Source organism: Oncorhynchus kisutch, linkage group LG1 (genome assembly GCF_002021735.2).
Source record: "Oncorhynchus kisutch isolate 150728-3 linkage group LG1, Okis_V2, whole genome shotgun sequence".
Classification (NCBI taxonomy): Eukaryota; Metazoa; Chordata; class Actinopteri; order Salmoniformes; family Salmonidae; genus Oncorhynchus; species Oncorhynchus kisutch.
In genome coordinates, this window is record NC_034174.2 from 40,610,413 (window position 1) to 40,754,591 (window position 144,179).

Consider the following 144,179-nt stretch of genomic DNA (forward strand, 5'->3'; position numbering starts at 1 on the left):
GGTTGTTGAACATGCCTGCCTTTATCTATCTGTGCATAAACTGTATATCCCCACTCTCTCTCTCTTCCTTCCCTTCTTATCTGATGGGCAACGAGGTGTGCTGGGAATTACTGACATGCTATCGCCTGCTTGCTTTTTAAATACGAGAAAGCGTGGGGGGCGGGTAGTTAGTGAGAATATAGGAGTTTGACGGGCAAGAAAGCAAGGAAGGAAAAGGGAGAAGGTGTGAGGATTGCAGAAGTCATGGGAGAGATGAATTAAAGCTAGAAATGACCCTGCTCATATGTTTAGAAGGCTGTTGGTTCTCCAATGAGTTGAACACTTGAGCAGAGATTTAGAATGTCAATTCTGATATAAAGATGTAGGATCTTAATTTGATCACTCTTTTGTTGCCGAAAAAAACAGGAAATACAAACTTGTAGTATATTTCCACTTAAAAAAGTACATCAATCCGTACAAAAAAATGGGCATTGACTATAATCCACATAATAATTCACATTTCATGTTGCTTCAGGATTATTTTCCTGCTGAAGCAAACTGGCTCAAATTAAAATCCTACATCTGTAGGCTACCAGTAGATAAAGCTTTCCTGATTTAATACTAAATGCATTTACAGTGTTGAGCCTGCAGCATTAGTATAAGTTGAATAAAACGGTTTACAGTCAGCAGAGTGGCTTTGAATATGACATGAGCCGAGCTGGCAAGCTATTTGAGGAGAGATCCCCTACACACCCCCACACCCATACCTCCAGATCAGTGGCAGGCAGCAGAAGGCTCTTGTTGAAATGGTGTGTGCATCATTGGTTCCAGCTGCTTCTGCTACAATATTCACAGGTGCCTAGTACCACTAAAACAAGTGGAAACACTCACACAGGCAACCTCACCATACACATGCTATGGACAGGGCAGACAACCCAAACTGTAAACCTGGATGAGCCAATTACATAACGGATTTCAGAAAATACTTTTTTTAAAGGGTTTATGTGGCAACCTGGGTTTCAAACAAAAATAAAGCAGGCACCCCGCCACTTTCTTGCTATACAGCTGTGGGATGGGACTAGAGAAACTTAACCACTCCTAATCACTTGACGTGAAAGAATACCCATACTTGCGTTCTAAATAGCAGGCTTTTTGGGTATATGAAAATAGAATGTCTTATAATATGTGAAATGTCTAAAATGTTGTAATCTGTAGCCCTTTACATTTATACCCCTATACGGGTTGAAAATGGCAGATTTGGGCATCAATAGAGTACCACAGTATGAATCATAATCCCTACAAAACCAAGCAGTCAAACAAATAAATGGTTCCAATCGTTTTTCTACCATTCATTTTTCCCATAGGGGATTTTAGAAACATTTAAAATAAGGGCTGTGTTTTGTGTAAGCTTACCCTGGCGTGACGCTTTGATAGCGTGGTTAACATAAAGAACAAAAAATGACGTGATGATCTGGACAATACTGCCGAAACGAGGCAAAGTTAAGAATCTCTGGATTCTTATCTAATGTTAGCTAAATTTAGTTATGAATACATTTGCAAAATTTATTTCAATTGACAATTCTGTCTTGTGCAAGCTTTAAATACACACAATAACTGTTATCAAAGGTGTCAGCTAGAGATGACGTGCAGGAGCCTGCAGGGATTTGTAGTCTACTCTGATGCAAATGAGCATTTTTCGAATCAAGACACCAAATTGAGCTGAATATATTGATAAATCACCTTTGTCCGAGAGAGATTTACATGGTTACCAAAACGTCACACCGTGATAAGCCTTCACTAAACACATCCCTTATTTGAAGTGTTTCTAAAATCCCCCATGGGACAAATGAACGGTGGAAAACCAATTGGAATCATTTCCCTGTTTGACTGCTAGGTTTTATGGGTATTATGACACCTCTACTGTGGGGCTCTATAAGGGTCTAAATTGGAACGTAGTGGCTGTATAGTAACATGCTATAGATGATGTCAGAGCTCTGGCTCTGCGCTTCACAGTGCTGTATGGGTCTTCACTAACAGCCATTCTGAACTTGAGCAATGCGCGTGACAAGAAGTGACCCATCCCTGCCGGCAACTGGGCAACTTTTGCTGTCTTTATTTATTTATTTATTTTATTTATCCGTTATTTTACCAGGTAAGTTGACTGAGAACATGTTCTCATTTGCAGCAACGACCTGGGGAATAGTTACAGGGGAGAGGAGGGGGATTAATGAGCCAATTGTAAACTGGGGATTATTAGGTGACCATGATGGTTTTGAGGGCCAGATTGGGAATTTAGCCAAGACACCCAGGTTAACACCCCTACTCTTACGATAAGTGCTCATGGGATCTTTAATGACCTCAGAGAGTCAGGACACCCGTTTAACGTCCCATCCGAAAAACGGCACCCTACACAGGGCAGTGTCCCCAATTCCTGCCTGGGGCATTGGGATATTTTTTAGACCAGAGGAAAGAGTGCCTCCTACTGGCCCTCCAACACCACTTCCAGCAGCATCTGGTCTCCCATCCAGGAACTGACCAGGACCAACCCTGCTTAGCTTCAGAAGCAAGCCAGCAGTGGTATGCAGGGTAGTATGCTGCTGGCTGAGAGGGAAATTCTGTAAATGAAAATCACTTGATATATTTTGAAAGATGAGGCATTGAGGGTTATAATAAATACTGTTTTGATGTCATACAAGCAAGCCAAACACCCATAAGTCCAAATGTGAACTTCACATTTCCAAATCATGGAACTCATGTCATATACAGTGTCAACGCTTATGATCTCTATGTTTGATGTACAGTTACAAGATGACATGTCGTCATACCCTGGGTTGTTCTGAACAGACTGATCCTACAGTATGTCTGCTATTGTGAAGAAAATTTGCCATGGCACATGACTCCTTTCAATGAGCACCAAAATTCTGATCGGTTTGTCTAAATTGCCTTGTGAAAGCATAACACTGTAAGATAGTATTTTATAACTTAGCTACAGAGCCTTCAAAAAGTATTCATACCCCTTGACTTTCTGTTACAGCCTGAATTCAAAATGGTTTAAATAGATTATTCTCACCCACCCATAATGACAAAGTGAAAACATGTTACAATTTAGACCTATTCTTTTCTGCCTAAACAAGTGATAAATTATAGCTTTATTGCCAATTTATTGAAAATAAAATACAAAAATATCCAATTTAAATAAGTATTCACACCCCCGAGTCAATACATGTTAGAACACCCTTTGGCAGGGATTACACCTGGGAGTCTTTCTGGGCAAGTCTAAGAGCTTTGCACACCTGGATTGCACAATATTTGCACATTACTCTTTTTTTTAAATCTTCAAGCTACAGTACCAGTCAAAAGTTTGGACACACCTACTCATTCAAGGGTTCTTTATTTTGACTACTGGTTATGCATATACTTTCCATATTTATTCTGTAAGAAACATTTCAATTTAGCCCTATGCATACAGGCCAGTTCCAACGAGTTAAAGGGTTAAATGCCAGGAATTCATATTCATTTCGGCTTTTAATCTAGTAGAATTCACTGCACACTATTGAGGAAGAGATTAATATCCTCACAGCTAGGAATGTTTGACAAGAGCTGATCATCAGAATAGGGGACGCTCTTTAGAAAAATGAACGAACGGCGGGGAACAAGTGTGATCACGCATCTAAGATGACGCCTTCTCAGTACGGATGATAAGTACAGTATGTATTTTTTAATAAACACTATGTTCTAAAAACAAAGTAGGGCCGGGGACGATACCAGTTTTGTGATATTCTTTCCATGGCAAAAATTACAACACAAATCAGACCGAACTATTTGGTACTTTAAAACATGCTGTAAAATAAGGTGGGCTTTAGCTTGGAAAATAAATGGGAAATAAACAAATGCGACTGACATTGCGGATGACATTGTTTCCAACATTAGGGCTGTTTTCCTAAAGATATTCGCTTCTTGTTTTGTTTCCTTGCCATGATACTAATGAGTATTGCGAAAAAGGTATTGTCCTCGCCCTACTAAATGCACTGAACAAAAATATAAACGCAACATGCAACAATTTCAACGATTTTACTGAGTTACAGTTCATATGAGGAAATCAGTCAATTGAAATAAAACCATTAGGTCTATGGATTTCACATGCTAATCTATGGATTTCACATGCCTGGGAATACAGATGCCTGTGACCAACAGATACCGGCTTTCGCCCCCAGAATTGCACCATAAGATACAAATATTGTTCAGTCAGGCTAATTCGAGACTTATTAGGAGCATTACGATATTTCTGGATGGAGTATGACATGCATGGCTACCCATACGGTTTTCAAAATAATGACTAGACACACAAGCACACAGACAGACTTTAAGAGAAAATGACTCGGAGTACTTCACTCTTCAGATGGGACTCTCCAAACACACACACACTCGCATCCTTTAAATTTAGGTCACATTTGAGATTGATGGGCATTTCTTTTTCAAGTGAACCCTTGCCCACAGCAATCATTTCAAAAGGCTTTAACACATATCCTCGGGCTATGTGGCCCAGACATCCTCTACTGTAACCAAAGTGCAGTAACATCCAAACACTTGCGCAATGCTCAAGCACCAATGCAGCACTAGAAACACTTCTGGCCCTGTGCACATCCACATTGCAAACCAGAACATAAGCAATAAAAACATCTCAATTAATGATCCACCAGAAAAGTCCTATGTCGTATTCACAAGGGAAAAGAGTTGCAAAACGTTTTACAATGAAAAAACAAAAACGTGTTTCTCATTGGACACTAGTTCGGCTAGTCCCTCTCTGTTTCAGTTGGTTTCCTTCCGTAAACACAACCGAGGTCAAAGATCCTCCGGGATATTGTACCAACTCTAGAGAGATCAAACATTTCTGCACAGGGGGAGACCCACTTATGTTCTCTCTACCCTACTCTCAATATCACACTTCACTCTAGTTTCAGCTTCTCATCTCTAATCCATAAACAAATTACCAAGACCAAATGCAATGTTTTCAAACTATTGCATGCATTTCTGGGAATAGAATGTGTGTGAATGACTACAACCCATGTCTTATTTCACAAAATTTGCAGAGATGCATAAGAATCCACACTGTTTACAATGAGCAAGAGGCTTGACTGAACACTTTACTAGGTCGAGACATACTGGTCCATGGGGTTGGGGGCTGCTGACTAGACCACTGATCAACTTGATGTTTGTCTCTGCCTGGGCTCTGAGCGGTACTGTCTCTGTTCTGGAGGCCAGTGTTGATCATAGGGTCCGAGACAGGCCTGCCTTTGTCAACCTCCGTCTTGGACACAATAAGAGAAGGAGGGGGACGGCCCCTGAAACGCCATAAAGTTCAGGCAAACATCCCGCCAGGCCACATCATCGGAAAACAATCAGTGCTGTTTAAGTGCCAGAGAGGGAGAGTGAGAGGGTGAAAGGGTTCGGACTGAGAAGGGGAGGCTTCTATTAAGCAGTAGTTGGCCTGGAAATTATCTCCCGCAGCAGTGGGTTATAGGCCTAATCTGTAATCAGTGTTGTCAGAGGAGACAACTGGAAATTGAGTTTGGATTGGTCCAGCTCGCCTTATAACTGGATCCAGCAGATGATTGGAACCTACAGAAACTCTCCACCGTCCGCGCATGTTGTTCATTCTCCTAAGAACTCCACATAAGAACAAACGCACTGTCACGCACACACACCTAATAAAAAGGACTGCATTGTGCCCAAATACAGAAGAACAGTGTACTGTTTGACGGATGAAGTCGGGCCTTAAAAACACCCGTCACGCCCTTTCACTAGCTCTGAAACAGCTGTTACCTCCTTCTCAGTGAAGTCAGGCCTTTGAAGTGTTTGGCTATTTCAATGTGTGAATTTTCTTCGACAGGTTATCTTTTCAACATACGTCCAGTGGCGCTGCAGTATTATGGTGATTGTTCATTTCAGAGGTGTTTGGTTGAAGTTTGTACCGGCATTGTTTCGTGGTCTGTACTAGCAGTAGTTGTTTCAGTGTACATAGATGTGATTGTTTTGTAGCTGACCTAAAATGTTGGGCGTAGTTCACAGGCATTGTCACCACCACAAAGGAAGAAAAACATCTACAGGGCCTTTGGAAAGTATTCAGACCACATTTTGTTGTGTTACAGCCTTTTTCACAAATGTATTAAATAGATTATTCTCACCCACCCATAATGACAAAGTGAAAACATGTTAGAAATGTAGACCTATTCTTTTCTGCCTCTAACGCTTAACTGCGCCTTCACCAAATGCTAAACAAGTGATAAACCCCCCCCCCCCCCAAAAAGGTGCTTTGTCATTATGGGTTATTGTGTGTAGATCGCTGAGTATTGCTTTCATTTAACCCATTTTAGAATACGGCTGTAACGTAACAAAATGTGGGAAAAGTCAAGGGGTCTGAAGACTTACTAGTCACAGGCTACTTCTCACTTACCACTAGAAAAGGAAAGATTTAGATGTGGGCATGGCCACATTTAGACAGAACCACATTCTCCCACAAGTGACGGATAGAACTTGTGAATCGTAAAAGTTAAGACTACATCAAATTTGGAATGTTCGGGGTCTGTTTCCCGGATTTAGAATAATCCTAGTCCTAGACTGAACAGTCCTTTTAATGAAGATTCTCCTTCCAAAGTGCTTTTTAGTCAAGGAATAATAGTACCCGGGAAAACAGTCTTAGAAGTACCTGAAGCACAAGTCACTGTGCTTCCCTAGCCCCGGTCACTTATGCCTCACCACAGACACACACACGCACGCAAGAAAGCACTCAGTCACATGCAGCCTCCCAGACAAAGGCTACACATAGGTCAGAGGCACACAGACCCATAGGGCTGCAGAGGCAGGCACACAGATCAAGTCAGACTCATGGGGCTGCTGTGCTTTGCATTACGAGAGGAAATGACACATTGGCCCTTGGGCCATCTCCCTCCGCCAAGACTGACAAACAGACAGTGACAACTAAGATATTCCACTGAGCCCTCTCACTCACACAACACAGACAGAAGCCCTTTAAAATACAGTAAAACACACTGTCCATGTCAAGCATATTCTATTCCCATAAACTTAGGCCAACATTATACCTTATCAATTTACTTGACGCACACACACACACACACTATTGTAGTGGTCCCGTGTGCAGTGTAATGGTGAACATTAGAACCAGATGACAGGAGGAGTCTATGTATGTCAGTTCTCATTCAGGGGTAACAACGAGATATCTCACTCAGCCCAGTGCAGCAACGGCACTTCAAACTGGCCTGTTTTAGCTTTTGAGGAAACACACGTACATATACATTTAGCAGGGGGCACATTCAGATGTGAAATGGCCACACATGTTGAGCTACACTATAACCCTAGTCCTAGAAACGCATCGTGTAGAACGGCATAGTGCTCGACTTTGCCTTGAGCCGAACAACACCCGTGCCTATATATCCTCCGAACACCGGCTTCTCGGGCATTAAATAGAGCACTAAATAGAGCTTAAATAGAGCACTAGAGCATTAAATAGAGTGTGTGTGCTTTCTTAGAGGCACAATTTGAAGTTTGATTTCTGCTAAAAGGCATTGATTGTCAAGGCTGAACGGAGAAGGGCCCCCGGGATTCGTCCGTGAAGAGCACACTTCTCGAGCGTGCCAGTGGCCATCGAAAGTGAGCATTTGCCCACTTGGAACTCAGTTCCGACGCCAAACTGCAGTCAGGTCAAGACCCTGGTGAGGATGATATGTATGCAGATGATCTTCCCTGAGACGGTTTTTGACAGTTTGTGGAGAAATTCTTCGGTTGTGCAAACCCACAATTTCATCAGCTGTCCGGGTGGCTAGTCTCAGACGATCCCGCAGGTGGAGAAGCCGGATATGGAGGTCCTGGGCGGGCGTGGTTACGTGGTCTGCAGTTGTGCGGCCGGTTGGACGTACTACCAAATTCTCTAAAACGATGTTGCAGTCAGCATGCCAATTGCACACTCCCTCAAAACTTAAGACATCTGTGGAATTGTATTGTGTGACAAAACTGCACATTTTAGAGTGGCCTTTTATTGTCTCCTGTATCATGCTGTTTAACCTGCGTTCCACTAGCAGACCGCCTCGACAACAGCCAATGAAATTGCAGGGCGCCAAATACAAATCAACAGAAATCTCAAAAATCGAATTTCTCAAACATACAAGTATTAGGCACCATTTTAAAGATACAATTCTCATTAATCCAGCCACAGTGTCTGATTTCAACAATGCTTTACAGCGAAAGCTCCACAAACGATTATGTTAGGTCACCACCAAGTCACAGAAACACCCAGCCATTTTTCCAGCCAAAGAGAGGAGTCACAAAAAGCACAAAGAGATAAAATACATCACTAACCTTTGATGATCTTCATCAGATGACACTCATAGGACTTACTGTTACACAATACATGTATGTTTTGTTCGATAAAGTGCATATTTATATCCAAAAATCTCATTTTACATTGCCGTGTTATGTTCAGTAGTTCCAAAACATGCAGTGATTTTGCAGAGAACCACATCAATTTACAGAAATACTCATTATAAATGTTGATGAAAATACAAGTGTTATGCATGGAACCTATGATAAACTTCTCCTTAATGCAACCACTGTGTCAGATTTTTTTTTTTACTTTACGGAAAAGGCATACCATGCAATAATCTGAGTACGGAGCTCAGAGCCCAAACCAGCCAAAATAAATATCCGCCATGATGCGCACTCAACATTAGTCAGAAATAGCATTGTAAATATTCACTTACCTTTGATGATTTTCACCAGAATGCACTCCCAAGAATCCCAGTTCCACAATAAATGTTTGATTTGTTCGATAAGGTTCTTCATTTATGTCCATATACTTTTGTTAGGGTGTTTGGTAAACAAATCGAAACGCGCAACTTCCAGCGGAAAGGTCGGACGAAAATTCCAAAAAGTTATATTACTGTTCGTAGAAACATATCAAACGATGTATAGAATCAATCTTTAGGATGTTTTTATCATAAATGTTCAATAATGTTCCAACCGGAGAATTCCATTGTCTGTAGAAAAGCAATGGAAATGGAGCTACCTCTCATGTGAATGCGCGTGAACTGAGCTCGTGACTGCTGGCAGACCTCTGACTCATTCCCCTCTCATTCAGCTCCCCTTCATAGTAGAAGCATCAAACAACGTTCTAAAGACGGTTGACATCTAGTGGAAGCCTTAGGAAGTGCAACGTAACCAATATTCCACTGTATCGTCAATACCGACGGAGTTGAAAAACTACAAACCTCAGATTTCCCACTTCCTGTTTAGATTTTTTCTCAGGTTTTTGCCTTCCATATGAGTTCTGTTATACTCACAGACATCATTCAAACAGTTTCTAGAAACTTCAGAGTGTTTTCTATCCAATACTACTAACAATGCATATATTAGCATCTGGGACTGAGTAGGAGGCAGTTTACGCTGGGCACGCTATTCATCCAAAAGTGAAAACGCTGCCCCCTATCCCAATGAAGTTAATCAACTTCTTCATATGCCACACCTGTTAGATTATCTTGGCAAATGAAAAATGTTCATTAACAGAGATGTAAACAAATTTGTGCACAGAATTTGAGAGAAATATGCTTTTTTTGCAAATGGAACATTTCTGGGATCTTTTATTTCAGCTCAGGAAACATGGGACCAACACTTTACATGTTTAGTTTATATTCTTGTGCAGTGTAAGTGTAAAAATGTGGAACACATGGCACATAACACTAGTTGAGTGGTCTTGTGTGTTTTTGCCTCTCACATCCACTCACTGACAAGTCAGCAAACACATTTAAGAGGAGTAGGAAGTAGGGTGTGCTTGAATGTCTGTGTGAGACCACACTTCTCATCCTCCTCCTGCGTTTGTGTGTGTGTGGTTTGTTTATGCATAGGAGCCCGGCCTGGGTCGGGGTTGTGTGGTTTGAGTGAGGGTGCCAGAAATAGACAACAGAGTCCATAAAGTGTGTGTGAGAGAGGGAGAGGCTACCTGGGGGCTGCCGCCTCAGCACTTCAGAGAGAGACGAGGACAAACTTGCTGGCCCCTCTTTTTATGATATACCTCTGCCTACCAAGGAAAACCTTCCCGGTAAACATTTCACTTTACCAGTCCTTTTTCAATTACCAGTCCTTTTTTCAATTAAATAACTGAGTAAATACTTGGTAAAGTTTGGTCCTAAACTCTAATTCAGCCATGAGATGAACTAGGAAAGCAAGGGTAAAAAAAGACATGAATTACCAAGTGTTTCTATTCTGAAATGGGCAGTATAAGATACAGCTTAACTTCCATTCTCTGGAATATGTTGTGGCTGATGTGTTGTGGCCCTCAAACCCCCCTAAAATCTAATCAGAATCCCTATGACAACATTTACAACCCCTCACTGCATGGTCATAAAGCCACGCTGGATTATGCAACTCTAATTTTTGAGGGAGGACTTTAAGGAGAAGCCCTTCAACTACATAAGTGGAGACGGTGTCTGCACCCCAAATGGCAACATATTCCCTATACAGTGCACTATTTTTGAACAAGGGTCCATAGAGCTTGGGTCAAAAGTAGTGCACTATGTAGGGGATAGGGTGCCTTTTGGGACACAACCTGTGTGTCCATAAATATTGACAGGGTTTAGTGTGACAAACATTCATGGCATGATTTTCTTTGGACACTACGGATAACATTTGGAAGGGAGGGTGATTTCCCGTTGGTCATTTAGAAGATGTGTATGATTTCAACTACGCTACTGAGGTGGGCGCAGTCACATAGGTAAGTTGTTCGTGCCCCTTTCAACTCGAGTGGAAAACAAACTACGGCCCTTTTCACACTACTGAGCCAAGTCAAACTGAGCAAAACCGAGTGGAGCAATACTGGGCTGACCTGGTTATGCATCGAGTTGCTGGAAAGGACAATGTGAAAAGAATATATCTGAGCCAGTACAGTACGGTTCAGGTTGTCCCCTATAGTATGTGAATCAGGCAAAAGACTCAGTAGGTACGACGCTGTTCTCCTGTATTTCATGCGATGCCGCTTCGCTCGGTCCTGCAAGTGTCGGCGTGGCAATGTTTTTAACATCCACAATCAAATTAGACCTTTAAAAAGGGGCCTCACATTACATGGCATCCTATATCAATACCATAATAGCATGAGCCACATGTCTTTTACAGAACAGTTTATTACCTGTCTTGAAGTTAAGCTGTTATTCTGAACAATTTTTAGCATCCAATTAAATGCATATTTTTTGCATCCAATAATGTGTTTTTCAGATGACTGACTAAATTTAACCTCATGGTTTCCATGTCCAACAGACAAACCTAGACCCAGACACACCCACATATACTATTTCCCCCCTGCAATATTGCATTGCTGAATGAGTGTGAGCGTTGGGTGTGCAAAACCTGTAAACACAATGCTGTGGTCTATTTTGAGACTCTGATACAATTATGAACTGGGAGTGCTCTCTGTAATCACTTGTGGAGGTTCCCTAATGATGACAGAAGCAACAGCACAACCATTCCATGCTGTTAGCAGCAAACCAATAGCATGTATTGTAGGCTAGCTATTTTGGGAGGCGAGTTAATTCAGGTTTTCACCACTGTTCACTGATAAGTGAGGTTAAGGTTGAGGTTAAGGTTGCGAGCTGACACTGATCTGCACATAAGCCGTGGTCAGTTCGTGTGGAGCTAGGACGTTCATTGTAAAAGCAGATTAATACATTTAGTAAGAAAACAGATGGTGTCACACTGTGGACAGCATGCACAATGAACCCCACGAGTCCAAACTGGGCTGGTGGGGGGGGGGGGGGGGGGGGGCGTTGTGTTTCTGCATTACTGGCACTCAAATACCAGAATGAACTCCCTACTCATCATCTGCACATGGACCCCATAATTGGCTTAGATCAAATAGGACAGAAGGGAAACCCAGATGCTCACAGTTACAGGTAAAAAAAGATTATTAAAAAATACATAAATAAAGGTAACAGAAATATTCAATATAAAACATCTACATTGAGAGATACGCATGAACTCTTTAAATAAGTAGATGCAAAAAGAAAACAAATGGCAGCAGAGAACTAGAATTAACAGATTTATTCAAACCTGAGGCTACACATTTATGGCTCAACAAACGCCCCAACTTGGAAAGTAGCAGAGGTGTGCACCTCGGTCACCAGATACCGAATGTCATGAAAAGTGCGAGTGTTGCAAGATGAGTGCATGCATAGACGCTGTCATCATTTAGTTGCATTGCCCGTCAGCACCGGGCAAAACTGCATACCGACTCGCAAAATTCAGATTGGCAATCTGTCATCTAATTAAAAAGTTGATATGCAAATCAACTCATATGTGACGAGGCAGTTAAAAAATAGAGGCTGAATCCTAATGTGCATGTACATTGCTAACATTATGTTCAAATTGGGTTTTGAAAACACATGTGCGAGCATTGCTTCACAGCTAGCAGGAGCTCACAATAATCACGAATTGGATGTCTAGCCTATTGCTCCCTCCATGACGCCAAGGCAAAAATCAAAATTTCGGAACCACAGCGGGCCTCCAACCTGCCGATTCCCACGCTGTGTAATAGGATAGCTACAGCTGGGTAATAACAGGCTATAACGTTAGCGACATTTGTTGTCCTGGGCTATAGCTATTAACAGATTTGTTGTGCGCCGAGGAACGAGCGATATCCAGGTAATCTGGCAGTAAGAAAAGATGGGAAACAATTCGATAGCTCTAGCTAGGAAATAACAACAATCAAATTTACCTAAATCATCCATGGTGGTAGCAGCAGGAGTCGGTTCTACTCTGCAAACCGAGGCGGTTGTCCTTTGATTCGATTGTTGGTAGCACAGATCTGTCTACGCCGTGGCTGCTATACAGAAATTCCAGTGATCTGAATGCAGCAAATAAGTTTTCAATTTAGCTGCTGCCTGCTACAATCGAGGAGGAGACAAATGCACTCATGGGGACACGCAGCTCGCCCCCACCTGGAGCCTCCAAGTTTTACCAGTAGGCTGGTGCATTTAAACTTTTAGCGGTAGTCTGCCATCTAGCGGCAGTGGGCGATTTTTTAAATGTATTTTTTTTACTAGGGATGTTCTGATTAAAGCTACAATATGGGATTCGTTTTTCAGCGAAATGGCAGCCCCGAGCTCCGCCAGTTATTTTGGGTTTAGGGAAGCTCAATATTTGGTGAGAAGATAAGTGACACGCACACAATTCCAATTTCCAACCAATGTGTATTTAATGGTATGCAACCCTGGCCTAAATAATAAATCAATCCGATTTGTGTTGCGCCATTCCCGCCAATCTGTAGAACGCTGATGAACGCTTAAACGACTGAACAATTGGCAATACGTCCAAAGTGATCCTCGTGGAATTATTTAAGAAATTAAATAAAATAAAAAATGCTAAAGTATTGTAACGCCCTGGGTTTATAAGCGCGGATATAGACTCTGCCGCTCGAGCATGCTTTTGTATATCGCCTTGGTCCGTACAATTGCCCTTATTTTAGCGCCCCAAAAACGTAATACTTCCAGATCAACTGTAAAGTCAATACCATTGTAAAGCACAATTTCTCCCCTTTCCAACATAATCAATTACATGACCTAAATACTGCCTGTTTCTGCATAATTCAAGCAAGCAATGAGCACCGTAGGGTCTTTTTAAAAATGGCGGGGGGGGGGGGGGGGGGGGGGGGGGGGCGAAACTAATGCATGATAGTGAGAAGGAGAGATGTTGTGTGGGAAAATTGCTTTTTTTCCACTCAATCTGTCCAATTTATCACCTTATTGCCTCTAAAATTTAAATAAAATACTATAAAGAGTTTATATAATTTGTCATTACATACCTATTTGAAGGTTTGTGTCGAATTTGAATTGGGTTTTCAGGGCGGTGCTAAAGTGAACTTAGAAGTAAACAGCGGATTTGAGAATGATGATCGCATGCAATGCTGGCGAAAAAAATGACTAGGTATCCCCTCCTTACCCCCGTCACTGTCCATTTCTTGTTTTTAAAGGATGATAGATGTGCTACACCTGGTGGAGAGAGATTATAAGACAGAAGTAGTTGCTTTATGCGTGCTTGTATGTTACGACATGACACGTCAAGATGTAACGGAGGGTCAGTTTTTTCAACTTTTCTCCAATACTATAGAGCCATTACCATGGCGATCAACGCTTGAATAGAAACCTAGTTCACACCCCCGATTTTGACGTCAACACAGTCCTATTAGTTTTCTTTGTAGCCTCGTTTGAATGTTGCAGTTGCGCAAAATTTGTACGGAATGGGGTGAGTTTACATTACCAATTAACAGTGAGAAGTTAAAAATAATAATTCACAAACCAAAAAATGGAAGGCTAGGTGGCCTACACTGGTGACTACTGCAATCTCATCTGAAAAATGGTTTGTTGTAGCCTGACAGGCCTGTTATTCATTTAGGTCTGTCATTGATTTTGGCATGTTATGTGGCTTGATCAAGCCTTTGACATGGACAGCCATTTGATTATTTAGACAATAATGTCACAGACAGGCCAGAATTATGCCCAAAAATATTCAGAGAAAGAAGGAAAACCTTCATGAGCAAAACCAGCGACTCCTCGTGGACAATGACAGTTACCAGGTTGCCATCCGGAAATAGAAGGAACACCTTGGCTGTCTTGACACCAAGGTAAGACCAATCAGAATGACTGTTGCTAAATTACTTGATAAAGGACTGTTGCATGTTGCTAAAGCTCTCTCAGATCAGTCAGTGGGATGGACAATGATAGCCTGGTCCCAGATCTGCTTGGTATGAAAATAACCTATGGCTTAATAGGAGTATGGAAGGTACCACAAACCGATCTAGGACCAGGCTAGGATAATTACTTTTTTTCAAGCTATTCCTTTTCCTCAGATGAAGGAGATCCTGCTAAGCTGTGGCAGAGGAAGATGGGGTTAGGATACGCACCCTGAGGAGACTTCATCAGAGGCAGCACAGCCGCATCATGGAGGACCATGTCAACCAGGTACTGCAGTCATCATCACCAACCAATTCTATTTCCATTCAACACTCACACAATCACATAAACCTACATCCATTACGCGCTCACACAATCACACTAACCATGTATTTGTTGTGTTGGCTATGAACAAAGATGGTGGAAAAATGAAGGTAGTTCACTGAGACCGTTTGTGTGGGGTGCCAGGACAGCGACCTCTCCCTCAATGTGATCAAGACTAAGGAGCGATAGGAAGAGGCGAGCAAAACAGGCCCCCATTAACATCAACGGGGCTGTAGTGGAGCGGTTTGAGAGTTTCAAGTTCCTTGGTGTCCACATCACCAACGAACTATCATGGTCCAAACATACCAAGACAAAATATTTTCCCCCTCAGGAGACTGAAAAGATTTGGCATGGGTACTCAGATCCACAATAAGTTCTACAGCTGCACCATCAAGAGCATCCTGACCGGTTGCATCACCGCCTGGTATGGTAACTGCATCTGACCGTAAGGCGCTAAAGAGGGTAGTGCGAACAGCCCAGTACATCACTGGGGGCAAGCTTCCTGTCATCCAGGACCTATATAATAAGCAGTGTCAGAGGAAAGCCCATAAAATTGAGACCAGTCACTAAGTTACAGACTGTTTTCTCTGCTACCGCACGGAAAGCGGAACTGGAGCATCAAGTCTAGGACCAAAAGGCTCCTCAACAGCTTCTACCCCCAAGCCTTCTACCCCCAATCGCCACCGGACGGACCCCCCCCCCCCCCCCACACACACACTGCTGCTACTCGCTGTTTGTTTGATACCTATGCGTAGTCACTTCGCCCCCACCTACAGTTGAAGTCAGAAGTTTACATACACTTAAGTTGGAGTCATTATAACTCGTTTTTCAACCACTCCACAATGTCTTGTTAACAAACTATAGTTTTGGCAAGTCGGCTAGGACATCTACTTTGTGCATGACACAAGTAATTTTTCCAACAATTTCACTTATCACAATTCCAGTGGGTCAGAAGTTTACATACACTAAGTTGACTGTGTCTTTCTACAGCTTGGAAAATTCCAGAAAATATGTCATGGCTTTGGAAGCTTCTGATTGACTCAAATGATGTCAATTAGCCTATTGGAGGTGTACCTGTGGATGTATTTCAAGGCCTACCTTCAAACTCAGTGCCTCTTTGCTTTACATCATGGGAAAATAAAAAAATTATTTCAAGACCTCCACAAGTCTGGTTCATCCTTGGGAGCAAACGCCTGAAGGTACCACTTTCATCTGTACAAACAATAGTACGCAAGTATAAACACCATGGGACCACGCAGCCGTCATACCGCTCAGAAAGGAGAAGCGTTGTCTCCTAGAGTTGAACGTACTTTGGTGCAAAAAGTGCAAATCAGTCCCAGAACAACAGCAAAGGACCTTGTGAAGATGCTGGAGGAAACAGGTACAAAAGTATCTATATCCACAGTAAAACGAGTCCTATATCGACATAACCTGATAGGCCGCTCAGCAAGGAAGAAGCCACTCCTCCAAAACCGCCATAAAAAAGCCAGACTACGGTTTGCAACTGCACATGGGGACAAAGATCGTACTTTTTGGAGAAATGTCCTCTGGTCTGATGAAATAAAAATAACTATTTGGCCATAATGACCATCGTTATGTTTGGAGGGAAAGGGGAGGCTTGCAAGCTGAAGAACACCATCCCAGCCGTGAAGCACGGGGGTAGCAGTATCATGTTGTGGGGGTGCTTTGCTGCAGGAGGGACTGGTGCACTTCACAAAATAGATGGCATCATGAGGGAGTAAAAATTATGTGGATATATTGAAGCAACATCTCAAGACATCAGTCAGGAAGTTAATGCTTGGTCACAAATGGGTCTTCCAAATGGACAATGACCCCAGGCATACTTCCAAAATTGTGTCAAAATGGCTTAAGGACAACAAAGTCAAGGTATTGGAGTTGTCACGCCCTGAGGGTGTGATTTGGGTGTACAAAGGCATACAAACCTGACTCAGTTTCACCAGCTCTGTCAGGAGGAATGGGCCACAATTTACCCAATTTATTGTGGGAAGCTTGTGGAAGGCTACCTAAAACATTTGACCTATGTTAAACAATTTAAAGGCAATGCTAACAAATACTAATTCAGTGTATGTAAACTTCTGACCCACTGGAATGTGATGAAATAAATCAAATCTGAAATTAATCATTATCTCTACTATTATTCTGACATTTCACATTCATAAAATAAAGTGGTGATCCTAACTGACCATACAACAAGGAATTTTTACTGGGATTAAATGTCAGAAATTGTGAAAAACTGAGTTTGCCTGATGGTCATTAGCAAGTTGGGCACTACCCAAGCATGTCTAGAGTGCATAAAAGGAGATTACAGTGACTCAATCGTTATGTGGAATTTTACTGCGGTCATGACTCATGACTACCAGTGTTGCAGTAATATGGTCACCACAACAGCCCTACACAAACACACACACACACTTTTGAACAGATTTGTTCCCATTATCGTTGGAAATACCACAGCTCATCTAGGCCCTTATCCCTTGTCCCCCACCCTAGGAACAATGCTTAATTTTGGACAATGAAATAACAGTGGGTGACTCAGGGCTTTGCACCTGTGTCAAAGTCTCCCAGCATGGCCAGGCATCAGCTCATTGGAGCAACAGGCGTTAGGGGGATCACTTGCTGGCAGCTTATTGTCTGCCTGTTTGATGCATCATGCGGTGTAACGTTACCCCGTCACATCATCACATGAACTAAAATAAACACAGGGGCTTTGTCTTTCCAAACCAAACCCCATGTTTGGACAGTGTCAGGCCCCTCTGTACCTTGAAGCCCAGTCTGATGTCAGAAGACAGCCATCTCTACTACCTCACTTGCTCCTCTCTAAATACAGAAGGCTACATGCTCTTAGTCTTAGGGGATCCATCATACCCTCAGCTGCTGGGCAGGACTTTTGCCAAAACCAAGCTGAAACCCTGAGTCAGTTTATAAACCAGTTGAAAAGCTCTTCCTCACTGAAGAGATCGATTGAACCTCAAACTCGCCTAGTGGGCTGTTAGTATTAGGAAAAGTCTGCTTATGCACTATTTACAACCCACACTGATTGTCATTAACCCCTGATGTAAACTATATTTTTTGTTTGACCTATTTACAACACAGGGTGGCAGCAGCAGTTATGTGATGAACTTGGACAAATTGTTAAGAGGTTAATTTAATAATTTAAGGAAGCATACGCCCATTGATACATATACTAGATTTGTTGAGTTGAAACATTATGTCACTTATAACATATGACTTTCGTTCTAATGTGTCATTAGTCAATCAAGTAAAAAAAGAGCATCTAATAGCTGTTATGCTCTCAAAGGAGCTGCTTCAAAATCAAAATGTATTATCGTAAGGTGGAAGAAATAACAAATGGACAAAAGACATGAGTTAAAGTGATTTATTGGACAGTGATCAGATTGTATAAGAGCTGTAGCCTGAATTCAACCATTTACACACATTTGGCTTGACAGTTGGCTTAACGCAGCGTTTCCCAAACTCGGTCCTCAGGACCCCAAGTGGTGTATGTGCCCTAGCACCACACAACTGATTCAAATAATCAACTAGTCATCATGCTCTGGTCATTTGAATTAGCTGTGTAATGTTACAGGCAAAAACCAAAACGTGCACCCCTTAGGATCCCGAGGACAGTTTGGAAAACACTGACTTAACCACTGCTGATGAGAGGCAAACGTAATGCATCACAAAAGGAGGCCAGTTGAAAAGTGTCTTGAGCCGTTTGTAGGAGGCAGAGGCCAGTGAGTTTCCCTCTGTTCCTTTCTCTCCCCTTCCACTGTGGAGCTTCACCTGATCTGATTATGTAAGTGGGCGGGGCAAGCACACAGGACCGTGGATGGAGCCTGGAGATGATAGATGACTGCCGATAGGTGTTTTGACCAGAGAAATAGAACCGCTAGATTATCTCTTGTCTAGAGATTGTATTTCTATCACTGACAGACACGCTGAAGGAGCAGTGAGTTCGTTACTCCTGGTCCTTCTCTTCTCCGTGTGTGATGATGTGCACAAGGTTTTTGTAGTCTAGATTTCCTGCCACGTCTGGTGGGAAGGCTGCAAACATCTGCTCCATCTGAGAAAACCAGCGAGAAGATTTAGTGACTCAATCACTGGCGTACACATCACGCACTTCATACCATTTTCGAAGCAACACGCAACATGTTTATGCATGAACTATGTTATGTTACTGATTATGAGTGGTGATGAGTTGTTTATTTAAAATGGTTTGTCTGCTGTATTTCAACAGTTGTATGTACAATGGGTCAATGTGTGCAATGTGTGTGTGGACAGTATATAGATTATATTGCGTTTAGTGTAAATTGGTTGGGCTCCAACCTCTTCAGGAGAAAATCTGTCCGCTTGTGTCGTCAGCATCTCTGTCACACTGAAGACGAGCAAGAACAAGGATGACATTAACCATCTCCACAAAGCTTTGACCCTATAGGCCCATTTACACAAACGCACACGCGACTACTCACAAGTCCTTCCTCAGGACCCCTTTTCCTTCGGGGTCAAATACTTTAAAAGCATTGAGGATAGTCTCCTCTGGATCAGCGCCTACACAGAGAAAACGTCTAATTAGAACTAAGTCGATGGGAGGCAGACGTGGACAATATAAGAGTACAACATACAAAAATTCAGAGGGAAAATGTCATTCAAATGAGGATTCAGGCAACTCATCTGTTAAACGTTTGGGAGGAAGTGACATTCAGCACTGTGGCAAAATGTAGCACGATGTTTAACCAACTGAATGCATCCCTTGTTTGCACACCTCACCTTTCAGCTTCTCCCCGAACATGGTGAGGAAGATGGTGAAGTTGACGGGGCCGGACGCCTCTTTCAGCATCTCATCTATCTCCTCCTGCTTCACGTTGAGCCGCCCTGTTACAGAGACATGGGTCAGGACCATTGCTTTCGTTATGGCCAGGTCGTTATTGTAAACGGGAATACATTCTTACTGACCTAACTGAACAAATAGATACATAGTAGAATACATCTTCAACCCACCCAGTGCAGCAAAGGTGTCCCTCAGGTCATTTTTGTCAATGAATCCATCTCTGTTCTGGTCCATGATGGTGAAGGCCTGTCAATATGGAGGTTAACACTTAAAGGGAGACATGAAAACGACTCCAGTAACTAGAGTTTGTCTGTGTGTGTGTGTGTATATGTGTTGGGAGGAGAGTGACAGTAAATCCCATGGCCTACAGTTGGAGCCACTCTGCATATCAAATCATTCAATGTGCCGGTGTTTGGTCAAGTGGACCACACGTTATCTCCATGCCAGAAATCTTTGTCAAAACGATCCCATCGATGCTCTCTGGAACATGGATCTCTGGACATTCCTTTTTTTCTAAGCCTTTATTCTTAGTTACTGTATTCATACTATGTTACTCCCTGGGGTTTAAGAGTGGCATTCAGGCCAGGGCATATTTCCCATTCTATCCCCAGCCCTGCCTAATCACCGATGACAGGGCCTGAATGCCTGGCCATGATTTAAAGAGTGACACCGCTCATACCACACGCCTGGAATTCATGGTAAGGGCAGAGAGACAGGTGGAAAATGGACAACTCATGAAAGGTGATGGACAGAGGGACAGGTAAACATACAGGCTTACAGAGATGCCGGATTCACACTATAGGGCCAAACCGAGATGTATTAGGCGGCCTGGTTAAACATTCACCATAGTTGCTGGAACTGTGCTTGAAAGGACAATGTGAAAAGAAAATGTCTGAGCTAGCATAGTAGTTTGGGTTGACCCGATAGTGTGATTCAATCTGAACAGTAGAGGCAGAATGGGTTGGGCACTAGGACGATGACAAACAAACTAGACAGAAAAGGGTGCAGTGTGATCGATGGGCTGTCGTCATGGTAATAAGGGAAGAGACAGATTATTACCTCCTTGAACTCCTGGATCTGAGACTGCTCAAAAATCGAAAACACATTGGAGTTAGAATCCGCTGACTTCTTCTTTGCCTTTTTGGGTGCCTTTGGAGAGAGGTGGAAAGGAGAGGTATATCCATAAAACATAGTGGGCTGGAGCAAAATCCTGCACACTGTGGACTTCCAGGAGCAGATCTACCCAGATTTATACTAGCGGCAGTGTATCGACACAATAGAACTGTTATGTTTGGGATAGAACGGTCTTTGACAGGACCATGCCTTGAACTAACTAAACTAGATAGTATGATTTAAGGCGTGATCATGCCCAACTTAAAATACTGTACATACTGGAAATACTGAACAGATAGAAAATATTAATTTTCTAGAACACTATGAAAGAAAATATGACATCTAACAGATTCCTTTTTTGATTCGAACAATTGTCATCATCATCCAAGCTACCATCGTCAACCGATCTAACTACACATCTATCTACCTGTATAGCTGCTTCCTCTAAGGACTTAGCGGAGTTTTACATTAATAATTCCCTTTCCCCTACAACCACCCCCTTGACATACGTAGCTGACAGTGTGAAATCCTACAGTGGCATAGAACAGGACAGGCACTTACCATAGCTGGAGCTGGAGGAGATGGGTGATGAACAGAACAATGGGACTCCCAAAATGCAACTGAACAATGGAGAGTGCTTTGTCTGGCCTTATGTAGCCTACATGCACTCCATTCTACTGGACGATATAAATAAACCATGCCTTCTTTAGGAAGTGACAGGTAAATGACAACACACACACAGGGGGACGCGCACACACACACACACGAGAGAATAATCCCGATTGCCCTCTGCCCCAAAGTTCATTGTCAGCTCTCAGAGTGGAATAACAGTGGTTTAGAATAACAGGACCTTGCATGCTGAAGGTTAAGCTGACATATAGACTTGTTGGAAGGTCATACTATGGATCTTTTAGCTATTTGATTTTTAATTTTAGGACCCCTTTAGGTATAAAAATAAAATAATTTGATAAAATATTGAATTTGCCCTTTAGGTAAAATACATTTTCATGAGAAGACCAATTCTCAGGATGTCTCATGTTTTGACAAACACTGCTCTAGCTCTGCCACCCTTCACTGCAGATGTGGAAGTGCGATATTGGCGGATGCAGTGGATTGAGACGCATCCAAACAGATATCTCTATCTTAAACTGACAGTCTGTATTTTTTTTTTTAAAGGAACCCAAAACTCTAATCTCTCTTTCCTACCCCGAGAGAACATGGAATATTCCCCTCTCTCTCCTACCCTGCTTTAAAAGTGCTGCTGAATGTATGAGTGAGTGATGCCTCACAACCTCAAAGCAGAGGTGATGCCCGTTCAATCCACAGCCCATATTGTGTGTGTGTGTGTGTGCAGATATTTTAGTCATTTAACAGACACTCTTATCCAGAGTGACTTATAGTTAGTGCATTCATCTTAAGATAGCTAGATGGTACAACCACATATGTCAGTCATAGTAAGTACATTTTTCTTCAATAAAGTAGCAAATTCAGAACTAGTAAGGGGGGAAAATATGTTAGTTAACAAAATATGTTTGGGGGGGGGGTGTGCTGTGGGATTATTTAACAGTCTTTGAATAGGTTGGCTTTCAGATGTTTCAGAAGATGGGCAGGGACTCTGCTGTCCTAGTTTCAGGGGGAAGCTGGTTCCACCATTGTGCCATTGTGCCATTGAAGCTGACCTCCCTTAGGGGTGGGAGTGCCAAGACACCAGAGGTGGCAGAACTGAAAACTCAGGTTGAGGTGTAGGATTTGGCCATAGCCTGAAGGTAGGGAGGGGCAGTTACTCTTGCTGCTCCATAGGCAAGTACCATGATCTTGTAGTGGATGCAAGCTTCGACTGGAAGCCAGTGGAGTGTGCAGAGGAGCGGGGTGACATGGGAGAGGTTGAACACCAGGCCGGCTACAGCGTTCTGGATAAATTTCAGGGGTTTGACGGCACAAAAAGGGAGCCCAGCCAGGAGACTGTTGCAGTACTCCAGATGGGAGATGACAAGTGCCCTGGATTAGGACCTGTGCCGCTTCCTGTGTGAGGTAGGGTCGTACTCTACGATTTTTTTTCTTGAGCAGATGGTCGGGGGGGCCGGAACATAATTAAGCAATAAGGCCAAGGGGGTGTGGTATATGGCCAATATACCATGGCTAAGGGCTGTTCTAATGCACGATGCAACGTGGAGTTTCTGGATACTGTCCTTAGCTGTTGTATATTGGCCATATACCACAAACCCCTGAGGTGCCTTATTGCTATTATAAACTGGTTACCAATGAAATTACCATATTAAATATAAATGTTATATAACATATAAATGTTTTGTCATACCCGTGGTATGCGGTCTGATATACCACACCTGTCAGACAATCAGCATTCAGGGCTTGAATCACCAAGTATATAATACAAATCATTTGTCGACTGCAAATTGACTGCAAGAAGCCCAAACATATATAATGTTTGACTAAAACATAATTAATTCAAACCTTGCTTACATTTGTATACGGTCATGTATCTATTATGCATGGGAATACTTGGGAACTGGACTTCTTACATTAAAATCCCTTGGAGCTAATTTCCTGGTGTTTATAGTCTTATAAGTCCAACAATGAAAATAATAAAACATTTAAATAAATGGTTTTGCTCAGAAAACTTGGGTTGCCAAATAAAAGCACCCGCGGGCCGCCCGTTGGGGAACCCTGTTGTAGAGCACAAACCTGCAGGAGTGAGTCACTGCTTTGACGTTCGCAGAGACCAACAGGATGTTGTCCAGAGTCACGCCAAGGTTCTTTGCACTCTAGACAAAACTAGAGGAACTAAGAGCCAGCTGTTGAGTCGTTGTGGTTTTAGCGGAAGCATAGCCCCGATTACCTAGTAGGTTACACCCTTTTCACACCATCATGCTGACCCAAATTGTACTGTGCTGGTTCTGCAATCAGGCCAGCGCCATACAGCTCGGCGAAAAAGTAGCCTACCTACCTCTACTAGGCTACTACCACTACCTCTATGCTCTTCAATTTGTTAGATGTGTGTTTATTTTTTTATTTAACCTTTATTTAACCAGGTAGGCAAGTTGAGAACAAGTTCTCATTTACAATTGCGACCTGGCCAAGATAAAGCAAAGCAGTTCGACAGATAAAACGACACAGAGTTACACATGGAGTAAAAACAAACATACAGTCAATAATGCAGTATAAACAAGTCTATATACAATGTGAGCAAATGAGGTGAGAAGGGAGGTAAAGGCAAAAAAGGCCATGATGGCAAAGTAAATACAATATAGCAAGTAAAATACTGGAATGGTAGTTTTGCAATGGAAGAATGTGCAAAGTAGAAATAAAAATAATGGGGTGCAAAGGAGCAAAATAAATAAATTAATTAAAATTAAATACAGTTGGGAAAGAGGTAGTTGTTTGGGCTAAATTATAGGTGGTCTATGTACAGGTGCAGTAATCTGTGAGCTGCTCTGACAGTTGGTGCTTAAAGCTAGTGAGGGAGATAAGTGTTTCCAGTTTCAGAGATTTTTGTAGTTCGTTCCAGTCATTGGCAGCAGAGAACTGGAAGGAGAGGCGGCCAAAGAAAGAATTGGTTTTGGGGGTGACTAGAGAGATATACCTGCTGGAGCGTGTGCTACAGGTGGGAGATGCTATGGTGACCAGCGAGCTGAGATAAGGGGGGACTTTACCTAGCAGGGTCTTGTAGATGACATGGAGCCAGTGGGTTTGGCGACGAGTATGAAGCGAGGGCCAGCCAACGAGAGCGTACAGGTCGCAATGGTGGGTAGTATATGGGGCTTTGGTGATAAAACGGATTGCACTGTGATAGACTGCATCCAATTTGTTGAGTAGGGTATTGGAGGCTATTTTATAAATGACATCGCCAAAGTCGAGGATTGGTAGGATGGTCAGTTTTACAAGGGTATGTTTGGCAGCATGAGTGAAGGATGCTTTGTTGCGAAATAGGAAGCCAATTCTAGATTTAACTTTGGATTGGAGATGTTTGATATGGGTCTGGAACGAGAGTTTACAGTCTAACCAGACACCTAAGTATTTGTAGTTGTCCACGTATTCTAAGTCAGAGCCGTCCAGAGTAGTGATGTTGGACAGGCGGGTAGGTGCAGGTAGCGATCGGTTGAAGAGCATGCATTTAGTTTTACTTGTAGCTTTACTTTTATGCCGTCATTACATGTTAATTTGTTTGTCTAAGGCCAATATAACAATACATTTTAAAGATGAAAGCCAGTGTGGACAAATATTAGCTTATTAAGCCATTATTTATAGCCCTGCCGCTGTCAGGGGAGTGTGACTGGCACGCTGGGTTAACAGTGGAGCAAGCCCAGTCACATCTCTCACATGCTTCTATACATATCACTCATTTACAGAGCCCACGCTTCACTCAAGCAGTCATAGCTAGTTAACTCTCTCTTCACATAAATCTTTCTAACTGTTTTAGAGCATGCAACTTTGTATCATAAGCGAGTGTATTTCACATGTTTAAAAACAGCAGCCAAGGTAGCTGGAAAACCGTGTCAATTTGTATTTTCTATGAACAAACTCTTTAACGAGAGACTACGAAAGGAAGAATGTTCAAAATCATTTGCACCCAGTTTCACGTTCCAAACTCTGCAGCGCAACATTAGCTGGGTTCCAATACTTAAGTGTGACCCTGTTGAGACGGAGAACAGCGCCTTACAATGTGTCAATTAGAGTTCACAAGTCACCCAGTACCACTCCTGTCAGGTCCGGTCATGCTGGCAAGGGAAAGTGCTAAAGTGCCAATCAGTGAATAGGGTGTTAGGGCCAGAATCTCCCAACAATGTCTGAGTGGGGGGCTTGTCTATATAAAAGGTCCTGATGTGCTGAAAGCCTTCTTCACTTCGTCATTGTCAATCTTCACTTTTAGCAAGGTGTTTAACAACGAGTCAATGTCTAAACAGCATACGTCACATATGCCATAATCTCTGTCCCTTCACAGCATGGAAGGAGTCTCTAGTAACTTGTTTATTTGAGGTCGTAAAATCAGATAGGTAGCCTGGCGGTTAGAGGTATTGGGCCAATAAGCAAAAGGTTGGTGGGTCGAATGCCTGAGCCGACAAGGCATTTAACCCCAACTTCTCCGGGGTCACCTTTGATAATGGCTGATCACCTGGCGGTGACCTCATTCTCTGAGGGCGTCTCAGAGGGAGTGGAATATGCAAAAAACACATTTCCATTTCACACCTGTACAGGTTACTCACATGTACATATAGTGAAACAGGACTGTATAAGCTTCCCCTAATTTAGACAATTACAGCTGTCTACATCTAAACTTTAAAGCAACATGTATGAAGATTACATTTCAAGTTTGACTGCCATTCACTCACCCACACCCCTCAGATGAACAATTGTTCCTGGGCACAGGCAGCTGTCTTTCTCCTCAGAGTTATTCCAAGTTTAAGACACAAATAGCCGCTGCTGCTCTGCATGCCAGTGGCTCCAGAATGGGATGGCATTGTCACAGTGAGGCTGGGGCAGCTAGTGAATACCAAATGTGCATTGTTACCCTGACACACTGGACATAAACACACTGGACATAAACACACAATCTCTTTCTCCCACAATCGCTCTTTCTCTCTCGCACGATTCCACATAGGCCACACAGGATATACGCCAGCAATTAAAGACAGTGGTTATGTTTAATATTGTGTGACAAAACTCTACAGGGAAAGCTAGTACATCTTTTGTTAGCATTTGAAAGACATCAATATCTTCATATCGAGCACAGGGCGACATGTTCCTCGTCTAAACCGAATCCTCAAAATATCTGTGCATCACTGGTATTTTGCTCCAGCAAAAGTTTCTGAAATCTGAAACAGTAGAAGGCTGGACTTACATAGCAGATGGTAAATTGATAAGCAAGCGTGAAATTAAAATCGATTTACAACCCTGTTCACTCCCACCCTGATGCTGAGTAAAATGAAAAATGTCTGCTTCTGTGTGTAGAGGATGTGAGCAAAAGCTTTCTTATTGCACATGTAGGCCAAAATCTGTTCCAAAAGCATTTGCTATGTGACCTTTCAGTGCTACACTGAATTTGGTTGAATATAAATACATTAAAAAAATGACAGATCTTTCTTTTTTTAAATTTCAAGAATAAGTAAATCAAAAGTAAGTAGATATATTAAAGTATAAAGAGTAGGCTTATGTGACTGAAAATACTATATTTGTTCTTGCTGCATGAGAGGTGTTTAGCAGTAGGAAAATGTCGCTCATAATAGCTCAGGAGGATTTGAAAGAAAATGGAAATTGAAGGCTAACTAAAACATGTATTTTTCTTTCTTTAATCGCTCATGCTCCAGTGTCGAATCGCATGTAGTTCACTGAAATGAAGTTGAAGATCATAGGATATGTCTTTTCCATTCTCATTTAAGTACATCCATGCCTTAAGAATCAGTTAATCAAAGAACATTATTTTATGCACCGATCGATCATAAACAACAATTTCGAGGGTATGTATACACAAGGTAAGGGGAGATTGGGGTAAAAAAAGAAATATTCAAGTATGGGTAGTAGTGGGTTGTAAGCTTCATGATTTCTCAAGCCGCATGTAAGTTTGCTTTTGCGTGTGGAAGTGCATTACACAAGATGGGACCAGGGCAAAATGCTCACTCGATAAAGGACGTTTTTAAAAGAATATTATTCATTTGACATTCAAGAGGACACACAACAATCACTTTTCTCTTTAACAAAAATAGACGTGGCTTTTCCAGCCTTGAGGTTCCCTTTCAGTATCTATAAAAAGTCAGGCTCAGTCTGAAATGGCACCCTAATCTTTAAAGTGTACTACTTTTGAAAAAAGCAGTGCACTATATATGGAGTAGGGTGCAATTTCGGACTAAACCTAAGTCTGCCTATTTACAGTGTCAAATAGCATCGTGATGATTTATAAAGGCCCGAGAGCCAGCTGGTGCTGGGGATTGTGGGTAGCGCAGTTTTAGTGTGTCAGCTGTAGTCATCTAGCTCAGGGATGGACCAATACTAGAGGGCCGCTGTGTGTGTGTAGACTTTATTCCATATCATCTCTAACACACACACCTAATTACACTTGATGTAAATCAAAGACTAGGATTAGTTGATTATTTGAATGAGGTGTGTTAGTGCTGGGCTGTAACAAAAGTCTGCACACACTGCATCCCTAGGAGATGCCCACCACTGATCTAGCTGATATGCACAGGGTGAGAGCAAATCCAGAAGAACATTTCGTTGTGTTTCTAAACTCTGAAGCCTCATCTGTAAGTGCTATTTCCAGGATGTAATTTTGCAGATATTCCAAGCGTTTTTGTCAGTGTTTGTGACAAATGTTATGTTTTGGTCCTTGCTGACTTTAAATGATGGATACTTTTTTTTATTTGTTAATGTATATCAACATTATTATTTTTTTTAATTATTTATTCTAGTAAAAACCCATACACATGACATTCAGCTTTGACAGTAGGTCATCAACACTTTAGCTGCTTTTCCTATTGGGCTCTCTAGGTGATGCAGTATTCTGACCCCGCTCCTCTTCCCAAACCCTGGTAAGAACTGAGTGATGTGCTGTGCTGGGGATGTCACTCTTCTAACTGATGTAGCGCTGCTGTCACTCAAACAGATGACTGATCCCACACCTGTACAGAAAGATCAGAGACAAATAGGGTCAGATGATAAGGTTAGTGTAAAGGTTAGTGTTAGGAGATAGGCAAACCCACTATCCAGTATACAGTATACAGTATACACTATTCCCCCAGGGGGCTGCAGCAATCTCGTCCAGGCGCTGAGACTGGTTGATAAGCACATCAGGTGCTGCCAATTGAGGTGATCAGTCAGAGTGCCAGCTTGGAGAGCCGGGAGGCTGCAGGTTGGTTTGGTGGCAATGAGGCCTTTCGTTTGGTTTTGAATCTTGTTTGGGCATGCCTGTTTGCACTTTCCTTTTTCGTCACCATCGAAAACAAATAATAATCCGCTTGGACTGGCCGACCAAGAGGTTGAGAGAGACAGAGCTGTACATTCAACACCTAGGCGCATACACTGACTTCTCACATAAATGCACACATTCATTCAGGTTACAGACCGGTTAACTAGGCCTAAGACCCTTAACGAGTGTAACAATATCCATAGGCTAGTTATTGGTTCCGTAACAATATAGGAACGTCGTATTGAAAAATACATGAGTCAGCATATCCATAGAAACTATTAAAAAAAAGACAGAGCATGGGACCATAGGCCTTTGATCAAAAGTAATGCACCCAATACCACTCAAGTTATGTCCTGTAATGTGGGCAAGGGAAGTACATAGGACTCTGGGAAGTATTCTGTACATAGTCTACTGTCTCACCTTGTTGACCGTGGTGAGGGGAGTGCGACCGGAGCTGGTGTGGAGTCTCTGGCGAACTCCAGGCTGCTGCTCCTCGAACCCCCGGCCGGGTGACCTCTCCCTCCTCACGTCCCGGTCCATCAACTTCCCTGGAGAGCGGTCGAGGCGTAGGTCCCCCCCCATGGCCCTTCCTGGAGACCTGGCCAGACGGGGATCCATCATCATCCTGCCACTGGGAGACTTCTCCCTCTCCACTGAGTGCGGTGGGCGGCCAGGCGACTTATCGCGGCGGAACTCGGTGCGGGCCTCGCGGTAGCGGCGCGGCGTGCCTGGGTCACTGTGCAACGCGGGGCTGGCTGCCAGGCGTTTGGTGATGTGCTCATTGTAGGAAGGCGGCCCACGCTTGTTGGGGCTGCGGACGGAAAGGGGGTGGAGAGACCCATTGTGGAGATGGAGAGGGCCGGGGACCACATGACAAAGATCACAGGGTCAACATTTTGTTAGACCATCAGAGATGGTGTCAAGAAAGCATTGCATAGTGTACTGCTGGGGTTGTGGGAGGGGAACTATCTGTATGAACAAGAACCATGGGAGTGAAACTATCTGTATGAACAAGAACCGTGGGAGGGGACCTATCTGTATGAACAAAAACCGTGGGAGGGGCACTATCTGTATGAACACGAACCGTGGGAGGGGCACTATCCCCCCCCCCCCCACTTGCTCTCAGAACAGCCTTAATTCATCGGCGAATGGACTACAAGGTGTCGAAAGCGGTCCACAGGGATGCTGGCCCATGTTGACTCCAATGCATCCCACAGTTGTGTCAAGTTGGCTGGATGTCCGTTGGGTGGTGGACCATTCTCGATACACACGGGAAACTGTTGAGCGTGGAAAAAAAACAGCAGCATTGCAGTTCTTGACACAAACCAGTGCACCTGGCACCTGCTACCATACCCCGGTTCAAAGGCACTGAAATCTTTTGTCTTGCCCATTCACCCTCTGAATGGCACACACACACACCCAATCCATGTCTCAATTGTCTCAAGGTTTAAAAAGCTTTAACTGATCTCCTCCCCTTCATCTACACTGATTGAAGTGGATTTAACAAGTGACATCAATAAGGGATCGTAGCTTTCACCTGGATTCACCTAGTCAGTCTATGTCATGGAAAAAGCAGGTGTTCTTAACGTCAGTGTAAATGCATATTAAGCTTATGTCAATCAAAACTATGGCTAGTGTAATACTCTCAATAGCTCTGTAAAATGAAATAATGACTGCAGCGAGCAACGGCTTTGGATGTGGAGAAAGCAATTCTCATTGAAATCCTTGGAGATAATGCAGACAGGTAATTTGTTAGCCACACTCTGTCACAGTAGGAGACTAGAATGAGCAAGTGCAACGGAGAAAAATGAGACATGGCTGACTGCACATTTGGTTCTACCAATGAATAGCGAGCTAAAGAGATTGAGTCATATCGTCACCATGTTAGCTCCAGAAGTCACATCTCCAATTCTATAGTCCACAGAGGATTATGGAATCAATGATATGAAAATTGTAGCTGGTCTTTTTCCATCCGTGACCTGCAGAGGTGGCACACCTACACTTCGTTTAGCGTTATAATCAACACTCGTTTTTCAGCCCTAAATTGCAGAGAGAGAGTACAACACTTTTCCATGTATGGATAAAGGCTGAATGAGGGTTGACAAATTACATTTGGGATGGCTTTTTCGAATTCGGTCTTTGTACTGTATTTTTGATGAGGAAAAATAGCAATGAACCCTCTCTACTGTTCTTTAAACATCATAAAGCACTATATGGTACGGTGGTCAAATCAGCTAACTCTAAACACACAATCACTGCAATATTATGTACATTAATGCAGGTGCTTGATTGGTTGATATAGGAAGTCTCAGAAAATACAAGAAGTGTCCATACTTTATTTTAAATATTTTATTATAACATCACACAGGGGCCATTTTGAATAAAAATAGCCTTACTTAGGCTTTGTTACAAATAAAACATGAAATCTTCCTCCTGCAAAGAACAGAGGCTAGTATTAATCCAGGTCTCAGATGGTGTAGTAGATGGAACACCATCACCAGATAGTTCACCAGTTATCTACGCTAACCTATGCCACCTGTTTGCCAGACTATATCAACTGTACGCCAACCTATGCCACCTGTACGCCAACCTATGCCTCCTGTACGCCAACCTATGCCACCTGTACGCCAACCTATGTCAACCGTATGCCAACCTACTGTATGTCATTTGTATGCCAACCCATGCAGCAAGTGTGCCACCTGTGAGAAGCTCCACACCATCACCGTGCACTTCAGTGATTCCTGGTGGAATTTAAACAATGGGCGAAATTAGAGAGAAGGGAAGTCATTCTGAAGTCACACTGTAACCATGACTGCCCCAATCCTGCCTCCACTAACCAGCTCAGCCAACAGAAGGTGCAGTGACAGAATGAAGGATCCCCATTGTTGCTCCAAATCCCGGAAGAAAGAGCCATATTAACGTACCTGCGTCCAGAGCCATTCCTCTGCAGCTCCCCCTCCTGTCCCAGGTTGCCCTTACAGCAGATGACCCGGAGCTTGTTCTGGTAGGACGATGCCAGGTAAATGGCTCCGGAGGAGATGGCTGGGCCCAGGTAGCGTGGGTTGGGGATGTCCAGGTGAGCGTACGAGTGGGCCCTGACCAAGACACAATACCCCCCATTTATTTCTTACAATGTTATGCTAACTAGCTCAGGGTTGCAGTTAAGTAAAGGATCAGTGAGGTGATCTTACCCTAGAGCAGAGTGGCCCTGGACCTCGATCACATCCAACGAGTTGAAGTAGGTCACAAACAGGTAGGGTTCTCTGTAGGCTGATATAGAGAGGAGCACTGTGTTACAAGCCCCTATAAATGTCTTATTATAACACTTTTCTAGATGGCAATTCAATGCTTTGGTTAGGATCCCTCCGAGATTATGGTTTCCGATGTAAAATGGTTTTGACTTACCAAACGAGAGAGGCAGACGGCTCCATTTGATGTCCTCACTTCGACTCCTGCGGCCGTATGCGTCCACAAACACCCCGAACTCTGGATAAGGAATCATCACAATAGAAATAAGTGATACTGCTGGTATGCATTGCAAACTATGTGGAAATGAATATAACGGACATTTTTTAGCAGTCATCAGAGCATGGCTACACTACTCATTACATAATCATAAAGACATCATGGGCACTCTCCCTCCCTCACACACGCACCAGGGTTTCCTTTAAACGGTACAAAAACAGCTTTTGACCCGGGAAAAAAATGAAAAGCCGATAAATAAATGCTTTTTAGCCTATTCATTGATGGAAAAACCAGTCGATGGAAATACATTTGACCGGACATGTGTATCGGCCTATAAGTTAATTTGCATAATTTAGTGGAATTAAATGAGCCGCGTAGTCATTATTTATATTATCACACGCACACAGCCTACAGATACAGAGCCTAGCTTGAGCGGATAATCTGTCAGCGGATGAGCTGTTGCTACAGCTCCTCAAACAGCTAGTTAATTTGTTTCCGGAGTGAAACGTGCTTTTATAATGTAAGCCCAATCATTGGGCAACAATTATAAAGGCAATCGCGTGTAAAAACAGCTTTGATGACCATGATTAAAAACAGCTACTCTTTTATTTCTCTACTGGTAACTGAAGGGGGCTTCATTTCGCCATTCAAGTGCATTGGAAACAGTAAGCAGGCTTCCGCACATCACACATCACTTTGCAATGTGTTGGAGGCAGTATGCATTTGAAAACATACTTAATTGGTTGAAAATTGAATCTTTTTACCTCATATTGTGAGGCATGTTTTACCTCGCTTCAAAGTAGCCTAGCCAAAATCCGACCAAAAAACTTGGAGGCAATTATTTTATTGAGACTTCCATATTCCATTGAAACCAGTAACATATTTCTCTCATGTTGTATTGCTTTTCAAATCAACTTACTTTCATTGTCCAGTAGCCAAAGGCACAATCCTAGTCATTTTAGCAACCAATACAAGTGTTTGCATCTTTAAGATCTCCACTCTAAATTGCTATCACATTAAACCACTCACACGTGCAGTGAGCTTTTGTCAGTCGCGCAGTCTACTGCCTTGTGTGCATTGCTACGCTTATAACGTGAAAAAATAATAGTTAATCAACATTTCAAGCTAAACATTCTGATCGGTTGGATCAGCCGAATTGGTTTTTAATATTTGTTTTATATAGTCTAGGCCAACTGCTGTTTGTTACTCGTCTTGTTGTCCGAGGAAAAGTGGACAGTTATTCTAACATCTTCAAAGTGCGCATCAGAATTAGGTAGGAAGGACACACGCCATTGAATCCTCGAGTTGCATGTTCTGTTAAGATGAAATACCATAATCTAAATGTGATTTCGGTCATTCTGAGCACCTAATCAGGTTATGCAGCCAATGCATATGGGTCCGGTGAATTTCTCAAATATACGGCACCACATTTTCCTAACGGAAAGACAAAGGCGCACGCACGGCCTATAGTAGTGTGTATGAAACATGTCTGACCGTGGAAGCAGAGCAGGTACTCGTCTTTCTGCGGTGCCTGGGTGACCTGGATGATGGAGATGGGGAAACTGTGGGAGGAGGCCGCAAAGATGGCCGAGGCCAACGTCACATCGTTCTTATCCAGGAACTCTGCAAGAGAGAGGTCCCCACACCAATCAATCAACCAATTATTAAAAAAATAACCAGGTAATCTCTCCCAGTTTCAGTGTGTTTGGTGCCTAATGAACAACACCCTAGTTATCCCGAGATAACAGTGTACCTTGAACATGTTGTATCCTGTGTGATGAGTTGCTGACCTACCTTCCAGCACGAACTGCTTCATCTCCATCTCGTAGAACTTGTTGGTGCCGATGATGATGCTGTAGCCTGTGAAATGGATACAGCTGCAGGGCTCTGACGTCTCAATCTCTTTCCTGATGCAGAACTTATTGAGGCTGTCGTTGTAGCGCAGGATGGTGATCTTGTTGGGCATGGCGGCACAGATACACGTGCCATTCTCAATCTGCACAAGGGCCAATAACAACACAGTCGGGAGAACTATCACTCCAGAAATATGGCGTAATCAGGTGTGTCCACAGTTTCGAGGAAGGCACAGACAACATGAAAAGGTGCTTGAATAATTTGCTATGATTGAAACAAAGTTTTACACCAGAAAACATTGTTTCGTCCTATTTCGATAAGGTGAAAAAAAAGTTACGAATCGCAAATCGGTGGCTCACCTTGCCAGAGGAGAAGAGGTGGCATCCCTTGACGGTCTCAAAGATGTATGGGCTGAGATCTGGCTGGGCTGGGAGATGGGACTGAGACAGAGACTGCTTCACCTTCTTGATCTCCACCAGACACAGGGCCCGCTCCTCCCCTGGAAGGGACATGGTACAGATATCAGAAACAAACACATACAGTACCAACTGCATCCTCCATCCAATACAACACATTTGTGATCAGTTTCAACAGTTATTGCACTATACTAACACGATTCAGAATCGCAGTACTGCTAAACTGCAAGTACTGTAGCGGAGATGGTTCAGTGAACTACACTCGCATGCTGAGTAATTTGCATGTTTATTTAAGCTTTATTTAAGCAGGCGAGCCAGCTAAGGACAAATTCTGAGACCTGAAGACAGATTTGAACTCCCAGAGCCCATGCCTTCTATCAGGCTTTAGCTCGGGGAGCTAACACAAGTCTGTAGGCCTGCAGGCAAGCCGGGTTTGATACTTGCATATACCTGGTATAGGAAATGGGGTCCATTTTTTCAAGACCATGTTTCCAGTAGCTCACGAAGCTAAAGCCTATAATAGTACAATACTGACCAGTAATTATGAGCAGCTTGTCGTGCTCCTTGATAATCTGGATCTGGAAGACGGAGGCCAGGCCGGGGATGTGAGTCAGGCTGTTCTTAATGACGTTCAGGGCATACAGACCCTCCTCAGAGCCAACCAAAACTATCTATGGCGGGGGAGAGAGAAAGCCAATGTGAAACTTTAGGTAACATTTAAATCAATTCCCAATCGCTTACCCAGTTCCCTGGGTACGTTTCCTGGTTCTGTATGCATAGTGAAGCACAATCCTGCATAAAACTCGCACACGTACCTGGTCGGTGAGGGGCAGGGTACAGTTAATGTCCAGTCGGTCGTCTCCTTCCAGCTTCAGCAGAGAGTTACCCAACAGTTTCTGTCGTCGGAGAGGAACACAGGCCAGGTCAGGGAATCGTGACGTGTAAACCTAACCTAGCATTCTACCAAGACAAAGCCCCCAGTATCTACTAATGTCAAAGCAGGACGTTGTGAGGGTCATATAGCCTGCAGGACACAGTGGACGTGACAGAGGCAAGTGGTTTGCAGGGGTGAAGCAGGTGACGACACGGGGATGGATATGGGCAATTGGGGGTGGGTTTGCAATAAATACAACGATTTTACTTATGTAGCACGTCCCGATTTCCATACAACATTTCACGCAAGAAAAGAAAAACAGGAAGATATCAAAATGAAAATGGTACACCAGACAAACCAATTGATCGACCAATCCATCGATCAATTGTATCGCAGGGCTGCATGGGCGGGTGTGGCGATTGAGACTCTGGACGTGCACGCCCGTGCCGGCGGACAAAGCTGCACAGCTGTGTTGTCTCACATACATGCGCTGCATGGGTGCTGCATTGTGTGGGTATGTGGCTGCTCTTCAGGGTCGAGAGAGCGGGTGCTTGCACTATATGTGTGACTGACACGTTGAATGTGTAGCGTGTGTGCATGGGTATGTATACAGTAAGTGTGTTTACTGCATGCTCTGTCAATCAAAGCATACGCTTGGGCCCAAGCATAAGGCAGAGGCTCGTGCAGCTCTTTACCTGGACCAGTGGGGAGAGGTTCTTCTGTCTTTTAGGAACAGCTGTCTACAGTGTGGTCAACAACACCCCAGTGTATTTTACACATACAGCGTGTGTAAAATATGTATTCACGCATAAAATCATTGACAACATCCACAGACACAGACGGTAGAGGGACAACATGCAGACAAAGAGAGAGGGAAAGGGGTGGGGAGGGGAGAGAAAGAGATACTATTGAGTGGGAGTACACCCTATTCTCTCGGCAAACACCAAGAAAGTCTTGCTCTCTCATGTTTGAGTGTGGGTTCCATCTGTAAACTAGTAGGAGAACTCTGGCGCAGACCTCGAAAGTAACAACACTTCAAATATCAACCTGACTAGAGGTTGAAGACGGCTTTCGAGATATGCACACAAGCACGTCCACTCACCGCGTCAGCCTCCACCTTGTCCTTGGAGCCCCTGCTGCCGGCTACGACTGACTCCAGGACAGCCACCCAGCGCTGCTTGTCTGGGAAGCTGGGAGCCATGAAGTACAGGGACTGGCCTGGCCAACAGGTGGTGTGTGGGTGAGACTCCAGCTTCAGGATGTACGGGGTGTCTGCACACAGACAGAAACACAGACAGAAGCACAGACAGAAGCACAGACAGAAGCAAGATACGAGAGTGAAGGGACAGAGACTACAGATCACATTCAAATACAAAACAACAGCGGCAGGGCTCAGCAGTTTAGCTACTTGACGACTGTGCAATTACTCCTGCAAAGAGTCATCAGATAGGATCAGTTTAGGTAGTCTTGCACAAGTTAGGATGTAGGGAGAGGTCAGGTGTTCATTAACTTGTGTTCCAGATGGAGTTTTCTGGGAAACAGAAGTTCTACTCTGATCTCCAAGTGCATTAGGCAGGTGGATCCCAGTGCTCGACTTGGGCAGGAGTTCACCGGAGCCGAGTACCGGCACCTCAAATGTTCTACTGCTTGAGCTCCTGTTCCTCTTATAGAATATTAGCTCACAAGTATTGTGAGGCTCCTGCACCTAAATATAAACAGTACCGGCACAAAACGAGTACCAGCACTTATTTCTGCCCAAGACAAACACCGGTGGACTCTAATCTACATGTGTACAGTATCTATAAGTGCATTGTACCCGACTTGGCCGTGTTGATGAGCTCCGAGGCTCCCACTGCTCCGTGGATGGTCACCTCTCCATCAGGAAGACACAGCTCAAACTCCTCCTCTGGCTTCAGAGAGTCTGGAAATACACCAGAAGTACATTTACTAGGGCACACGGTATCAAAACGTTTTGCAACGCTACCAGGCCAGTTACAAGTCCAGGTAGAACCCTCTCTGTTTCAGACTGTTGCCTAATGAATATGATCCAGGAGGGCAAGGGTCATGAAGACGCTGCCAAAAACAGTCTGGAGAAAGGCGAGTTAAGTCAAGGAGCAGTACCTTCTCTGGGTTCAGCGTCGTAGATGGACACCTTGGTCCCATCCAGCACCACGTACTTCCTCTCCCAGCCCTGCTGGCCACGCTTGGAGTTCCTGCAGAGACACACACACACACAATTCAGAGGTGTTACATTTTCCCTGTCAAGGGCCCTACCCAGAGCTCATGCCCAGAGCCCTACCCAGAGCCCTACCCAGAGCCCTACCCAGAGCCCTACCCAGAGCTCATGCCCAGAGCCCTACCCAGAGCCCTACCCAGAGCCCTACCCAGAGCTCATGCCCAAGAAAGATGAAAAGGAGGAGGAAGACTTTTGATTTTCAAACCACTTTCCAACAAATTCTCAAAGTGCTCTACATAAAGCAAGGTAAGGTAGGTAGAAACAGAAGAATGTCCATAATAAAGATGCTACTGTGAGAACACAGACCTGGGTTGTTTCATCCATCCCTCCAGGCGAACGTGGCCAGCGGCCTCTTTGAGCTGCAGGGCAGGGGAGCTGGCCTTCTCCCGACACAACGCCTCTGAGAAGTGGGTGGCGTACTCCGCCGGCAGGCCGCACGTGGCAGGGAGGCAGGGCGAGCACTTGGGGTGGCAGAGGGTGTTGCACTCTACAGAAGACCAGGAAGAGAGAGAAGGAAATGCATGTATTGTGGAGGAGTGATTTTCTTCAGTTATGTTGGCTGAAAACAAGTACTCTGTTGCATTGCATCTTCATACCTGTACACGAGTGTCGGGAATAAATATATATATATTTTTTTTATGTATTCAACGTAATGGCCACAAGAAAGGGAAGTTTGGTTGAAAGAAATAGTTGAAACACAGTTAATGAACATAATGCAGTGGTCTGGGACATTGCTCATGAGCGCAACAGCAGTGCTATGGTAGCAGTAATGAGAAAGAAAGGCAGAGTAAAGCCCATTAGGACTACTAACCTAGGCAGGTGGCGGCCTGGCGTCCAAAGTGCACAGTGTCCAGGCAGACAGAACACTTGGTGGCCCTCATGTTGAGTCCCACGGTGAAGCGATGGGGGATGTTGTGGTGCATCCTCTCCTTCACGCGACGCCCGTACTCTACAACAACAGAGTGACAATGAGTGAAAACTAGAATGAGTGTGTTTTGCAGCTATCGTGCACATAGTTTGCGTATTGTTTTTGTCACTTAAAAGCTCCTGACAAGAGAAAGCAAAAATGTTTTGACAGCAAGACAAAGAGAGTAGTATATGAGGCATAGCAATTCATTTTCTGCACGTGCATATTTTCAGTTCTAGCGACATAACCATGGTTATGAGTCGATTCATGCAAATGACAATGGGTTTATGTACTTTAACTACAGTATTTGTAAAAGAGATGGTTTCAGATCTACTTCGCTTTGCAGAAAGAAAGGCTGGTCAAAGGACACACTTTATTTTCCAGTCTAAAGTGCTGCTGGGGCTCTAATCCAGCAGGGGTTGGGTCTTGACAACTGTAAACCAGAAGTCCTGAACCGCAACCCCGTCTTTGCCTTTTGAGGGCGTTTGGCACAGAGTTCAATAGAACTTAATGAAGGTTACATTTGCCAAGAGCCAACCCCACATTGTTTACCAACTGGCATGGAGCCTTTCCTGAGAACCTTCTGAAGCACTCTCTATTCTTGCCTCCATATTGTTGCCTACAAAAACCAATACTTGCTCCTTCAGTGAATAACCCGCCCAGCATCACGTGCATCTCAGATGCAGACTAGCGTTGTAAATGTGCCCCATGAACCAGTTGAAAGGAGGAGGATGATCCCGCTCTCCGTAGCCAATGTGAGTAAGACCTTTAAACAGATCAATGTTCACAAGGCCGCAAGGCCAGACGGATTACCAAGACGCGTACTTAGAGCATGCGCTGACCAGCTGGCAAGTGTCTTCACTGATATTTTCAACCTCTCCCTGACCCCGTGTGTAATACCCACGTTTCAAGCAGACCACCATAGTCCCTGTGCCCAAGAACGCCAAGGTATCCTGTCTAAATGACGATCGCCCCCGTAGCACTCACATCTGACACCATGAAATGCTTTCAAAAAAGGCTGGTCATGGCTCACATCAACACCATCATCCCAGACTCCCTGGACCCATTCCAATTCTCATACCGCCCCAATAGATCCCCAGATGACACAATCTCTAATGCACTTTCCCACCTGGACAAAAGGTAACACGTACTGTACGTGAGAATGCTGTTAATTGACTACAGCTCAGCATTCAACACCATAGTGCCCTACAAACTCAGCACTAAACTAAGGACCCTGGGATTAAACACCTCCCTCTGCAATTGGATACTGGACTTTGACGGGTTGCCCCCAGGTGGTGAGGGTAGGCAACAACACTGACCCTCAACACGGGGGCCCCCAGGGGTGCGTGCTTAGCCCTCTCCTGTACTTCACGTTCACCCACGACTGTGTTGCCGCACACTGGTACCTAACAACGACGGCAGGCCTGATCACCGACGATGATGAGACAGCCTACAGGGAGGAAGTTAGAGACCTGGCAATGTGGTGCCAGGACAAAAACCTTTCCCTCGACATTAATTAGCAAGACAAACAAAGCAGATGGTGGACTACCGGAAACGGAGGGCCGAACACGCCCCCATTCACAACGACGGGGCTGGAGTAGAAACAGCTTCAAGTTCCTCGGTGTCCACATCATTAAGGACTCAGGGTCCAAACACACCAACAGTCGTGAAGAGGGCACGACAAAACCTCTTCCACCTCAGGAGGCTGAAAAGATGGGCCCTTAGATCCTCAGAAAGTTATACAGCTGCACGACTGAGAGCATTTTGACTGGCTGCTGCTCGGCATCCGACCACAAGGCACTACAGAAGGTAGTGCACACGTCCCAGTACATTACTTGGGCTGAGCTCCCTGCCATCCGTGACCTCTATACCAGGCGGTCCCTAAAAATTGTCAAAGACTCCTGCCACCCAAGTTGAAGTCTGTTCTCTCTGCGACCTCACAGCAAGCGGTACCGGAGTACCAAGTCTGGGAGCAAAAGGATCCTGAACCTCTTCTACCCCAAAGCCATAAGACCGTTGAACAGTTAATTAGACAGCTACCCAGACGTTTTTTACCCCCGTTTTTTACCCCCTTTCTATACGTACATAGTACTTCAATCAATCACCAAATCAAAATGTACAGTTGAAGTCAGAAGTTTACATACACCTTAGCCTAATACATTTACTCAGTTTCTCACAATTCCTGACATTTAATCCAAGTAAAAATTGTCTTAGGTCAGTTAGGATCACCACTTCATTTAAAGAATATGAAATGTCAGAATAATAGTAGAGAGAATGATTAATTTCAGCTTTTATTTCCTTCATCACATTCCCAGTGGGTCAGAGGTTTACATGCTACCAAATACTAATTGAGTGTCTTGTCTAAATGATTTAACATGTTTAACACAAATGTGTCAGATAGCCTTCCACAAGCTTACCACAATAAATTGGGTGAATTTTACTATAGTTTGTTAACAAGAAATGTGTAGAGTGGTTGAATAACGAGTTTTAATGACTCCAACCTAAGTGTATGTAAACTTCTGACTTCAACTGTACATGCAGTATTACCTCAATCAATCGTACACCAGTACACTCAGTACCGGTACGCCTTGTGTATAGGCTATATATAGCCTCGTTAATGTTATTTTATTGTTATCTATTTGTAAATGTTCTTGCTTTTTAACTGCATTGCTGGGAAAGAGCTCATAAGGAAGCCTTGTTGTATTTGGAGCATGTGACAACTAACATTTTACTTGATGAATACAACAAGCACAATGAGATGGAAGATGGTTACCTCTTCACAACAGTTTCAAACTGGGAATACACTTACTTTCAAAAGTTACCCTTCGCTTCTCTGTGAGCAGAATGAGAGAGAAAGAAAATTAAGAGTTCTCTATACATAGAGATAGAGAGAGCGAGAGCGAGGAGACACACACACACACCGAGAGCAGGGGCTGTGGGACTTACCTTCGGGCGTGGAGCTCTCCTTGCATCGCGCAGAGCTAGAGGGTGCCAGGAGGCTGCTGGGGTTGGGCTGGCGCTCGGGGGACTTGACGATGGCCGACATGAGGATCTGCTGGCGGGCGGAGGCTGGCGTGGCCGGGGCGTGCTCTGAGGCTTTAAAATGGGCCGCTGGAAGGGAGGGAGGAACCGTTAAGCTTTTGGCAACACCTGGCACACCAGAAACATTGCTTCCTGTACATCGTCTCCATCATTAATATACAATCACCCTGTTGAAATACTTCCAAAAATGTGTCCTCACTTCCCTGAAGATGACAGGGTAAATAAAGTAAGAATTCCACGGGACTGCTCTCCCTAATATGTCAGATCAGTGAGAAGTTCAAGGAAGGGATACAAGGATTTGAACCAAACACTATGACAATCATCAGGGCATGGATTCACAAACAACTCACAAGAATGCTGACCTAGGATCAGTTTGGCCTTTTCGATAATAATTAATATTATAAACTGGGTGGTTCGAGCCCTGAATGCTGACTGGCTGACAGCCGTGGTATACAGTGGGGCAAAAAAGTATTTAGTCAGCCACCAATTGTGCAAGTTCTCCCACTTAAAAAGATGAGAGAGGCCTGTCATTTGCATCATAGGTACACTTCAACTATGACAGACAAAATGAGAGAAAAAAAATCCAGAAAATCACATTGTAGGATTTCTTATGAATTTATTAGCAATTTCTGGTTTCGAAAATAAGTATTTGGTCAATAACAAAAGTTTCTCAATATTTTGTTATATACCCTTTGTTGGCAATGACAGAGGTCAAACGTTTTCTGTAGTCTTCACAAGGTTTTCACACACTGTTGCTGGTATTTTGGCCCATTCCCCCATGCAGATCTCCTCTAGAGCAGTGATGTTTTGGGGCAACACGGACTTTCAACTCCCTCCAAAGATTTTCTATGGGGTTGAGATCTGGAGACTGGCTAGGCCACTCCAGGACCTTGAAATGCTTCTTACGAAGCCACTCCTTCGTTGCCCGGGCGGTGTGTTTGGGATCATTTGCTGAAAGACCCAGCCACGTTTAATCTTCAATGCCCTTGCTGATGGAAGGAGGTTTTCACTCAAAATCTCACGATACATGGCCCCATTCATTCTTTCCTTTACACGGATCAGTCGTCCTGGTCCCTTTGCAGAAAAACAGCCCCAAAGCATGATGTTTCCACCACCATGCTTCACAGTAGGTATGGTGTTTTTTGGATGCAACTCAGCATTCTTTGTCCTCCAAACACGACGAGTTGAGTTTTTACCAAAAAGTTCTATTTTGGTTTCATCTGACCATATGACATTCTCCCAATCTTCTTCTGGATCATCCAAATGCTCTCTAGCAAACTTCAGACGGGCCTGGACATGTACTGGCTTAAGCAGGGGGACACGTCTGGCACTGCAGGATTGGAGTCCCTGGCGGCGTAGTGTGTTACTGATGGTAGGCTTTGTTACTTTGGTCCCAGCTCTCTGCAGGTCATTCACTAGGTCCCCCCGCGTGGTTCTGGGATTTTTGCTCACCGTTCTTGTGATCATTTTGACCCCACGGGGTGAGATCTTGCGTGGAGCCCCAGATCGAGGGAGATTATCAGTGGTCTTGTATGTCTTCCATTTCCTAATAATAGCTCCCACAGTTGATTTCTTCAAACCAAGCTGCTTACCTATTGCAGATTCAGTCTTCCCAGCCTGGTGCAGGTCTACAATTTTGTTTCTGGTGTCCTTTGACAGCTCTTTGGTCTTGGCCATAGTGGAGTTTGGAGTGTGACTGTTTGAGGTTGTGGATAGGTGTCTTTTATACTGATAACAAGTTCAAACAGGTGCCATTAATACAGGTAACGAGTGGAGGACAGAGGAGCCTCTTAAAGAAGAAGTTACAGGTCTGTGAGAGCCAGAAATCTTGCTTGTTTGTAGGTGACCAAATACTTATTTTCCACCATAATTTGCAAATAAATTCATAAAAAATCCTACAATGGGATTTTTTTTCTCATTTTGTCTGTCATAGTTGAAGTGTACCTATGATGAAAATTACAGGCCTCTCATCTTTTTAAGTGGGAGAACTTGCACAATTCGTGGCTGACTAAATAATTTTTTGCCCCACTGTATCAGAGTGTATACCACGGGTATGACAAAACATTGATTTTTACTGCTCTAATTATATTGGCTATCCAGTTTATAATAGGAATAAGGAACCTCAGGGGTTTGTGGTGTACGGCCAATATACCATGGCTAAGGGCTATATCCAGGCACTCCCCGCTGCGTCGTGTGTAACAGTATAGCTTCCGTCCCTCTCCTCGATCCCTACCAGGGCTCGAACTAGGGACCCTCTACACACAATCAACAACAGCCACCCTCGAAGCATCGCTCCACAAAAGCCGCGGGCCTTGCAGAGCAAGGGGAACAACTACTTCAAGGTCTCAGAGCGAGTGACGTCACCGATTGAAACACTATTAGTGCGCACCCTGCTAACTAGCTAGCCATTTCACATCGGTTACAAGTGCATAAGAACAGCCCTTAGCCGTGGTATATTGGCCCGTCCCTTATTGCATGAACAGGGAGGACCTGATCCTAGATAAGCACTCCTGCTTTCAGAGGCTTTATGAATATGGGCGTATGTCCTGTAATAAGATAGTTGGCGACACCACCCACCTTCTTCTCTTAGTGATCTCAGCTCTATCCTCATCTTCTGCAGGGCGTCCTCCAGGTCTGAGCAGCGTGTCCTTTCCTTCTCCAGGGCCACCTTCATGTCACTGTACTGCATGGGCAGTGCTGGCTGGGCCTGGGCCCCGGAACCCCCAGCCCCGTTCCCATTGGGCGCCAGCTCATCCCGCCGCCGCCCGAAGATACCCTGGCAGGAGAGAGAGGGAGCTCGAGTTCGAGGGACCTGGAGTTTCAGAAGGAGCCACAGACTTGTGTGGCATTCATTTCACATGCAGTAACATTAAGATGTATTGTGTGTGTGTTTGAGCCTGTGTGTCCCCGTCCAGGGACAACAACCATCTGTCTCCCTATGCAGACTGCGCCATTCGCCGTCATCGCGGCGTTCTCTCACCTTCTTTTTCTTGGTGGGCTGATCCATTTTGGCCTGGAGGAAGTCAATCAGCTTGGTCTGCTGAGAAATGGTGCCCTCCATCTTGACTTTCTCATGAGAATAAACAGCCTGTGGCGTGAGAAAGAATCAATGTCAATATAAATGCATCAGGCTACCAGCTAACGTCTCACATGCAATTAGCTGTAAGAGCTGAGGCATTCCAGCAACTACGGCGGACGTTTCAAAAAACGTAAATAAGCGTTTCTTATTGGACAAGACCACCTCCCTTTTTCAGTCTGTTTGGTGCCGAATGAATACGACCCAGGCCAGCTGAGAACAGCTGGGCTCAGCGGTGTTAAAAACGGTCTGAGTGGGACTGAGTGTAATGTTACCTGGATGTTCTCCAGCTGGTACTCCAGGTCGGTCCTCTCAGTCTTCAGCAGGTCAGTCTGGTCCAGAGCCTCCTGCAGGCCTTGTGTCAGACGAAAGATGTGGCTCTTCTGTAGGTCCATCTGCTGCTGTAGCTTGCCTTGCTGTGGTGGGGAGGTCACCACACCAACACACATCATTCCAAGACAATCGAAAAGCTATTTTCTGTAACTTTTTGTGTAAATTGGACTAGCGTCCTGACCAGGGGTGAACCTGTACATTAAGCTGCCTCACACTACAAACAGGAGACAGGCTCCTGCCCTATGGGCTGTCCTGGCTCGGACAAGGCTTACTTACTTTGGGTAAATGAAATACAATATTGCGTATTTATTGATGTTTGTGTGAATGTTTGCGGAGTGCTCTCTACCTCGTCCATCAGCCTCTGCTTCAGCTCCCTCTCTGTCTCCAGTTTTTGCTGCAGGGTGCGGGCGTTCATCTCCAGCATGGCGTGCTTCTTCTCCAGGTCATTCAGCTGACAACACACACAACCACAAGTTCAAAGATTGTGTAGAAAAATATAATATATGCCATTTGGCAGACACTTTTATCCAAAGCGATTCGGTACAGTGTGTACATGATGTTTTTCTACATATGCGACCCCAGCGAGAATCAAACCCATGGACCTGCCGTCGCTAGTGTCATGCTATAGACAAGACTCACCGTATCAGAGAGACTCTCGGCCTTCAGTCTCTGTTCTTTCAGGGCTTGCTGCAGAGCCACGATCTCCGCCGTGTGCTCCCTGACCGCTAGCTCCACCGCCTGGCGGGACTCGGTACTGCGCTGGTCCGCACGCAACCTACACACACATGGAAAATTAACACTCCATGTGTGCGCACAGCTGTGTGTGGGTAGCAGTAGGTTTGTAGTGTGTGTGTGTGAAGGCATTTGCATATGTAAATGTGACATGAGCACCTTTGTATGTACTGTATTATGTGTGTGTGTGTCATGCATGTGTGTATGTGTTTATGCATGAAGCGTGTAAGACACGTGTGCATATATGAGACTTGTGCGCATGCATGCATGTCGCTTGCTTGACGTGTGTATGATAATCTGCCGTGCGTGTGGGTGTGTCTACCTATTCTGCTTCTCGTTGTCCATCAGGCGCTGCATGTCTCGAGTCCTCCTCTCGGCCTGGTTCTTCTCGTCCTCCAGGGCTCCCCTCCAGGCCTCCCACTGTCTCTCCTTCTCCAGCAGCTCATCATTCAGACTCTCCAGCTCCACAACCTGCTCCTCCAGCATGCTGCACGTTGTCTTCAGAGTCTCAATGTTCTACAGGCACACCAGTCACTTGTTTGATTTTGCCTTTATGTAACCAGGTAAGTCATTGAGAAGTTGAGAACTCATTCTCGTTTGCAATAACGAGGTGATACACTAGTCACTTCCTATGCCGAGTCTGTGTATATACACTACCGTTCAAAAGTTTGGGGTCACTTAGAAATGTTCTTGTTTTTGAAGAAAAGCTCATTTTCTGTCCATTAAAATAACATCAAATTGATCAGAAATACAGTGTAGACATTGTTAATGTTGTAAATGACTATTGAAGCTGGAAACGGCAGATTTTTAATGGAATATCTACATAGGCGCACAGAGGCCCATTATCAGCAACCATCACTCCTGTGTGCCAACGGCATATTGTGTTAACTAATCCAAGTTTATCATTTTAAAAGCTAATTGATGGCCAGAAACAAAGAACTTTCTTCTGAAACTCGTCAGTCTATTCTTGTTCTGAGAAATTAAGGCTATTCCATGTGAGAAATTGCCAAGAAACTGAAGATCTCGTACAACGCTGTGTACTACTGATAATGGGCCTCTGTAAGCCTATGTAGATATTCCATTATAAATCAGTCATGCCCAGCGACAATAGTCATTTACAACATTAACAATGTCTACACTGTATTTCTGATCAATTTGATATTATTTTAATGGACAAAAAAAAAGTGCCTTTCTTTCAAAAACAAGGACATTTCTAAGTGACCAAGCAGTCATGGAACGTAATCAAACATTTAAACATTCTGGAAGGTACAGGAAACAAATAATGAGCAGACGTCCGTCACCTGTTTCTGGTTGTTGAGGTGCATCTCTCGGTCGGCCACCTCGCGGCGGAGGCGGTCCACGTCCTGTCCCAGCTGCAGGCGGTCGTCCGTCTCGTCCGTGGCCTCGTCCAGCTGCTTGGACAGGTAGAAGTTCTGTCTGTTCAGCTCGGCGTTCTCCTGGCTCAGCTGGGTCAGCTGCTCCTCTAGATCTGTGATCACCTGGTGGTGGTGGGGGTGAGGAACAAAAGCAACGACTGAACGGAGTTCAATCATTGCTTGAACGCACATTCTAATCTATATTGACATTTACTGCAATTGGAATTCCAATAAATGTTACTTACTGAGCAACTGTCTCTCAGGGCGTCAAACTTGCGTTGGATTTCATCTCTGTGGGCCTGAAAAAAAATAAACAAAAGTCTTGACCTCTGGTGTGATTTACATGACAGGTTGTGTGTGTGTCTGTGTGTGTGTGTGTACAGCTGTGCAGCTTGACTTGTCCCGTTGACCTGCCAACGTCCTTTCCTCTCACCCTGAGGGCAGTGATCTCCTCCTCGGCCTCGGCGGTGGTGTCCTCCAGCTCTGTCTTGGCCTGCTGCAGCTGGTTCTCCAGGGCGTGGCGTGCTGCCTGCAGCCCGCTAATCTGGGACTCCCGCTCCTGCAGCGACAACGTCAACTCCGTCACCTGGCGCTTGATCTCCAGCTTCTGCTCTTCGTGCTCCAGGCCCATCTAGAACACCAAAGGTTGACGGGTCAGAGGTTAAAGGGTCATGGCATTGCTTTGGATTTGATCGGATAATACAAGGGTCTGGGTAAATTAACTGCACCTTGTTTCATTAATTGTTTCTTTAGAACAGTGCTTGAGGTGAAATACTGTACCTTCGGAAAGTATTCAGACTTTTTCCACATTTTGTTAAGTTAGACTTATTCTAAAATGGATTTTAAAAATATAAAAAATCCTCAGCAATCTACACACAATACCCCATAATGACAAATCAAAAACAGGTTTAGACATTTTTGCTGATTTATTAAAAATAAAAAACAGAAATACCTTATTTAAATAGGTATTCAGCCCGTTTGCTAAGAGACTCAAAATTGAGCTCAGGTGCATACTGTTTCCATTGATCATCACTGAGATGTTTCTACAACTTGATTGGAGTCCACCTATGTTAAATTCTATTGATTGGACATGATTTGGAAAGACGCACACCTGTCTATATAAAAAGGTCCCACAGTTGACAGTGCATGTCAGAGCAAAAACCAAGCCATGAGGTCGAACGAATTGTCCATAGAGCTCAGAGACAGGATTGTGTCGAGGCACAGATCACGGGAAGGATACCAAAAACTTTCTGCAGCATTGAAGGCCCCCAAGAACACAGTGGCCTCCATCATTCTTAAATGGAAGAAGTTTGGAACCACCAAGACTCTTCCTAGAACTGGCCGCCCGACCAAACTGAGCAATCAGGGGAGAAGGGCCTTTGTCAGGGAGTTGACCAAGAACCTGATGGTCACTCTGACAGGGCTCAAGAGTGCTTCTGTGGAGATGGGAGAACCTTCCAGAAGGACAACCATCTCTGCAGCACTCCACCAATCAGGCCTTTATGGTAGAGTGACCAGACGGAAGCCACTCCTCAGTAAAATACACAAATGCCATCCCGCTTGGAGTTTACAAAAAGGCACCTAAAGGACTCTCAGACCATGAGAAACAATATTCTCTGGTCTGATGAAACCAAGATATTTGGCCTGAATGCCAAGTGTCGCGTCTAGAGAAAACCTGCACCATCCCAAGCATGGTGGTGGCAGCATCATGCTGTGGGGATGTTTTTCAGCAGCAGGGACTGGGAGACTAGTCAGGATTGAGGGAAAGATGAACGTAGCAAAGTATAGAGAGATGAAAACCTGCTCCAGAGCACTCCGGACCTCAGACTGGGTCGAAGGTTCATCTTCCAACAGGACAAATCTTTGAATGTCCTTGAGTGGCTCAGCCAGAGCCCGGGCTTAAACCCGATCTAACATTTCTGGAGAGACCTGAAAATAGCTGTACAGCAACGCTCCCCAGCTAACCTGACAGAGCTTGAGAGGATCTGCAGATGTGCCAAGCTTGTAGCGTTATACCCAAGAAGACTCAAGGCTCTAATTACTGCCAAAGGTGCTTAACAAAGTACAGAGTAAAGGGTCTGAATACTTATGTAAATGTCTTAATTCAGTGTTTAAGTTTGAATAAATTAGCAAAAATGTCTAAAAACCTGTTTTCTGCACAGTGGTCTAAAGCACTGCATTGCAGTGCTAGCTGTGACACTAGAGAACCTGGTTTGAGTCCAGGCTCTGTCGCAGCTGGCAGCGACTGGGAGACCCATGGGGCGGCTGGGATGTTCCTGTCCCATTGCGCACTAGCGACTCCTGTGGCAGGTCGGGCGCAATGCACGCTGACACGATCGCCAGGTGTACAGTGCTTCCTCCGACACATTGGTGCGGCTGGCTTCCGGGTTAAGCAGGCAATGTGTCAAGAAGCAGTGCGGCTTGACTGGGTTGTGTTTCGGAGGACGCACGTCTCTCGACCTTCACCTCTCCCAAGTCCGTAGGGAGTTGCAGCGATGGAAAAGGACTGTAACTACCAATTGGATACACGAAATTGGGGAGAAAAAGGGGCAAAATAACATACATTATAAAATGGGGTATTGTGTGCAGATTGATGAGGAATTATTTTTTTTTTTTAATCAATTTTAGAATGAGGCTGTAACGTAACAAAATGTGGAAAGGGGTTTGAATATTTTCCAAAGGCACTGTATTACTTGAAACTGAAGTTGCATGCAAGTAGCTGTGTGTAAATGCCAGCCAAAGTCAACACTTTTTGGGCTGGTTTCCCAGACACTGATTAAGCTTTGCCCTGGACAACAAAAGCAATTTCAAAAGCACAAATATGCTTCATTGTCTCAGCTTAATCAATGTCTGGGAAGCCAGCCCATAGTCTTACTGTGTACAATACAGGGGGCCCTTCTCTTTCCTGGCTTCTCCCCTATTTATCCAAATTCCCCTCTGGGGATCAATACATTTTATTCAACTCTGACCTCTCGGAGTCTGGTCTCCAGCTCCAGCAGACGGCTCCTCTTGCTTTGCTCCTGCTGACTCATTTTCTCAAGGTGCTCCTCCAGCTTGGCGTTCTGGGCCTCCAGCTTCCCCGCCTGGGACTCTAGGTAGAACTTCTGCTGCCTCAGCTCCGAGATCATCTCCTCCTGGGCTTTCCTGCCACAACCACAGTCAGACAGAGAGAGGGAGACCATTGAGGTTTCAACCAAAAAATGCATTCTTTGGGTAACAACAGTAAACTTGTCTGGTTACGTATGCAACTTTGGTTCTCTGAAGGGATAGGGTGGGAATTATATGATTTAAAGAGAACTGAGGGAGATGGAGTTTAGTTAGGTGTGGAGTCTTTTTTAATTTGGTTTTCTGGTGCTGTAATGGTGATGGCTGGTGTCAGTTCCGTCTCCTGTCTGTTTTGTTGACTTTGACTTTATGCATACAATATATGTAAAAATGTATGTGCAGTGCATAGAAGTGGTAGTACCAACTAATGAGCAACATAAAAAGGTGCCAACCAAAGGACCGTTTAGCATTTTGTCTGATCCCCAGGTATCCATGCAGGATGCAATTGCCACTAGCAGAGAAAGCCTAGCTAGCTACTCTGTCGAGAGGGGCTAGCTGGGGCAACAAGTCGGTGGGGGAGGAGACAGTAGTGGATTGAGGGGAATGGATTGTCCATAGCCGCTGCTCATCTCCATAAATGTTGCTGTGAACATAATGCAATGCTACATCAGACTGCTACAAGATCACCAACTCTTTGGTTTTGCTAGCCTGAGATTGCTAACCAAGGGAAGTCCTACACTATTGCACATGAAGGTTTAAAATGTTGTATTGTCCTGATAGATTGTAAGTTACTGTTTTATATCATTATATTCTCTTAGTATGAATATACCATTTTGATATATCCTTAGAGATAGAAATGAGAGTTAGGTTAAATCTCTGTGTATGAGAAGTGTAATTATGTAGTTGACTGCAGGAATGTGTTCTCCCGATAACTCAAGGCCTCTCCTGAATGATAAGCCTGTGATATGCACGGAGGAGCACAGAGACATCCTGGGTGATGGAAAAGTACTGAAGTACATCTTTGTGGAAGGGAGAGGGTGAGAGCTAAGTGTATTAATGGACACTGCACTGTATTGAATATATGTATTCAGCTGGTACATCTTCACTGAGTAAAAATGTGAAACATCACTCAGAGTTTCAAATCAAATCAAATCAAAATCAAATTAAATTAAATTTTATTTGTCACATACACATGGTTAGCAGATGTTAATGCGAGTGTAGCGAAATGCTTGTGCTTCTAGTTCCGACAATGCAGTAATAACGAACAAGTAATCTAACTAACAATTCCAAAAAAACGACTGTCTTATACACAGTGTAAGGGGATAAAGAATATGTACATAAGGATATATGAATGAGTGATGGTACAGAGCAGCATAGGCAAGATACAGTAGATGATATCGAGTACAGTATAACATATGAGATGAGTATGTAAACAAAGTGGCATAGTTAAAGTGGCTATTGATACATGTATTACATAAGGATGCAGTTGATGATATAGAGTACAGTATATACGTATGCATATGAGAGTGGTTTGGGATCATTGGTATGATAAATATGTTTATTTGTATAATGAGATATTGAGTTTCTTATCAGCCCTGTCCTAGCTGTTTATTATTTGTGTAACTTTGTCCTCAGGCGGGTATGTCTGTCTGGTGAGACTACGATTTGTGCCTAGTAGGTGTACTGCGTGGCCTGCTATGTTTATTGTCTTTTGAACCACTCCAAATAAGAAGTTCCCTCATGGGAAAATAAAGCTATTCTAAAGAGCGCCACACTGACATGTTTTTGTTCTGGATATAGATGCTACGGTTAGTACTCACACGTTTTTGTTCTGGGTATAGATGCTACGGTTAGTACTCACACGTTTTTGTTCTGGGTATAGATGCTACGGTTAGTACTCACACGTTTTTGTTCTGGGTATAGATGCTACGGTTAGTACTCACACGTTTTTGTTCTGGGTATAGATGCTACGGTTAGTACTCACCCGTTTTTGTTCTGGATATAGATGCTACGGTTAGTACTCACACGTTTTTGTTCTGGGTATAGATGCTACGGTTAGTACTCACATGTTTTTGTTCTGGGTATAGATGCTACGGTTAGTACTCACATGTTTTTGTTCTGGGTATAGATGCTACGGTTAGTACTCACATGTTTTTCTGAGTGTAGATGCTACTGTTAGCGGCTAACTTGTTGGCCTCAGAGAGCTCGGTGATCCGCTGCTCCAGATTCTTCATCTTGGAGTCCATGGCGTTGATGGTCTGGAAAAAGGGAATTGCAACACAAACAACACTTAGATCCATGAAATCAAATTAAGGATTTTTCCCCCACCTCCATTTCAATTTAAGGGAACATAATGTGAAAATTGTGCCATGGTGTGAATAATTGAGACATGGATGCAATGTGATTCTATCTATTTACGAATAAGCACGATTACAGCTTACGGATGTGGTAAAATGTATCAGCACCCTTGCAGTCTTTCTTCTAAAATAAGTTGACATTGAAAACTGTGGGTGTTTACACGAGTATATGTTTGCACAGGCAATGATTCTCGTTTACTGTGTAATCTCTCTCACCTGTGATAAGTTGCAGGTGCCTATAGGTAAAAAAATAGGCATCCAACCAGTTTTGAAAAGAAAAATACAGAACATCCTGCTCCATTGCACTCTAACGTAAAATGCAAGGGTGACAATATATTTGACCGCATTTGTACATCGCACACAAAAAGATGTGTTGATTGTTTATCATTTCCATGAAAATAGACATCTGGGAGAAAAACATTTTTGGTGGTTGAAATTTGTAGCCAGAGCCATATATTCAGACAGGGAGTAAATATAAAAGCCATATCATTAAATATATGGTTCTGAATGTAGCTACTGTAGAGCAATTTGACGGTAACGGTGTGATTGTGTATAGAGTTGTATGGTTCGTTTAACTTGGCAATCATTGGTTTTTGTTTTGACGTACATCTCAGTGTTGCTCTGTTACCGTGGACTTGCCCTGTACTGAAATGCTAAACTAATACATAGGCTAATGTTACATTCAGACCAAAAACCCTTTCTGTCAATGTCAAATGTTGTCTGGCTCTGATCATAAAGCCTATTAGCGGTAGATAACTCAAGTCTATCACGTTAACTAGATTATAGACTTAAGCTTGGACTTTGCAGTGACCCCATGTAATGGAATACTCCGAATTAAAATCGCAGTCTTGACAGCATTCCCTTCGACAAATTGAGTGGAGCGCCAAACAAAACAAACCAAAAAGAACTTAGCCCATAAACATGTCAGAGAATCTGTCCTCAAACAAACAAAAGCTGTGGCAGAAGTCTCGGAGGCTCTCGCCCACACGGCCCCATAATTGGGAGCCTAATTGGCTCACTGCTGTTCTATAACATGTAGCCTATGTGAGTCATACAATTTTCCCATCTCCTCTATTAGCTGCAGTCACCACATTGATATTGGCAGAGATTCCCCCCTCACAAAAAAACAAACAGTGTTGACTGTACTGCCCTGCAAGTTCTCTATGGAGAATCTACACAGCTCTGCGCAGCAATATAGTAAGGAACAGGCTACAATCAAAGAGCGCAGTCAATTAAAAAGTACAAAGCAAGTATGCTAGTTGACTTCTCCAGCTGCACCTTGTTTCACATCTTTCAGCACAGTTTCCATTCTTGAGCAGAACTGATAAGCCTGGCAGAGAGAAAGAAGTCAAACATATTGTATTAGTTATTAGTTATATTACTCCTTATGGCCTTACCGCTTTCTGTTCACTGAGGAGTTTACATTTCTCCCGGGCCTCTTCCTCGTGCTGGGCCCGTTTGGACTCCAGGCTCTCCTTGTCTGCCAGGTCCACCTTCATCTGGGCCTCCAGAACCTGGGCAGTGTTCAAAATGTTTTGAAACTGAGTAGTGCAATGCGAAGGTACTACCTGACCTTGTCCAATAAGAACACAGATGTATTTATTTCTGTTGCAAACTGTTTTGCTATGGTGTGCCCCAATCGAACAGTACACCTAGTTCAGGGGGACAGAGAAAGCCAAGTCCCTAGTACGCTCACTTGGCCACACTTTTCAATACATAAAGATATCCTTGAGACCATGATTTGCAGGCTGACTTAAAAAGTCCTCTCTACCTTAATTTTGTCCTCATAGAGCCTCTCCTTCTGGACCAGGTGAGCCTCCATCCGCTGGGCTGTTGACTGGGTTTCCCTCAAGTTCTCCTCCAGCTCCTGTACAAACAAACACACACACACACACACACACACCATATATCATGCAAGGTAACAACAAAGACCTACAAAATGAAACAACAAAATATGGATGAAAGCACTATCCACACTGTCACTCAGTCCATGACAGAGACACTTGCTTGGAAGAGCTGTTTATCCATGACACGGTGGTAGCGGTGGCCGTTCATGTTGGCATGCAGCCCGGGCCGGTGCGCGTCAAGAAAGACGTCGCCTGTGTGAGCCGTGGTTTCTTCGTGGCTCGTGACAGCAGGTGGGACATCCAAAGTGAGAGAAATGGGTGTGTGCATGCCATGGGGCAGCAAGCAGGACATTCCCTATGCGTGTGTGTGTGCATGCTTTAATCTATGCTCTAGGATAAAGGTAGTATAGAGAGGGATAGAGGAGTGGAGGGGGGGTCAGGGTATTAAGAGGGGACTTATCCCTTGGCTCTCACCAGGATCTTATCAGCCATCTGCTGGATCTGCTGGGATTTAGTCTGGATGTCATCCTTCAGCTTGTTCTCTCGTCGCTCCACCATCTCCAGACGCTTCACCTGGTTCTCCAGGGTCTTCCTGCCCTCCTGCAGGACACACAAGTTCTTAATAATACCCACATGACTGTCAACAACACTGAAATCAGTGGAGGCTGCTGAGGGGAGGATGACTCATAATAACGCCTGGAACGCAGTGAATGGAATGGCATCAAGCGCATAGAAACCATGTGTTTGATACCATTCCACTAATCCCGTTCCAGCCATAAACACGAGCCCGTCCTCCCCAATTAAGGTGCCACCAACCTCCTGTGACTGAAACACAGTACATGGATGTAACACAATAAATCATTACAATTCAAAACAAAAACTTTTTTTTTTTTTACATAAACACAACTACACATGAGCAACCGTACCTCGGTCTCTCTGAGACGTCGTCGAAGGGAGTCGCTGGGGTCGGCCTTGCCGCGCAGCCGCTCAAGCTCCTGCTCCAGACGTTCTTTAGCCTGCCGGATGTTCTGCAGCAGCTCTGTGGCTTCTGTACTGGCTTTCACCGCCTGGGGGTGAAGAGTCAAATTAGACATTGTGTGGAGACAACAAAGCCCATTAGGATTCATGCCTTTTTATTCCCAAGAACACAGGCAGCAAGGGCATGACACAATATAAATAAATGGCACTGCCATTTAGCCAAGAAACATTTGTACCCACAACTTCAGTGAACTGTGAATGTCAATGACTGATTACATCAGAAGCTAATCAAAGCTACAGTTGAAGTCAGAAGTTTACATACACCTGAGCCAATTACATTTTCACAAATCAGTCAGTTATGATCACCACTTTATTTTAAGAAAGTGAAATGTCAGAATAATAGTCGAGAGAATGATTTATTTCAGCTTTTATTTCTTTCATCACATTCCCAGTGGGACAGAAGTTTACAAAGTAGATGTCCTAACCGACTTGCCAAAACTATAGTTTGTTAACAAGAAATTTGTGGAGTGGTTCAAAAACGAGTTTTAATGACTCCAACCTAAGTGTATGTAAACTTCCGACTTCAACTGTATGTGCCTATTGGACCACAGTGGTGACAGCTGATGACTAACCATTCATTTGGGCTCACGAAGCTATTCTACGGTGACATCCAGGACCCCTGTGTGTGTGTGCGCGCGCTATGTACTTTAGAAAATATACCTTGGAGAGTTTGTCTTGGAGTTCCAGGATTTTCACTTGCTGTTCCGCATTGGTCTGAAAAACAGTATGAAAGATTAGCTGACTGTAATGTCAATGTGTGAAATGTATCTATTAATAATGGGACCTAATCTCTGCAGAAGGCTGAGGCCAAAACGCATCAGTGCAAGGCAATACATCAATTATTGATATTATCCATTTCATTCTCTATGGGACTATACAAAACGACGATTCGACACCCAAAGATTTTTTGAAGAGTAATCCACAATACAGTTCACCCATGGACAGGACGGCATACCTTCTCCAGTTTGGAAAGGAGCTCCTCCACCTCAGCTTTACCCTGCTCCTTCGCCTTGGGGACAGAAATCCGACATGTTAGCATTCAGACTGCACCTGCATTCACCTCCATGGAGGTCCTACTCAGTATTCACACACCTTCTGGATCCTCTGCTGGTAGTCCACAGCCTTCCTCTTGAGCTCCTCGCTGGTGTTCCGGGAGTCTCGGAGCTCTGACTCATACAGGTCACTACGGCGCCTGGCGGCAGACAAGTCCTCCTCCAGCTGCCGGATGGTGACCTGCATCTCCTCCAGCTGGGCATGGTACTCCTACGGCCGGGCGCACAGAGAAAAACAAGGGTTCAGGGTGTGCGTGTCTGTCTCCTCTAGCTAGGCATTATACTCCTGGAGCACAGGGAAATGTATGCAGGCCAAGATGAACATATTCTGGGCCCCTGGGAATTAAAGTCTCATGAATTTGTGTGTGTGTGTGTGTGTGTGTGTGTGTGTGTGTGTGTGTGTGTGTGTGTGTGTGTGTGTGTGACTGGCTCATCATTTCTGCGGAGTTGTCGTGGAGGATTCTAAAATATTTTATAATTACTATAATGACATCCACTCTTCAGGACGGAAAACATCATCCTTATAATCATCACAACGTCAAAATAAAAATCCTCTTTAGTCTTTTCCCCTTCATGATTCACACATACCCGCTTCTAATAATATTGTTGATAATATCCGACAAGAGCTGGCTTGTTATACTAACAGCAGTAGAATGAGCCTCTCATTGAGACGGTGGGGTTAAAAGCCTCTTACCTGCCGCTCTATAGTATATGAGCATGTGGAGAGGATGAATCACAGACAAAGAGAGGCTTACTAAGCCTGCTGATCCCTACTCTGGGTGTGGAACACTCTCTCACACGGCTGCCTGCCTCAGAGGGCATCAATCACTGGCTCCTAGACCAATCACTGGCTCCTAGACCACAGACAATCACCCAGAGATTCACACCAGACCAGAGAGTTAGAGACTGCAGAGGTACGCTAGGCTAGTTTCTACAAAGGATTTTGTGTGTGTGTGTGGGCCTCCTTGTATCTTTGTTTAAAGGGACACAGAGTAATAAATATAATACATGCCATTTAGCAGACACATTTATGCATAGCGACTTACAGTCATGTGTGCAACATTTTACATATGGGTGTCCCGGGAATCAGACCCACTACCCTGGCATTACAATTGCCATGCTCTACCAACTGAGCTACGAAGTAGTGATGGGGGGGGAATACATAAATACCGTTGCATATCTGGATATTATTTTTTACGATATATCGTATTGTTTTGACTATGTCACAATATTATTTTTGCTAGTTGGCTGTACCTTTACCAAAACTCGGAGTCAATTTGTTTTCAGAGATTTCATTTCCATGACTGATCAAAACGTGTTCCCTTATCCCTCTGCAGCAGACATATGGTTAGCAAAATGTTCAGAACATCGAATCGCAATAAAATCACAGTATCGAATCCCAAAACATATAAAATCGTGAGAGTCGCAATACATACTGTATCGGTACCTAAGTATCATGATAATATTGCGAGGTCCATGGCAATTCCCAGCTCTACTACAAAGGACCGCATAATAAAGCCATACTCTCTATGACAAAGTGTGTGGGTATGTGCCTCATTTGTCGACCAGTATTTACGTGAAGGGTCACAGAATAAGGTAATAAAGACAATGATACTGTACAGTTCGTGATGAGTGCAATAATACTGTATTAAAGAGCATATATACTGTATTAAAGAGCACATATACTGTATTAAAGAGCACATCCAGCTCCCGAGTGGCGCAGCGGTCTAAGGCACTGCATTTCAGGAGGAGTGACTACAGACCCTGGTTTGATCCTGGGCTATATCCCATCCGGCTGTGAGCGGGAGTCCCATAGGGCAGCACACAATTGGCCCAGCGTCGTCCGGGTTAGGGGAGGGTTAGGCCGTTGTAGGCAGTCATTGAAAAGTAAGAATTTGCTCTTAAATGATTTGCCTAGTTAAATGAAAGGTAAAAAAAAAATGCATTATGCATTGCAAATATGAAAAGGGATTCTGTATGATGACCTTACAATGTAGATATGAGAGAGTGGAAAAGTAACACTGGACTGGCTAGGCCCAGGCTAAAAAATGAACTAAGGTGCTCAATGACCATTCAGTGCTTGCAGGATGTTACATTATTTTTTTCGCCTTTATTATACCAGGTAGGCAAGTTGAGAACAAGTTCTCATTTACAACGGCGACCTGGTCAAGATAAAGCAAAGCAGTGCAACACAAACAGAGTTACACATGGAATAAACAAACAAACAAAACAAAAACAGTCAATAACAAAATAGAAAAAATCTATATACAGTGTGTGCAAATGAGGTAAGGTTAGGTCACTACCGCAATAAATAGGCCGTAGTGACAAAGTAATTACAATATAGCAATTAAACACTGGAGTGATAGATGTGCAGAAGATGAATGTGCAAGTACAGATACTGGGGTGCAAAGGAGACAAAAAATAAATAACAATATGGGGATGAGATTGTTGGATGGGCTATTTACAGATGGGCTATGTACAGGTGCAATGATCTGTGAGCTGCTCTGACAGCTGATGCTTAAAGTTAGCGCTCCAGCTTCAGTGATTTTTGCAATTTGTTCCAGTCATTGGCAGCAGAGAACTGGAGGGAAAGGCAGCCAAAGGAAGAATTGGCTTTGGGGGTGACCAGTGAAATATACCTGTTGGAGCGCGTGCTACGGGGGGGTGCTGCTATGGTGACCAGTGAGCTGAGATAAGGCGGGGCTTTACCAAGCACAGACTTATAGATGACCAGGGGCCAGTGGGTTTGGTGGGGAATGTGAAGCGAGGGCCAGCCAACAAGAGCATACAGGTCGCAGTGGTGGGTAGTATATGGGGCTTTGGTGACAAAACTGATGGCACTGTGATAGACTGCATCCAATTTGCTGAGTAGAGTGTTGGGAGGCTATTTTGTAAATGACATCGCCGAAGTCAAGGATCGGTAGGATAGTCAGTTTTACGAGGGTATGTTTGGCAGCATGAGTGAAGGATGCTTTGTTTGCGAAATAGGAAGACGATTCTAGATTTAATTTTGGATTGGAGATACTTAGTGTGAGTTTGTAGTTGTCCACATATTCTAAGTCAGAACCGTCCAGTGTAGTGATGCTGGACAGGCGGGCAGGTGCGGGCAGCGATCGGTTGAAGAGCATGCATTTAGTTTTACTTGCATTTAAGAGCAGTTGGAGGCCACGGAAGGAGAGTTGTACTGCATTGAAGCTCGTCTGGAGTTTTGTTAACACAGTGTCCAAAGAAGGGCCAGAAGTATACAGAATGGTGGCATCTGCGTAGAGGTGGATCAGAGAATCACCAGCAGCAAGAGCGACATCAATGATGTATACAGAGAAAAGAGTCCGCCCGAGAATTGAACCCTGTGGCACCCCCATAGAGACGGCCAGAGGTCTGGACAACAGCCCCTCCAAGTTGACACACTGAACTCTGTCTGAGAAGTAGGTGGTGAACCAGGCGAGGCAGTCATTTGAGAAGCCAAGGCTATTGAGTCTGCCGATAAGAATGTGGTGATTGACAAGAGTCGAAAGCCTTGGCCAGGTCAATGAATACAGCTACACAGTATTGTCTTTTATCGATGGCGGTTATGATATTGTTTAGGACCTTGAGCGTGGCTGAGGTGCACCCATGACCAGCTCGGGAACCAGATTGTATAGCGGAGAAGGTACGGTGGGATTCGAAATGGTCGGTGATCTGTTTGTTAACTTGGCTTTCGAAGACCTTGGAAAGGCAAGGTAGGGCATACATAGGTCTGTAACAGTTTGGGTCTAGAGTGTCTCCCCTTTTGAAGAGGGGGATGACCGCGGCAGCTTTCCAATCTTTGGGGATCTCAGACGATACAAAAGAGGTTGAACAGGCTAGTAATAGGGGTTGCAACAATTGCGGCAGATAATTTTAGAAAGAGAGGGTCCAGATTGTCTAGCCCAGCTGATTTGCAGGGGTCCAGATTTTGTAGATCTTTCAGAACATCAGCCATCTGAATTTGGGTGAAGGAGAAATGGGGGAGGCTTGGGCAAGTTGCTATGGGGGGTGCAGGGCTGTTGACCGGGGTAGGGGTAGCCAGGCGGAAAGCATGGCCAGCCGTAGAAAAATGCTTACTCTCAATTATCGTGGATTTATCGGTGGTGACAGTGTTTCCTAGCCTCAGGGCAGTAGGCAGCTGGGAGGAGGTGCTCTTATTCTCCATGGACTTACAGTGTCCCAGAACGTTTTGGAGTTTGTGCTACAGGAAGCAAATTTCTGTTTGAAAAAGCTAGCCTTTGCTTTCCTAACTGCCTGGGTATATTGGTTCCTAACTTCCCTGAAATGCAAGAGTCCTGATCATAGACATAGGAGTAAATTGTCTGTGTTCTAGATTTTGGGAAGGTCTACAAAATGGCGTTTCCCTTACTAGAACCTCTAGAGGACATGTCTTGAGTTTGGGACACAACTTTAGTTGTGTGACGCATACAATTCAGAAAGGCAGAGGGTTAGTTAGTATGTTTGGTGTAGTATGTATCAAAGATCAGTTTTGGCCTTTCACATCATGACTTGATCCAACTCATACTCTGCAGGGCTCTATGCTGACTTGTTTTTACAAGGAACACGTGTGCAGCTAAGTTGGAAGATGTAGGTGCACAATTAAAAATATTTGCGATATTAGACATAGCTTCTAAAATACAATTCCATTCCGCACAGCAAAGTATTTTGGCGCATTTGCAAGTAAAATGGTTGCACATTAGAGCCCTGCTCTCGCATGCTTGATACGTACGGCCATCTGGGTGAAAACTCAGTAAGCATGCGGTTCACTGGTAAGGAAGGGGTTGATGTAGTGAAGACAAAGTTGAAGTGTGATTCTACCTGCTCCTTGATCTCCTGCAGCTTGCTGCTTTGCTCTCTGATGTCATGCAGCAGCTGCAGAGCCTTGTCATCCTCCTGAGACACCTCCACACGGGCTGCCTCCAGGCTGCGCTTTAAGCTCTGTGGTAACACACGCACAAATAACACACGCACACACAGTAAATAAATCACAACGCATTCAAATATATCACCCTATAATGCGGTAGGTCTACTCTAATCAAATGAAGAAATGCATGACGACACCGCATTATCATCAGTCATGCATATACTAAACTATATGGGACACATTAACAAGGTTGTAATGACAAAAAAGAATGTAAGAGACACTCCACTGTCCAATATGCACTCAACTGTGTTGATATGCAACTAGATATTTGAACACAGAGTTAACACATTACTTTTCTAGCAAAATGGCTGTAACCGTAAGGATAGTTTGGATGGACACATGGCATTAGGTACTCACACTGCACTCAGTGATGTAGGTGGCCAGGTCCTGCTCCAGGATGGTCCTCTGGTTCTCAGAGGCTTTGAGCTCCACATCCTTTTGGTGCAGAACTGACTCCAGGTCAGTCATCTTGCGCTGAAACCTAGAGATCTCCTGCTCCATCTAGGAAGGAAGCCACAAGGGACACCGAAGCTAGCTATTATACTGTGACTCAAAGGTTTATTTTTCAGAGTTGTACAGTGGGTAGAACAAGTATTTGATACACTGCCGATTTGGCAGGTTTTCCTACTTACAAAGCATGTAGAGGTCTGTAATTTTTATCATAGGTACACTTCAACTGTGAATGACGGAATCCAGAAAATCACATTGTATGATTTTTAAGTAATTAATTTGCATGACATAAGTATTTGATCACCTACCAACCAGTAAGAATTCCGGCTCTCACAGACCTGTTCGTTTTTCTTTAAGAAGCCCTCCTGTTCTCCACTCATTACCTGTATTAACTGCACCTGTTTCAACTCGTTACCTGTATAGAAGACACCTGTCTACACACTCAATCAAACAGACTCCAACCTCTCCACAATGGCCAAGACCAGAGAGCTGTGTAAGGACATCAGGGATAAAATTGTAGACCTGCACAAGGCTGGGATGGGCTACAGGACAATAGGCAAGCAGCTTGGTGACAAGGCAACAACTGTTAGCGCAATTATTAGAAAATGGAAGTTCAAGATGACAGTCAATCACCCTCGGTCTGGGGCTCCATGCAAGATCTCACCTCGTGGGGCATCAATGATCATGAGGAAGGTGAGGGATCAGCCCAGAACTACACAGCAGGACCTGGTCAATGACCTGAAGAGAGCTGGGACCACAGTCTCAAAGAAAACCATTAGTAACACACTACGCCGTCATGGATTAAAATCCTGCAGCGCACACAAGGTCCCCCTGCTCAAGCCAGCGCATGTCCAGGCCCGTCTGAAGTTTGCCAATGACCATCTGGATGATCCAGAGGAGGAATGGGAGAAGGTCATGTGGTCTGATGAGACAAAAATATAGCTTTTTGTCTAAACTCCACTCGCCGTGTTTGGAGGAAGAAGAAGGATGAGTACAAACCCAAGAACACCATCCCAACCGTGAAGCATGGAGGTGGAAACATCATTCTTTGAGGATGCTTTTCTGCAAAGGGGACAGGACGACTGCACCGTATGGAGGGGAGGATGGATGGGGCTATGTATCGCGAGATCTTGGCCAACAACCTCCTTCCCTCAGTAAGAGCATTGAAGATGGGTCGTGGCTGGGTCTTCCAGCATGACAACGACCCGAAACCCACAGCCAGGGCAACTAAGGAGTGGCTCCGTAAGAAGCATCTCAAGGTCCTGGAGTGGCCTAGCCAGTCTCCAGACATGAACCCATTAGAAAATCTTTGGAGGGAGCTGAAAGTCCGTATTGCCCAGCGACAGCCCCAAAACCTGAAGGATCTGGAGAAGGTCTGAATGGAGGAGTGGGCCAAAATCCCTGCTGCAGTGTGTGCAAACCTGGTCAAGAACTACAGGAAACGTATGATCTCTGTAATTGCAAACAAAGGTTTCTGTACCAAATATTAGGTTCTGCTTTATCAAATACGTATGTCATGCAATAAAATGCAAATTAATTACTTAAAAATCATACAATGTGATTTTCTAGATTTTTGTTTTAGATTCCGTCTCACAGTTGAAGTGTACCTATGATAAAAATTACAGTCCTCTACATGCTATGTAAGTAGGAAAAGCTGCAAAATCGTCAGTGTATCAAATACTTGTTCTCCCCACTGTATATAGAAATGTTTATTTCTCAGAGTTGTACACATTTTGTCAAATGAGACGAGATAGTCACTCAAAAGGAGTTCAACGTTTGCCCCATGTCATGGTAAATGCCACAAGAGATCTCCTGCCCCATCTGTTAATCAATACATAATTAATTAACAGTAATGAATTGGGTTAAAAAGCAGATTTTTTACTATATTGGTTATTATAGCACTCAAATCAATATCCATCTAGAGAGTATGCCATGCATATGCTACGCTGACGTATGGACCTTGAAACTCCACGACAACCTCCTAATTCTCTCGGATTCCAATGAGATATTTCAATAAGATCATCATTTAAAAATCAGTGTGTAAAAACAACTCATCGGAGAAGGTGAATACTGTTGGAGTGTCAAGATTTGTTTACATGCAGGTTAAATAGTGCCTGGAGACTTTAGATATAGACCACCATTCAGAATCATTTACATGTGGCCCATTTCCAGGAAATAAATAAATAATAATAAATTAGGCAGCACAGTACCTTGTGACATTTGTCTTGAGTTTCTTGAAGTTCTTTGCTTTTAATATGAAGCTTTTTCTCCATGGAGTTGGTTTTGGCAGGAGAGTTGAGGCCTGAAGCCACTGACCTGGGACAAGGCATATGGGAGAACACATTCATTGCACCATTCTGACAAAACATTCACATCTCATTTTGAATTGAATGCAAAGGGTTGTGCTCCACGAGTTTGACAAATATGTCAGATTCTAACTGGCATTCAATAGTTTCTTCAATCCAGACTATAGGCCATTGACTAGGCTATTACATGACTGCAATTCAAGTTCAATAATAACACATTTTTAATGCCATTTAATTCAAAGCAACTAGGCCCATTTCTCTTCTCAATATAATTTGGTACAATGACTGTCTATCTTGACTACGTTGAGTCAAACTGAAAAGTTAAATTGGATTTGGCAGACAATGACTTTGAAGTCAATCCTCATGCTTAGAGGCTTAGTTTGTGGCAATAAGATGAGGGATGATTAACGTAGTAATCAAGATATTAATTAAGATATTAAAGGGAAGTTACAATAAATCAACCGCTTGAATTTGTAGGATGGAACAATTCCCTTGAGAAAAACAAGTGACGTTATTATCATAACCCCCAAAACAATGAACCCTATGTTTTTGTTGGCAAATGACTAAACACATGATGTTTAGGCCTACCTCTTTAAGCTCTATTTTAAAATTGAAGGCTAATCTTGCTCCCAGTGTCTTACCTTCACCGCTACAGATACAGTAGGCTATATCAGAGAAATGAAGTGCTATGTATAAATCTCATGAAATGCACAGGGATATTGATCCATTGTTCACATGTCACTTTTCTGGCCAGCTCTGATGGAAAACATGTTTTTATAGCTTTCATCAAAAAGGATTATGTTTGAACCATTTGTATTTCCTGTTACAGAATGTATTTCCCTGATTACTATATAAAAGCTGTGAGTAAACAGGTTTCCATCCAACCGTTTTACGCAAGTAAAGTACATGTCAGGTAACAAAATGCCACGACGGGCCTGATGGAAAGCACAAATTTGTTGTTAAACTTGCCAAATGTAGAAAAGTTAAGAACTACACTACCGGTCAAAAGTTTTAGAACACCTACTCATTCAAGGGTTTTTCTTTATTTTTACTATATTGTAGAAATAGTGAAGACCCCAAAACTATGAACACATATGGAATCATGCAGTAACCAAAATATTTTATATTTGAGATTCTTCAAATAGCCACCCTTTGCCTTGATGACCGCATTGCACACTCTTGGCATTCTCTCAGCCAGCTTCAACTGGAATGCTTTTTCAACAGTCTTCACTCCGCGGTCCGACTCATCCCAAACCATCTCAATTTGGAGGAGGTCGGGGGATTGTGGAGGCCAGGTCATCTGATGCAGCACACCATCACTCTCCTTGGTAAAAAATAGCCCCAAATCAAATCAAATTTTATTTGTCACATACACATGGTTAGCAGATGCGAGTGTAGCGAAATGCTTGTGCTTCTAGTTCCGACAATGCAGTAATAACCAACAAGTAATCTAACTAACAATTCCAAAACTACTGTCTTATACACACAAGTGTAAGGGGATAAAGAATATGTACATAAAGATATATGAATGAGTGATGGTACAGAGCGGCATAGGCAAGATACAGTAGATGGTATCGAGTACAGTATATACATATGAGATGAGTATGTAAACAAAGTGGCATAGTTAAAGTGGCTAGTGATACATGTATTACATAAAGATGCAGTAGATGATATAGAGTACAGTATATACGTATACATATGACTTGAATAATGTAGGGTATGTAAACATTATATTAGGTAGCATTGTTTAAAGTGGCTAGTGATATATTTTACATAATTTCCCATCACTTCCCATTATTAAAGTGGCTGGAGTTGAGTCAGTGTGTTGGCAGCAGCCACTCAATGTTAGTGGTGGCTGTTTAACAGTCTGATGGCCTTGAGATAGAAGCTGTTTTTCAGTCTCTCTGTCCCAGCTTTGATGCACCTGTACTGACCTCGCCTTCTGGATGATAGCGGGGTGAACAGGCAGTGGCTCGGGTGGTTGTTGTCCTTGATGATCTTTATGGCCTTCCTGTAACATCGGGTGGTGTAGGTGTCCTGGAGGGCAGGTAGTTTGCCCCCGGTGATGCGTTGTGCAGACCTCACTACCCTCTGGAGAGCCTTACGGTTGTGGGCGGAGCAGTTGCCGTACCAGGCGGTGATACAGCCTGCCAGGATGCTCTCGATTGTGCATCTGTAGAAGTTTGTGAGTGCTTTTGGTGACAAGCCGAATTTCTTCAGCCTCCTGAGGTTGAAGAGGCGCTGCTGCGCCTTCTTCACGATGCTGTCCGTGTGGGTGGACCAATTCAGTTTGTCTGTGATGTGTATGCCGAGGAACTTAAAACTTGCTACCCTCTCCACTACTGTTCCATCGATGTGGATAGGGGGGTGTTCCCTCTGCTGTTTCCTGAAGTCCACAATCATCTCCTTAGTTTTGTTGACGTTGAGTGTGAGGTTATTTTCCTGACACCACACTCCGAGGGCCCTCACCTCCTCCCTGTAGGCCGCCTCGTCGTTGTTGGTAATCAAGCCTACCACTATTGTGTCGTCCGCAAACTTGATGATTGAGTTGGAGGCGTGCGTGGCCACGCAGTCGTGGGTGAACAGGGAGTACAGGAGAGGGCTCAGAACGCACCCTTGTGGGGCTCCAGTGTTGAGGATCAGCGGGGTGGAGATGTTGTTGCCTACCCTCACCACCTGGGGACGGCCCGCCAGGAAGTCCAGTACCCAGTTGCACAGGGCGGGGTCGAGACCCAGGGTCTCGAGCTTGATGACGAGCTTGGAGGGTACTATGGTGTTAAATGCCGAGCTGTAGTCGATGAACAGCATTCTCACATAGGTATTCCTCTTGTCCAGGTGGGTTAGGGCAATGTGCAGTGTGGTTGAGATTGCATCGTCTGTGGACCTATTTGGGCGGTAAGCAAATTGGAGTGGGTCTAGGGTGTCAGGTAGGGTGGAGGTGATATGGTCCTTGACTAGCCCGTACACAGCCTGGAGTTGTGTTGGGTTATTGTCCTGTTGAAAAACAAATGATAGTCCCACTAAGCCGAAACCAGAGGGGATGGCGTATCGCTGCAGAATGCTGTGGTAGCCATGCTGGTTAAGTGCGCCTTGAATTCTAAATAAATCATAGACAGTGTTCCCAGAAAAGCACCCCCACACCATAACCCTTCCTCCATGCTTTATGGTGGGAAAACACATAAGGAGATCATCCGTTCACCCACACCGCGCCTCACAAATGACACAGTGGTTGGAACCAAAAAACTCACATTTGGACTCGAGACCAAAGGACAAATTTCCACCGGTCTAATGTCCAATGCTCGTGTTTCTTGGCCCAAGCAAGTCTCCTCTTCTTTTTTTATTTAATTTTTTATTTCACCTTTATTTAACCAGGTAGGCTAGTTGAGAACACCTTTATTTAACCAGGTAGGCTAGTTGAGAACACCTTTATTTAACCAGGTAGGCTAGTTGAGAACACCTTTATTTAACCAGGTAGGCTAGTTGAGAACAAGTTATCATTTGCAACTGAGACCTGGCCAAGATAAAGCATAATGGTGTCCTTTAGTAGTGGTTTCTTTGCAGCAATTCGAACAAGGCCTGATACACACAGTCTCCTCTGAACAGATGAGGTTAAGATGTGTATGTTACTTGAACTCTGTGAAGCATTTATTTGGGCTGCAATTTCTGAGGCTGGTAACTCTAACAAACTTATCCTCTGCAGCAGAGGTAACTCTGGGTCTTCCATTCCTGTGGCAGTCCTCATGAGAGCCAATTTAATCATAGTACTTGATGGTTTTTGCAACTGCACTTGAAGAAACTTTCAAAGTTCTTGAAAATGTCCGTATTGACTGACCTTCATGTCTTAAAGTAATGATGGACTGTCGTTTATCTTTGCTTATTTGAGCTGTTCTTGCCATAATCTGGACTTGGGCTTTTACCAAATAGGGCCATCTTCTGTATACCCTCCTACCTTATCACAACACAACTGATTGGCTCAAACGGATGAAGAAGGAAAGAAATTCCACAAATTAACTTCTAAGAAGGCACATCTGTTAATTGAAATGCATTCCTGGTGACTACCTCATGAAGCTGGTTGAGAGAATGCCAAGAGTGTGCTAAGCTGTCATCAAGGCAAAAGGTGAATATTTGAAGAAACTCAAATATAAAATATATTTTGATTTGTTTAACACTTTTTTGGTTACCTCATGATTCCATATGTGTGATTTCATAGTGTTGACGTTTTAACTATTATTATACAATGTAGAAAATAATAAAAAGAAAGAAAAATCCTCAAATGAGAGGTGTTCTAAAAACTTTGACTGGTACTGTGTGACCTTCACCACAATTTGCTGTGTTCCAGCCTGAATTAAACATTACTTGAGACTTTGTATATTGTAATTTAAAAAATAATGAGGAAAAGTTCAAATGTCTTCGGTCAAAAAGTATTCAACCCCTTTGTGATGGCAAGCCTAAATAAATTCAGGAGTTTTTTTAATTAACAATTTGCATGGACTCTGTGCAATAACAGTGTTTAACATGATTTTTGAATGAATACCTCATCTCTGTACCCCTCCCCACACACAATTATCTGTAAGGTCTCTCAGTTGAGCAGTGTATTTCAAACCTAGATTACACCACAAAGACAAAGGAGGTTTTCCAATGCCTCAAAGAAGGGCACCTATTGGTGAAGTTATTAAATACACTTTGGATGGTGTATCAAATCACCCAGTCACTACAAATACAGGCGCCCTTAACTTAGTTGCCGGAGAGGAAGGACATCGCTCATGGATTTTACCATGAGGCCAATGGTGACTTTAAAACAGTTAATGGCTGTGATACAAGAAAACTGAGGATGGATCAACAACATTGTAGTTACTCCACAATACTAACCTAAACCTAAGTGAAACGAAGGAAGCCTGTACAGAATAAAAATGTTAATCCCACTTTGTAAGAACAAAATGTGGAAAAAGTTGTGTGAATACTTTCTGAAAGCACTGTATGTTGTGTGGTCCATGTAGTTTATGAGGCTACACTTTTCACAGTTTGGTGAAAGTGCAAGGTGATGAACTTGATTCTCCTTTCCAATAAAAATCGAGGGTCTTATTCTGATGACAGGTCCTTGGCTGCAGTTTGTCAAACCTTTTTGTTCATAAAAATATCATCATGTAGGCTATCTGCACTGTATCTGCAAGCGGTTGGCTAGAGCACACGTGCCAAGACCAAGTAGAAGGAATTGTCCGTATCGTCCCGAGATGGAAGTGTGTACAGGCACAGATATGGGTACCAAAACAAAGGTCCCAAAGAACACAGTGGCCTCCATCATTCTTAAATGGAAGAAGTTTGGAGCCACCAGAACTGTTCCTAGAGCTGACCGCCCGGCAAAACTGAGCAATGGGGGGGGAAAGAGCCTTGGTCAGGGAGTTGACCCGATGGTCACTCAGACAGGGCTCCAGAGTTCCTCTGTCGAGATGGGAGAACCTTCCAGAAGGACAACCATCTTTGCAGCACTCCACCAATCAGACCTTTATTGTAGACCGGCCAGACTAAAGCCATTCCTAAAAGGCACATGACAGACCGCTTGGGGGAGTCTCAGACCATATGAAACAAGATTCTCTGTTCTGATGAAACCAAGATTGAACTCTTTGGCTTGAATGCCAAGCGTCACGTCTGGAGGAAACCTGGCACCATCCCTACGGTGAAGCATGATGGTGACAGTATTGTGCTGTGGGGATGTTCTTCAACGGAAGGAACGGGGAGACTAGTCCGGAGCGAGGGAAAGATGAACAAAGCAAAGTACAGAGAGATCCTTGATGAAAACCTGCTCCAGAGCGCTCAGGACCACAGACTGGGACGAAGGTTCACCTTCCAACAGGACAACGCAGGAGTGGCTTTGGGACAAGTCTTTGAATGTCCTTAAGTGGCCCAGCCAGAGCCCAGACTTGAACCTGATCGAACATCTCTGGAGAGACCTGAAAATAGCTGTGCAGCGACCCTGCCCATCCAACCTGACAGAGCTTAAGAGGATCTGCAGAGAAGAATGGGAGAAACTCCCCAAATATAGATGTCAAGCTTGTAGCATCATACCCAAGAACTCTCAAGGATGTAATCACTGCCAAAAGTGCTTCAACAAAGTACTGAGTAAAAAGTCTGAATACTTATGTAAATGTCATATTTCAGTTTTATAACTGTTTTAAAAATTAAATCATTTGCAAATATTTCAAAAATATGTTTTTTGCTTTGTCATTATGGGGTATTGTGTGTAGATTGATGAGGGGGAAAACTATGTAATCCATTTTAAAATAAGGCTATAACATAATTGTTTTGTGAAAAGTCAAGGGGTCTGAACACTTTCTGCGTGACAAAACCATCTGAATTGAAAATGGGTTTCCATCGGATTTAACTTGTAGTCGGTACATAGGAATTTTGCCGAAAAAGTTATTTTCATGTCCACTATGTCATTACGCACAGCCTTTTATCCGCAACAAGTCAATGTCTAGCAATCACAGAATCATGTTTACATAACGACATATGGTCCGACAAAACAAACCATGAGAAAAATTGCAATGTCAACACAACAGCACATTTCCTAGAGCGCTCAGGACCACCATTACATGAGTACAGATTGAAACGGACAGATACATTGAAATGCCAAAAACACAGGTACATGACATAACACGCATCCACAAAAATCAGCACCAGTTTTCCTTGAATGCGTACTGAGCAACATACTTCCCTCATCATCACAATGCCCCTGGGAGAGACGGTGGCTGGCGAACAGCAAAACATACAGGATGGGCATCACTGCCTCCATCACACTGTGCAGAGATCATAGATCAACAGCCAGCGCTGGCTGCATTTTCATAGATAGCCAGGATGGATGGCTGGGCAGGCTCTGTGTGGTTACATGTTAGCACTTGTCAGCTACAGGAGCACCCATCTGCTTCCACTATGCTAAACAAATGACCATTTGCCTGGATTGCTCTGCATTTTCCCCTAATTGGGCTTAATGAGCAGTTTAATATACAACAAGCCCTCATATGTTAACACAATCAGCTTCTGTGTCTTGTTTGCGCTGCTTGTTTGGTACCATTAAAAGCAGTGCAAAAAATGAAACCAAAAACAGATCACCGTGTCTTATGGAGATGCAGTATCGTGGGAGAGAAAATAAAATATATGAATGTAAAAATAGGGAGGAGAGAGAGAACGAGAGCGCGAGAAAGAGAGAAAAAGAGAGACATACAGAGATGGGTCAAAAAAACATCCGCGTTTCCATAGAAATACATTCTCTCCACCAATCTGCATCCTTCCTTTCTCTGACTAATCTAATCTGCCTTTTGTTTAATATTTTTTGTGCTCCTTTTCTTCTTTCTGTTCCTTTTCTGCATCATCACCCACAGATTCTGCAATTAACCTGCCACAGGGAACAGTCAGTGCTAGAAATCAACCAGGGGCAACATTATTAGGGAATCAGCAAGCCATTGACTAGTTGAGTCAATTACCAACCAAACCACACCGCTGTTAATTTGGCAAAGCCATTATACACTGCGCGGCAATAACAAAGGCAGAGCACCATAACATGCACACAACTGAGGAGGGGAGAGAGGGGAGGGTCTCCTCTACCTCACAGCAGCGCACGCCATCGACACACTCACCGGAATACCAACCAGCTCTGATAGTCCAATAACATCAGCAAGCTACGTTCTCCTACCATTCAGCTCTGGTGTGTCTGATCTCCACAGCAGTCAGAGGTAGACAACAAACCTCTCGTCTCATTCTTTATCCCAACCTTTCTCAATCAGAGAGCTCTGTTTTCAAATGGTGAAAACAGTCAGAATCCGGTCTGTGTTTATGACTGGATGAACGCATGAAAGAAGGGCTTGTCTCCAACGAGAAAGGAGAGAGAGGAGTTCCCCTCATTCTGTCTGACACAGCAGATAGCCACCAAGCCCATAATAGAGCCACCAGCCAAGCACTGCCACTGCAGGAAAAAAACAGCCTATAGACTCAGGCAGCATATAGAAAGACATGGTTGGATGATACCTGGAGAGCGTTGCCGTGGCGTTACTCAAGGCAGATCAGACCTGCCACCACCTGTGAATGACGCCTATCAAGCAGAGGGGTTCGGCTGACAGACGCAGGTCAAGGTACAGTACTTACTCAGACTTGGCCAGCGCTGTCAACGCCCTGCTGAAGAACCAGCCTAGAAAGGGCAGGTCCTGGCCCTGGAAGCCCGGCCGCAGGGGGTCTCGCTGGGCATCCGCTCGCCGGGGCCGAGGCTTCTCCGGAGGCTCCTCAAAATTGGAGGTATCATCTTCGGCGCGGAGCGTCGGCACGAAGGGAGGGAGGGCTGCGGGAGGAGGGAGAAAAGAACGAACGAGGGAGAGAGATACGCCGGGAAAGAGTCAACAGATGCAAAAAACGGGGGAAGTGAGGAGAAGAAACATGCGATGTGGCTGTAGCGCAGCAATTCGCGCACTCTCACACACACACTCCTTCTCTCACACACACACTCATAAATTGCTTTCCCCCCTCCCTCCCCCCTCCCATACATACGTTGTAGCGTCTCCCTCTCTCTCACTGCAGCAGCTCGGTCTAATCAGCTGGAGCCATAGCCGCCAAAGCACAGCCCTATAGTCTAGCGCTCTATCTGCACTCACTCAACCATTAACAAGCCCAGCCTCATACATTTGCACAACACACACACGCATTTAAGACGCACACCAATCACACCATCGTATGGTAGTCTTCAATAGCATTTTAAAGCAGAGGCAGTATTTGGATTCACAAAGGTTCCTTTGATCAGCATATTTGACAAATAGCCCATTAAGCTAGGTGGGTGAATAGCCACCCAGGTCACTTTTTTTTTTATTGTACCTTTACTTAACTAGGCACACATATTCACACACATATGAACAAATTCTTATTTACAATGACGACCTACACCGGCCAAACCCGAACGACGCTGGGCCAATTGCGTGCAGCCCTATGGGACTTCCAATTGCGGGCCGGTTGTGATACAGACTGGGTTTCGAACCAGGGTGTCTGTAGTGACGCCTCTAGCACTGAGATGCAGTGCCTTAGACCGCTGCGCCAAAACATCCTGATGCTGTGTTTTAATGTCAATGAAACAAAGGAGCTCTATGATCAAGTACTTGGACACGGGAATCCATTTCTTACTAAATTCAGCAACAATTTTCTTTCAATCAGGGTCCACAAATCACAGCTCTTCCATGAAAGGAAAGATATTCCAGTAAATCCTCTTCCAGAAATAAAATAGTCCACAGTAATTCTAATTCCAGACGTTCATCTATTTACCCTGACAACAATATGATATTGTGAGCATCAATGAGGCAATTTCACATATCTGGTCAATCAAAGGCTCTGGCATTCTTCTCATGACATTCTCACCACGTGTCAATGCTGAGTGATTCTGAGCTGTAACACGCAAGCGTTTATCTCATTAATATATTCCCTCATCCTAGTGTCAGGCTTTATGTCCAGCCTTTTCCCTGCTCTCCTGGGGATCACACACACAGACACACACACACACAGTAGTAGTGGCATCAGTAGTTGTGAGATAATGAGATTCGCTACGGTCTGGCAGGAGGCCAGCTTAGTCCAGAGGGGGGATGTTGAGGAGAGATCAGCAGCTGTGTATGTGTACACATTACGCTGTGCGTAGTGTACTGTGTACAATATTTGTTTCCTTTAGTAGTATAGTGAAGCATGGAAAGCACTTGAGTGCTGTATTTCAAGTGTGTGCATTCCATCGATCAATAAGAAAGACAGTTTTTGGATGTCTTAGTGAATCAACAACCAAGCTAAGTGGTAAACCATGCACGCTTTAAGTTTGAGTGAACTATCCCTTTAAACCAAATCAAACCCTAGTTTTTCTTCAAATGGTTCTTCTCTACCTTGCAACACTTAACAGATGTAAGACACACATTCATAAACAAGGCTGAGGTGAGAGGACCATGATCAGCTTATAACCAGGGTCGTACTCATCAGGGCACTCAATGGATAAGTTTGAAAACGTTTCGCAAACGGAAAATAAAAATAAGTGTTTCTTATTGGACAAGTTCACTTGTTTTCCATTTGGTGGCTAATGAATACGATCCTGGTCAGTTAGGAGGGGGCCAGAGCTCACCTTGTCTCAGCTTGTTCCAGTCCACAGTGGAGAAGAAGGGGTGACAACGGAGCTCCTCAAAGCCTAGCCGCTCCTGCGCTCCACAGAGTAGACTCTGAACCAGGTCTACAAAGTGCTTACTGGCCTTTGGATCCTGGGGGAACTTCAAAAAACGCTGGGAGGAAAACGATAGGGACAGAATGCAGTCACAACGGTCTCAAACATAGAATTCAGATAACTCTGTGGCAGCTAAGGTTGTCAAGAATCACTAAATGTTTTGATATGACTACTGTAGTTGGTGTAAAATTGCTACGCCTATTTTCCCTTTAGACTGCCTGAAGAGATAGCGGACAGCCTCATACATCATTTGTCAGGTAACCCCACCAGCTCTATCACTTTTTTCAAAGCGTTTTTATAGCCATCCATTTTACAGATTCAAAATAAAAATTACCTACTTTTCCAGGATACCAGTTCTTTATCATTCCATACCTTTTTACAGACTTCCAGACCAGTGCAAGATGTATCAGACAGTACGTATTAGATATAATAATGGGACCCTACCTGGAAGTTCATGATATTGTGGGCGGTCTTGGTGGCGGTGCCATCGGTGAACGGAGACTTCATGTAGATCATCTCGTAGGCGATGATCCCTAGTGACCACCAGTCACACTCCAGGCCGTAGCTACACTGGGACCCCCCGTTCATAGCCCCCAACACCTCAGGGGACAGGTAGTCCTGCGTCCCGACAGGTGCCCTGGGGGTAAACACCTGCAAAACAGCAATCTCAGTTACTCTCACCTCATGAATAACCTCTAAATTAATGTTATTATGTGGAAGTTGTACCTGCTTTTGCATTATGTTATAACCCAATGTTTGAGTAGTAATCCATCCCTTGCACAGGTTTCACATGTTGTTTCAATGGAGCTAGCAACTTGGCAGGTACATGAGCTTTTTGGTTTGTTTTTGCAGCACAACTTTCTCACACATTCAATAGGAAAAATAAGAAATCCTCTTCAGTATATTCATTCTGTGTGAGCTTTTACCTTTTTATTAGCAGTGAGCTTGGCAGCTGAACCAAAGTCTGCCAGCTTGATGTGCCCAGTGCGGTCAATGAGCACATTCTCTGGTTTGACATCTCTGCAACAGCAAAGATGCGAGGAGGATGTGAGAGAATGCAGGAGAAAGGGAATGGGAACAGAAGGACAAGGAGGAGCGAGACCAGACAAAACAATTTGACCTAAATGCAGGTGAGAGATCTTACAAAGAGCGAGATGGATTTCTCTCTTATACCTGTGGTGTATTAACCCTATATGAACATTGACACTAGTAGTCACGTTGTTATTCTGGGGATTCACATTAGCGGTACAGAGGTGTGCAGCCCATTTGAGTGTATTAAAAGTGTGAAATTTGGAAGTCACCTGTGGACAAAACCCATCTGATGCACAGCATGGATGGCCTCCACTAGTTCGGCCAGGTAAAACTGGGCCATGGCCTCATCAAATTGCTCCTCATATCTGTTCATCAGGGCCATCAGGTCCCCACCCGGGAGGTAATCCATCGCCTATCAACACACACACACGGAAATTAAACACAAACACGGCCATGTGCATAGTAACGTGACAATCATGTTTTCAGACAAACAGGAAACTGTCTTGCAACAGCCTGGCCAAACAGCTTAATTCATTTTGTGTTTATTTGAAACCCTGCGAAAAAAGACAAGTATCACCACGCCACATTGCAGACAACACAGTTTCTACGGTCATTGGTCCCATATTAAACCACCAAGAGCGTCAAAATGTGTCTGGAAATCAAATTGAAATACTTGTCACATGCTTTGTAGACAACAGCTGTAGACTAAAAGTGAAATGCTTACTAACAGGTCCATTTCCAACAATACAGAGTTAAAGATGAGATAACATTTTTATAAAAAAATATAAATAGTGAGGAATAAATACACTGTGAATAACAACTATAAATAATAAGTAAAAATAACATGGCTATACATAGGGAGTAGAAAATAACAAAGCAACCGTTTCTAATTAATTCTACCAGTGCTGCCGTTGTTCCATGCATTCTAAATATAAACAGGAAGCAATAAAGGCAGCAGCTATCAGTAGGGGTGTTAAAAGTTCAGCAACGAGGAGCATACTGCAGCGCATGAATGGTCGGGGAGTCTGAATGAACAGCAGCATTCTAAAGAGGTTACCTAGCAACAGGGTACTGAGAGACACTTTGGAGCAGTCTAACACTTGGGTAGAGATGGATTCTTTGTATTTTCTCTGGGCTCAGTATGGAAGTGTGGGCAGAGATCAGAGCTGGGAGTGGGGGCTGACTGAGCTGAAGCAGACATGGAAAATAACTCATTTCTAATTTAAGCCACTCAGTTCGCTTTCCGAGCAGCAATGCATTGCTCACTTGGCATTTGTTTTGGATATTCTAATCCCACAAATTCACAGGAAGAAGTGGACAGAGCATTCCAGCAGCAAACGGAGTACAGTGAGGGAAACACACAATTGTACTGATTAGGTAAAGTGGGAAAAAACATCTAAAATGCCAACTTTTTGGCTGAAGGGACACATTTGGGATTTCGAAATTGAATTACAAGCCACAAAATTGTAATAGCGGCTCAAAGAAGGCTGCAAAGGAACGAATATTAAACCAATGAACGGTTTGAACAAAACCAATTAGATTATTTATTTTTATTTAGCTACGCAAGTCAGTTAAGAACAAATTCTTATTTACTATCGGCCTACTAAGGTCTATAGATGCTATTTATGCATGCATTCGGTTTATATTGTTGTTGTTGTTATGAAAAGGAAGACATGGCAGCATCCATACCCAGCAAACACTATGCATCGATAACATGTTTTGAAAATCTATAGTACTGTTTATCAGCCCAATACAAAATATGGTACATGACGCCATCTATTGGACATCTGATGGATAGCAGTGGAGAGGTATAAGACTATGTCAGAAAATTGAAAAGCAACCCGGGTTCCATTTGGATTGACAGAGCGCAATGCCATGATCAATTCATTTAACTACGGATGTAAATATAGGGTCCCAGGCCATATTGAAGTACAAAACAGGCCACGTTCGGCCCTAGGGCCATAGATTGCTCACCGCTGTACTGACCCATAACCAATCTGGAATCTGATTTGTTCCCAGCCAAATTGCCTTGTTTTTAACGAGACATTTCTGTGAAAGCAAGGTCGACGGAATGTTTTCGAGTGAGACAGACGAGTGGCCATGGCCAACATTTTCAGCGTTGTCTTTAGGGGCATTCTCGCTAGTAATATCTATAGATTTTGACAAATTGTGTTGAATATTGATATTGCATTGTGGTGTCAATCACACAACAAATAATTCACAGGCCATAACCTATGTATTTCAATACTGTTACCAGGTAGACATTGTCTTGGTCCTGGAAGGCATACAGGAGCTGTGGGATCCAGGGGCTGCAGCTCAGTGCCAGTATCTTCCTCTCCTCCTCATAGAACACCTGAGGGAGGAACAGAACATGAGTTACAGAGGAAGGAAATGCACCTGCCTGTCAACTACATTTCAGGAAACCACAAACAACGGATATTTTCCAAACATGTTACAGTTTTCACAGATTGACTCCTCAGTCAAAGGTGAATAATTACTTCCATTTAAGTTGACTTTCAAAGTCTCTCTTCGACATTGACGCATGACTAAGTGAAAAGTGAGGACCCGCCCACACAACGAATAACTATTTTTGGAGCAGAATGAAAAATTGTGTAGCTTACATTTTCTTTGGAGCGCAGGCCTGCCTTCTCCATGACCTTCAAGGCACACACATCTCCTGTGGATCTCTCTCGGACCACCTGTACTTCAGCAAAGCGGCCGCGTCCAACCACCCCGCGCTTCTCAAAGTCCCGCAACCCAGGCTGCAACTCATGTAACTCTGACACCACCTCAGAGTCTGAGAGTCACACACACATACACAGTTAAACATTAGTAATTGAGTATTCGAACAGACGTCAAAGCTCAATCTTTAACCAGAGATAATTTTTTTCAACAAATACTGTCAAACTATTTTGTGCGGTTGCCCAAACAGGCAAGTGTAATTTCACCTAGAAGACAACATAAACTTGCTTTGACTCTAGTGTTCCATTTGTACATGTACAAATGCGGGGGCACAACAAAAAAGAAACCAAGCCAAGCCAAGCAAGTTCTTCTCCCTAAATTCCCTTTCCTCTCAGTGTCTCATTCACTCAACTGCGTTTTGACCGCTCCTTACACACACATGTGCTGAGTGAGCATACAAGCTCCCATTAGGCCTCCAGAAATCAATGCCTATAAAAACATTATCTAACTAATGGGATACACAAGCTACATTCCTTGCCAAATGATGACAGTTCACAAATTCAAAATGGACTTGTTGAATGAAGTAGGAAAATATGTGTTCCAACCACGAGCTGCAGTTTTGGACTAATTGCTTCCTATCTATTATCCGCTTAGGCTCCTTTGCAAACTGCTAGTGCCATTAAGAATTGGTTAGCTTAGCCTACCCTAAACATAGACAAGTTCGAAACTGAAAATACGCAAAAACATTTGTTTGATTAAAACAAAAACTACATTTTCATCACAATCATTAAGCATAGGCCAACTCACCAAACTGATGTCATGGCCATAATTCACCACCATGCAGAGTTCAATGTGGAATTGTTAATCCAATTTAGAAAATTCCAAACAACAGGCAGGACAAACTAAATTGAATGCCTTTATTTTGAAAAAAACAGATCTTGGTTTGTAACCCTGAAAAAAAGTATTTCAACTTGCCAAATTGAGCCCTGTTTCAAATGATCACTCTTTGAGAATAACTGTTCCAGACGTGAGATGCGCATCCCTTCGCACGGTCTAACTGTTCTGTCTAAATTGTTTCACTTGGGAAAAATATGAGGTTCTATTTTATTCTGTTATATTACACAATATTTTTCTTCTTCTATAAAATTGACTGTGATAAGGGCTAAAGGAAATAAGAGTCTATTGTCTGCTAAATTAACAAAGCAAGGCTATGCTATTACACAGCAATAGGCTTCGACAAGCAAGCGCCACTGCTGAGGTTCTGAAGATTGTGTTCCACAATATGATATAACCAGTTGATATTATGGTTTCAATAAATGAATATTAAAATGGCACTTGCTTTTTTCTTGACTGAATATATAAATGGGCCATGTTATCTGTAATGGTTATGAAAAATGTGGCATTGTTGGCATAGGCCTATAGACAAATGCACACATATTTATTTTACATGCAAGTACTCCAACAGTCAAAACATGTAAAATACCCATCCCTATTAAACATAGGAGTATAATAAGATGATATCCTTTACTACTAAAACACTTCAGTAGTAAATGATAGATGCAAATCAAATGCTTACACTTGTTGACAAAGTTGGCCACATATTCTATCTTCATCAGGTCTGGGGAAGAGCACTCCTGGTAGAGAAGGAGCAGAGCGTCCAACAGCTCCTCCCTCGTCACATTCACCCCACCCTGTAGGCCATGGTTGGATGTCTTTCCCTGGAGTGTTAAAGCAACAGGGGCATACATTAATCATTATCAATTAAACGAGGCTTGCCAACGACCATCTCATACCTTGCTGAACCTTTATCTGCATTGAACTGTTGAGCTAATTAGCTATATTAGTCGGTAGCAAGTGGATAACCAAATGATTAGGAGTATGTATTTCTACTGTTGTTTTGATTATTCTCTCTTACTAGCCCATATATAAAGGCAGTACATCAAGTAGCTACACCAGACAGTAATATTCACCTGCAGTAGGTGGTTGAGGCGGGAGCAGCGACTGGTCATTGGATCGAGAGACGCCAGATCTTTCACACTCCCTTGATATTTGAATTTAAACATACCGACGCTTTGACTCTTTCCTAATCCAACAGAGATTGATACAGCAGGATCAGTTTTAGAATCACAAAACCAGCTGGTACGTTAGCTATGAGCAGCAATAACAGCTAGTCAACTAGCTATCTTGCCCTGGATAATTCAACACATTCATTGCAAGCAAACTAACAGAGATAGAATACGAATGAACTTTCCAACCTAGTACGTACATATAATAAAAACGTAATGTAGCCTATCTAAAATTTAGCCAACGGACAATATACTTAAAAAAAAAAAGAAAACATTAGGATCCCCCTGCTGTCTGCGGACCTGCGGTTGATTTTACTTCCGGTCCACTTTCGAATTTTGCGCGTTCTCTGTTCGCCTCATTACGTCATCGCATCACGTTCTCACAGTGCTCGTTCATTGGATCAAGGGCGTCTAGTCCCGCCCTCCTTACTTGGCTGACGCGCGACACACTTAGACTACACAGTGGCTGGTGTACGAAAGACTAGTATTCTCCTCTCTTTCTGTAAAGAAAATCATGCCGTCTGGTTTCCTTTAACTGGAATTTGATGTATAGCATTTACTTTTAATAAAGTATGAAAATGTAGTATTTTTCCCACAATAGCCTACTTAAGTACATTTAAAACCAGATCCACTGGAAGGTTTTTTGGGGGACAATAATTTCCTCCTTCAGACTAGATGGACATCATATTTTACAATTTGTGTCTCCCCTTTTTGTAGGCTGGATTAGATGGTTGCATTTAAGACAAGGTGTTGTCATTCATTTTTTGTCTTAATTTTTTTTTAAATTGCCCCCACACCAGATACAAACATAACACACACATAAGAACAACAATTGAACTTATAGACGCACAGAAACAACTATTACATCTCATCTGCCCAGACCCACATGCTCACACCCTCATCCCCAGTGCCTGCATTATTGTTTGCCACATGGCCTTACATTTTTACCAATTTAATAAATAATTCGAAATTTTCATTGTGTTATTGATGACGGATTGATGAGAAGAGAATCATCCAGCATTGGGTTTCTGTAAAAAGAGGGTGACCCAATTACCACCTCATCGTTGAGTGGATTGTGCGATAAACCTCCAGGTAAATGCCGCACTTCCCAGGAGTCATGTGTATCCCCTGTCACAGGAGGAGACGGTGGCTATGGAGACATATGTCACCGAATCTCTGGGACAGGGGTACATTCGGCCCTCCACGTCATCTGCCTCCTCGAGTTATTTTTTATAAATAATTTGCACGGACGCAGACCTTATGAGTACCTCGTCATGCCATATGGGTTGAAAAATGCTCCAGCCGTCTTCCAATCCTTTGTAGACGATATTCTCCGGGACCTTCACGGGCACGGTGTGGTAGTTTATATTGATGAAATTGCACATGTGTCTCTGGTGCACAGGGTACTTGGGCAACTGTTGGAGCATGACCTGTACGTCAAGGCTGAGAAATGTGTGTTCTCCAAACAAGCCGTCTCTTTCCTGTGGTATCGCATTTCCACATCTGGTGTGGTGATGGAGTGTGACCGCATTGCAGTACGGTAAAGGAGGTGCAGCGGTTTTTAGGGTTTGCCAATTACTACCAGACGTTTATCCGGGGTTTTGGGCACGTGTCTGCTCCCATTACCTCCCCGCCCGAGGAGGGCGCCGGTGTGTTTGCGGTGGTCGGCGGAGGCGGGCAGAGCTTTTAGTTGTCTGAAGGCTTTGTTTACCGATGCTCCCTCTTTGGCATTCAGAGTGGAGGTGGACGAGTCCGAGGCTGGTGTTGGAGCTGTGCTATCACAGCGCTTGGACACACCACTGAAGCTTCGACCCTGTGCTTTCTTTTCGAGGAAGCTCAGTCAGGCGGAGCGAAACTATGATGTGGGGGACCGGGAGTTGCTGGCTGTGGTAAAGGCTCTGAAGGTGTGGAGACATTGGCTTGAGGGGGCGCAACACTCTTTTCTCATCTGGACTGACCACCGTAATCTGGAGTACATCCGGGCGGCGAGGAGACTGAATCCTCGCCAGGCAAGGTGGGTGATGTTTTTCACAAGATTTAGTTTCACCATCTCATATAGACCAGGTTCCCGTAACGCTAAGGCCGACGCACTGTCCTGTCTCTATGATACCGAGGAGTGGTCCATCGAGCCCACCCCCATACTTCCGGACTCTTGTCTCGTGGCATGGGAGGTGGACGTGGACATTGAGCGGGAGTCACGGTTAGAACCTACTCCACCACAGTGTCCAGCTGGTCAGAGGTACGTCCCGCTTGGTGTTCGCGACAGATTGATCAGGTAGGCCCACACACTACCCTCCTCTGGTCATCCGGGGATTGATAGGACGGTGCGGGGTCTTAGGGGGAAGTATTGGTGGCCCACCTTGGCCAAGGACTTGAGGGTTTTATGTCTCCTCCTGTTCGGTGTGCGCCGAGTGTAAGGCTCCTAGACACCTGCCTAGAGGGAAGTTACAGCCCCTCCCCGTTCCACAGCGGCCTTGGTCACACCTGTCGGTGGACTTCCTCACCGATCTTCCTCCGTCACAGGGGAACACCACGATCCTGGTCGTTGTTTTCTAAGTCCTGCCGTCTCCTCCCTTTGCCCGATCTCCCTACGGCCCTACAGACTGCGGAGGCCCTGTTTGCACATGTCTTCCGGCACTACTGGGTGCCTGAGGACATAGTTTCTGATCGGGGTCCCCAGTTCACGTCCCGGAATTGGAGGGCGTTCATGGAGCTTCTGGGGGTCTCGATCAGCCTGATGGGCAGGTGGAGAGAGTTAACCAGGATGTGGGTAGGTTTCTGCGGTCGTATTGCCAGGACCGGCCGGGAGAGTGGGCGAGGTTCGTCCCATGGGCCGAGATGGCCCAAAATTCACTCCGCCACTCCTCCATGAACCTGTCGCCGTTTCAGTGAGTGTTGGGCTATCAGCCGGTCCTGGTACCGTGGCATCAGTCAGACCGAGGCTACTGCGTTGGAGGAATCCCTGAAACAGGCTGGTGGGCGGCAGAAGGAGAGAGCGGACTGCCACTGCAGTGAGGCCCCTGTGTTTGCACCGGGGGACCGGGTCTGGCTCTCGACCCGAAACCTGCCCCTCTGCCTGCCCTGCGGGAAGCTGAGCCCGCGGTTTGTGGGGCCATTTAAAGTCCCGAGGGGAATAAACGAGGTGTGATATAGGTTACAGCTCCCCCTTACTATCATATTAACCCTTCGTTTCATGTGTCTCTCCTCAGGCCGGTGGTAGCTGGTCCAGTGCAGGACGTTGAGGTGCGGGAGGTCCCTCCTCCCCTCCTGGACATCGAGGAGGCCCCGGCGTACACGGTACGTTCCATCCTGGACTCTAGGCGTCGGGTGGGGGGCCTGCAGTACCTCGTGGATTGGGAGAGGTACGGTCCGGAGGAGAGGTGCTGGGTGCCGGTGGGGGACATCTTGGACTCATTTCTGCTGAGTGAGTTCCACAGCCTCCATCCGGATCGACCCGCACCTCGCCCTCCGGGTCATCCTCGAGGCTGGCGTCGACACGCTGCGGGAGCCGCGCGTCACCACCGTGGCTTTTGGGCACTGCATCTCACAACCGGCTGTAATTGGGAGTCCCATAGGGCGGCACACAATTGGCCCAGCGTCGTCCGGGTTTTTCTGACTTGCCTCGTTAAATAAAGGTTACATTTTAAATACAAATTGTAAAAATTACTCCAAATTGGCACTCCCCCACCATTGTAAAAAATACTAACCAAAATATAAACGCACCATGTAAAGTGTTCCATGTTTCATGAGTTGAAATAATAGATCACAGAAATTTTCAATATGCAACCCAAAAATATTTATCTCAAATTTTGTGCACAAATTTGTTTACATATCTGTTAGTGAGCATTTCTCCTTTGCCAATATAATCCATCCACCTGACGGGTGTGGCATATCAAGAAGCTGATTAAACAGCATGATCATTACACAGGTACACCTTGTGCTAAAAGGCCACTCTAAAATGCACAGTTTTGTCACACAACACAATGCCACACATGTCTCAAGTTTTGAGGGAGCGTGTAATTGGCATGCTGAATGCAGGAATGTCCACCAAGGCTGTTGCCATTTAATTGAATGTTAATTTCTCTACCAAAAGCCACCTCCAATGTCGTTTTAGCGAATTTGTCAGTAGGTCCAACCGGCCTCACAACCGCAGACCATGTATGGCATTGTGCATTTGTATTTATTATGGATCCCCATTAGCTGCTGTCAAAGCAGTAGCTACTCTTCCTGGGGTCCAGCAAAATTAAGGCACTTTATACCATTTTAAAAACATTACAATACATTCACAGATTTCACAACACACTGTGTGCCCTCAGGCCCCTACTCCACAACTACCACATATCTACAGTACTAAATCCATGTGTATGTATAGTGCGTATGTTATCGTGTGTGTGTGTGTGTGTGTGTGTGTGTGTGTGTGTGTGTCTGTATGCATGTGTCTGTGCCAATGTTTGTGTGGGCGAGCAGTTTGCTGATTGATGGCTATTTGAATGCACAGGGATACAGTGACGAGATCCTGAGGTCCATTGTTGTACCATTCATCCGCCGTCATCACCTCATGTTTCAGCATGATAATGCACGGCCCCATGTCGCTAGGATCTATTCACTATTTGTGTTGGTAAAATTAATTATGTGAGAAATTGTGGTGGAAACACCTTTATGCGCAAATATTGATCTAAATACCATCATATCGAAGTAAACTTGGTGTCACGTGATGATATGTTATGTTGTCCTCCCTCTACGACGCTGGAAACCATGCAGTTTATTAGGTTACAGATTAAATAAATTGTGATGAACTGAGGGTAGTGAATGTGCAAGGTGATGAGCTTGATGCTCCTATTCTGGTCATGATGATTGATGCTTGGCTGAAGTTTGACAAATGCAAATAATATCGCTCTTATCCATAATAATCGCAGCATGTAGGTAGTCTACCCGCACTGTATCTGCGAGCTGTTGGCTAAAGCCATGTTCCAAGACCAAAGACATTCCAAGACATTCGCAATATAACGCAACAGTTTTTGTTACCATCATTATAGTTGAAAATGCAATGGAAACCCATTTAACGTGTATTTTTCATTCGGTACATGGGAATTTAACAGCAAAAGTTATTTTTATCTGCACTACCATCACGCACACACAGCCTTTTATCCACGAAAAGTCAGTTTGATGGAAACACGTCTCAGGTGGGAAAATGCTCATATTGTTTTAAGCAGATTTAAGAATATCTATTCTTGATACACACAGGAAACTGTTGAGCGTGAATACAAAAAAACGTTTTTTACCACTTTTTTCGATCTTGTCTCATCTCTGCAACTCCCCAACAGGCTCGGGAGGCAAAGGTCGAGTCATTAGTCCTCCGAAACATGATCCGCCAAACTGCGCTTCTTAACAACCGCCAGCTTAACCCAGAAGCCAGACACACCAATATGTTGGAGGAAATACCATTCAACTAACAACCGAAATCACGCCACAAGGAGTCGCTAGAGCGTGATGAGCCAGGTAAGGTCCCCCCCTGGCCAAACCCTCCCCTAACCAGGACGACACTCGGCCAATTGTGTGTCGCCCTATGGGACTCCCAATCACGTCCGGTTGTGACACAGCCTGGGATTGAACCCGGGTCTGTAGTGACACCTCTAGCACTGCGATGCAGTACCTTAGACAACTGTGCCACTCGAGAGGCCCCTGCGTTGCATTTCTTGACACAAACCGGTGCACCTGGCACCTGCTACCATATCCCGTTCAAAGGCACTTAAATATTTGGTCTTGCACATTCACCCCCTGAATGGCACACATACATAATCCATGTCTCAATTGTTTCAAGGCCTAAAAATCCTTCATTAACCTGTCTCCTCCCCTTCATCTACACTGATTGAAGTGGATTTAACAAGTGACATCAATAAGGGATCATAGTTTCACCTGGATTCCCCTGGTCAGTCTATGTCATGGAAAGAGCAGGTATTTTGTACACTCCTTGTATAAGAATTATTTGCCAGGGCATACTGTATGTTTCATTATAAATCTGGTTATTTCACATGGCGATATGGGAAGCTAAAAGGTTAGCTAGCTTGCAGTGTTTAGCAAACTTGTAAGCAATGGAGGACAAGAGACCATTCTTTTGCTTTCACCACAAATGAGAAGATAACAAGAATCCACCCAAAAATGTATTTTGTTTAATAATAATAATACATGTAATAACTAGTGATTACAGGCTATTGTGAAATGGTAGAACCTGCTGTAGTGTCATGACTTTATGTTCATTAATCTGATGACTTATTTATTTAATCCACGAACTATGTTTAATTGTTACCCAATGAAATGAATCATGTAACAATTAACTAATTAGGATTTGAGACACCACGGAAGAGGTTGTTTAAACAGTTACCATCTCAAAAATTAAACTCTAAGGTATATATCAGGTACCAAGGGAAGACCCAAGTGCAGACTGTGTGAAGTAACAATGTTTATTGTAACGGGCAGGCAAACGACAGGTCAAGGCAGGCAGGGGTTCGATAATCCAGAGTAGAGGCCAAGGTACAGGATGGCAGGCAGGCTTAGGGACAGGCAGAGTGGTCAGGCGGGCGGGTACAGGGTCAGGACAAGCAAGGGCAAAAACCAGGAGGACGAGAAAAAGAGAAACTGGAAAAAGCAGGAGCTGAGACACAAAACGCTGGTAGGCTTGAATAAACAAGACGTACACAGGGGATAATGGGGAAGATGGCCGACACCTGGAGGGGGGGAGACAATCACAAAGACAGGTGAAACGGATCAGGGCATCTTATCATATCCTAATTCGGATGCATGCATCTGCAAAAACCCCAGCCTTAATCATGATTCAGTACTATACAAATTGGTTTAATTATTTATTTACTAGCTAACTAAATAATAACAGGCTAACATACACACTTAATACATGAGACAAAGGTCCCTAGCGGACCTTTACAATATGGTGGCTTGTTACACAACGACATGGAGAGGGAGAGAGAGGGAGAGAAAAAGACACATATCGTCAATACATTTCAGAACTATTCTCACAGTAATCATATAGTTTGCACACGAACCGCTGCCCATTTTGAACAAGAAATCATGAATGTATTTACATGTGAGAGCCTTTTATTGGTCGGAACCATCCCTCCTTGGGAAGGTTGTTGGCTTTTCATTGGCAAGCTGTATGGCTCTGATTGTCCGAAAGGGATCTTCCCTTTCCCCCTCTTCTACTGTTGTTCACTCTGGAAGATAGCTAGCCAGACATGTCGACAGTTCCCATTGGTGTTGAGCGTAGTAGGATAGTCTCACTTTGCTTTTCTAGATATTTGACTCAAGATCAGCTGTCTCAGTGATTGTCTGAGAGGGGAGTTTGTTTTCCCCCTCATGTTGTTATTCAGGATTCGCACCACGATGGAAATGACCTGCAGCTCGCCTTCTCTCTGGTCTAAAGGAAGGTGAGTTTATTTCTTCACCTCGTATTCAGGTTCAATGTTGCAACCATTTCAAACATGTAGCTCCCGCCTCACATTTCCTGGTCTCTGAGATTCAGCGTTTAAACCACTTTAGATGTGGGCTGCAACTCCCTGTCTTTCCTGGTCTGTTAATCTCTGTTAGCAGTGCTTTTATGCCCTCTGGCCAAAGGGGACAGTTCTGTCAGTCTGACATGCTCTCTGACCTCACCTGGGGTGTGGCTACTTACTATGCACAAAGTTATGTAAAACTATTTTCTATTATGGCTCTTAAAATCATGTCCCTATCTTAAGAAAAAATACTTTCATCTTTTCATATTATGTGCACAACGTATTGGATGGAAACTTGACAGATAAAGGGGATATACCAAGTTACAGTATTTAACGACATCACAAAATCATCACCATTATGACATTAGTTTTCATTAGCTCCCCCCTGACCATTCCCCACATTCTTATGTTAGAATTATTGTTCCAGTGTCCACTTTTGAGTTTCGTCAGGAAAAGCCTAACAAAGACATTCCTCTCATGGATTTTACTGGAGGGGGAGAACGAGCCCCCCCCCCCCCCTCCTGCAATTTACAACAGGGTGTGAACTGTCAGTTCCCTCATCACCTCTTCTGTGGGTGAGATAAGGTCTGGTTATTGTCAACCATTGCCAAGCTGATCTGACCCTTTGTGATCCTCACAGGACAGTCATGACATTAGCCAACTAGCTAGCCATGTGACTTTTTCTGATTTATATCACATGAAGATGAGAAAGCTAAAAAGGCTAGCTTGCTATGTTTTTAGCCAGGCTAAAGCCAGCTAGCCAGGTTGCCAGCTAGGTAATGGCTGGCTACTATTAGCAAGGGAAAGTGACTCTTCCTTGTTGTTTACTAAATTAAAATACACAAAAAAAAAAAAAATTATATCGTCCCCTTGTGAATGGAATTGGGATATCATTGTTACCAAAATGTTTCTGCCACTCCAAGAATCCAACTCCACCCACGTGCATGCACGCACGTAGATCAACAGAGTGGAGCTTGTACGGTAGTAACCTTTAGTGTCTTATGTTCCCAGAGGATGTTAGGGTTCAGTCTTCGGTGTGTGTGTGTGTTTCTGGTTCAGGCCTCAGGGCTCCATTTTACACATGCAGAAAAGTGTCTCTGATTCTGGAGAGGTTTTGAATCCTTTATGGACTGTTGTTCACAGGGCTGAGTGTGTCTGGTATGGACTCGGGAAGGGATAGGGGTTGAGCGAGGGGTGTGTCTAGCATTGTGGGTTTTGTTGGAATACTCCTCTTCCTATGAGAGTACAGCAAGCTGCCCTGAGTGAGGGAGGAGAGGGACCGTCGTCGTGACGAGGCATTGCGTATGGTCGTTCTGAAGGACTTCCCGGCACAGTAATACAACAGAGGGTTCAGCACGCTGTTGGCCGCCGCCAGACATAGCGTCACCACCAACACCCGCTGCTGTGTTGCAGTAACAACGCAGCCCCACCCGCCCACCACCGCGTGCAGGTGCATCGAGCGAGCCACGTGATAGGGCAGGAAGCACATTAGAAATGTGCAGATCACCATGGCGACTAGACACAGAGACTGGCGATGACGTCTCACATGGCTACTCTTCAGGCTTCCTGTCTGTAGCTTCTGGTTTATGGCTGTAGCTGTCAGTCGGCGGATGATGCTGCCGTAGCAACCAAGGATGGTGACGAATGGGATCAGGAAGCCGAATGTCACGCCCACGTAGTTGAGAATGAAGATCCTCTTCCAGGAGGCGGAGTTACGGGGCTCGAAGCAGCGTGTTAGTCCTGCCCTCACCCTGGTCCCCGAAAATAGGAAGGGTACCGAAGTTCCACCCACAAACAACCAGATGCCCAAACAGGCCAATGAAGCTCGGTGGGGCGTGGCCAAGGCTCGATGATGAAGAGGCTTCAGCACGGCCAGCCAACGGAGCACACTCAGTCCAGTCAGGAAGAGAATGCTATAGGGAAAGGGAATAATAATATAGCTTATTAGTTAGGTGCCTTTCTGGGCAAGCAGGGTCACCTCACATTATAATAACTGTGTGTGTGTGTTTTTTAGTGAACAGCTGTTTTGCAGTGTGTGTGCACATGCGTACCTGGTGTAGAGGTTGAGGTAGAAGCAGAACACACAGAGTCGGCACAGCCAATCAGGGAGGTCCCAGTGAGCGCCCCTGAAGTAGTAGGCCAATCGAAACGGCAGGGTAAGGGAGAAGCATGCGTCTGATAGGGCAAGGTTGGTCATGAGAATGGAAGAGGGAGAGCGTTTGGACTTCAGTCGCAGGAACACGAACAGCGCTCCGCTGTTGAAAAGCAATGCTATGGGGAACACAAGTAGATAGGTGACGGTGTAGGCTCTGTATTTAAAGACCTCATCCTCACCCCTACAGGACTGGTTGCTAGTCAATGTCTTCACCGTGTGGTTGCTAAGGGGAAGGGTCACTGGTGGAAGGGTGGAGTCAAGCCAGTGGGAAGTTTCAAGCCACGGAGCTGGGGAGAGACACAGACACATTATTATCACTATCATAACCAGGGGTCAACTTGTTAAATGTTAAGAAGGGGTATGCTATGTTCAGTATTAGTCCGGTGTATTCAGGATGCTTTGAACGTTGAATGAACATTTAAATCTTGACAAATTGGTTTGAAGTACTAAAAGGACTAAACAAGATACTTGTGGCAAGGGGCATTTCAATATGTTATTTTCAAATGTTTTATGACTTACAATCAACAATGTCCAGGACACAGCTGATATGAAATGCCTACAAAAATGCATGCCGTCCTTAAATGTTTTTTCAAAGAGAACTATTACCATAGTTCTGTTATTTTATTCTTTGTTTTAGTATGGTCAGGGCGTGAGTTGGGGTGGGCAGTCTATGTTAGTTTTTCTAGATGTTCTATTTCGGTGTTTGGCCTGACATGGTTCTCAATCAGAGGCAGCTATCTATCGTTGTCCCTGATTGAGAACCATATTTAGGTAGCCTGTTTTCCTTTGTGTTTTGTGGGTGGTTAATTTCAGTCTTTGTGTGTCTGCACCAGACAGAACTGTTTCGGTTGTTTTTTGTTGTTGTTCAGTTTTGATTATTATTAAATAAGATGAACACTAACCACGCTGCGCTTTGGTCTGATCCTTATTCCTCCTCAGTTAAGAGGAGGAAATCCGTTACAATATCAGTGTTCAAATAAGTAGGCCTAGTTGCACCGGCAAAACTGGGAAGAAGTGGAATAAAAGAAGTATGGAAAATAACAGTAGTGTTCTTCCAGTACACAAACACACTAATGACTCTATATTTAGCCCATTGTAGGGAATATGAATTGTTCCACTGACTTACACTAGATAGTGTGAAAGACCAAATAAGTTAAAGATGTGTGTGAAGTCAAGGGTGGGCGCAAGAATGCAGTTGCATGGTCAAGGTTGGAGGCAAGAATGCTGTTGCATGGTCAAGGTTGGAGGCAAGAATGCTGTTGCATGGTCAAGGTTGGAGGTAAGAATGCTGACCAGAGCCTGTATTTGGGCCTACTTTAATTGTTGTAGAAATATGTAGAAATTCTTTGTTGTTTTGAAGAGAATTTCCTGTAATTCAACGTAGTGTAACATGACTCATTACATCTTTTCAAATCAAATTGTATTTGTCACATGTCGAATACAATAGGTGTAGTAGAGACCTGACAGTGAAATGCTTACTTACAAGCCCTTAAACAACAATGCAGTTTAAGAAAAATAAGTGTTAAGTTAAAAATAGATAAGTGAAAAAGTTACAAATAATTAAAGAGCAGTAGTAAAATAACAGTAGAGAGGCTATATAGTAGAGAGTAGAGAGGCTGTACCAGTACAGAGTAAATGTGCGGAGGCACCGGTTAGTCGAGGTAGAGTTATAGGTAGGTAGAGTTGTTAAAGTGACTATGCATAGATAATAAACAGAGAGTAGCAGCAGCATAAAAGAGGGGGTAAGAGGGCAATGCAAATGGTCTGGGTAGCCATTTGAAGCTGTTAAGAAGCCATTTTGGACCTAGACTTGGTGCTCCAGTACCGCTTGCCGTGTGGTAGCAGAGAGAACAGTCTATGACTAGGGTGGCTGGAATCTTTTTCTTTTTACGGCCTTCCTCTGGCCTCGGTGATGTACTACGCTCTGTAGTGCCTTGCGGTCGGAGGCCAAGCAGTTGCCATACCAGGCAGTGATGCAACCAGTCATGATGCCAGTCATGCCCCTACCCCGGTCAACTGCCCGGCACCCTCCACAGCAACCCGCCAAAGCCCCCACCATTTCTCCGTTACCCAAATCCAGATAGCCAATGTTCTGAAAGAGCTGCAAAATCTGGACCCCTACAAATCAGCTGGGCTAGACAATCTGGACCCTCTCTTTCTAAAATTATCTGCCGAAATTGTTGCAACCCCTACTATTACTAGCCTGTTCAACCTCTCTTTCGTATCGTCTGAGATTCCCAAAGATTGGAAAGCTGCCGCGGTCATCCCCCTCTTCAAAGGGGGTGACACTCTAGACCCAAACTGCTACAGACCTATGTCTATCCTACCCTGTCTTTCTAAGGTCTTCGAAAGCCAAACAGATTACTGACCATTTCGAATCCCACCATACCTTCTCCGCTATGCAATCTGGTTTCAGAGCTGGTCATGGGTGCACCTCAGCCACGCTCAAGGTTCTAAACGACATCATAACCGCCATCGATAAGAGAAATTACTGTGCAGCCGTATTCATTGACCTGGCCAAGGCTTTCGACTCTGTCAATCACAACATTCTTATTGGCAGACTCGACAGCCTTGGCTTCTCAAATGATTGCCTCGCCTGGTTTACCAACTACTTCTCTGATAGAGTTCAGTGTGTCAAATCGGAGGGCCTGTTGTCTGGACCTCTGACAGTCTCTATGGGTGTGCCACAGGGTTCAATTCTCGGGCCGACTCTCTTTTCTGTATACATCAATGATGTTGATCTTGCTGCTGGTGATTCTCTGATCCACCTCCACAAAGACGACACCATTCTGTATACTTCTGGCCCCTCCTTAGACACTGTGTTAACTAACCTCCAGATGAGCTTCAATGCCATACAACTCTCCTTCCGTGGCCTCCAACTGCTTTAAACGCAAGTAAAACTAAATGCATGCTTTTCAATCGATCGCTGCCCGCACCTGCTCGCCCGTCCTGCATCACTACTCTGGACGGCTCTGACTTAGAATACGTGGACAACTACAAATACCTGGGTGTCTGGTTAGACTGTAAACTCTCCTTCTAGACTCACATTAAGCATCTCCAATCCAAAATAAATTTAGAATCGGCTTCCTATATCGCAACAAAGCATCCTTCACTCATGCTGCCAAACATACCCTCGTAAAACTGACCATCCTACCGATCCTCAACTTCGGTGATGTCATCTATAAAATAGCCTCCAACACTCTACTCAACAAACTGGATGCAGTCTATCACAGTGCCATCCGTTTTTTCAACAAAGCCCCATACACTACCCACCATTGCGACCTGTACGCTCTCGTTGGTTGGCCCTCGCTTCATATTCGTCGCCAAACCCACTGGCTACAGGTTATCTACAAGTCTCTGCTAGGTAAAGCCCCACCTTATCTCATCTCACTGGTCACCATAGCAGCACCCACTCGTAGCACGCGCTCCAGCAGGTATATCTCACTGTTCACCCCCAAAGCCAATTCCTCCTTTGGTCGTCTTTCCTTCCAGTTCTCTGCTGCCCATGACTGGAATGAATTGCACAAATCTCTGAAGCTGGAGACTCACATCTCCCTCACTAGCTTTAAGCACCAGCTGTCAGAGCATTTTACAGATCACTGCACCTGTACTTAGCCTATCTGTAAAGAGCCCATCTATCTACCTACCTCACGCCCATACTGGTATTTATTTATTTTTGCTCCTTTGCACCCCAGTATCTCTACCTGCACATTCATCTTCTGCCGATCTACCATTCCAGTGTTTAATTGCTATATTGTAAGTACTTCGACACCATGGCCTATTTATTTCCTTAACTTACCTCATTTGCACTCACTGTATATAGACTTTTTGTTTTCTTTTGTTCTACTGTATTATTGACTGTATGTTTTGTTTATTCCATGTGTAACTCTGTGTTGTTGTATGTGTCAAATTGCTACGCTTTATCTTGGCCAGGTTGCAGTTGCAAATGAGAACTTGTTCTCAACTAGCCTACATGGTTAAATAAAGGTGAAATAAATAAAATAAAATAAAAATTATCTCGATGGTGCAGCAGTGGAACTTTATGAGGGTCTGAGTACCTACGCCAAATCTGTTCAGTTGCGTAAGCAATTTCATGACAATACGTATGGGAGAAAAAAAGTCTATACTATTTTTTTTACAAATGTTATTCCACTAACAAATATGTTGTAGCCTCATTTATTTCAACCCTCAAGTATTAATTTAGTTCATCTTTTTCAAAAAGTGATTAGCTCAATTTGATGGCGACAGTCACGCTGCTAGGTAAAGCCCCAAGTTCTCATTTACTTCCCACGCATTCGATTACTTCCCACGCAAAGTCAATTGTTTTGTCTCCTCGACTTTAGAAGGTCATAACTCAGCCTCAATGTCAATGAACCAAATATATCCACGTGTGCATCGGAATCCTGTCTTTCTTGTGAAATGTAAAGCTTGTTTTTAGCCTAAAGTGTTGCGGGGTTACACGTCATTATAGATCGCTTTATAAACTGAACAAAAATATGTAAAGTGTTGGTCTGCAGAAGAGTATTAGAGCCAAGTGAAAAAACAAAAACAGCGAGGGGTGGTGGTACAAAGATTATAATTTTTTGCATGCCAATACTTTAAAAAAAGTGGCAATTTTTTTAAAATAATAATAAGGTCGCAATAACATTTTCAGAATTTATTTATTTTTATTTATTTTACCTTTATTTAACCAGGTAGGCAAGTTGAGAACAAGTTCTCATTTACAATTGCGACCTGGCCAAGATAAAGCAAAGCAGTTCGACAGATAAAACGACACAGAGTAACACATGGAGTAAAAACAAACATACAGTCAATAATGCAGTATAAACAAGTCTATATACAATGTGAGCAAATGAGGTGAGAAGGGAGGTAAAGGCAAAAAAGGCCAAGATGGCAAAGTAAATACAATATAGCAAGTAAAATACTGGAATGGTAGTTTTGCAATGGAAGAATGTGCAAAGTAGAAATAAAAAAAATAATGGGGTGCAAAGGAGCAAAATAAATAAATAAATTAAAATTAAATACAGTTGGGAAAGAGGTAGTTGTTTGGGCTAAATTATAGGTGGGCTATGTACAGGTGCAGTAATCTGTGAGCTGCTCTGACAGTTGGTGCTTAAAGCTAGTGAGGGAGATAAGTGTTTCCAGTTTCAGAGATTTTTGTAGTTCGTTCCAGTCATTGGCAGCAGAGAACTGGAAGGAGAGGCGGCCAAAGAAAGAATTGGTTTTGGGGGTGACTAGAGAGATATACCTGCTGGAGCGTGTGCTACAGGTGGGAGATGCTATGGTGACCAGCGAGCTGAGATAAGGGGGGACTTTACCTAGCAGGGTCTTGTAGATGACATGGAGCCAGTGGGTTTGGCGATGAGTATGAAGCGAGGGCCAGCCAACGAGAGCGTACAGGTCGCAATGGTGGGTAGTATATGGGGCTTTGGTGATAAAACGGATTGCACTGTGATAGACTGCATCCAATTTGTTGAGTAGGGTATTGGAGGCTATTTTGTAAATGACATCGCCAAAGTCGAGGATTGGTAGGATGGTCAGTTTTACAAGGGTATGTTTGGCAGCATGAGTGAAGGATGCTTTGTTGCGAAATAGGAAGCCAATTCTAGATTTAACTTTGGATTGGAGATGTTTGATATGGGTCTGGAAGGAGAGTTTACAATCTAACCAGACACCTAAGTATTTGTAGTTGTCCACGTATTCTAAGTCAGAGCCGTCCAGAGTAGTGATGTTGGACAGGCGGGTAGGTGCAGGCAGCGATCGGTTGAAGAGCATGCATTTAGTTTTACTTGCATTCAAGAGCAATTGGAGGCCACGGAAGGAGAGTTGTATGGCATTGAAGCTTGCCTGGAGGGTTGTTAACACAGTGTCCAGAGAAGGGCCGGAAGTATACAGAATGGTACCGTCTGCGTAGAGGTGGATCAGGGACTCACCAGCAGCAAGAGCGACCTCATTGATGTATACAGAGAAGAGAGTCGGTCCAAGAATTGAACCCTGTGGCACCCCCATAGAGACTGCCAGAGGTCCGGACAGCAGACCCTCCGATTTGACACACTGAACTCTATCAGAGAAGTAGTTGGTGAACCAGGCGAGGCAATCATTTGAGAAACCAAGGCTGTCGAGTCTGCCGATGAGGATATGGTGATTGACAGAGTCGAAAGCCTTGGCCAGATCAATGAATACGGCTGCACAGTAATGTTTCTTATCGATGGCGGTTAAGATATCGTTTAGGACCTTGAGCGTGGCTGAGGTGCACCCATGACCAGCTCTGAAACCAGATTGCATAGCAGAGAAGGTATGGTGAGATTCGAAATGGTCGGTAATCTGTTTGTTGACTTGGCTTTCGAAGACCTTAGAAAGGCACGGTAGGATAGATATAGGTCTGTAGCAGTTTGGGTCAAGAGTGTCCCCCCCTTTGAAGAGGGGGATGACCGCAGCTGCTTTCCAATCTTTGGGAATCTCAGACGACACGAAAGAGAGGTTGAACAGGCTAGTAATAGGGGTGGCAACAATTTCGGCAGATAATTTTAGAAAGAAAGGGTCCAGATTGTCTAGCCCGGCTGATTTGTAGGGGTCCAGATTTTGCAGCTCTTTCAGAACATCAGCTGAATGGATTTGGGAGAAGGAGAAATGGGGAAGGCTTGGGCGAGTTGCTGTTGGGGGTGCAGTGCTGTTGTCCGGGGTAGGAGTAGCCAGGTGGAAAGCATGGCCAGCCGTAGAAAAATGCTTATTGAAATTCTCAATTATGGTGGATTTATCAGTGGTGACAGTGTTTCCTATCTTCAGTGCAGTGGGAAGCTGGGAGGAGGTGTTCTTATTCTCCATGGACTTTACAGTGTCCCAGAACTTTTTTGAGTTAGTGTTGCAGGAAGCAAATTTCTGCTTGAAAAAGCTAGCCTTGGCTTTTCTAACTGCCTGTGTATAATGATTTCTAGCTTCCCTGAACAGCTGCATATCACGGGGGCTGTTCGATGCTAATGCAGAACGCCATAGGATGTTTTTGTGTTGGTTAAGGGCAGTCAGGTCTGGGGAGAACCAAGGGCTATATCTGTTCCTGGTTCTAAATTTCTTGAATGGGGCATGTTTATTTAGGATGGTTAGGAAGGCATTTTTAAAAAATATCCAGGCATCCTCTACTGACGGGATGAGATCAATATCCTTCCAGGATACCCCGGCCAGGTCGATTAGAAAGGCCTGCTCGCAGAAGTGTTTCAGGGAGCGTTTTACAGTGATGAGTGGCGGTCGTTTGACCGCTGACCCATTACGGATGCAGGCAATGAGGCAGTGATCGCTGAGATCTTGGTTGAAGACAGCAGAGGTGTATTTAGAGGGGAAGTTGGTTAGGATGATATCTATGAGGGTGCCCGTGTTTAAGGTTTTGGGGAGGTACCTGGTAGGTTCATTGATAATTTGTGTGAGATTGAGGGCATCAAGTTTAGATTGTAGGATGGCTGGGGTGTTAAGCATGTTCCAGTTTAGGTCGCCTAGCAGCACGAACTCTGAAGATAGATGGGGGGCAATCAGTTCACATATGGTGTCCAGAGCACAGCTGGGGGCAGAGGGTGGTCTATAGCAGGCGGCAACGGTGAGAGACTTGTTTTTAGAGAGGTGGATTTTTAAAAGTAGAAGTTCAAATTGTTTGGGTACAGACCTGGATAGTAGGACAGAACTCTGCAGGCTATCTTTGCAGTAGATTGCAACACCGCCCCCTTTGGCAGTTCTATCTTGTCTGAAAATTTTGTAGTTTGGAATTAAAATGTCTGAGTTTTTGGTGGTCTTCCTAAGCCAGGATTCAGACACAGCTAGAACATCCGGGTTGGCAGAGTGTGCTAAAGCAGTGAATAGAACAAACTTAGGGAGGAGGCTTCTAATGTTAAGATGCATGAAACCAAGGCTATTACGGTTACAGAAGTCGTCAAAAGAGAGCGCCTGGGGAATAGGAGTGGAGCTAGGCACTGCAGGGCCTGGATTCACCTCTACATCGCCAGAGGAACATAGGAGGAGTAGAATAAGGGTACGGCTAAAAGCTATGAGAATTGGTCGTCTAGAACGTCTGGAACATAGAGTAAAAGGAGGTTTCTGGGGGCGATAAAATAGCATCAAGGTATAATGTACAGACAAATGTATGGTAGGATGTGAATACAGTGGAGGTAAACCTAGGTATTGAGTGATGAAGAGAGAGATATTGTCTCTAGAAACATCGTTGAAACCAGGAGATGTCATTGCATGTGTGGGTGGTGGAACTAATAGGTTGGATAAGGTATAGTGAGCAGGACTAGAGGCTCTACAGTGAAATAAGCCAATAAACACTAACCAGAACAGAAATGGACAAGACATATTGACATTAAGGAGAGGCATGCTTAGTCGAGTGATCAAAAGGGTCCGGTGAGTGGAGAGGTTGGTTGGTGATTTAGACAGCTAGCCAGGGCATCGGTAGCAAGCTAGCATAGGATGGAGGTCTGTTGTTAGCTACCTCTTGCGTTCCGTCAGTAGATTAGTGGGGTTCCGTGTGGTAGAGGGGATTAATCCAAATCACACAACAACAACAAAAATAAAAACAATAGATATAGTTATAGAGGCCCAAGAAGAAAACATAATAATAATAATAAAAAATAGAAAAATATATATATAAAAAATAAAAAAAATTGTCCGATTGTCTATTCAGATAGCAGCCGGTAAGACAGCTAACGGTTAGCAGGCCGCAGATGGGCGTTCAGGTAACGTCGCGACGGAGGAGCCAGCCGAATAACTCCTTCGGGTAGATAACGTCGGCAGTCCAGTTGTGAAGGCCCGGTGGGGCTCCGCGAAAGCAGTAAAACGGGTCCGGATAGGTGACTGCAGCCCAGGTGTGATTGATGGAACTCAGGAGTGATTGACGGAGCTTGCTAGCTCCGGAATAATTGATGTTTGCTCCGGAATCGACGAAGGCCGATAGTCACACGGATAGCAGCTAGCTAGCTGTGAGATCCGGGTATGAATGTCCAGAGAGCAGTCGAAATCCAGGGACATGGAGAGAAAAATTGGTCCGAACTGCAAGCTATTTGATCATTGGATTGCATTAGATTACATGTGAGTTCACAGTGACGCCTGTGTCGTGTCTGTGAGTATCATTAAATGTGAAGACTGGTATTTTATCAAATCAATTCTCTATTAGTAATTATTATGTGATTAAACTAATCACGTAAACTTTTAACTAGGATGTCGGGGCACCATGGGAAAATGTTTATAGAGTCTCTATTTTCCGAATCGACTCTTCAGATATTTCCATATCTTATCGTGTACAGTCTTGTATTAATGTACTTTCAGTACCTCATCAGTTCTCAATACTGAATGTCGCAAACCCTTGGATATCTGCACGAACCCGAGAATAAATTATGAATCAGCGATATACAAATTGGCTTAATTATTTATTTACTAATTAAATAATCATATCACAGAAATACATGAAACACACACCCAGTTAGTTCATACATTGAGCATTACATGATACAAAGAAAAAGTCCCTAGTGGACGAAACCGATATGACGGCTTGGTAGACAAAGGAAAGGGGATATGGATGGCTTAAGAGCGGGAAACTCATAGCTGATAACTACACTCATAGGCATTGCTAATACCTTACATGAATGACCGCTCATTTGAAATAAATTGCAATTTACATATTTAAGAGTGTATGTCTTGTCTTTCTCTCTGGTCTGTCTGCTGGAGAGTCAATCAACAGAAAGTCTCTGTTTGCGTTCCCCAGGAGTCAGTCTGTCGTAGTTGTTATAATGGGTACTTCAGAGTACCATTTGGAACTGTTCTTAGATTGGAAGTGTTTACCAGACTAAAGTACTTAAACAGCTGCAGTCTGCATAATTGTTCTTTAGTTTGTAGATGTCTTTGCCATTTCAACATGGGAATGATCTCCACGTTCTCGGGTCTTTGGTAGAGTTGTAGTGCCAACCATTTCAGCATGTAGCTAACGCTTCATATTTTCTGGTCTTAGAAATTCAACCATTTGCAACCTTAGCTTAAACCGTGGTTTGCGTGGTCTGGTGTGAATTGTGTCACGGGGGCGTTCATACTTGGGTAGAAAAGGTCCGTCTCATCATGTTTGTGCCTACCTAGGCGTGGCTACTGACTGTGCATTAGGTATCATAAAACAATCAATTCTCATTTAGAAGACTAAATCACATTATATTTTCAAAAGTATTCTTATAAAGTATTCCTATACTTATTCTTATACTTATACTTATTCATTCATCTTATACAAACTTCAGACAGCTGGGAAATGTAAACTTAAGAGATATAGTTACAGTTGAAGTCGGAAGTTTACATAACCTTAGCCAAATACATTTAAACTCAGTTTTTCACAATTCCTGACGTTTAATTCTTGTAAAGATTCCCTGTCTTGGGTCAGTTAGGATCACCACTTATTTTAAGAATGTGAAATGTCAGAATAATAGTAGAGAGAATGATTTATTTCAGCTTTAATTTCTATCATCACATTCCCAGTGGGTCAGAAGTTTACATACACACAATTAGAATTTGGTATAATTTCCTTTAAATTGTTTAACTTGGATCAAATGCTTTGGGTAGCCTTCCACAAGCTTCCCACAATAAGTAGGGTGAATTTTGGCCTATTCCTCCCGACAGAGCTGGTGTAACTGAGTCAGGTTTGTAAAACCTCCTTGCTCGCACATGCTTTTTCAGTTCTGCCCACAAATTTTCTATAGAATTGAGGTCAGGGCTTTGTGATGGCCGCTCCAATACCTCCATTTTGACACAACTTTGAAAGTATGCTTCCGGTCATTGTCCATTTGGAAGACCCATTTGCGACCAAGCTTTAACTTCCTGACTGATGTCTCGAGATGTTGCTTCAATATATCCACATAATTTTCCTTCCTCATAATGCAATCTATTTTTGTGAAGTGCACCAGTCCCTCCTGCAGCAATGCACCCCCACAACATGATGCTTCCACCCCCGTGCTTCCCAGTTGGGATGGTGTTCTTCGGCTTGCAGGTCTACCCTTTTTTTCTCCAAACATAACGATGGTCATTATGGCCAAACAGTTCTATTTTTTGTTTCATCAGACCAGAGGACATTTCTCCAAAAAGTACAATCTTTGTCCCCATGTGCAGATGCAAACCATAGTCTGGCTTTTTTATGACGGTTTTGGAGCAGTGGCTTCTTCACAAGGTCCTTTGCTGCTGTTCTGGGATTGATTTGCACTTTTGGCACCAAAGTACGTTCATCTCTAGGAGACAGAACGCATCTCCTTCCTGAGCGGTATGATGGCTGCGTGGTCCCATGGTGTTTATACTTGTGCACTATTGTTTGTACAGATGAAATTGGTACCTTCAGGCATTTGGAAATTGCTCCCGAGGATGAACCAGACTTGTGGAGGTCTACAAAAAAAAAATCTGAGATTTTGACTGATTTCTTTTGATTTTCCCATGATGTCAAGCAAAGAGGCACTGAGTTTGAAGTTAGGCCTTGAAATACATCCACAGGTACACCTCCAATTGACTCAAATTATGTCAATTAGCCTATCAGAAGTTTCTAAAGCCATGACATCATTTTCTGGAATTTTCCAAGCTGGTTAGCGGTACAGTCAATTTAGTGTATGTAAACTTCTGACCCACTCGAATTGTGAATTATGAATTATTACTGAAATAATCTGTCTGAAAACAATTGTTGGAAAAATTACTTGTGTCATGCACAAAGTAGATGTCCTAACCGACTTGCCAAAACTATAGTTTGTGGAGTGGTTGAAAAATGAGTTTTTATGACTACAACCTAAGTGTATGTAAACTTCCGACTTCAACTGTACATGATAAGTCTAGAGCTGTAAGGCACCAGTTTCGGGCAGTCTACTGGGATAACCTATGAACCTCTGTGAAGAAACGGGTGAGTACTGTAGCTGTGGAGTCAAAAGGCCTAAAAGTACCTTTTTAAGTGATCCGAGCATAAATCCTTATTAAATGTTCCGTTGTACAGGGAGTACAGGACCTGGGGGCGGCCCTTCAGGAAGTCCAGTACCCAGTTGCACAGGGCGGGATCGAGACCCATCTTGATGACGAGTTTGGAGGGTACTATGGTGTTAAATTCTGAGCTGTAGTCGATGAACAGCATTCTCACGTAAGTATTCCTCTTGTCCAGATGGGTTAGGGCAGTATGCAGTGTGGTTGCGATTGCGTCGTCTGTGGACCTATTGGGGCGGTAAGCAAATTGGAGTGGGTCTAGGGTGTCAGGTAGGGTGAAGGTGATATGGTCCTTGACTCGTCTCTCAAAGCACTTCATGATGACGGAAGTGAGTGCTACGGGAGGTAGTCGTTTAGCTCAGTTACCTTAGCTTTCTTGGGAACAGTAACGATGGTGGCCCTCTTGAAGCATGTGGGAACAGCAGACTGGGATAAGGGTTGATTAAATATGTTCGTAAACACACCAGCCAGCTGGTCTTACTTCAACAGGTAAACCCTGTTAGAACCCGTAGTGTTCGGATAGCCATCCAATGCCTCCTCTTTGTCAGCTAGGAACGTCTCAGTATTGTTTGGCTGACCTGGAACGGGGTCAAAAGGTGGGGAAATGTTTGACGAGTTTGTCAAGGAATTACGCGCTAAGCGGGTGGAAAGGGTTGGCTTCATCCTGTGGGGAAATTGGGACCGAAAGGCCAAGAGGAGGGGCCAAGCTTTGGCGGCGAAGATGCCTCATATTACTCAGTGCCGAATGGCCAAGAGGAGAAGACTGAGGGACACGAGGGAGGCAAAATCTGAAACCTTCTATCGTCTTCACTCCTTTGAATACCGGGCTCTGGTTGCTTGGTTGGGTAGTCACGCTGCAGCACATGACCATTCTGGAATTCCACCAGATTGTACCTAAGGGTGGTATTCTGCTGCATTGCATTAGAGTACTGATTTTGGACACGTGAGTGTCGCAATTGCTCCTTTCGGTCTCATACCTATTTGTCATGGTTTGCAGATAGAGGTCTTGAGTACGGAGCGAGAGATTTAGTGTTGAGATTTCCTCCCTTTGCTTAAAAATTCATCACTTGAGTTCTCTTGAGTTCTCTCCTCATTCATTTGGTTAGCTACTTCAATGAGTCCTGCTGTTTTGTCATCCAACTTAGTTATTGTGTTCATTAACTAATCGTCTTTGCTCTGCAGCATTTGGAGTAGAACATTGTTACTTTGAGTAACATTCAACAAAACTGCCTGCATGTTATCACATTTCGTGCTCCTGTTTGTAGATAACTCGACAGATTTATCTAGTTTGGAGTGGACTACATGGTATTTATTTTTGGCTAAATCAAGTTATTCCTGTAGAAAACTATTTTGTTGAAGATTTTGTGCTCGTTCATCATCATAAGTATTTGCATTTACTTTTAATTGTTCCTATTTCAAACGCAGTTCCTCAGCTTGCAGAATGTTTTAATTTCCTGCTTTTGTCAATAGTTGCTTGGTTCTCTCCACCTGTCCCTTCATGTCAGCCATGTCTTGCATGTGTTTCTGCTGAGCACTGCGGTACTGGACCAATGCCAATCTGTGATGGCGATACGTAAAGGTCAAAGTGGAGAGAACAGTTACAAAGCCTGCGTTTGATGGTAGATTTTGGAGATCGTTGTTCGCAATTTCAGCTGTTTTTCCACTAATGGCATAATTAGGGTTTGTATCGCTGCTGAGGTCAGAGATCAATCCATTTATGGGTGAGGGTTCACTAATTAGCGGGGGAGTGGAGACTACCCCCTCTGATAGCTTGCACATTATTAGAACATTTAATTGGGTTTTGGAATACGATGGAAGCTACAAAGATGATTTTAATCTCTTTATAGACGTTAATGAACTATCACTACTCTATCCGTAATGTGGGAGTTGAACGTGAATGAATTTGCAAAAGCAAATTGAATTGATTAATCAATGATAATGATTAATCATACCTGGATAGGCTATCTGGGAATTCAACTTTAATTAACCTGAAAGCGTTGCTTCATCTAGGTTAATATGGAAAAGTTTAAAATGTCTCATTTACTTGGAAGAACCTGAAAATGTATTTTCAACAATTTAACTTATTAAATTGAAAGAGAAGATTACATACAATCAATTGAGATTGGCTGAATTATCATAAGTGTGAACCGTAGTTCAAACGTTAGGGTACATTCACCACTAGGGTTACTTATTCATAAAGCCAAAGCCACATGGGATTCCCGCGAAGGCGGGACTTCCTTCAGTACTGGGTAGTACTGAATAAGCTTTGCAAAAGCAAATGTGACTGATTAATCAAACCTTTATAGGAATTAAACTTGAATTAACCTGATAGCGTTGCTGTATCAAGGTTAATGTGGAAAAGTTTAAATTGTCTCATTTGTAGAAACCAATCAATTTGGATAATATTTCAAATGTCCATTTGAAAAAGGTAAGTCTGACATTTACTTATTAGTTCAATTGAATGAGACATCGATATCCAATCAGTTGAGACTGGCTGGATATCATAAGTAACCACTTGTTAAACGTGATACACGTTGGGTGTCACCTAAATAATTATGTATCAAAAATGTACTGGCGATTCTTCACCAACAGGGGTCACTGATCGCAGAAAGCTGAAATCAAACGGAAGTACAAAGGGGCGGGACTTCCGTCACCAAGACGGAGGAATTTCAACGTGACAGAGGAAAAACAAAATGGCTGATCTTCTTATGTTAGCTTAGCATCTCGTGTAAGCTAATTCTACTTTGTACACTTTCAAGCATAACATCCTTAAAAAAGGAAACAGTTTTACTAGTAATCATCTTACAGTCAAACCATTTTCATCATTCTTCTTTGCTAGCACTAAGTTACCGGAACTCATTGTAATTGTAGGAAAAAGATACGCCTGTGTCCTATCCACGCAACTGAAAATGTGGGGAACTGAGAATTATCGCTTGGTCAGCTAATATCTCCTCAAATTTCAATCGGCTGGCTCTGTGTCCTCACTCTAAATTAATAATGACCGAGTCTACCCGGTTCTGAAACGCGGGAGACAAAAATAGCAAGTTTGGCCCAACGCATCTATTTCTCAAATTTCTATAATTATCTAGATTGTTATCCAAATACCAGAAATGTAATCACTAACTTTATCAACTCATAAAACACTCATCCCCATACTGTTTTTATTTGATTTACTTTTCTGCTCTTTTGCACACCAGTATCTCTACTTGCACATCATCATCTGCTCATTTATCACTCCAGTGTTAATCTGCTAAATTGTAATTATTCGCTCCTATGGCCTATTTATTGCCTACCTCCTCATGACTTTTGCACACACTGTATATAGACTTTGTTTTCCTACTGTGTCATTGACTTGTTTATTGTGTTATTGGCTTGTTTATTGTTTACTCCATGTGTAACTCTGTGTTGTTATCTTTGTCACACTGCTTTGCTTTATCTTGACCAGGTCACAGTTGTAAATGAAAACGTGTTCTCAACTAGCCTACCTGGTGAAATAAAGGTGAAATAAAATAAAAATAAAAATGTGAGGTGATACGGGCCTTGCTGAAAACCTCCTGGAGGTCCTGGTATTCTGTCGGAACGGTTGTGACATCAGAGGCTTTACCCAATGTCCCGGGACAGCCTGTGCCGACTTCAGGCAATGCGCGTGGCAGAATGGGCTCCAGTCCAGTTCACAAGGTGATTGTGTCTCTGGAGCCATGAAAACCCCAACACAACGGGGTACTTGAGGGGATTCAATAAGTAGAAACTGGATTGACTCGCTGTGGTTGCCTGACACTCACAGGTTGATAGGAACCGTGTTATGGGTGATTTTGCCAATAGAATGCCCATCCAGCGCTCTGACGTCCATGGGAATGGAGAGGGTTTGAGTGGGGATTCCCAACTCTGACACCAGGGTAGCGTCCATAAAACTCTTGTCAGCCCCAGAGTCAATGAGTACCCGGAGAGATTTGGATTGTGCACCCCACAGTAGGATGGCATGGAGAGTGTTACGAGTAAGGGGAGACTGGACATTCTCCGTAATTCCCACCAGCATACTCATACCTACTGATGAGCCAGGTCTTTTTACAGGACAGATAGAAACATAATGACCTTTAGTCCCACAATACAGACAGCTCTTGGTGTTCGGTTTGTGTAACCTTTCGGCAGGAGTCAATCTAGCTCTCAAGTTGCATTGGCTCCAGAGGAGGCGAGTATGCACCCTCTGTGATTTCCGAGAGAACTCGGGAGTCATTGGATTCACTCGGAAGTGTGGACTTCTGGGATTTCCTGGATTCTGCAGAGATGAGGTGGAAATCGAGGAACAGACTCCCTCTCCCTCCTACGTTCCCGTAGCCACCCATAGATCCGGTTGGTCAAGGCTATGAGGGAGTCGAGGTCCTTGGGCAGCTCCCTCCATGGGCAAGCTTGTCTTTAATCACCTCTGATAATCTGTGAAAAAATGTGTCGAACAGGGCTTCCGGGTTCCATGCAATCTCAGGAAAACCCACCACGTAGTCTGCCACATTATGGGAGTCTTGATTTATTTGGAGCAGCTTACGAGCAGCCTCTCTCCCAGACAATAGAGAATCTAACACTTTTTGTACCTCCGCCACAAACTCCTTCAGACTGAGGCAAACGGTGGACTGTTGCTCCCACACCGCCGTAGTCCAGGCAAGAGCCCTCCCGGACATCAGCGGTATGAGTTACGCTATCTTCGATTGGTCCGAGGTGAACGAAGAAGGCTGCAGATCAAGGATGAGGGAGCACTAGGTGAGAAAAGCCTGGCAGGTTCCAGAATCTCCAGTGTAGCACTCCGGAGGAAGTAAGTGAGGTTCTCGGGACACCGGGGTAGACTGGGAAGAAGCCTGGTGGCAGGGTTGCTGAGAGTCAGGGGAATTACGGTAGTGGCTGGGTGCCTAGTAAATCCACGGACTTGCTCCAGCAATGTATAGACAGCACTTTGTGGCATTCCACTAATGTCTGGAATCTTTCCATAAGGTTGTGAAGTAACTCCTCATGTCTTCTAATGGTGGCTCCATGGGAGGAGACAGCATTGCGGAGCTGGTCCGAGTCTGCTGGCTCAGTCATGACCAGTTTGTACTATCACGGCTCAGGCTAAGACTCAGATGCAGACGCAGGAGGCGAATAGTACGAGTCTCAGAGTAGGCAGGCAGGCTCAGGGCCAGGACAGGCAGAAAGGTCAGAACTGGGAAGACTAGAAAAAGCAAAGACTAGAGCAGAGGAAACACAGGAACACGCTGGTAGGACTTGATGGGACAAGACGAACTGGCAACAGACAAACAGAAAAGACCGGTATAAATACACAGGGGATAAATGGGAGACACCTGGTGGGGGATGGAGACGAGCACAAGACATGTGAAACAGATCAGGGCGTGACACTCCCCTTTAATCAGTGTCAGGGAAACTGTCCCTAAATTTCACAAGGGCGAATTCATTGTAGTACCAGCTCAAAGGGCAGGGGTTTTCAACAGGCGGACCGCGGGATATTTTATTTGGTCCCCCAAGTTGGGGAGGTAGGTAGCCTAGTGGTTAGAGTGTTTGGTCAGTAACCGAAAGTTTGATAGATCGAATTCCGAGCTGGTAAAAAGGTAAAAATCTGTATTTCTGCCCCTGAACAAGGCATTTAACCCATTGTTCCTAGGCTGTCATTGTAAATAAGAATTTGTTCTTAACTGACTTGGTTAACAAAAACATTTGAGCAAAAATAAATACTTATCAAGGAAATCAGCTGAAAGTGATCCCAGTATTCCCACTCCTAAAAAGAGATGTAATTTAATCAAGGTTTGAAATTATGTTTCAATGTTTTTGACTGTTTGGACTTTTTGCGATCAATTTCAGTGCACATATGATTTATTATGTTCCGGCACCGACCATATGCTCCAGAAAAAAATTGTCCTGTGGCTGGATGTACTGTAGGTTGGGACTGGCCACATTAAGGATTAACCCCGTTTTTTCAATTTTCTCCTAAAATGACATGTTTGAAATGCAAGAGAAAGGCCATAATGTATTATTCCAGGCCAGTTGCAACTAGATAGCAGCAACGAATGTGCAAAATCTTAGACTGATCCAATGAACCATTGCATATGTTCAAAATGTTGTGTCAAGACTGCCCTAATGTGCCTAACGAATACATTTTTTCTAACTTTTTAAGCTCAAAACTGTCCACTCTCCTCAAACAATAGCATGGTGTCATTTCACTGCTACTGTAAATTGGAAAGTGCAGTTAGATTAACAATAATTTAAGCTTTCTGCGAATATGAGATATGTCTATGTCCTGGGAAATGTTCTTGTTACTTACCACCTCATGCTGATCGCATTAGCCTACGTTAGCTCAACCGTCCCGTGGACGGGACACCGACAAAGTTTTAAACAGATGTAAACTTTGGAGTGTAAATTTGTGTACCTCCGTCTGGTAACATAATACATCATACGAATTGAAGGGACTCACATTTACGTTCCAAAACGTACAAATCGTCCTGAGGCCAGGTTGCATAGGGTTTAACTTTTCCCCCAAGCCATAAGACTCCTGAACAGGTAATCAAATGGCTACCTGGACTATTTGCATTATGTGCTCCTCCAACCCCTATTTTTTACGTTGCTCCTACTCTCTGTTTATCATACATGCATAGTCACTTTAACTATACATTCATGTACATACTCCCTCAATTGGGCCGACCAACCAATGCTCCCACACATTGGCTAACCGGGCTATCTGCATTGTCTCCCGTCACCCGCCACCAGCCAACCGCTCTTTTACGCTACTGCTACTCTCTGTTCATCATATATGCATAGTCACTTTAACCATATCTACATGTACATACTACCTCAATCAGCCTGACTAACCGGTGTCTGTTTGTAGCCTCGCTACTTTTATAGCCTCGCTACTGTATATAGCCTGTCTTTTTACTGTTGTTTTATTTCTTTACCTACCTATTGTTCACCTACTACCTTTTTTGCACTATTGGTTAGAGCCTGTAAGTAAACATTTCACTGTAAGTTCTACACCTGTTGTATTTGGCGCACGTGACAAATAAGCTTTGATTTGACTGACACAGCAATTGCCTAACTGATCCATAATTGGATAAAAATGCACCCAGCTTCCATTGATGCAAAAGCAGGTATGGGCTTGTCAGGTCAGGTCTGCACTAGCCCCTGATTCCCTGTGGCTACTGTTTTTAAGTAGTTCTGTGTGAAAGAGTTTCACTCACTCACCTGTCATTCTGTCAGTATCGCATGCTGCTGGATTCTGCTGTACACCCTCCGCGGGACATCGGAAAAAAGTTATGTTGATCTTTGCTGTGTTTTCAGATCTTACAGTACTTGTAGATTAATGTTAGAAGTCCCTTCCTTTCCTCTCACTACACACGTTTGGAGTCTTCGGAGTCCACTAGTAGAAATGATGTCACCATTAAAGTTCTCTTTCCTCTCCTCTCACTAGACACGTTGGCGGTTGTGTAAGTTTGGGTCTAAATAGTTTGTGCACTGTTCATGCACACTTCAAGTGATTCTTTGTTTTTGCTTGACTTCCATGGAACCAAACCAGTATAACTACTGGGCTGAGTACCAACTTACCGGCCCGCCTCTCTCTGTTCAGTCTGCCCTGTTTGTCAAAACATAGCAAAGTATGCAGATAAGATATTAGAAACCATCTTTGTGGTTTGTGCTTTGTTTGTCAGATGCAAATATATACAGAGAGAGGGAGAGTGAGGGAGAGGTGGAAAGATACTGACTTAATTATTGACTGTCATTCCTGCCTCTGGCTAGTTTTTGGGAAATGTGTCAGTGTTCTTTGGAAAAGTCAGATAGGTGTGTTTTGGTGATGATTTAATGTGAAACCTTGGGCTAAGGACTTACTATTGAGCTGAGCCCTGTGCCATTGTAATTGGGCAGCTGGCAACTAATTAAGGGTAATAATGCCTAGGTGAGATAATGATCAAGATATCATAGGTTATGACTTCAGACTTGTAGGCTCCAGCATGAGATGGGTGCTAGAGTGCAAGAGATCGGGAGTTTGTGAGAACGATTGTGCATGCAAGGACAAATGATCCACACAAGAGGTCAAATTAACCCGAGTGTGTAACTATCTCTTTATGTACAGCACAGTGCATTCAGACAGTATTCATACCCCTTGACTTATTCCACATTTTGTTGTGTTACAGTCAAAATGGATTAAATAAAATGTTTCTCTCTCACCCAGCTACACACTTTTATAGATAACGTTGACATCTCCTGGAAACAGAAGATAGACAGGGTCAATCCAAATCATCTTGGCTCCTGGACTCTGTCCACGTATTTCAAGGCTGAGTTGAAACAATGACTGTTCAATGATCAAAGACCAACGAAGTTAATCCCTACCATTGTGACAATGAGTTGTCAAAATGCTGCATCAAATGTACATGATCTTAGGGGCATTGGCAAACATAATGTAAGTAACTTAATTTAGGTTCCCCTAATGAATACTTCTGCTGATAGTGCAGGGTGAGCTGCACAAAGTGATATTCCTACTAGAGCACACTTCCTGACTGCTAACAGTGTAACAGTGTAATTAATCATGAGCCTATGAACCAGAGTTACACTGTTAGCACTGAGGTGGTGTGCCCTAGAAGGAAGACCACTTTGTGCAGCTCACCCTCAGCTCCAATATAAATAACATGAGTAAGTCTACTTCTGATACGCTTCCCATGAAAAACAATCAAGCAACCCAGAAAAGTGCTAAAAATAGCCCATATTAACATTTGCAGCCTGAGAAACAAGGTCTATGAAGTCAATAACTTGCTTGTAACAGATGACATTCATAATTCAAATCAAATCAAATGTATTTATACAGCCCTTCGTACATCAGCTGATATCTCAAAGTGCTGTACAGAAACCCAGCCTAAAACCCCAAACAGCAAGCAATGCAGGTGTAGAAGCAGCATAATTCTGACATAATCTCTGAAACTCACTTAGGTAATACTTTTGATGATACAGTGGTAGCAATTTTTTATTTTTTATTTTTTTATTTCACCTTTATTTAACCAGGTAGGCCAGTTGAGAACAAGTTCTCATTTTCAACTGTGACCTGGCCAAGATAAAGCAAAGCAGTGTGATAAAAACACAGATTTGCACATAAACAAATGTACAGTCAATAACACAGTGGAAAAATCTATGTACAGTGTGTGCAAATGTAGAAGAGTAGGGAGGTATGGCAATAAATAGGCCATGGAGGTGAAATAATTACAATTTCGCATTAACATTGGAGTGATAGATAATAATAGCAGACGATATTGCCACATCTTCAATTTAAGCCTACTAGAAAGTGTGTTTCCTGAGGCCTGTAGGGAAGCGAAAGTCATTCCGCTACCCAAGAATAGTAAAGCCCCCTTTACTGGCTCAAATAGCTGACCAACTAGCCTGTTACCAACCCTTAGTAAACTTCTGGGGAAAAAATGGTGTTTGACCAGATACAATGCTATTTCACAGTAAACAAATTGACAACAGACTTTCAGCACGCTTATAGGGAAGGACACTCAACAAGCACAGCACTTACACAAATTATTGATGATTGGCCAGAGACACATTTATGATAAAATGATTGTTGGGGCTGTCTTGTTAAACTTAAGTGCAGCTTTTGACATTATCGATCATAATCTGCTGCTGGAAAAACATATGTGTTTTGGCTTTACACCCCCCTGCTATAATGTGGACAAAGAGTTACTTGTCTAACAAAACACAGAGCGTGTTCTTTAATGGAAGCCTCTCAAACATAATCCAGGTAGAATCAGGAATTCCCCAGGGTAGCTGTTTAGGCCTCTTGCTTTTTTCAATTTGTACTAATGACCTGCCACTGACTTTGAGTAAAGCCAGAGTGTCTATCTATGCAGATGACTCAACAATATACACGTCAGCTACTACAGCGACTGAAATGACTGCAACACTTAAAGAGTTGCAGTTAGTTTCAGAGTGGGTGGCAAGGAATAATTTAGCCCTAAATATTTCTAAAACTAAAAGCATTGTATTTGGGACAAAACATTCACTAAACCCTAAACCTTAACTAAATCTTGTAATAAATAATGTGGAAATTGAGAAAGTTGAGATGGCTAAACTGCTTGGAGTTACCCTGGATTATAAACTGTCATGGTCAAAACATATTGATACAATAGTAGCTAAGAGGAGGAGAATTATGTCCATAATAAAGCGCCACTCTGCCTTCTTAACAACACTATCAACAAGGCAGGTCCTACAGACCCTAATTTTGTCGCACCTTGACTGCTGTTCAGTCGTGTGGTCAGGTGCCACAAAAAAGGATTTAGGAAAATTGCAATTGGCTCAGAACAGGGCAGCACGGCTGGCCCTTGGATGTACACAGAGAGCTAATAGAGAGCATGTCAATCTCTCCTGACTCAAAGTGGAGCAGAGATTGACTTCATCCCCACTTGTATTTATGAGAGGTATTGACATGTTGAATGCACCGAGCTCTTTCTAAACTACTGGCACACAGCTCGAACACCCATGCATACCCCACAAGACAAGCCACAAGAGGTCTCTTCACAGTCCTCAAGTCCAGAACAGACTATGGAAGGCGCACAGTATACATAAAGCAATGACCACATGGAACTCTATTCCACATCAAGTAACTGATGCAAGCAGTGAAATTCGATTTAAAAAACAGATTAAAAAAACCTGATGGAACAGCGGGGACTGTGAAGCAACACAAACATTGGAACAGACACATGCACACACACAATCTTTTTGTTTTAATATGCCAACGTGTGTCTACTCTAGGACCTAGGTCATACAGTGTTTTAAAAGGCTAATAATAGTACTACTGTAATATATAAATGGGCCTGTCAACTGAGCCAGAAATTTTGGAATAATATTAAAATCTATTTTGCAAAAATGTACAGGTAACTGACAAAATAAAGGAAACACTTGAGTAAATGAGGAATGCAAAGTACACCGAGAAAAAATATAAATGCAACATGTAAAGTGTCGGTAACATAGATCATGAAGAAAAACAAATCCCTGATATGTTCCATAGGCACAAAAACTTTATTTCTCTAAAATTGTGTGCTGGTAATGGTGGGCTGAACGTAGTTATGTAGAGCACCTCAAGATAAAAACGTAGTATTCAATATCGGCACGTTAGACAACATTTTAGCACTACACAATCTGGTGGGTGATAACCTTCAATCTGGATAATAACACAAAACAAATTTGAAGATGAGAGAAATGTATCGACAAATAATATGAAAACCGATTTCAAAACTAAAACGTGACGAAGACAATTTAATATTTTCACCACCAGGAATGGTAAAGGTCGAAACCGATCCGTTAAAATCAATAATATACAGGTTTTCCTACTTACAAAGCATGTAGAGGTCTGTAATTTTTATCACACTTCAACTGTGAGAGACAGAATCTATAACAAAAATCCATCACATTGTATGATTTAAGTAATTCATTTGCATTTTATTGCATGACATAAATATTTGATCACCTTAGTTTTTCTTTAATTAAGAAGCCCTTAAAACATAATTCTTTGGGGATGCTTTTCTGCAAAGGGGACAGGACAACCGTATTGAGGGGAGGATGGATGGGGCCATGTATTGCGAGATCTTGGCCAACAACCTCCTTCCCTCAGTAAGAGCATTGAAGATGGGTCGTGGCTGGATCTTCCAGCATGACAACGACCCGAAACACACAGCATCAAAGTACGTTAATTTCTAGGAGACAGAACGCGTCTCCTTCCTGAGCAGTATGACGGCTGCGTGGTCCCATGGTGTTTATACTTGCATACTATTGTTTGTACAGATGAACGTGGTACCTTCAGGCGTTTGGAAATTGCTCCCAAGAATGAACCAGACATGCGGAGGTATACAATTGTTTTTCTGATGTCTTGGCTGATTTCTTTTGATTTTCCCATGATGTCAAGCAAAGAGGCACTGAGTTTGAAGGTAAGCCTTGAAATACATCCACAGGTACACCTCCAATAGACTCAAATTATGCCAATTAGCCTATCAGAAGCTTCTAAAGCCATGACATCATTTTCTGGAATTTTCCAAGCTGTTTAAAGGCACAGTCAACTTAGTGTATGTACATTTCTGACCAACTGGAATTGTGATACAGTGAATTATAAGTGAAATAATCTGTCTGTAAATAATTGTTGGAAAAATGACTTCGAACCGACCAAAACTATAAATTGTTAACAAGAAATTTGTGGAGTGGTTGAAAAACAAGTTTTAATGACTCCAACCGTATATATTCTCACTTATGAATTTGTATTTTTTAAACCTTTTTTTAAACTAGGCAAGTCAGTTAAGAGCAAATTCTTATTTTCAATGACAGCCTAGGAACAGTGGGTTAACTGCCTTGTTTAGCGGCAGAACGACAGATTTTCACCTGGTTAGCTCGGGGATTTGATCTTGCAATCGGTTGCAAGTCCAACGCTCTAACCACTAGGTTACCTGCCGCCCATGATACCCATGAATGATACCCAGCACAAGAAACAATGCCTTTTTTTTGGCAACTTTTGCAAGTCATTGTCGCACACCTCATGTAGCCTAATAGTTTATCAACATTTTAAGCTAAATATTCTGATCTGTTGTGTCAGCCATATTGCGTAAAAAAGTTTTTTTTAATGCTAGTGGTTGTATTCATTTGGTGTCTATCGCATCCCACAACTGTCCCAGACTATGTTTGGAATATTTATTTCTCTCACAGAATATAATAGGATAAACTTTTGTACTATGGGAGACTGCAGAGTGAAGGAAAAGCAGCCAACAAGTGCTCAGCATATGTGGGAACTCCTTCAAGACTGTTGGAGAAGCATTCCAGGTGAAGCTGGTTGAGAGAATGCCAAGAATGTGCAGAGCTGTCATCAAGGCAATGGCAACCTTGAAGAATCTCAAATATAAAATAAAGTATTTTGTTATTTCATAGTTTTGATGTCTTCACTATTATTCTACAATGTATAAAATTGTAAAAATTAAGAAAAATCCTTGAATTAATAGGTGTGTCCAAACGTTTGACTGGTACTGTATATTTATCCATTTTGAATTCAGGCTGTAACACAGCAAAATGTGCAATAAGTAAAGGGGTATGAATAATTTCTGAAGTCGCCGTATATCTCTGAAAAATCTTGGGTCACTACATTTTTAGATATAACCTGAGTGGATCCTCATGCTTTTAGGGTACATTGAGCTGAAATGAGGTTGTAAGGGTCCAACAGATTCATCATGACTGCCTTCCGGGTTCTGGCACCATTGTGCACCTGTCTGCTTTGACTGGATTGTAATTGGCTAACCCGATCCTGTCACTCTGGGGAAAATGACCTGGAAAGACCATGTCAGGGGGGTGCAGTGGGACACAAAGACACCCTGCAGCCGCTGGCTGAATAATAGATGAATGTGAAGAGCGGTGACTGTAGAGAGGTGAACCTTGGTTGAGATCTAAGCAGGGGCCACTGAGTGACAGGCCATTGGGTGAGAGACCATTGGGTGACAGACAAGGCCAGTGAGCTGTGAGAGCTTAGAACCCATTGAAGGAAGGCTGCTCAGATTTCAGAGACAGAGAAAGAGAGAGAGAGAATTGCTTTGGTTCCTCCTGGCTTGGGTGCTGCTCATCTCACAACTGCCACATACAGTATAAGGGAGGTTGAGGCACCAACTCTACAATGTGCTTGCAGTAGAAAGTTGAAAGGATTCAAAGGATTCAACACATGACCGCGTGTTAGATTTTTAAAAAACTGAATAGCTAACCCAACACATTAGCCTACAGAGGCAGGATCTTAATGTCATCAGTGGTGTAAAGTACTTGAGTAAAACTACTTTCAAGTACTACTTAAGTAGTTTTTTGGGGGTATCTGTACTTTACTTTACTATTTGATTTTGGACAACTTTTACTTTTACTTCACTTACAATCCTGAAAAAAATGATGTACTTTTTACTCCATACATTTTCCCTGACACCCAAAAGTAGTCATTACTTTTAGAATGCTTAGCAGGACAGGCAAATCGTCCAATTCACGCACTTCTCAAGAGAACATCCCTGGTCATGCCTTCTGCCTCTGATCTGATGGACTCACTAAACACAAAGTAATTTTCTATTGGGTACTTTTTCCACCACTGAATTTGATAACCATGTTGTAGGATAACTTTCCTGCAACACAGGACATTTTAAACTTGTAGTGTATTTGAGGTTTAGAAAATGGTAATTTCCACTGGGATTTCATACTTCATTTTCAACCCCTACAAAAATGTCCATGAATTATAATCCACATAATAATTCACATTTCCTGTTGCTGCGGGATTATTTTCATGCTACAGCAAACTGGCTCAAATTAAGGTCCTACATTTGTATTGCTCTTTTCCCACTATTGTCCTGTTGCAAATGAACTCAGCATTGAGTGCAGTTAAAAGGATTGTCAATGACAGAGACAGACTACAACAGTATATCTTGAAGATAAATGAATAGAGGGCGAACTAGAGAGGGAGGTAGATGGATAGAGGTAACGGAAAGAAATAATGCAAGGGAGGAGTGAGCAGATGACAGAGAGAGGGAGGATTCAGCTTGGGTTGGAAAGGTTGAGATTCACATAGCTCTTTGTAGGAGAGGTACTGTATAGCGACTGGGGCTCCTGGGGCTCCTGGGGAGATGTCTCTCCAGCTCCAAATCAGCACATACACAGAGGAGTTCAGCTCACCTGGACAAGGGAAACCAACTCGACCAAGACCGTCCTCAGCCCACCGCAGAAATAACCCCCACCCCAGACCGGTAAGAACCAGGACATATAGTAATATAATGTTAACAGCCAGGACAAACCACATAGACAGGTTAAGAGTAATGTAGTGTAGTTGAAGTGGATGCTAATTGCAGTATACGTGATATCAACTTGCAGTTGTTGACATAAGCATTGAAAGTTCATATACCGGTATATTTCACAATATTTTGTGTAATGTCTTCTACTTATGAATGCATTCGGTTTATATTATGAATGTTGTGTTATGAAGTCCTTGTACAGGTTTCCTTCAAATACTCGGATACCCATATTTAATAGCAGCTGTCTACATTCTACACACATCTGCCTGGTCAACACTCTGAGAATGGCACATGCTCGATGTCTGAATTGTATCAGTAGTTTAACAATTGATTGGATGATGTTTCAGATGACAAAAAATCCCCCTGTGCGTTTGCTACTTTTTCCCTGTGCGTTTGCTACTTTTTCCTTTGTCCCCTATACACTTCCCCTCTTCATGAGGCCTAAATCCTCTTACGCTCTTACGCTAATTGGAGGGCCGTTGTCTACATACATCTCTACAGGGTGAAAGCTGCATGTCATCTATTATTCAATGCTTCCCTCTCTCCCCTCGTGAGGTGGCATGTAAACAGAATCACGAGGAAGCTTTACCTTTCCTACCCATGACATAATGCTTAACGATTGTGTGTATACAGTATGTGTTTTTGGCCCGGGACAGTAGAGACACACAGAGCATACACAAAAAGCAAATGTAACAATTTTCTGTAATGCATTATTACTTGTTATAGGCATGTATGAGCCTTTAGAATGTCTTATTATAATATGTTATGTTAGGTCTGTCTATGTAGTAGGACATCTTCAACTGACCCAAAAATGGCTGTTATTTAGCCAGTATCATTATGACAGAGAAAAGGAGGGCATACATGCTTTTGACAAGTCTTACAATGCACTATAACTACAATATTATGCATTATACCCACAGGCTTCAAGTAAAGTGTTACCAAATCCTCTTCTTACACTACTATCCCCATAATTATCCAGAATGCGTCACCTGAGTCAACCATCCATCTATCTTCAGTGCTCAGAGTCGAGGGACGGGTGTCTTATTTCCTCTCTTTCCCCAACTACCCATACAGGACTTCCTGTTGCCCAGGAAACTGCAGACTAGCCACAGGGCCTCCCGGTCAGTGTTCCAGGTTGCTACTGCTCCTGTAAACAACTGCCGTCCACTTTTCCCTCCTGTCCGGCACTTGTCTTTTCAGCATAACTCAGGTATGACACTCTGTGCTCCATTCTATCTGTTCAACCAATCATTGACTTATCATCATCTCCCCCTCGTTGTTTGTGTGTGTGTGCGTGCGTGCCTTCACATGTGTACATAGTGGTACATTTGTTTTGCATGATCTTATGTGGCTCTTCTTCCACAAGATGGCAAACGTGCACGCTCTCTCAGTGCTGTGGACACAGAGCCGCCACGCATGCCACCCCTCAGCCCATCCAGAACAACACAGCACATGCTGCCACTTGCAGGCTGGCTACACAAACCACACATGACTGACCCCTCCATCAGAGACATGCAACTCCAACCACTCCTAAAAAACATACAAAGGTAAAGTACGAGGTCTTCACTCCTTATGTCTTTTAGTTTATTAAAATCCAAATCAGTCATCCAGTGCATGCATTATTATAATGATGCAGTATATACTGTCACAGACCTGAAATATGTTGCTCTGATTGAAATTGAAATCAAGATTGTGATCTCTCTGTTCTTTTCTGGGATTTATTCCAATGGAGATTATTATAATTATTGCGATTAATACCACTTGATGTTGATTACAGCAACATGGATTCCTCCAAGTCATTACAACAGAGGCCAGCTTGCTACCTGACTGATGTCCAGTGTTACCGGGGTGACCATCCACACTCATCACAGGGACTGAGGTGAGAGTGATCTTTGAACCCTGACCTCCTGAGGCAAGTTCAAGCTCATTTAAACTTTTACACATGTAAATAAAGATGGACAAATGATGAATGTCAACGTATAGAAAAACCATAGTCTCAATACATGTTTGACGGAAACAAAATATCTGTTTAGCTGTTACCCATTTGAATACCATACTGTAAACACTTAATTCATTTAAAAGGGCATATCCAATTTATATGCATTAGTTTGTTGGGAAATTCAAATTGTTTTTGTTTCTGACAGGAGAAACTCAGGCATTGAACATCGGAATGGACTTCAAAATGGCAGCCTCCCAGGCGTTAGGCACCTCCTACCACAGGCCCACTACCGGAGGTCTCGCTCCAATACTACACTTGATTCATGGTACAGTACATGCTCTTACATCTCAGTACATGTTCTCAGTAATACATTGTTTTGAATAGCCCACTACAGACTGTACTGTATAAAGATATTGAACTATCCACAGTTTCAAGTGTGGAGTGCAACACACAATACTGTAGCCAAATGTACAGTCGGGGTATATAGTGAATGTAGTTCCATGCCATCAGTGGTGTAAAGTAAAAAATACTCGAAAGTACTACTTAAGTAGTTTTTTTGGTATCTGTACTTTACTTTACTATTTATATTTTTGACAACTTTTACTTTTACTTTACTACATTCCTAAAGAAAATAATGTACTTTTCACTCCATACATTTTCCCTGACACCCAAAAGTATTTGTTACATTTTGAAAGCTTAGCAGGACAGTAAAATTGTTAAATTCACGCTCTTATCAAAATAACATCCCTGGTCATCCCTACTGCCTTAACTTGTGTCCCTGGCTATCCATAAATAAATAAAAACAAGAAAATGGTGCCATCTGGCTTGCTTAATATAAGGAATTTGTAATTGTTTATACTTTTACTTTTGATACTTATATATTTAAATATATATATATATATTTAAAACCTAATACTTTTAGACTTTTACTCAAGTAGTATTTTACGAGGTGACTTGAGTAATTTTCTATTAAGGTACCTTTACTTTCACTCAAGGATGACATTTGGGTGCTTTTTCCACCACTGCATGCCATTGCAGCTACAGTCGACACATAGTATATCAAATGTATAGTTTGTTTTTATGTTACAGTGGTGGATACAGCTGTTTCAACGTGGTGAAACCTTACCAGGCTGGATACTACATCATTCATCCAGAATTTGTGTCTGAGTGCCTACGCTGAAAGTTTAACCACATGTTCAATAAACTGTACTGGATTTATCAGAGATCTTCTGCAGTGTTTTGATCTTGACAGCTGATTAATTTGATGCATTATTCATAACTCATTTATAATGTAAAGTAACAATGTAAAGTAATATTACCTGAAATTCAAGTCATTCAGATGTAAATAAAGGAAGCATATATCAACTCTGTCCGCTTGCAACTTTGTTACAGCTTAGTCTGATTCCGCTGTGCTGTTCCACCACCAAGTGGTAAACAGATAGTATTGCATGAGTGAGTTCATACCAAGAGAATACAGACGGGTTCTAGCTATTGTTCTCTTTCTTGTGTCTGGTGTTCACAAGAGAAGGTCACGGTTGTTTTATATGGATATCTTTCATTTATTTGGCGTGGGCTCAGGCCAAACAGTCGGCTGCGTGGATAAACCATGAATTCGTAACCTCAAGCCTCTGTCGGAACAATTGCTCCTTTATGATCTAGCCAGATCATTACATTGGTGTCAGAAGTAAGAATGCATGAGGGAGACCGCTAGAATGATGGAGGCTGAAGCCGGGCATGAGTGCTTCGTCGACTGTGCTTTGCGCGGATTATGATGAACGGACCGAAGGGGTGACGTAGACGCTGAGGACGAGGAATCTGGGGCTCAGGATGTAAGCAAACATGGCGGCGCACAGTTCCAGATTGTGTCCATATCTTCTAAGACTCTGAAGTACTCCGGTAAGGCGGATTGGGAAGCTTTTCATGCTCAGTTTGAACTGTTAGCTCATTTTGGAAGGTGGTAGAATGAAGAAAGGGCACTGCAGTTGGCTTTGTGCCTCACAGATGATGCTTTGTCGTGTTTGATATTGATTAGCCCCGGGGACAGATGTCATTATGGCGCTTTAGTGGGAGCACTGAGGTGATGCTTTGGACAGTGTGTACACCCCGGGCTGCTGCACTCTGAACCGAGTGACAGCCTGGAGAGCCACTACGGGTGCTAGCTAATAACATTGAGAGCCTCTCTCGTTGGGCATATGCTCACATGCCCCCATCTGTGCAGAGTGAGCTAGCACGTGACCAGTTCATACAGGCGCTCTCTCCTACAGAGCTGCGCATACAGACCCAGCTGGCTCATCCTAAGTCATTGCAGATAGCCTTGGAGATGGCTTTGGAGAGGGAGCTGGTGTGGGCTGAGGCTTCAGCTGGGGCTTCAGGGAGACTGACCCACTTCGCAGGCTGGGGGGCAGAGCAGCCCAGAGCCGGAAATGCCTGCATGGGTGGTTGAATTGACTGAACTAATTTGAGTCGTTACAGGCTGCAGGAAACACACCCCCTGGTCCCAGGGTCTGCTGGGGGTGTGGCCAGCCAGGCCATCTGCGCCGGGATTGCCCCATATCCCCCAGAGCTCAGGTAAACGGCTCGGGGTCCGCATAGACGGAGCAGTGCGGAACCCTGGCTCTATTTCCCAACTACCACCATCTTTAGGAGGAGCCCACCGACAGGGGCAAGTGGATGGAGCCTGTTGTTGTGGTGGGCCGGACCTGTGTTGGGGACTTTTGTCATGTTCCTGTCACTGTGGAGGGGATGCCCTGCTCTGCACTGGTGGGCACCGGGTCTACAGTAACCCTGGTGAGGCCAGATATTGTGCCAGGTTGGACTCAGTTTGAGCCCACAACTGTGCAGCGCCGCACAGTCACAGGTGAGCTGGCACCCATGAAAGGGAAGGGAATAATGACTCTGACAGTAGGGGGCAGGACTGTGCGTCATCCTGTGTGGGTGGCGACTGTGCAGGACCCTTGTATCCTGGGGTTGGACTTTCTTAGGAGCACAGGCTGCCAGTTAGACCTAAAGGGGTCACACTGAGCTTCCAGGGAGGGCCGGCAGTCACCATGGCCCCCCCTAATGTCACATTCACACAACCCAACAACCCCTTTACTCCAACAGTTAAAGCAGCAGAGACTCATGGCTGCCCCTGACTTTTCCCCAGCCCCTTGTCACCTAAGCCTGTGTGTTACATTCCCCCAGCTACCACCATGACACATCCCTCCGCAAGCCCGGGCCACGCCCCCCCCAGCCCAGCTACCCCAGATGGGAGAGGAGAGGACACTGTCTGCAATGAGGGAGATATGGGGGAGGAACTGTGTTGGTCTTCACCCTGAGCAGCAGGAACGGTTGTTGCAGTTGCTGTTTGAATTGAGGTGGGTCAGACTCATCTGGTGCAGCATGAGATCGAAACAGGTGATGCTCGGCCCATCAAGATGCGTCCCCGCCGTATCACGCTGGCACGCCAGGAGGCGGCAGACAAGGCTGTGTTAGAGATGCAGCGGGCAGACTTCATCGAGCCCTCAAACAGCCCCTGGGCAGCGAGCTGGGGTTCTGACTACAGGCGGCTGAATGAGGTAACCAGGAAGGACTCATACCCCATACCACGTATCGATGAGTCGCTGGACCTGGTTAGGGGTTCCTCCTCACTAGACCTCCGCATTGGCTACTGGCAGGTGCCCCTCTCCCCAGAGGCCAGAGCCAAAACTGTGTTCTCCGCTAACAGAGAACACTGTCAGTTCAAGGTCCTGTGCTTTTGAGCATTTGATGGACAGGGTGCTGGATGGCATCACCCGACAGCGGTGTCTGGTATACCTCGACGTCATCCTGGCCCATGGCAGCTCCTTCCAGTTAGCCCTGGGAGCGCTATGGCGTGAGCTGGAGAGGGTGTCTGCCGCAGGCCTGAAGCTCCACCCCGAGAAGTGCCAATTCATGGGGAGAGAGGTGTCCTTCTTGGGCCACCGAGTGGGAAAGGAGGGCATCAGCACCATGGAGGACAAGGTGGGGGCTGTCCGAGACTGGCCCGCCCCCACTGACCAGCGTCAGCTGAAGAGCTTCCTGGAACTGGCCTCATATTACAGGAGGTTTGTACGGGGCTTCTCAAGCATCGCTGCTCCACTGAACCGCCTGCTGCTGAAGGACAAGTCCTTCACTTGGACAGTGGCGTGCGAGGAGGCCTTCAACACCCTCAAACATGCACTGATTGAGGGCCCCTGTGCTCCCCCCCTTGACCTCACCTTGCCCTTTATCCTGGACACAGACGCTAGCAATGTGGGCATGGGTAGGGTGCTGGCCCAGGTGGGGCCAGAGGGGGAGAGAGTGGTGGCATACTTCAGCAAACATTCAACAAACATGAGCGCCGGTACTGTGTCACTTGGAGCATCGCTGCTCCACTGAACCGCCTGCTGCTGAAGGACAAGTCCTTCACTTGGACAGTGGCGTGCGAGGAGGCCTTCAACACCCTCAAACATGCACTGATTGAGGGCCCCTGTGCTCCCCCCCCCTTGACCTCACCTTGCCCTTTATCCTGGACACAGACGCTAGCAATGTGGGCATGGGTAGGGTGCTGGCCCAGGTGGGGCCAGAGGGGGAGAGAGTGGTGGCATACTTCAGCAAACATTCAACTTGAATGACTTGAAATGAGCGCCGGTACTGTGTCACTTGGCGGGAGCTCCTTGCTGTTGTGTCTTCCAACAAACACTTCAAGTATTACCTGGATGGCCTGCCCTTTACTATAAGGACTGACCTCTCTGCTCTTCAGTGGCTCATGTCTTTCAGAGAGCCAGATGAGCAGGTTGCACGCTGGTTGCAGGAGCTTCAGTCGTGCAACTTCACAGTGGTGCAAAGGGCAGCGGCACGCCACTCCAACATCGACGCCATGTCCCGTCGGCCCTGTACTGCAGATGGCTGCCGCCACTGTGAGACAAGAGAGGGCTGTGAGAGAGAGCTGTGTGAGGAGGAGGGGGTGTCGGGTGAGCGGGCCTGTCTGCTGTGAGCTGCAGACTGTCGACGTGGATGAATGAGGGCAGAAGCAGGGACGGGACACAGACCTACAGCCAGTGCTACAGTGCTTAGAGGCGCAGCTGAGGCCACTGTGGGAAGAGGTGGCAGCGCTCTCACTCGCGACCAAAGAGTTGTGGTCAAAGTTTGAGAGACTGCGGCTGGCTGATGGCATGCTACAGGAGGCAAAGACCATTGACGACGCCCTGGCAGCGGGGACGTTCAGCAGGTTTGGAGCTGCGGAGTCCATTCACAGAGACAAAGGCAGAAACTTTGAGTCCCGTGTGTTTGCCACCATGTGTGAGAGGCTGGGTATGCACCTGTACTACTCCTCTCTATCCTCAAAGTGATGGCCTTGTGGAGCGCTTCAACAAAACGCTAGGACAGCAGCTGGCCATCATCTCTGCCAAACACCAGCATGACTGGGACAAGCACCTGCCTATGGTCCTCATGGCATGCAGCTCCGCTGTCCAAGACTCCACCTCCTGCACGCCTGCCCTTCTCATGCTGTGGAGAGAGATCCACACCCCTGCAGAGATGGCGTTTGGTAGGCCCCTGGATAGCCCTCCTGTTCCCCTGGGGTCAGAGTATTCCCGGAGATTCAGGACCGCCTGGAGACAGCCCACACCTTCACCAGAGAGCAGCTGGTGATTGCAGGTGTGAGGCAGAAGAGGAACTATGACGTGTACACCCGGGGAAGGTACTTTGTGACTGGGGAGCTGGTCTGGGTCTACAGCCCTCTGAGAAAGAAAGGCAGATGCCCCAAGTTGGACAGCCACTGGGTGGGGCCCTGCAGAATCCTGGAGAGGGGAAGGGAGGTTTTTTACCAGGTACAGCTTTCTCCCAGGGGGAGACACTGGGACAGTTTAGACCTATATAGAGGGGTTTCTTCTCCCCAAACCCCAGGGATTCCCACAATTCCCCTCTCTGGCAATGACATTCCCCAGATGCTGCAGACAAGGCTCCAGACAGCCCACTCCACCAGTCTCCCTCCCTGTGTCACTGCATGATTCCCCAGAGTTACAGATTGTATTCCCTGTTCCCTCATCCTTGTCCCTCATGTCCCTGCCTTCATCGCCTGGCCCCCAGAGGGGCAGCCCCCTGCCACATACTAAGCCCCCTGTTTCACATCTGGAAACTCTGCGAACATCATGGCCACGCAAGCAAAGGAGACCTCTGGGTCGGTTCAGAGACTTTGTTTGTTCCCTCTGGGGCAAGATACTTTGTGGTGGGGGGCAATTACAGTATTGTCTGATTTTAGTAACAGAGGAAGGATAGTTATTTGGATAATCGTAACCAGGTTTCCATCCAACCATTTCATACACATGAATTACCTAACATGCTGACCAGACCGCTCACGTGCGCATGTTGATTTTGTCCACCAACACCAGACACGATCAGGGCTGCAATCCAAACACTTAAAATAGACACCCTATCCCATCAGTCCTCAAATTAAGTGGACAATTCTGAGGACGTATCATGACAAGTATACACTTGCAGGGCAGCTTCATTAAATAGTACCCGCAAAACACCAGTGTCAACATCAACAGTGAAGAGGCGACTCTGGGATGCTGGCCTTCTAGGCAGAGTTCCTTTGTCCAGTGTCTGTGTTCTTTTGCCCAGCTTAATCTTTTATTTGTATTGGCCAGTCTGAGATATGGCTTTATCTTTGCAACTCTGCCTAGAAGGCCAGCATCCCGGAGTTGCCTCTTCACTGTTGACGTTGAGACTGGTGTTTTGTGGGTACTATTTAGTGAAGCTGCCAGTTGAGGACTTGAGGAATCTGTTTCTCAAACTAGCCACTTTAATGTACTTGTCAAACTAGACACTCTAATGTACTTGTCCTCTCTTCTGGTTAGAGCCAGTTTGCTCTGTCCTGTGAAGGGAGTAGTACACAGCGTTTCTTGGCAATTTCTTGCATGGAATAGCCTTAATTTCTCAGAACAAGAATAGACTGACGAGTTTCAGAAGAAAGTATTTGTTTCTGGCCATTTTGAGCCTCTAATCGAACCGACAAATGCTGTGTAACGAGTGCACTGAGAGTCGGGAAGCATGTTCAGTGAGTGATTGCTTTAATAAATAAAAGAAACAATAAACATGAAACACAAACAATGCACCGACATGAAAACAGAGTCAATAACACCTGAGGAAAGAACCAAGGGGAGTGACAGATATAGGGATGAAAATCAAGGAGGTGATGGAGTCCATGTGAGTGTCATCAGGCACAGGAGTGGGAGACGATGGTTACTGGTGTGCGGGATAATCAGCAGCCTGATGAACTAAAGGCCGGAGAGGGAGTATACGTGACAGTACCCACTCCCTGACACGCGGCTCCAGCCACAGGACGCCGTCACGAACCCAGGGATCAGGAGCGGACCCCTGCTGATGCACGAGAAACTGTCACGCGGGAACCTGACAGATCGGAAGAAGCAGGGGAGCCTGGCGATCTGGTTGAGGCATGAGAGCCTGTAGCAGCTCCCAGACCCAACGTCATTACTCTGACACAATTCTTTTAAAATAAAAAAACACTCCCTGATGCTTCCCTTAGGTGAGGTGTTATTTGGTAATGATGTGTGCTGAGTCAGGAGTCATGTTCAGGGAGTGAGTGTTTTAATAAATAAAATAAACAATAAACACAAACCACAAACAATGCACCGACATGAAAACAGAGTCAATAACACCTGAGGAAAGAACCAAGGGGAGTGACAGATATAGATAAAATAATAAATGAGGTGATGGAGTCCATGTGAGTGTCATCAGGCGCAGGTGAGCGAGAAAATGGTGACAGGTGTGCGGGATAATCAGCAGCCTGATGACCTAGAGGCCGAAGAGGGAGTATACGTGACATGCTGATGCTCCAGATCCTCAACTAGTCTAAAGAAGGCCAGTTGTATTGCCTCTTTAATTAGCACACCAGTTTTCAGTTGTGCTAACATAATTGCAAACAGGTTTTCCAATTATCAATTAGCCATTTAAAATGATTAACTTGGATTAGCTAACACAATGGGCCATTGGAACATAGGAGGGATGTTTAAAAAAACAAACATGTATTTCACCTTTATTTAACCAGGTAGGCCAGTTGAGAACAAGTTCTCCTTTACAACTGCTACCTGGGCAAGATAAAGCAAAGCAGTGTGACAAAAAACTACAACACAGAGTTACACATGGGATAAACAAAAGTACAGTCGATAACACAACAGAAAAATCTACATACAGTGTTCCTATGGTTGCTGATAATGGGCCTCTGTATGCCTATGTAGATATTCCATAAAAAATCTGCAGTTTCCAGCTACAATAGTCTATTACAACATTAACAATGTCTACACTGTATTTCTGATCAATTTTATGTTATTTTAATGGACAAAACAATGAGCTTATCTTTAAAAAACAAGGATATTTCTAAGCGACCCCAAACTTTTGAACGATAGTGTAAGTATTCACACCCTTGAGTCAATACTTTGTAGAAGGAACTTTGGCAGCGATTACAGCTGTTACTCTTTCTGGTCTCTATAAGCTTTCCACACCTGGATTGTGCAACATTTGCCCATTATTCTTTTCAAAATTCTTCAAGCTCTGTCAAATTGGTTTTGATCATTGCTAAACAACCATTGTCAGGATTTTCAAGTAGTTTTATGTCAAAACGGTAACTCGTCCACTCAGGAACATTCATTGTCTTCTTGGTAAGCAACTACAGTGTAGATTTGGCCTTGATGTAATTCATCTCCTAGAGTCTAGTGGAAAGCAAATTGAAGCAGGTTTTCTTCTAGGATTTTGACTGTGCTTAGCTCCATTCCATTCATTTTTAATCCTGAAAAACTCCCCAGTCCTTAACGATTACAAGCATATCCATAAAATGATGCAGCCATTACTATGCTTAAAAATATGGAGAGTGGTACTCAGTAATGTGTTGTATTGGATTTTCCTGAAACATATCACTTTCTATTCAGAACAAAATGACAATTGCTTTGTCACATTCTTTGTAGTATTACTTTGTTGCAAACAGGATGCATGTTTTAGAATATTTGTATTATGTACAGACTTCTTTTCACTCTGTCAATGTTGGTGATCCAGCCTCAGTTTGCTCCTATCACAGCCATTAAACTCTGTAACTGTTTTAAAGTCCCCATTGGCCTCATGGTGAAATTACTGAGCTGTTTCCTTCTTCTCCGGCAACTGAGTTAGGAAAGACGCCTCTATCTTGTAGTAACTAGGTGTATTGATACACCATCCAAAGTTTACTTAATAACTTCATCATGCTCAAAGGGATATTCAGTGTCTGCCTTTTTTATAACCATCTAACAATAGGGGCTCTTTGTGAGTCATTGGAAAACCTCCCTGGTTGAGTCTGTGTTTGAAATTCATTGCTCTACTGGGGGACCTTATAGAGAATTGTATGTGTGGGGTACAGAGATGAGGTAGTTGTTAAAACATCTTGTTAAACACACGGTCTAAGGCACTGCATCTCAGTGCTAGAGGTGTCACTACAGACACTCTTGTTCGAATCCAGGCTCTATCACAACCGGCCATGATTGGGAGTTCCATAGGGCAGCGCACAATTGGCCCAACGTAGTACAGGTTTGGCCGGTGTAGGCCGTCATTGTAAATAAGAATTTGTTCTTATTAACTGACTTGCCTAGTTAAATAAAAAAAAAAAAAAAAAAAAAAAAAATATATATATATATATATATATATATATATATATACAGTTGGGAGAACAAGTATTGATACACTGCCAATTTTGCAGGTTTTCCTGCTTATAGAGGTCTGTAATTTTTATCATAGATACACTTCAACTGTGAGAGACGGAATCTAAAACAAAAATCTAGAAAATCTCATTGTATGATTTTGAAGTATTTTGAAGTAATTAATTTGCATTTTATTGCATGACATAAATATTTGATACATCAGAAAAGCAGAACTTAATATTTGGTTTCAAATATACTTTAATGCTTCAATGGGACCCACCAAAATAATTTATTGATTTAATTAAGAAATAAATGATATCCAAATCAAGGTTTCACAATTAATGTCACCCTTAAAGATTATTGTAAATGACATCTTCCAAAATTAAACCAGGAATTAAATGTTACTTAGTTAAGTTTATATAAATCTTAAGGAACTATATTGAGCCATTACATCACTTCCTGTTTCATTAGGGTATAAAAATGAGGTAACACGCATGCAATATCCACCATGATGAAAACAAAAGAACTGGCAGCTCAAAAGAGACAGATGGTTGTAGGCCTTAATAAAACTGGTAATGGCTACAAGAAGATCCACAAACGATTGAATGTACCACTGAGCACTGTCAGGGCAATTATAAAAATATTCAAAAGATATGGAACAGTTGAAAACCTCACTGGTAGAGGACGCAAATGCATTTTTCCCCCCAGGATAGGGAGGAGGATTGTGAGAGAAGCAACAAAATCCCCAAGAATCACGGTGAAATTATTGCAGTCCTTGGTGGGTTATTGGGGTCACCAGGTTTTCAGACACCACCTCCACAACCACAGGCTTTTTGGAAGAGTTGCCAGAAGAAAGCCCTTTCTGACCTCAAGACACAGACGCAAGCGCTTGGAGTTTGCCAGACGTAATTTAAATGATGACTGTAAGAAGGTGCTCTGGTTAGATGAGACCAAAATTGAACGTTTTGGTCAGATTCGGCATCTTTGGCGTCAACAGAGATGCATTCAAGGAGAGGCACCTCATACACACAGTGAAATATGTTGGTGGATCAGTGATGTTTTGGGGCTGTTTTAATTCCAGAGGTCCAGGGGCACTGGTTAAGATTGATGGCATAATGAATTCCCCCACGTATCAGGCAATTTTGGCTGACAATCTGGTTACCTCTGCCAGAAGGCTGGGATTTGGCCATAGGTGGACTTTCCAACAAGACAATGACACAAAACCTTCCTCAAGTTCCACACAGAAATGGTTCTGTGACAACAAAATCAATGTTCTGCCATGGCCATCTCAGTCGCCGGACCTCAATCCAATCAAAAACCTGTTAGCTGAGTTGAGAAGGGCAGCTGATAAGCGCAAACCCAAGAAAGTGAAGGATCTTGAAAGGATCTGCATAGAGGAATGGTCCAAAATCCCTCCAAATGTGTTCCTTAACGTTGTAAAACATTACAGGAATAGACTCCACGTTGTTATCCTTGCCAGAGGTGGTTGCACTATATGACGAGTGCTAATAATTATTAAACCTTGATTTTGGTGAAATGTATTTTGTATTAAATAATTGTATGATTTTGGTGGGTTCCATTGAATTATTAAAGTACAGTATTTCTCACGTTGGTAGTTTGAGTTTCTCTAATTATATTGTTTATATTTTTTAAGTATTGTTTGTGCATTGCCAGTCAGGGATGCCAGTCATTTTGGAGCCCACTGTATAAGTATATGGTTAAGCACATTTTACCTCCTGAACTTATTTAGACCATAACAAATAGGTTGTATACTTTATTGACTCAAGACATTTCAGCTTTTCACTTTTCATCAATAAGTAAACTATTTAAAAAACATAATTCCACTTTGACATTATGGGATATTGTATGTAGTGACAAAAAACATCTCAATTTAATCCATTTTAAATTCAGGCTGTAACACAACAGAATTCTGAAAAAGTCAAGGGGTATGAATACTTTCTGAAGGCACTGTATATCTAGTGAAACATTCAGGTTTCGTGTCAGGACTTTTTTCTTTATTTCACGCAGACATTTGCACAAGCCTAGTTGATAGTAAATCAGCTGAAATAACTAATATGCAGAACCTTCACAGGCCATTGACTAAAAAACATGACTTCATGCATTTTTTTGTTATAACCTTTGGTATCACATGTAGGCCTAATTGTATGCTAATAATTGTGCTATGTTGTGTCTGGGAGCCACAGCCTGTTGATGTAAAATCCACTACTTACCCTTCAAGATTGGTTAGCGTTGCCGTTGAGGGAAAAATCTATAGCAAGGCTGGTTGAACACAGAATTAGACCATTAGATTGCTAATTAACTACAAGCATCCTTCATTATCGACCCTACAGCAGCCAAGGCAGGCTATGAAGGCCCAGAGCAGTTAGGAATAAAAGTCAGCACGCAAGAGGTTTCAGAGAGAGGCAGGGAACAGAAATCCCTGGGCCTGGTGCATCTTAAATTGAATTTCTCTCCTGATTTGCCCTGATAACTAACATCAGCCATGTAATTACCCAGAACCACCCTGCTTTGTATTGGCCTAGCTCAGTAGACCCTTGCGGTTTCTAGTGTAAGTGAGTGTGTATAGGTGTGTGTCTGTTTGAAGCTTCTGTGTGTTTACAGATGAGTTGGCACATTGCCAAGCTCACAGTCTCCTGGTTTGATCATTACTCCCACCACACCCCCATTGCTGATTGGAGTTGTTGCTTTGGTTACACCTTTCCCTTAAGTTGCACTAATGTGGGCAAAGGTTCCATGATGGCCATTATATGTGACTGACTGCCTCAATTTGGTCTTATGCAGCAAAATTTGAAGTTCTGTTTTTTACATTGGATAAAAGTAGAGACTCAGAGCTAGAAAACAGTATAGCATACACTGCGGTTGAAGAACAATGGGAAAATAAATCTGCTTTGAAAGTTGATCAACTTGTAGCCCCACTTTTGAGAAAATGGCCCTTGAATAGTTTTGGCAAACCTAATGGAGAGCTCTTCTTTGTCTACACACATTCGGCATCATTCACACCCTCTTAAGCATTAGCCCCACCCATCTCTTTAAGGACTTAGCGGGACACAGAGTTTTGTATGTGTGCCACTCTTTGGCTTTGTTGAATTTTGAAACAAAACACCCAGAGTAGGCCTGAATTCATATTGCAGCTCTATTGCAAAATCTACCTCAAATCAAATGTATTTGTCACATGTGCCGAATACAACCTTACCATGAAATGCTTACTTACAAGCCCTTAACAAACAATGCAGTTAGGAAAAATAAGAGTTAGGAAAGTATTTACTAAATGAAAAATAACATAATAAAAGAACAATAATGAGGCTATACACAGGGAGTACCAGTACTGAGCCAATTTGTGTAATATGTACAGTACATGTAGGTAGGGGTAAAGTGACTATACATAGACGATAAATAGCACGTAGCAGCAGTGTAAAAAAAGGGGGGATCAATACAAATAGTCTGTGTAGCCATTTCCTTTCTTGCATAAAAAGCAGGTATGTATGAACAAAACAAACACGTTGGTATTGCTTTAGGTGTCACGACTTCCGCCGAAGTCGGTCCCTCTCCTTGTTCGGGCGGCATTCAGCGGTTGACCTCACCGGTCTTCTAGCCATCGCCGCTCCACCTTTCATTTTCCATTTGTTTTGTCCTGTTTTCCCGCACACCTGGTTCACATTCCCTCATCAGACTAAATGTATATTACCCTCTGTTTCCCCCATGTCTGTGTGTGGAATTGTTCTTTGTGTAGGGTGTTACGCTACAGGCTGGCTTGCGCTAGGTTTGTTTCAAACCTTGGTTTGTTTGTTTTGTTTAATCCGGTTCATGTTACCGTGGTTGTGCTTTGTGCTGCTTCGCCTGTGCCTTTGGGCCAGGGTGTATTTTAAAGTTCTCCTGTTATCACCCATCTCTGCTTTCCTGCGCCTGACTTCCCGGCAACCAGTCACTCACCCCGTTACAGTAGGGCAATCTCCTAAAATGATTGTAGAGATATAGTGATTATATCTTCTCTTCTGGAAGGTTTCTCCGTGATTTCAAACAATGGGTGAGTGGATTTTGGATTATTTATAGAGGGACTCAGCAATAAGTAAACTCTCTTTGTCTCTCTCTCTTTCCTTCCCCCTCTCAGTGATTTTAGATCTGAAGAACTGATTGGATTGCTAAGCTAACTTTGCCTTGAGACTTTGATCTAAAAGCTGGTTCTTTCTTTTCATTCAGGCAGTTAAACAGATGAAAAGAGTGGGGGCAATGTCTACTGAAAGAAGAAAATTTCAAGACAAATTCCCTCGGCAGTCTCCAAGGTCATGCCTCATACACGTCTCTACATACAGGAGAAATAACCTTGTATCTCAATGCATTGTGAGGGCCAATCAGGGAACTCCTGTTTTAAGTTAAGGGATTCCTGACAACCCATTTCACTGGCAGAATGTCACTGTACACCTGGCGCCGACAGAGATGGTCGCCTCGCTTTGCTTTTTTAGGAAACTATGCAGCATTTAGTTTTTTTTATATATTATTTCTTACACGGTTACCCCAGGTTACCACAGGCACATCGCTCACTGCTCCTGAGTATTCTACTCGCGAATGTCCAGCCTCTTGACAACAAGGTAGACAGAGGTTGTAGAGACATTAGAGGTTGTAACATTCTCTGTTTCACGGAAACATGGCTCACTCGGGATACGTTATGAGAGTCGGTACAGCCACCTGGTTTCTTCACGCATCGCGCCGACAGAAACAAACATCTCTCTGGTAATAAGAAGGGCGGGGATGTATCGTATGAGTCGTGGTGTGATCATAACAGCATACAGGAATTCATGTCCTTTTGTTCACCTGACCTAGAATTCCTTACAATCAAATGCTGACCGCATTATCCACCAAGAGAATTCTCTTCGATTATAATCACAGCCGTGTATATTCCCCACTTGCAGACACCTCGACGGCCCTGAAAGAATTTCATTGGACTCTATGTAAACTGGAAACCACATATCCTGAGGCTACATTTATTGTAGCTGGGGATTTTAACAAGGCTAATCTGAAAACAAGGCTCCCTAAATATTATTAGCATATCGAATGCACAACCCGGGCTGGCAAAATTCTGGATCATTGCTACTCTAACTTCTGCGACGCATACAAAGACCTCCCTCGCCCTCCTTTCGGCAAATCTGTCCACGACTCCATTTTGTTGCTCCCAGCCTATAGACAGAAACTAAAACAGAAAACGCCCATGCTCAGGTCTGTTCAACGCTAGTCCGACCAATCTGATTCCACGCTTCAAGATTGCTTCAATCACGTGAACTTGGATATGTTCCGAATAGCCTCAGACAACAACATTGATGTATACGCTGATTCGTAGAGCGAGTTAATTGGCAAGTGCATCGGTGATGTTGTACCCACTGTGACTATTAAAACCTTCCCCAACCAGAAACCGTGGATTGATGGCAGCATTCACGCAAAACCGAAAGCGTGAACCACTGCTTTTAATCTTGGCAAGGCGACCGGAAACATTACCGAATACAAAACAGTGTAGCTATTCCCTCCGCAAGGCAATCAAGGAAGCTAAGCGTCAGTATAGAGACAAAGTAGAGTTGCAATTCCACGGCTCAGACACGAGACATATGTGGCAGGGTCTACAGTCAATCACGGATTACAAAAGGAAAACCAGCCCCATCGTGGACACCGATGTCTTGCTCCCAGACAAACTAAACAACTTATTTGCTCACTTTAAGGACAATACAGTGCCACTGAGACGGCCCGCTGCCAAAACCTGCGTGCTCTCCTTCACCGCAGCCAACGTGAGTAAAACAGACGGCATCCCTGGCCGCGTCCTTAGAGCATGCACAGACCAGCTGGCTGGTTTGTTTACGGACATATTCAATCAATCCCTATCCCAGTCTGATGTTCCCACATGCTTCAAGAGGGCCACCATTGTTTCTGTTCCCAAGAAAGCTAAGGTAACTGAGCTAAACGACTATCTCTCACTTCCGTCATCATTTTTAAATTTTAAATTTTACCTTTATTTAACTCGGCAAATCAGGACCTATTGAGGCGGTAAGCTAATTGGAGTGGGTCTTTAATAATAAAAAATTGGATGTAATATATAATAAATGTATCACTAGTCAATTTGAACAATGCCACTTTATATAATGTTTATATACCCTACATTACTCATCATATATATATATATATATATATATATATATACATATATACTGTATATACAGTGCCTTGCGAAAGTATTCGGCCCCCTTGAACTTTGCGACCTTTTAATAATAATAATTTTGCACGCCCAATTTTTCAGTTTTTGATTTGTTAAAAAAGTTTGAAATATCCAATAAATGTCGTTCCACTTCATGATTGTGTCCCACTTGTTGTTGATTCTTCACAAAAAAAGACAGTTTTATATCTTTATGTTTGAAGCCTGAAATGTGGCAAAAGGTCGCAAAGTTCAAGGGGGCCGAATACTTTCGCAAGGCACTGTAACTCTGCAATGTTGGGTTCTATTGGAGAGAGTCTCAGTCTTAAATCATTTTCCACACAGTCTGTGCCTGTATTGATTTTTTATGCTAGTGAGGGCCGAGAATCCACTCTCACATAGGTACGTGGTTGCAAAGGGCATCAGTGTCTTAACAGCGCGATTTGCAAAGGGCGGATACTCTGAGTGCAGCCCAATCCAGAAATGTGGCTGTGGCATCTGACTAAATAACAATTTCACAGAACCTCTTGTTGCAATTTAGATGAGGCTCTCTTGTTCAGATATCGATAAGTGGACTGGAGGCAGGGCATGAAAGGGATAACGAATCCAGTTGTTTGTGTCATTCGCTTCGGGAAAGTACCTTCGTATGTAAGTCTTCCCTCCATCCCTCTCCTCTCCCCGCTAGGTCTCAGAGTGAGTGACATCACCGATTGAAACATTATTAGCACGCACCCGCTAACTAGCTAGCCATTTCACACCAGTTACACTCACCCCTTTGACCTCCCCCTTTTCCGCAGCAACCAGTGATCCGGGTCAACAGCATCTATGAAAAAGTATTGCTCCCGCCTCTCCTCGTCCCCTACCTGGGCTCAAACCAGGGATCCTCTGCACACATCAACAACTGACACCCATGAAGCATCGTTACCCATCGCTCCACAAGGGAGCGCAAGGGAAACAACTACTTCAAGGTCTCAGAAAGAGTGACGTCACTGATTGAAAAGCAATTAGCGTGCACAACGTTAACTAGCTAGCCATTTCACACCAGTTACACGTAATTGCGCACCTATCACACTCAGGTGCTTCGCTATATCACATTTGACATTGTCCGTAAGCTTGAGTTAATTTGCACACAAAAAATCAAACAATGATGGAAAGACCTGTGTGTTGTCCTTGTTAATGCAGGCAGAAAAGAGCTGCAACTTCTTAAACATAGCCTCAATTTTGTCACACCCATTGAATATAGTTGCGAAAAGTCCCTGTAATTCTATGATTCAGATCATTCAGGCAAGAAAAAACATCACCCGGATAAGCCAGTCGTGTGAGAAACTCATCATCATGCAAGCGGTCAGACAAGTGAAAATGATGGTCAGTAAAAAAAACTTTAAGCTCGTTCCTCTATTTAAAAAAAACGTGTCAATACTTTGCCCCTTGTTAAACCGTTACATAGTCTCTGCCCATATCATTGCATAGTGCAGAAAATACACGAGAGTTCAGGGGCCTTGCTTTAACAAAGTTAACCATTTTCACTGTAGTGTCCAAAACGTCTTTCAAGCTGTCAGGCATTCCCTTGGCAGCGAGAGCTTCTAGATGGATGCTGCAGTGTACCCAAGTGTCGCCGGGAGCAACTGCTTGCACACGCGTTACCTATCCACTATGCTTCCCTGTCATGGCTTTTGCGCCATCAGTACAGATACCAACATAAGCATCAGCTACGTTTGGCTGCATATCGACCGTTGGTGGAATTCCCGCAAGAGAGTAACAGTTATGTGATTGGATGTTAATTATTTGACTAGGCTACCTGTATTTGACATTTGTGTTGTTATTTCGCTGAACACTAGATGGTTTAATTTTTGGACAGCTTGAAACAGACTCAATCCGTGAGAGTTTGAAAACGTCAGTGAAGACACTTGCCATTTGGTCCGTGCATGCTTTGCGTACATGTCCTAGTAATCCATCTTGCCCCGTGGCTTGGTGAATGTTAACCTGTTTAAAGGTCTTGCTCACATTGGCTGTGGAGAGCGTGATCACACAGTCATCTGGAACAGCGGGTGCTCTCATGCATGCTTCCGTGTTGCTTGCCTTGAAGCGAGCATAAAAGGCATTTAGCTTGTCTGGTAGGCTCACGTCACTGGGCAGCTCATGGTTGGGTTTCCTTTTGTAGTCCGTAATAGTTTTCAAGCCCTGCCACATCCGACGAGCATCAGAGCCAGTATAGTAGGATTCAATCTTAATCCCGTATTGACGCTTTGCCTGTTTAATAGTTCGTCTGAGGGTGTAGCGGAATTTCTTACATGCGTCCAGATTAGTGTCCCGCTCCTTGAAAGTGGCAGCTCTTTAGCTTGATGCGGATGTTACTTGTAATCCGTGGCTTCGGGTCGGGATATGTACGTACGGTCACTGTGGCGACGATGTCGTCGATGCACTTATTGATGAAGCCGATGACTGAGGATGTATACAGCCATTACCACAAGCCAGTCTTCCACAATTAAGGTGCCACCAACCTCCTGTGGTGATTCACCATGTTTAGACAGTCATTGTTTATTTATGTCTAGCACTATTCCCTTACAAGAGTAGCATGTTTTTGGCTCGCATACAAAATCTCATGTCTGGGTAAAGAAGTGTTCTCTGAAATTCAAAGGAAAGTCTCTGTCAGCATCTTGATGTTTTTTGAATGAGTCAACTGCTCTAACACTAAATGCTTTCAGGAGAGCATGTAATGTAATAGCAATATAGTTTGCAGGAACTGTCATTGCAGATGAAACCACTGCTTTGGTTCGTTTTTATATGGAGTTCATGTATGAGATTCTTCTAGTGAAATGCATAATACACACAAGCACATATGCCAGAGGGTGGTAGAGAATCATGTAGTCTGATTTGCAGTATTTGATTGGATCACATTGTTCTTCTCAGTGAGATCATGTGAACTATGGCAAAGCTAGTTTAATAACAATGAGAAAGGTACTCTAATTAAAGTTTCTATCTAGAACCTAAAAGGGTTCTTCATCTGTCCCCATAGAAGAACACTTTGTAGAACTATTTTGGGTTCCACGTGGAGCTCTTTCCACAGAGGGTTCTACATGGAACCCAAAAAATGGTTATTCTATGGAGTGTAGACACTGAAAGCTATCAATGTATGATTCATGGCCACCAAGAATGGATTAGGAAAGTTTCTCTACTTTCTTTATGGGATTCTTTTTTGTTCTTACAGATTTGTGTGACACCCAAATCAGTTTCCTGTAGGAGGATGGATTTGTAGTTGCCCTTTTTATATTCTCAGTATATGATGTCAATAAATGTCATCGTTTTTTTTCTTAGCCTGAATCATGCGGAACATTTTTCTTTCTACACACAACCACAAAAAGTTACTGTGTAATTAAGTGTGTTTCAGGCCTACTGAACTGTTTTCAAAATTATTGGCTAAGAAGAAACAGACGGGTACCTAGGCTACTATTTTGTGTCCTTTGTTGCAAATTTGTCAAAAGACAAAATGCAAATCAGTAAAGCTACAGAAACTTGAGTTTCAGTGTAGGTGAGTTTGTTTCAATGACATAAGGACATCTTAGGACCTAATATTTTGATGTATATTTGTTTTGAGCATTTTGTCTTTCAGTACCTTGCTGAACTGTATATAAGTTATGTACACTAAGTATACCAAACATTAGGAACACCTATCAGAACTCAGGATAAGACCCAGATGCAGACAGTTAAACTCACAGATGTGTATTGACCCAAACAGAGGGCAGGCAGAAAACAGGTCAAAGGTAGGCAGTGGTCCGTAATCCATGGCAGAGTCAATAAGGTACAGAACAGCAGGCATGCTCGGGGTCAGGACAGGCAGAATGGTCAGAACCGGGGGACTAAGAAACAGAACTTGAGAAGGTAGGGAGATAGGATAACATGCTGGTAAGACAAGACAAACTGGCAACAGACAAACAGAGAACACAGGTATAAATACACTGGGGATAATGAGAAAGATGGGCGACACCTGGAGGGGGGTGGAAACAAGCACAAAGACAGGTGAAACAGATCAGGGTGTGACACCTTCCTAATATTGAGTTGAACCCTTTTGCCCTCAGAACAGCCTCAAATCATCATGTAATGGACTCTCAAGGTGTCGAAAGCGTTCCACATGGATGCTAGCCCAATGCTCCAATTGACTCCAATGCTTCCCACAGTTGTGTCAAGTTGTCTGGATGTCCTTTGGGTGTCAAATCATTCTTGCTACACACAGGAAACTGTGGAGCTTGAAAGACCCAGCAGCATTGCAGGTTTTGACACAAATGGTGCACCTGGCCCCTACTACCATACCCCGTTTAAAGGCACGTACATTTTGTGTCTTGCCCATTCACCCTCTGAATGGCACACATACACAATCCATGTCTGAATTTTCTCAAGGTTTAAAAATCCTTCTTTAACCTGTCTCCTCTACTTCATCTAGACTGGTTATAGTGGATTTAACAAGTGACATTAATAAGGGATCATAGTTTTCACCTGGTCAGTCTATGTCATGGAAGGAGTTGGTGGAGATTGCCCGGAAGTACACTGCGATCCATGTTTTGTATACTCAGTGTATATCCTAATTCTGCATTTCAAGGACCACCACCACCTTTGTTGAAAATGCTTACAGACATGGTTGTATAGCAGAAATAACAGTCTATGACTAGGTTGGCTAGAGTCTTTGACAATTGTTAGGGCCTTCCTCTGACACCGCCTGGTATAGAGGTCCTGGATGACACTACACCCTGTAGTGCCTTGCGGTCGGAGGAAGAGCAGAGCCCTACCAGGCAGTGATGCAACCAGTCAGGATGCTCTCAATGGTGCAACTGTAGAACCTTTTGAGGATCTGAGGACCCATGCCAAGTATTTTCAGTCTCCTGAGAGGGAATAGACTTTGTCGTGACCTCCTCTTCACAACTATCTTGGGGTGTTTGAACCATGTTAGTTTGTTGGTGATGTGGACACCAAGGAACTTGAAGCTCTCAACCTGCTCCACTACAGTCCCGTCGATGAGAATGGGAGCATGCTCGGTCATCCTTTTCCTGTAGTCCACAATCATCTCCTTTGTCTTGATCATGTTGAGGGAGAGGTTGTTATCCTGGCACCACACGGCCACCTCTCTGACCTCCTCCGTAGAGGCTCGCATCGTTGTAGGAGATCAGGCCTACCACTGTTGTGTCGTCAGCAAACTTAATGATGGTGTTGGAGTCATGCCTGGTCATGCAGTCATGAGTGAACAGGGAGTACAGGAGGCGACTGAGCACGCACCCCTGAGCGGCCCTGTGTTGAGGAACAGCGTGGCAGATGTGTTGTTACCTACCCTTACCACCTGAGGGCGGCCCGTCAGGAATTCCATGATTTGGTTGCAGAGGGAGGTGTTCAGTTCCAGGGTCTTTAGTTTAGTGATGAGCTTTGAGGGGACTATGGTGTCGAATGCTGATCTGTAGTCAATGAAAAGCATTCTCACATAGGTGTTCCTTTTGTCCAGGTGGGAAAGGGCATTGTGGAGTGCAATAGAGATTGCATCATCTTTGGATCTGTTGGGGCGGTAGGCAAATTGGAGTGGGTCTAGTGTTTCTGGGATAATGGTGTTGATGTGAGCTATGACCATTCTTTCAAAGCACTTTATGGCTACAGACATGAGTGTTAAGGGTCTGCACATGCTTGGAGTACACATCCAGGGCAAAGCGGGATTTGTTATAATTTTCCAGTAGCTATTACAGTGAAAGAGTACCATGGAAAATTATAACAAATCCCGCTTTGCCCTGGATGTGTACTCCGAGCATGTGCTGACCAAATGGCAAGTGTCTTCACTGACATTTTCAACCTGCCCCTGACTGAAGCTGTAAGACCACCATAGTCCCTATGCCCAATAACACTTAGGTAACCTCCTTGAAATTGGCAGCTCTGCCCTTTAGCTCAGTGCGAATGTTACCTGTAATCCATGGCTTCTGGTTGGTGTATGTACGTACAGTTACTGTGGGCACGACATCATCAATGCACTTATTGATGAAGCCAGTGACTGATGTGGTGTACTCCTCAATGCGATCGGAAGAATCCCGGAACATATTCCAGTCTGTGCTAACAAAACAGTCCTGTAGCTTAGCATCTGCGTCATCTATTCTTTATTTCCTTTGTCTGCAATGCATAGCCTGGATTGTGTTAATTAATATGATTCAAATGTACAATGATCATCTTTAATTTGTTAGAATTTTTTAAACTGTCTGTTGTTCATTGTTTTGGTCTTGTTATGTTTACCTGGTGGCACTTTTTCAGGACCCTGTCTTTCAAAGATAATTAGTAAAAATCCAAATAACTTCACAGATCTTCATTGTAAAGTGTTTAACATCTTAAGGAGCCACCCCTTTAAAAAAAATTGGGACCTAAAATGACATACCCAAATCTAACTGCCTGTAGCTCAGGGACATGCATGTTATTGGTACCATTTGAAAGTAAACACTTTGAATTTTGTGGAAATGCGAAAGGAATGTAGGAGAATATAACTCAATAGATCTGGTAAAAGATAATACAAAGAAAAAACAATTGTCATTTTGTATTTTGTTGTAACATCATCTTTGACTAATCCAATGAACCATTGCATTTCTGTTCAACATTTTGTATCAAGACTGTCCAAATGTGTCTAATTCGTTTACTAATAACTTTTCATGTTTAAAATTGTGCACTCTCCTCAATCAAAAGCATGGTACAATTTCACTGTAATAGCTACTGTAAATTGGACAGTACAGTTAGATTATTAAGAATTTAAGCTTCCTGCCAATATCAGATATGTCTACGTCCTGGGAAATGTTCTTGTTACTTACAACCTCATGCTAATCACATTAGCCTATGTTAGCTCGACCGTCTCATGGAAGGGACACTGATCCTGAAGAAGTTTTAAACAGTGTTTCCCATGCTTGTTCAATGAACCATAAACAATTAATGAACATGCACCTGTGGAACGGTCGTTAAGACACTAACAGATAGTTTAGATAGTTTACAGATAGTAGGCAATTAAGGTCACAGTATTTAAAACTTAGGACACTAAAGAGGCCTTTCCACTGTCTCTGATAAACACCAAAAGAAAGATGCCCAGGGTCCCTGCTCATCTGCGTGAACGTGCCTTAGGCATGCTGCAAGGAGGCATGAGAACTGCAGATGTGGCCAGGGCAATAAATTGCGAGGTCTGCACTGTGGGACGGCTAAGACAGTGCTACAGGGAGACAGGACGGACAGCTGATTGTCCTCGCAGTGGCAGACCACGTGTAACAACACCTACACAGGATCAGTACATCCGAACATCACACCTGCGGGACAGGTACAGGATGGCAACAACAACTTCCCGAGTTACATCAGGAACGCACAATCTTTCCATCAGTGCTCAGACTGTCCGCAATAGGCTGAGAGAGGCTGGACTGAGGGCTTGTTGGCCTGTTCTAATGCAGGTCCTCACCAGACATCACCGGCAACAACGTCACCTATGGGCACAAACTTACCGTCACTGGACCAGACAGGACTGGCAAAAAGTGCTCTTCACTGACGAGTCACGATTTTGTCTCACCAGGGTTGATGGTCGGATTTGCGTTACCGTTGAAGGAATGAGCCTTACACCGAGGCCTGTACTCTGGATCGGGATCGATTTGGAGGTGGAGGGTCCGTCATGGTCTGGGGCGGTGTGTCACAGCATCATCGGGCTGAGCCTGTTGTCATTGCAGGCAATCTCAGCGCTGTGCGTTACAGGGAAGACATCCTCCTCCCTCATGTCGTACCCTTCCTGCAGGCTTATCCTGACATGACCCTCCAGCATGACAATGCCACCAGCCGTACCACTCGTTCTGTGCGTGATTTTCTGCAAGACAGTACTGCCAGTGTTCTGCCATGGCAAGCATAGAGCATGGATCTCAATCCCATTGTGCACGTCTGGGACCTGTTGGATCGGAGGGTGACGGCTAGGGCCATCCCCCCAGAATTGTCAGTGAACTTGCAGGTTCCTTGGTGGAAGAGTGGGGTAACATCTCACAGCAAGAACTGGCAAATCTGGTGCAGTCCATGAGGAGAAGATGTACTGCAGTACTTAATGCAGCTGGTGGCCACACCAGATACTGACTGTTACTTTTGATTTTGACCCCCTCCTTTGTTTTGTTCAGGGACACATTATTCCATTTGTTAGTCACATGCCTGTGGAACTTGTTCAGTTTTTATCTCAGTTGTTGAATCTAGTTATGCTCATACAAATATTTACACGTTAAGTTTACTGAAAATTAATGCATTTGACAATGAGAGGATGTTTAGAAAACATGCCCAGTTTCAAAAGTGTCTGCTGCGTCGCTAACAGTATAAGCAAACCTCCAACCTTCTCCAACCTCAGAGGAATTTGCCATTTGAAGAAGCAGATTTGTCCAGGGCTCACTGTTGAATAAGATTTCCTTTGGGAGACACCTTTGCAGCTTTCATCAGCTCATCATGGGCTGATAATGGCAAAGTGATGAAGCAATTCTACAGGTTACATGGAGGCTGCCTCCGATCAATAGATAATCTAGTCGTTTTGGGGCTAGAGGGGTGGGCCACAGAGTGAGGGGATGGTAAAGGTGGATGGATAGGGTAACCGCAACAAGAGAATCTTAGATAAACAGAATGAGATTATACATAAACGGATCTGCTGAATGGCAAATTATATTCAATTAATACATATATATTTCTTTACCCAGAATTAGGGAAAAAGTGATTGTAAGTCTATTGCATATTTACGTATTGACCATTTATGACAGCATTATGGTCTGGTTTGACAGGGAATTCACAGCAGTCCACACCACTGAACGTGGAGCGACTCCACTTCCTTTGTCAATAACTCCTCTCACCGAAATTGATCTAGACTCATGGCATGCACTGAGGAGACACACATATCAATTTGCTGTCTGTATGTTTCAGGAAATCAATACTGAAGTTTGCTTTTCTGCAATGATTGTTTTGTTTTGTTCATTATAATAGCACAGTAGATAGACAAGCAATTTGACTTTTGGATGAGAGTTGACGGGAGAAGACCGGACGACGCTCTTAAAGAAGGCCTCAAGAGGCCTATGTAAAGGATGGGTGAATATCCATATTTAATGTGAAGGCAAAAACATAGTCCTCTGGAAAGAAACACTTGTTACTGCTTGAAAAGTGTGGATATACAGTAGGTAACTATTCTAATGATTTTTAATATCCCTGTGCCTCAATGCTCCAGGTGGATGAAATAGTAACTGGACCATACAATCTCTGCTGCTCTAAACCAATACATTCTAAGCGATTCATATGGGCAACAAACACACGTAGCAACCCACGGTTACAACTGTTGTGTTTGCAGCTTTATAGCAAGCAAAATATCAAAAATTCACTTAATAAAAAATATTTGTATTTGAAACTATTCCAGTGGACAACAAAAGAAATGGAGAAAAACCAATGCATTCAATAATCATGTAGTATGTATACAGTACCTGTGTTGTCCACTGGAGAGCAGTGTAGATTCATATTACAGTCTTACAAAAGGCACACAGTGGACCACTGTCCAGATGTGACCAATAGCAAGGTGAAAAAAATACCCAAAACACTTGGAACACACACATCCATACACAAACAGAGCAGGACGGGGACACAAACCTGGCAAGTGCCCCTACCCTCCCTCCCCCACCTGTGTGCCCACCTGTGTGCCCACCTGTGTGCCCATCTGCGGAGGA

At 43.7% G+C, this 144,179-nt stretch overlaps 3 protein-coding genes and 1 long non-coding RNA gene across 10 annotated transcripts; 1 reads left to right on the plus strand and 3 right to left on the minus strand.

The window, feature by feature from the left end:
- Positions 1–18,411: 18,411 nt before the first annotated feature.
- Positions 18,412–21,633, minus strand: LOC109901933 (myosin regulatory light chain 2, ventricular/cardiac muscle isoform). The gene is made up of 7 exons (XM_020497985.2): positions 21,553–21,633; positions 20,938–21,027; positions 20,049–20,124; positions 19,818–19,922; positions 19,520–19,598; positions 19,377–19,425; positions 18,412–19,113 (listed from the first exon to the last, which is right to left on the minus strand). Exons 1-7 carry the CDS (start codon positions 21,553–21,555, stop codon positions 19,009–19,011), a joined length of 507 nt encoding a protein of 168 aa, XP_020353574.1. The 5' UTR covers positions 21,556–21,633; the 3' UTR covers positions 18,412–19,008.
- A 4,999-nt stretch (positions 21,634–26,632) lies between these two features.
- cita (citron rho-interacting serine/threonine kinase a) lies at positions 26,633–80,574 on the minus strand. Of its 7 annotated transcripts, XM_020487051.2 has the most exons (49): positions 80,448–80,574; positions 80,152–80,264; positions 79,758–79,899; positions 78,121–78,296; positions 77,754–77,852; positions 75,769–75,911; positions 75,394–75,487; positions 74,912–75,118; positions 74,372–74,525; positions 72,382–72,571; positions 64,150–64,255; positions 61,847–61,990; positions 61,384–61,503; positions 56,600–56,770; positions 56,463–56,516; positions 56,168–56,221; positions 55,396–55,536; positions 54,944–55,069; positions 54,394–54,489; positions 54,020–54,136; positions 52,414–52,523; positions 50,190–50,364; positions 47,654–47,851; positions 47,466–47,519; positions 47,146–47,343; positions 46,167–46,360; positions 45,752–45,887; positions 45,459–45,563; positions 45,055–45,195; positions 44,684–44,791; positions 44,281–44,479; positions 41,608–41,772; positions 41,471–41,494; positions 38,566–38,703; positions 38,061–38,241; positions 37,640–37,731; positions 37,335–37,439; positions 36,621–36,790; positions 36,214–36,258; positions 35,460–35,540; positions 35,180–35,315; positions 34,588–34,727; positions 34,169–34,370; positions 33,869–33,997; positions 32,315–32,395; positions 32,101–32,179; positions 31,834–32,004; positions 29,330–29,720; positions 26,633–28,622 (listed from the first exon to the last, which is right to left on the minus strand). In XM_020487051.2, exons 2-49 carry the CDS (start codon positions 80,242–80,244, stop codon positions 28,599–28,601), a joined length of 6,399 nt encoding a protein of 2,132 aa, XP_020342640.2. In that variant the 5' UTR covers positions 80,245–80,264; positions 80,448–80,574; the 3' UTR covers positions 26,633–28,598. The 7 variants fall into 7 exon arrangements, with proteins under 7 accessions (XP_020342640.2, XP_031680368.1, XP_031680378.1 ...); XM_031824508.1 differs by having other exon boundaries at positions 80,152–80,569; XM_031824518.1 differs by lacking the exon at positions 41,471–41,494 and having other exon boundaries at positions 80,152–80,568.
- Positions 80,575–88,875: 8,301 nt separating this feature from the next.
- On the minus strand, positions 88,876–90,391 carry LOC109871451 (cysteinyl leukotriene receptor 2-like). The gene is made up of 3 exons (XM_020462382.1): positions 90,376–90,391; positions 89,804–90,194; positions 88,876–89,665 (listed from the first exon to the last, which is right to left on the minus strand). Exons 1-3 carry the CDS (start codon positions 90,389–90,391, stop codon positions 88,876–88,878), a joined length of 1,197 nt encoding a protein of 398 aa, XP_020317971.1.
- Positions 90,392–118,049: 27,658 nt separating this feature from the next.
- LOC116376125 (uncharacterized) lies at positions 118,050–118,930 on the plus strand. The gene is made up of 3 exons (XR_004211506.1): positions 118,050–118,219; positions 118,450–118,551; positions 118,817–118,930. It is a non-coding gene; the product is annotated as an uncharacterized LOC116376125 (long non-coding RNA).
- Positions 118,931–144,179: the final 25,249 nt, after the last annotated feature.

Excerpts from the sequence above, each read along its gene's own strand:
- LOC109901933 (XM_020497985.2), bottom strand. Across the intron at positions 20,125-20,937 it reads AGATCCAGGAGTTCAAGGAG|GCCTTCACCATCATGGACCA; the intron begins GTAATAATCTGT and ends CCATATTGACAG. Across the intron at positions 19,426-19,519 it reads GGGGTCCTGAGGAAGGACTT|TGTGACAGAGATGCTGACGA; the intron begins GTGAGTAGTCGC and ends GCTCGTCTTCAG.
- cita (XM_020487051.2), bottom strand. The coding sequence starts at position 80,244 with ATGTTTAAATTCAAATATCAAGGGAGTGTGAAAGATCTGGCGTCTCTC. Across the intron at positions 37,440-37,639 it reads CGACGCTGAACCCAGAGAAG|ACTCTCTGAAGCCAGAGGAG; the intron begins GTACTGCTCCTT and ends GTGTATTTCCAG. Across the intron at positions 28,623-29,329 it reads CCCTCACCACGGTCAACAAG|GTGTGGGATCAGTCATCTGT; the intron begins GTGAGACAGTAG and ends CTTTCTGTACAG.
- LOC109871451 (XM_020462382.1), bottom strand. Across the intron at positions 89,666-89,803 it reads TACCTCAACCTCTACACCAG|CATTCTCTTCCTGACTGGAC; the intron begins GTACGCATGTGC and ends CTTTCCCTATAG.